Genomic DNA, 126,712 nt, shown 5'->3' on the forward strand with positions numbered 1-126,712 from the left:
TTCTTAAATTGTTTTGTCGTTATGTTTTTTTTTTATATATTTCTTGTAAGCCGCCCAGAGTCCTTTGGGATTGGGCGGCATATAAAAAAAACTCCAAATAAATAGATAGATAGATAGATAGATAGATAGATGATAGATAGATAGATAGATAGATAGATAGATAGATGATGGATGGATGGATGGATGGATGGATAACTTTGTATAGGCTGGTGAAAAAAAAACCCAGGCATTACATACCAATCAGAGAACAATATCAACTATTGCTGACTTCCTAAACAAGCAATCTGCTTAATAAAAGATAATCACACAGAAGCTATAACACAATCTTTATATGATTACATAAAGTTTCTGTTTGTTTTAATCAGAAACCAAAGGAAACAGATTTTAAGCATTCTTTAAAAAACACATAAAATACATGCAAACATGATGTACTTATTAAAGCAGGTGCAGCTTGCTTAAAAGGACCAATTAAAGAGTAACACATTTTGTCTAAATTAAGGTTATGTTTAATAACAACCTTGTCTATAAATTATCTATTTCTGTGCACAGTAACCCTATACTTCTTCCATACATAAATAATTCAAAAACCTCACGTTTTTCATGCCAGTGGAATTTCATTTTCATATACTTCTATGCCAGACAGTTCTTTCTGATTATATCCAGAAGGTGGCCAATCTTAATTTTCAGCAGATTAGCATATTAGAATGCTTCAATTGCTTACTTAATAAGATACTCGATTGCAAAATATTTGGATGAGTTGGAAATTGCTTACAGATTTTTGACAGGAAGGAAATGTAACATGACTCATGGACAGCTTTTAATCAGCTTAAAATTAGAAACATGCACACATTTCATGCACAAGATAGAACAAATTGTGTCTCTAGTTTGAAGAAGGTACCAAGTATATTGGTGTTCAGAAGCCACATTTTTTTCTGAATCGGTATGGATACATGAACAAATATGGTTTTCACCAACTTCATTTCCTAAAAACTGAAGAGTTAACTCTTGCCAAACATGATATTTGTTATCCAATTTGATTCAGGACAAGCTATAGATCTAGCATGCATGAATGCTGCCTGGAGATTGGAAGACATTTGGTGAACCCCATTCCATTCAATATTCAATTCAGAATCAAGTCGGTCCAAACTACACTTACAAAATGTACCTCAAGGCTCTGTTTTAGGCTCAGTACTCTTCAACATCTTCATTAATGATTTGGACGAGGGGATAAATGGAGAACTCATTAAATTTGCAGATGACACCAAGCTGGCACGAATACCCAACACTCCAGAAGATATACAGAAGGATCTTGACAAACTTGAATAGCACCATCTAACAAAATAAAATTCAATGGTGAAAAAAGTAAGGTTCTACATTTAGGCAAGAAAAACAAAATGCATAGGCACATTATATGCGGTACCTTCCTCAATAGCAGTAACTGTGAGAGGTATCTTTGATACCTCTCCCACTAGAGGTATCTAGTGGACAACCATTTAAATATGAGCTAACAGTGTGCAGCAGCTGCCAAAATAGCCAACATAGTTCTAGGCTGCATAAACAGAGGGATAGAATCAAGATCCCGTGAAGTATTAATACCATTTTATAATGCCTTAGTAAGGCCACACTTGGAGTACTGCATCCAGTTTTGGTCGCCACAATGTAAAAAAGATATGGAGACTTTACCAAGAGTGCAGAGAAGAGCAACAAAGATGATTAGGGGACTAGAGTCTAAAACATATGAAGAACGGTTGCAGGAACTGCGTATGTCTAGTTTAATGAAAAGAAGGACTAGGGGAGACATGATAGCAGCCTTCCAATATCTCAGGAGCTGCCACAGAGAAGAGGGAGTCAAGCTATTCTCCAAAGCACCTGAGGGTAGAACAAGAAGCAATGGGTGAAAACTAATCAAGGAGAGAAGCAACTTAGAACTGAGGAGAAATTTCCTGACAGTAAGAACAAGTAATCAGTGGAACAACTTTCCTCCAGAAGTTGTGAATGCTCCAACACTGGAAGTTTTTAAGATGATGTTGGATAACCATTTGTCTGAAGTGGTGTAGGGTTTCCCGCCTAGGGGGTTGGATTAGAAAACCTCCAAGGTCCCTTTCAACTCTGTTATTCTATTCTACTCTATTCTACTCTATTCTATGATCAGCATAAAAAGAAAATGCTGTAGTTTTAAAATTTACATAACTATTGCCAGGACTTTTACCACCTATGTTCCTGAGAAAGCTCAATATACTTTTTATGTCAGTTTTTGAAATAATTGGTAAATAATGGAAATTGGGAGAAGTTATTCATGAAATCATTGCAAACTGAGTGAAAGCAGATCTTGTGAGATCTGTGATCTTTCTGAAGAATAGACTGTTTCAGACATTTCCCCATGGCTGGCTGTGGGAATTCTGGGAGTTGAAGTCCAGATATCTTAAAGTTGCCAAGGTTGAGAAACATTGGGCTGCTGTTTTATATAATGTTTTAGATGAACAGTGCATAAAGGTTTTTAAGTGGGACAATTTATTTTTTGGGAAAATGTTGTTTGTATCCCAAACCAAGAAAGTCATTTTGTACCCAGTAAAGCTATTAAATGAATGCTTAGATGGGGCCATTAATATAGTTTATATGACAATAAAAACAATACACTTGGATAAATTTCATTTTCAATTACTTTCTACTCTAAAGATAACAATAAATAAAAAACAAAAAGGGGCAGACGCAGAAATGAGAAGAGTTGGGATACTTAATAAGCACTATATTGAAATATTTATATTATTTATTTTATTTTATAAAATTGATAGGCTGTCCATGTTACATCAAAGTAATTCTATAATAGGGAGTTAATACTTTTCATATCTGAAATAAAAAAAGATTTACTATTCAGTTTGATTTGAAAGACCTATGGAAAACAAAGGGAGAAAACCTCTCTTTTTGTTAAAACACAGAAAGGTCAGAATACATTCATAAGCAAAACAATGCAGAGGTAGCATATTACATTTGTGGCAAAAGGGACACTTAAAGACTGGCTGATATTTTTGGAAGCTAGCAAATTATGGAAAACCAAAAATAAATTTTAAAAAGATCCAAGAAAAAGGTAAAATACAAAAGTGCATATATAGTTTTATCATTATTAACTGTGATGAGTTAAATGGAAAGAGACCCTGTTGATAGATCAATTATTTTGGGAGTGGTAGACCTTCCCTAAAATATTTTATGTTCATAATTAGTAGATAGAAAAAATATTGTCTCTAACAATAGTAATTATGGAAGTACAACTGAAAATATCCTGGATTAAGAGACAAATATGATAGAATTAAAAATTTTAATTGATTCCCATACAGCACTGGAAGATTACAATTTATTTACAAAAGGAATAGACCAGGAGAAAGGAGGAAGAGAGGTTTGCATTGTATGTAAAGAAAAAAACACACATTTGTACAGAAATTCAATAATCAAAACATGGAAATCCTGTTGAAAACATGGAGGAAGGGAGTTTCCCACCAAGGTTAACTGTCCAGCATTCCATCCTGGTGATGTTTTTTGAAGATATCTCCCACCTGACAGTTGGGTGAATTATAATTGGACAATGGACTGGGGTGCCAAGGGGAGGGGATTGACCTATACATGATATTCTTTGCTTTCACGCCTAATTAACCAGATTCAGCTTTTCTTCGCTACTATTCGTTTGTAATTAGTAAAAGTACACTTAATTTCAAGCAAATGGAGTTGAGTGGTTTCTTTCCTGATTATTAAATGAAGTAGCATCTGACAATAAGCTGAATCTCACCTCGCACCCAACCCGGAGTGAACAACTTCTGAGGGGGGTGCCCTCATAGAAGGAAAAGAAAAATTTCTTTACATGAAAGCGACCAGGAAGAAGACATGGGTGCAACGGCAGCACCATCTTTAACAGAAATGCTGGCCGACCTGAGAGTGGAGGAACCTGCTGTTCGACCCAGATGGACTTGGGGAGTGGGACAGAAAGAGGAACCTGAGGAATTACAAACTGGAGTCACGAGAAGGAGGCCAAGAAAAACCCCAGCTGCTGACTGGAGTGGCTCTGGAAAGGAAGATTACAAAATGTCCCAAGCCATGAGACTCCTTGAAGAGGCATGGAGTGAACGCCGGATTCGAGAGAGAGCTGTGGAAAGGGAACCAGCAGAGGAACTGGAAAAAAGGTACCCGCTGCATAGCTTAAGGGAGACTGGAGGGACCGAAGGGGGATGTGCGCAAGAAAACCCAGCACCGACCTTCCCCCCTGCGGCTAGAGATATTCAGAGAACGGGGGGGGGGGGGCAGGCAACGCCAGATGGCTAAGGTCCCACCCTTAAGCGTAAAATATGATGGAGAACCCAGCGGCCTCGGGTTGTTTATTATTCAGGTCTGGAATTATATGGAAATATATGGGCCTGATTTGGTTACTGATGAATCTAAAGTGAGAATAGTGTTAATGGCTTTGGAGAAGAAAGCCGCCAACTGGATGGTCGGATTACATAATAGTAACTCCCCTCTCTTGAGGAATTTTGATGACTTTATGGCAGCAATGAGGAGAAGGTTTGACGACCCCTTGACCGAGCGTCGAGCTAGATTAAAATTTATGACCCTCAGACAGGGAAAGAAAACTGTGCCTGAATATGTGCAGGAATTCCGGGAGTTGTCGGCCTATATGAGGGGATGGTCGGAAGAGGCCTTGTTGGATCGATTTGCTGATGGCTTGAATAAAGATGTTTACCAACAATGCATAAACAGGCGCAATCCCCGCCATTTGGAGCCTTGGTATGAGAGTGCTGCAGATATTGAGCTGGACTTAACCAGGCTTCATTACATGGATGAGGGAGAAGTTGAGAAATCCCCTCCACACACCCCCAAAACCCCTCTCCCAAGGAGTGAAAAAGGGGGTAGGGGAGGTTTTGCAAGCAAGCCCAAGCCCTCTGCTTGTTTCTGCTGTGGAAAGGAGGGGCATCGTGCTGTAAATTGCCGAGTGAAGCTGACCCACTCTGCTCCACCCCCTGGAGGGAGAGGAAACCTGAGAAGCCTCCGGGCAAGAGAAAAGAGGCCGCCTTTGCTGGGGAAGATGTTTCTCGACACTTCGAGCCAGAGGAGAGGGGAAACGAAAGTCCCAGCTCATCTGATGACAGTGATTATGAGGATTCTCATCACTGGGTAAGTTCGCGATCTGCCCCCATGCTTATTCCAGTCGAGCTTAGAGTGCCCTCTTCTGGCGCAAAAGAAAAACTTATGGCTCTATTAGATTCTGGGTGTTCCCGTTGCATGATAAGCCCTGAAATGGTTGAGAAGCTGGGCATGAAACTAAAAACTTTAAAAATCCCTATTGCTTTTTGCCAAATAGATGGCTCTATTGCGGGGGGCAGTCCTGCTCATTTTTCCACTGAACCCATCAAGATGTGGATGGGTACCCACCAAGAAATAATAACTTTTATTGTAGCCCCTAGGATGGACCAGCCCCTTATTTTAGGACTCCCCTGGCTCCGTAGATGGAACCCACGCATTAACTGGAGAGAGGGGTGGTTGAAAATTCAGACAGCCACACTCCCTGAGGGGAAAGTTGAAGCTCCAGAATCTGATACTATTACCCCCACACTGGCAGCCAGGGGGCAGGAGAAAATTGAGGGGGAGGAAAGAATTCCAAGGGAATATTGGGACCTCAATGATGTTTTTAGTGAAAAATCCTCTGATAAATTACCCCCTCACAGACCCACAGATTGCACCATTGATATTTTACCTGGAGTAAAGCTTCCAAAGCCCCAAATATATTCAATGACCCCTAGAGAGATGGAGGAAATGAGGAAATTCATTGATAAAAACTTGGAAAGGGGATTCATTGAACCAGCAAGATCCAAGGTGGCGGCTCCAGTATTGTTCAGAGAAAAGAAAGATGGCTCCTTCAGATTATGTGTTAATTTCAAAAACTTAAACTGCATCTCTGCTCAGAACCTCTACCCCTTACCACTGATGAAGGACATGCTGGCCCAACTGGGGAAGGGCCGGATTTTCACTAAATTGGACCTACGGGAAGCGTAGGGTCAGAATTAAAGAGGGGGACGAATGGAAAACTGCTTTCAACTGCCCCCTTGGTTGCTTCCAATTTCAAGTAATGCCATTTGGCCTCCAGGGGGCGCCAGCAGTCTTCATGCAATTGATTAATGAGGTTTTACATGACCATCTTTACAAAGGTGTAATGGTCTATTTAGACGATATCCTTATTTACATGGAAACACGTGAAGAACATGTGAAGCTTGTTCGCACGGTTCTGAAGAAACTGCGAGCAGCAGTACTGTACACCAAGTTGTCCAAGTGCGAATTTCATCAGGAAAAAGTTGATTACCTGGGATATCGGATCTCCCACAAGGGGATAGAAATGGACCCTGCTAAAGTCAAGGCTGTCACCGAGTGGAAGGCCCCACATATACATAAGCAATTACAGAGATTTTTGGGATTTGCTAACTTCTATCGTCAATTTATTCCCTCCTTCGCTAAGATAGCTCTCCCTATAACTAACCTCCTTAAATCAAAAGGAGGGGCTAAGCCTAAACCTAGCAAACCATTGGACTGAACTATGGACTGTCAAGCTGCTTTCGAGAAGTTGAAATGCCTCTTTGTGGAGGAACCAGTCCTCAAGCACCCTGACATGGATGCACCGTTTGTGGTCCAGGCTGACACCAGTGATGTGGCAGTGGGAGCTGTACTTCTTCAAGCAAATAGCCAAGGTAAATTACAACCCTGTGCTTACACCTCTCGCAAACTGACCGACACAGAAAGATGTTGGGCTATTTGGGAGAAAGAGGTTTTTGCTGTTCGTTGGGCTTTATCAACCTGGCGCCATTTTCTAGAGGGCGCCAAGCATCCTTTCGAGGTGTGGACTGAACATAAAAACTTGGAGGCATTGAGAACCCCCAGAAAACTTTCTCCTAAGCAGATGTGCTGGGCTCAGCATTTCAATAGATTCAATTTTACCTTGAAATACATTCCGGGAGGGAAAATTTTTATGGCTGATGCTTTGTCCAGACTCCCTTAGTACAACTGTTCAAAGCTCAGTGTTGTCCAGCCTGTCATTCCAACAAAGAGCCTAGCTGCTCCTGTTGTTACTAGAAGTCAAACAACTTCCAAATTGGAGGTCACTGAGGACTTTCTATCTAACCTAAAAAAGGCCCTTACTGAGGATGACTGGTTCCAGCAACACATGGATGAATGCACTATAAAAGATGGATTGGCTTGGAGTTATACATCCCTGTGTCCATTAGGACCATTGTACTTCAACGGGCTCATGACTCCCGAATGGCTGGACACTTTGGGTTCATTAAGACCCTGCACCTCGTTAAGAGGCAATTTTGGTGGCCATCACTGAAAAAAGACATTGAGGCTTATGTAGCTAGTTGTCCAGTTTGTGCCGCGGCTAAACGCCCTCTGGGTAAGCCCCAGGGGTTGCTCCAGGCGGTGGCCCGCCCAGTAGCCCCATGGAAGGAGATCTCCATGGATTTCATTGTTGAACTTCCAGAAAGTCAAGGAAACACAGTAATCTGGGTTGTTACTGACTTATTCTCCAAGCAAGTTCATTTCATCCCTTGCTCCAAGATCCCTTCCGCTAAATCTCTCGCTAAGATGTTCATCTCACATATATATCGCTTACATGGGGTACCCGACCACATCATTTCGGACAGGGGTGTTCAGTTCACCTCCCTATTCTGGAAAGAATTCCTGAAGTGGATTGGCTCCGCCCAGGGGTTAAGCTCCTTCCACCACCCTCAAACTAATGAGGCCTGCGAGAGGACTAATTCTGTGCTGGAGCAATATTTACATTTTCATTAACTACCAACAAGATGATTGGGTGGAATTGTTGCCTCATGCTGAGGTGGCTTACAACAATTCCGTGCACAGCAGCACTGGCTTTACCCCTTTTCGTGTGGTGTACGGCCAAGATTTTGTGCCCATTCCTGAGATTCCTTGCGAGCAGCCGCAAGTATCTTTGCTGTCTGAGTGGAGTGATCGCCTTTGGGACGTCTGGCCTTTAGCACTCCAGACTCTAGATGCTGCACACCGTGCTCATAAGAAACAGGCTGATAAGAAACAGGCTAAACCCCATGAATTTAAGGTTGGTGATCAAGTTTATTTATCCACTAGATTTCTTCAAATGACACAGAAGTCGAAGAAGTTGGGCCCCAAGTATGTTGGCCCGTTTCCTATTGTCAAGATCATCAACCCTGTCTCCGTCCGTCTCCAGTTACCTAAGCATCTCAACCGAGTTTACCCTGTTTTTCATGTTAATCTCCTGAAGCCTCAACTCACTTTTTCCTTGAGAGCACCTCTTCCTCCTCCACCTTCCCCACTTTTGATAGAGGGAGAGCAGCATTTTGAGATCCATGAGATTTTGGACTCTCGTAAGCGGCAGAACCGTGTCCAGTACCTGGTGGCTTGGAAGTATTTTCCCCCATCTCACGCTGAATGTGTTGACAAGTCCCATGTTCGAGCTCCTCGTCTGCTCTGCAAGTTCTACTCTGCCTATCCTGACAAGCCCTGATTCTTGGACAGTCTGCTAATTTCCCTTTTTTTGGTTTTTTTTCCTCCCTTCCCCTTTCTCTCTTTCATGTCTTGTTGTCTGTCTGTTCGTTTGTGTTCTTTTCGTTTCTGCAGGTCTGACCGCCCTTTTTCTGGAGGAGGGCCGGATGTCAGCCTCTGCTTTGCTGCTGCCATTCAAACGGGGAGGGGGGGCATGGTATTTGGGAAGCGAATCATTATGTGCTGGAGGAAGATTCTAGACGCTGGCCTGACCATCTCATTGCGCATGCAGAGGAAGGGAGTTTCCCGCCAAGGTTAACTGTCCAGCATTCCTTCCTGGTGATGTTTTTTGAAGATATCTCCCACCTGACAGTTGGGTGAATTATAATTGGACTATGGACTGGGGTGCCAAGGGGAGAGGATTGAACTATACATGATATTCTTTGCTTTCGCACCTAATTAACCAGATTCAGCTTTTGTTTGCTACTATTCGTTTGTAATTAGTAAAAGTACACTTAATTTCAAGCAAATGGAGTTGAGTGGTTTCTTTCCTGATTATTAAATGAAGTAGCATCTGACATAATGGATTGAGAGAAATGCCAATGCAGATTCCGTTTAAGTATTTTAAACTGTCTATTCAGTCTAAAGTACAAGCTATCATGACCTCCTATTAGATGATTTATTTGCTGCTGTGCCCTTTATCTTTCTGTATCTTTCAGTCATTTTTATTCCTATGGATGAGTCTTTCTAGAGTCCTACATATACAGATATATATGCACTTGCATACATACATATATACATATAGATGTAGGAGATCACCAGGCTGAGCTCGAGGATCAAATGCATAATCAGTCATGAGTCCCTGGACACCCACAAAAGATCTAAGTCCAGGCCACCTTGAATTCCTTCTACTCTTATCTCCCTCTAATTTCCCTTGACTGTTAGTAGTTCAGATTCTTGTGGAGAGCTTAAGCTTGCAATACGTCTTTACACTCATCTGAACTGCCTGACTCTCCTGATTCTCCCAACATTTGACAACATACATACATATTCAAATAGTAAACATTATTTACAAAGTAAAAGCATGAAAAAGGATGTACAACAAGCTGCTTTTTAAATAATTATTCTCTCCTCCAACAGCAATAGTTTGTTTATTAAATTATTTTAATTAATAAATAAACAAATAGCAAAAAGCTAACAAAAGATATTTTTGCTTAACAGAGAAAAGATTGCCAGACTGAAGCCCAGTGAGAATATAGCTTTTGGATTCTTTCTGAAGTTGATAAATTTCCCCATTTAGGTTTTTTTTTTTTTTTACTTAATCCTGAGTTTTTCCACTTTACTGATTTTCAATTAGAAGAGTTTTACTCCTGACTCTGAAATTGCCCATTATTTATTGATAAGTAATTAAGGAAATGCTTACAGTAAGGACAATCAACTAGGTTTTCTTTAATCAAATTATAGCTATCAAATCTTATACTAATAAATCAATGGTTAAGGGATTCATAAATATTCTTATTATTTTAAAATAAGATTGATTTAACAAAATATATTTTCATGCTTATAGGACAGCTCAGAGAATTTTTTATTCATTTTGCTGTCAACATTATGTAAAAGGACTGGTTACTTAGGCAGATGATATGGGCTTGTCCACAACAATTCATTTTTAATATCCTCAATAAATTAATATGTTCACTAATTATAGCAGATCCACCATCATCATATGGTCTAACGAAACTACTTTATGTATTTTCATTTATTAAAATTTGCTCAATCTATTTCTTAAGAGATTGGTTTCTCTTCCAAAAGGAAGAGGGAGTATTGAAACCTTCATTCAAATGCCTTTCTCCTAAAGGTTAGGAGATTGTATTATAGATATTATTTCATTATTTCCATTGTACGTTTTACTTTCCAGAAGAATAGTTCAGGTTATAATATGATTCCTAATGTCTATAACACACTGTGATACCACATGTAGCAGCACTACTAAGGCACTATGGTGTTTAGATCCAGTAGTATAGGATTAAAATACATGAATGGACAAAATGTAGTGTACATGTTTGTAACTTCATATGAAATATTGTTAGCTGCAAATGAACAGAAGCATTTCTTGAGTTCAAAGCACAGAAGAATTTATTATCGCAAGATAATTGCGATAATAATCTCTTCACAAGAATTTGGTCAACTAATGGTTAAAGCTTGGGGTCAATGAAATCCACAAGTGGATAGAATTGGCTGCACAATAACTCCTAATTTATGACACTCTTAATCTCACCTTGCAGCTCAGCCCATTCATCTACCAATACTAAAACAGATTGCACATTTTATATTAGGTAAAGGTAAAGGTTCCCCTCACATATTTGTGCTAGTCGTTCCTGACACAAGGGGGCGGTGCTCATCTCTGTTTCAAAGCTGAAGAGCCAGCGCTGTCCGAAGACATCTCCGTCGTCATGTAGCCAGTATGTCTAAACGCCGAAGGCACACGAACAGTGTTACCTTCCCACCAAAGGTGGTTCCTATTTTTCTACTTGCATTTTTACATGCTTTTGAGCTGCTAGGTTGGCAGAAGCTGGGACAAGTACCAGGAGCTCATTCAGTTATGCGGCTGAACCACCAAACTGCCAACCTTTCTGATCGACAAGCTCAGCGTCTTAGCCACTGAGGGCAGTTATATGGTCACCTCTCTACTATACAATAAGCCTGGGCGGGGGACAATAAAACATAACATTAAAACAGTTCTTAGCAATTCAAAACAAGACTTCCCTGCACATGAACTTTTACATTGACCAGGTTCCAGTCTCACTTGGAGGAACAGACAAGTCTTTAGTACTTGTCTGAAATACAGAAGGATATGGGGCTGCTGCCTTTCAGTGAGGAGTATTCCATACAATACTCTCATTCAATGTGCCCCTCAGTATCCAAGTATTCTCATCCATGAAAGATTCCCATTTTTCAAAGATAATTTATCTTTAATAGCATAAGGTTGAACAGTCATATAACCAGACCTAATATGCAGTTCAAGATACAATTATTAAGCAAGACAATATACAAAGTTGCTAGCAGATTAAGAATCTTATTAAGGAATCTGTGTAGAATATTTGTTACCAAGGTAACAAATACAGTATGATTGTTGACATAAAAATGAGTTTATTAAGTAATGTTGATTTTCATATACTAGCCTCCTACATACACAGATGCACATTTAAAAAAAAGATCAAGGCAATTATAAGCAGTTGTTGCTCCAAAGTTTTTTTTAATTGACACTAAAAAAAGTATTTTAAAGAAACAACTGAGTGTAGACTACTTAATTTGCAGCTTTACTAACCTGATTTCTTACAGATGTGTTAGGACTACAATTCCCAGGCAAGGAATTTATACAACAAATTGGATAGTTAGTGTTATCAGTTTTGGAGAGGTTTCCATTTAATGTAAACTCAGTAGACCCAGTTCAGTAAAATTAAACCCTTTTAAGCCCCACAGATATAAATAGCCAGCAATACGCAATATCTAGGCCTAACTAAAAGTGTAAAAATGATCAGATTTTCTCTGAAAATAGGCAATATACTTCAAAGGCAATTTTTATTTATTTTGATTTTATTTATTTATTTGTATCCCACCTTTATTATTTTTAAAAATAAGTGAAGGAGCCAAACATATCCAATACACATTCCTCCAACAAATTTCCTTTGCCCCAACAACAACCTTGTGAGGTGAGTTGGGCTGAGAGAGAATGACTGGCCCAAAGTCACCCAGCGAGCTTTCATGGCTAAGGCAGAACTTGAACTCAAGGTCTCCCACTTTCTAGTTTGGGCCTTCACCAGAAGACTAAACTGAATTATGTACATTAGGCAATATATTTCAAAAAAACCAAAGAGGAACAAAATGGTCCAAGGGTTAGCACAGATCTTGCGAATAACTGAACTGCAGTCCTCATAGTGAAACATTTTGCTTAACAATTATTCTGCTGTGACTTTAAGTTATTAACTACTTTGAAAATATTTTTTTAAAACAATGAAAGAGTCAAATATAATTAAGAAATTGCAAGAAGGTAAGCACAGGATCTGAAATGTAATTGAAGTTACAGTTTTTCAATATATCATTAGTTACTCATAAAGTTATGAAAAGTTATTTAAAACTTATACTGGTGTGCCTCTTGTTGATATACTACACATTACAGATCACTATTTTATTTTTTAAAAGATTTTATTGTGGTATTAAAACAATTTACAGAATCTCTCTTTAAGATAGAATACAATTTTTAAAAATATTCTTCCCATTCTTCCCTAACACAATAAGGTTTGCTTTTTGTGATTCAACTAAAAGACTGGTTGAAGAGTTTAACTTTAGTTGAGGTAAATCTATAATTTTTGTATATTTGGCGCTGTCCTTTGAAAAGCCGTGTCCCAGATCTTTAAAAGTGTCGATTCAAGGAAACAACTACTGTATACTAAACCCAATGACTATTTTACCTGAGTGTGTGTGTTTGTTTATTTAATAAATTCAAACAATATGGAAAGATGCTACAACCAATTAATATCTCTCTTAAATACATATCTCTGTATCTCATGGAGATTCTCAGTCATCCAGGTAATGGTTGCCCAAAGGCGCTTTTTCAAGAGGCAACTGGACACTAAAGGAACTCAAATAACCAGCTGTCTGCAAGGAGTATAAATCCTTCCATTACCCACCATGCAGTCAGAACTGAAGAAGCTTCTTGGATAAGAAGTGAAACATCTTCAAAGAAAAACCAGAAAGTCCAGTGTCCTCTTGAAAAAGCACCTTTGGGATCTCTCCATGTATTTAATAACAATAATCTATCTAGAAAACTTAGTAATACTACTTTGCCCCTTTAATCTGTCCCAGCAACTCACTTGTTGGAAAAATAGGTAATGTAGGTAATGGGTTTAAAGGAAAGGGCATTAGAGAAATAGTGGTAGCGCTAACATTAATAGGCTAATATCAATGGAGATTAACTTGGCAACCTTTCAACATGTACACAGGGAACATAAGCAATACACTGTAGATGGGGCCCAGTTATCTGCAGCAGCTAAACTATTGCAAATCTCAAAATAAAAAAAATATTTATAGCAGAAATGGAATTCCATCTAGCAATAGCAATTGCACTTGGATTTATATACTGCTTTACAGTGCTTTACAGCCTCTCTAAGCTGTTTGCAGAGGTTCATATTGCCCCCAACAATCTGTTTCCTCATTTTACTGACGTTGGAAGGACGGAAGGCTGAGTCAAACTTGAACTGATCAGGATCAAATTGCTGGCAGTGGGCAGAGTTACCCTGCAATACTGTGTCACCACTATAATGGTACTATTATGCTCACAATTTTTGCAGAATACTGAACAAATAAAACCAAATGCAAGTATGTCGATGCAAATTTGCAAACACAGATACTACAGGCACACTTCAGGGAGGAAAGTAGGACAGATTTAGCCACAAAATAAGAGAGCCTTTGTGTAATAAATTGCTGTGTGATGAATAAAACAACTGTCAAAAACTGTATCCTGTCTTAGACTACTATGGTTAAAAAAGATATGCTAAGGCATCAGATTTCTATCACTTAATTAAGATTCATTGCATTACTCCTTTGAAGAATCCAATTAAAGTAACATCAAGAGGAATTTTATAGCAAACCTTAACAAAGTACGTTTGATCATAACCATAAATAAAATGGAAGCAAAGCCAAATAATCCTTTCAATAACACATGGCAGTGTATTTAAAAGCAATGTTGTATACATAATGATGTGAAAATGACCCAAACTGCTTTTACAAGCAAATATGCACTTATGACAAAAACCTGAATAGTAATTTAAAGGATGTAAGACAGCCACCCCAAATTAACTGAGAATTAATGCACATTTTACTTATTTTTAAATCTTAACTGTGAAAGTCTCATAAACTATTCAATATACCGTATATACTCGAGTATAGGCCGACCCGAATATAAGCCGAGGCACCTAATTTTACCACAAAAAACTGGAAAAGTTATTGACTCGAGTATAAGCCTAGGGTGGGAAATGCAGCAGCTACCGGTAAATTTCAAAAATAAAAATAGATACCAATAATGTTTTTGAATATTTATTTCAAAGAAAAACAGTAAACTAGCGGTGTATTCAATGAAATACTTCACTCACCTCATGATGCTGATGTCCCGCTGTGATGATGATGTCCCGCCTCCTATGACACACGGCACAGTGATTCCTATCATTGGATCACTGTACCAGAGGAGGTGGGACATCGCTATGTGGCTGCTTGCCATAACAAGGAGGAGGTGGGACATCGTTGCAGAGCGGCAGGAGGGGGAATCGTAAGATAGCCCTGCATTACATTAGAACGTGAGGAGGGGGGATGGTGCGGTGTGCGCTGCGCAGCAAACTGACACAGAGGGAGGGGAAACTCACAGGGGCGCCGGGCCATTCACGAGCATCACCCAGCGGCATGGCCCCGCCCCTTTTTCTCCTCCATTTCGGGCAAATTTTTCACTGACTCGAGTATAAGCCGAGGCGGCTTTTTTCAGCCCAAAAAGTGGGCTGAGAAACTCGGCTTATACTTGAGTATATACGGTAACTCAAGAACTAATCTAACTTCTTTTGATTGATGAAAAGTTTTGCAAAATGAAAACCTCTGCAAATCTTTGTACTGGTCAATTATGTAATAAAAATCAGTATCTTATATCTATTTACCGTGTTTTCCTGAAAATAAGACACGGTCTTATTTTCTTTTGACCCCCAAAATAAGCAGTTGACCTTATTTTCGGGGAGGTCTTATTATTTTTGAGGTGCAGGAGGCAGTGAGCGTGGTCACCTCATGGCTGCTGCTGTGTTGCAATATTTTCAGGGAGGACTTATTTTTAGGTGAGGGTTTGTTTTAATGCATGCGCTCAAAAGGCGGATCGGGCTTATTATCCAGGAAGGTCTTATTTTCAGGGAAACAGGGTATGTCTGGCAAATAAGCCTGTTGATAGTTAGAACTATAGTGCAATAACTAGGGTTTCAAATAGAAAATATAGAAATAGATGTCTGGTGCATATAATCTCACTGAGATATTATCAGCATTAGAATAGCTGTCCCCAATTCTTCCAATCTCATACTGTATGAACTTGAAGAACATTTCAAATAGTTTTATACTATTATCCTGTCCTTCCTACATGAAGTCCAATAGCAATATCACATAGACTTATATAATGCTTCATCATGCTTTACAGCCCTAAGTGGTTTATAGAGTCAGCATATTGCCCCAACAATCTCAGTCCTCATTTTACTAATCTTGGAAGGATGGAAGGCTGACTCAACCTTGTGCCGGTCAGGATCGAACTCCTGGCTGTGGACAGAGTTAGCCTGCAACACTGCATTCTAACCACTGTGTCACCATGGATCAATAGAAGGTCATGTTTAATTGTCTAAGGCTGGTAAAGAGATATAGTAACTGTCCAAGATTATCCAATTAATTTTATGAAAATTGGAACATAGGCCTTTTTGCTGCAATCTAACATTCAACGAGGAATAGTTTTGCAGGTTTCATTAAGACACACCTCTGTATTAAAGACTTGGAAACTGGCCAATAAATATGTCGAGGGATTCAGAACTTAACAGGCTAGTTCAGCATCTCTTCTGGGTAAATCATTATAAAGCAATATAAAAGATAACATCATTAAACATAAAGAAGGACAGATCTTATTGAAAAAGAGCCAACGGATTCATTAAGGCTAACTCTTCTTTTACCTGGAGGCTTACTCAGGGTTTTTTTTTTTAAGCATCATTAGAAGGGCCCGACAATTACTCCTTGTGCCCATCTTCTTGGCTTTGTTCCAGGCCATAATTCATGCAATTTTATCCTTCTGTTATCCATGCTGAGAAACATTAGCTAAGTCATAAAATAGTAAAGAGAGTCTGAACACTAACATTGATGCCAGCAGTCTTACTATTACCACAGCAAGATCTGGTTATGCTAAGAATTGCTTTTGTGGAAAGTTTCTAAAAGTTTCTAGATTAAATCATATAACATAGTTAAAACAAACCATTTACTGAAATTTGTGAACCCAATCTTCAGATCTTCACTGCGCTGCTAATTGATTACCGGCCATAATTTAAGCTGTTGGTACAAATTTTAAAAATCTTGAATGATGTAGGGTTTAGCTATCTAGAATATTGTCTTTTCTGAATGAAACTATTAATATTTGCAGGCAAGATCCTTTTCATGGTGTCCATTGCTTTCAAAACCTTGTCTTTCTGGCATGCGGAAGAAAGTCTTATCCTGCACCTTGCTTCCAGACTATGCAATTGACCTTACTGCTTCCTTAATATTTATAAAATCTGCACATAGGCATTTAGTTGACATTTAACTATTAGTTGATCAGCTAATTAATTCTAATAAATGTTTTTTAACTTTTTATATTGCTTTCGGTATTTTATTTTGTCAGTCAATGAAAAGCAAAGTGCAAATAATCTAAGATAGCATTTCAGGGTGTCAGCAAACAAATGTGGTTAACATACAAACTTTTAGAAGATTTTTAGAAACTCCCTTACCAAAACTTTTTCAGCAAATTTAGCAATCTTTGGATAAGAGAAGATGCCGTGTTACTGTTGAGTTTTAGAATAGGAAGCAGGCAGAGATAGGTTTCAAAATCTGCCGCTACCAGTTCGCTTGTGCTCGTGCGCATGCTCTCATGCAAGCTTGTGCATGACACTTCTGTGCATGCGCAGAAGCGTCCAGGCACAGCCTCCCACTGCCACCACTACTGGTTCGTCTGATATGGGCTGATCCAGGAGCAACCAACCTCAGGAAGCAGGGATCAATTTAAAATCCCCCACTCCCCGATAAATTGTTTCATTGAAAGGGCATAAACAATGGGATCTCCCAAGGACCTGTATCAGGAAAAGTCTTCTCAAATGATTTGAAATAACTGTTGAACATTGACAGATCCATGAGTGCTGATGATCAAATTGTTTAGAGTAGATGAAATAAAAACTATAACAAGAGCTTTACTTTAACTTTCCTATATTGTGAAAGAACCATTAAAATGGCAAATGAATGTAATATAAGCACCCAATGAACACATAGGGTGCAAGCACACACAAAATACTGTATACAACTCCAGTGATACCTCAAATGAGAATACTGAAGACCTGAGAAAAAGTGGATAGAAAATTGATAACCGTAAAATATAATGATAGTACAATATTCTGTAAGAAAAAATATAATATTTGTTGAATGGTTATCACAAATATATAAAAAATAGTGAAAAGATGTCTATAAATTAAACATGGTATGGAAAAAAGTAAATAGGCTATTTCTATAATTTGAACATCTGGACTCACCTGGTAAAGTTGAATGTGAAATTCAGATCAAAGTATTTGCTAATGGCCATACATAGATTGGAAAATAGATTGATTCATGGGCTATTACAGACTGCTCTTCACAAAAGCTATATTTAGTATGCCTCTGAGGGCTCTCAGTTGTTATGGAATACAAGTAATCTTCAATTTACAACAGTTCATTTAATGACCATTCTAAGTTACAATGTCACTAAAAAAATGACATCACCATTTTTCACACTTTTGACCACCCATGGTCATGTGATTAAGATTTGGATCCTTGACAACTGGTCCCATAATTATGACATTTCAAGTGTCCTGGGATCATGTGAACACCTTTTGCAACGTTTTGACAAGCAAAGCCAATGGGGAAGCAAGATTTTGTTACTACCTTAAAATCTGAAAGTGATACACTTAACAAATGTGGCAAAAAAGCGAAAAATGGGGCAAAATTCACTTAACTACTGTCTCACTCAGTAACATAAATTCTGGGCTCAATTGAGCTTGTAAGTCGAGGGCTACCTGTTTGGGCTGGAGTTGTAACTAAACACCTGTCCAGCTTTTGGGCTTACTGTAGGTATGTGGATGATTGCTAAACACAAACCATTGTTATAGATACATATTCAATTTGATTCAGCGTGAATCTTATAATAATATAAGATTTATGTGAAATCTATGAACAAGTATTAAATAGCACATAGGATTGTAATCCAATAGACTCAACAGAACTACCACCAAGATGTAAATAAGAAACGTTTTTTACCCTTTTTAATAAGGTACTATATTTATAGCAATATTTAACCCAGATAGTATCATAATTTATACAAATATCAATAGAAATATAGAAACATTAGCTCATACACCTTATTATAATTAATTCATCAACACAATAATAGCTTCACTTAATAGAATGGATGATGGATGCTGAATGCAGTGTGGGAGAAAAAAGATGACTTCAGAGCTAATGAATGTGACTGGAATATGCAGATCCGGAATATGAAATAATGAAAATTCTACTTATAGGCTCTCTTAATAAACCGTATGAGAAGCTAAACTACCCTACTGAAGACAATGCAATTGCCATTATACAAACTGCTGTTCTCTAAGTCTTTATTAACAGTGGGGGGATGGGGGGAGACAAGAACTTTGGGATAAAGAATCCTATTTTGGAATCATGTCTCTGTAACAGAGGTTTCCATGCTTACCGTGACTTGAATTTCACCTCTAATTCATTCTGGAAAAAACAATTCGCATTTTTGCATTCTTGAGGGATGAATACAAATACTGCTACTGTGCACCTTTCCTTTTTGTTGCCAGAAAAGCAGGCAAAAGGTTTAACTTCTTTAAGTTTCTTGATCTCTATCTATATATGAATTGGCAGAATTAAAGGCACTGAATTCAATACAATCAATTGGATTGAAGTAAGCATGAATAGAATATGAGTTTAAACCATTTGGAGGGCTGTAATGAATGAATATGCTACCAGACATTAGTTCCTGTGCACAAGATTACCAGATTACCCCCTTCTCCTTTTTTCCCCTTTTCTATGGTTAAAAAGAATAATTGCTGAATTTGTTGTATAAAAATTCCAAAACAGCTAGAGGAATTTACCCTCCTTTCTAAACTCTGACAATTCACATCCTTCACTTAACAAAGCAGAAAGCTTTTCCTTGTAAACCCCCCCCCCCATCCTCTCCTAATTCTTTTTCTTCCTCTCATTGTCTTTCCTTTTAAAGTCAAACTAAAGAAAAACTTTTTGTGGAATAAAATTCCAGGAATCAGACTCTGGGTCTCGTGTTTCATTGCAAAAACTGCCATAGAAAGAAAGGAGGAAAAGTCTATCCAACTATCTTCCTGCTTGTTGTCCCAGCATACAATACAATATTTTTCCATCTGCCCTGAAAGGCATCCAGAAAATTTAGCCCTAAGATCATTTACCTGAGTAAGAGTTTTAGTAAAATCAATGGGGCCCTCTGTGACGCACTGTAGGTGAGATGGGGCTCTTTGGAACTAATGTTAAAATGTCTGCCCTGCCACATTTACCAGCTCCATTATAGTATGTCTGTGCCCAGTGGCGGATTAAGGCTCACTGGTGCACTAAGCACTGACAAATCTTGGTGCCCCTCCTTTGTACATACTGTACAAATCTTCATTGGTTAATTTTTTCTTTCTCAACTTTATGGTGCCCCCTTTGGGCCTGGTACCCTAAGCACGTGCTTAGTCTGCTTAATGGTTAATACACCACTGTCTGTGCCTTGGCTACAGACACACACTATCCGCTATATTAGTTGTACATACACCTTGTTACAGGTACATCTGTCCTTAGACATCCTAAGCCTCTTTTTGACTTCCCAGATGAAGCAACTACTGTATGCTTCCTTGTTGGGCATATACCAATCTCTCCGTTCAACCAAACCATACATTTTTTCATGACCCCAAACATCCTTCCTTCTATTTCCTCGCCCACAATCAGAAGGGCAGGTCCAAATTCAGCCCTACCTTCTTCTTCAACAGGGACCAACTCACATGTCTTTGAATCGGCACCACCACAAAAGATGCCTCCCCTTTCTTCAATCAGCCGTCTTCCAATCCCATCAGAGAAGGAAGGAAGGAAGGATGGAAGAAGAGAAGGGAGAAAAAAGGGCTGCAGCTCATTCCTTTCATGCTCTAATAAACTTACATATTGCAGGCACACAGAGAGAAAGACACACACAAGCAAAACAAACTCTGATTTTTTCCCCCTAAATAAAGTATTTGCTAAGTCCAGGGTGAAGCTCTGCAAGCGTCTTCCACTGGTCCTTCTCTAGAACAAAATGTTGGGGTTTCTTTTAAACCCCCCCCCCAAAAAGGGGAGACCCTCTTACCTATGCTCCCTTCATCCATTCTATAACTGCCCTAATTCTCTTCCTTGAGGACAAGTGGTTGCCTCCACTCGCGATTTCATCCCGTCTGGCAAGAGCTGCCTTCACACCCACCCACCCCATTCACTCACGCACCCCCCGCCCCCCACGAGAGCAGGACAAGCATTCTTATCCCCAGCCAGGTGTCCTAAGTCCCCAGAAGCTCCTCCTACACACACACACACCGTCTCCCACCCCGGGGGTCCCCAAGTCCTTTGCCACCCGGACCTCCGGCTCCCCACAGGACTGAGATCCACCTACCTGCACGTGCCTGTCCTTAGGAATGTGATGTGTGTCCCCGCGTGATATTTGAGGGAGACGGGGAAAAGGGGGGGGGGAGGAAAGAGGATACCGTGGTCTATTCGCGATATTGGATGGCCAGCTTCTTATAAACCGGAGGTTGTTTAGGCTGGGAGGAAAAAGAGTGTTGTGTCTGGGCGAGGGGAGCGCGGATTTCATCCCCGCTCATTGGCAGCTCCCCGCCTTCCTCCTCCTCCTCCTCCTCACTTCCCCACCCCCACCCCACCCCGTGTGTTTGTGTGCATGTTCGCCGACGGCTCCCCGCCTCCTTTCTCGGCGATATTATTAAACGCTGGGTGAGACACCGGGGAGAGAGCCCGTATCAGCTACCGGAAATCGAAGCCCTGGCCATAAATATACCACAGGAAGTACCACACGCACTCACAGATCGCTTCTCTTTCTCTCCCCCCCCCCAATTGTTACTTGCTTAGCCAGTCTTTGCTGCCACCTCCCACCGCCCCATCTCTCTCTCTCTCTCTCTCTCTCTCTCTCTCTCTCTCTCACACACACACACACACAGACACACACACACACACACACATATTAAGGATCAACCGATGCCCTCGCCTCCTCGATCCGCAGATACACGCACGCACGATTAAGACACGAGAAAGGCTCCCTCGCCACTATGAGATGGTCCTAGCGGGCCGGTGCCAAATGCACGTTAAGGAAAGGTTCCCTGGTTCAATGGAAGAGCAGAGGTGCGAACGCGTCAGATAAATGCCCGATAACTTAAGAACAATATAATGCAACGTCTGTAATACAGATATCCTCCTGTAAAGGTATATCCCGCAATATGACTCGAAAGAAAGGGAAGGAAGGAAGGAAGGAAGGAAGGAAGGAAGGAGAAGAGAAAGAAAGAAAAAAAGAAAGGTAGAAGAAAAGAACGAAAGAAAAGTCTTGGATAGAAAGAAAAGAAAAAGAAAGAAAAGTCTTGGATAGAAAGAAAAGAACGGAAAGAAAGAAAGAAGAAAGAAAAGAAAGGAAGGAAGGAAGGTCTGGGATAGGAAGACAGGGAGAATATTTCAAAGCTTTTAAAGAAATTCACATGAGGAAAAAGTGCTGGGAAGTGTGAGACTAAAAGCCCATTACAAGCGCTCACAACTGGAGTTTTTCTTTAGACACCCTGGAGAGAAGGAGGATTTCAGTTAGAGTGTCTTCATCCAGACGGCTATTGCGGTCCCAGGTAAAGATGCAGATAAAAGTATTTAAATTGTTCACGCTACATCGGAAAAAAAAGAGACACTCTCAAAATAGTCACATCCCTCTGCAAGCAGCGCATAATATAACGAGGTGCCTCAATGTCATTTTAAGAAGCATCACTTTTCACGCAGAAACGTGTAGGTGCGCGCCTCTCTGGGCGTTTTGTTCGCGACCTCACTCAAACCGGGGTCCGAGTGTCTTCTTCAGATAGTCGCCCCCAACCCGCGTCTCTCTCCGTTTGCATTCTTCGACATTTGTTCCTTATGGCTGCATTGTTGTTGTTGTTGTTGTTGTTGTTGTTGTTGTTATCATCATCATCATTATTATTTTCTTCTTCCTCCTCTTCTTTTTGCTGCTTTCTCGTTTTCCCCAAGATAATGCATAACCAAGCGTAATATCTCAGCTGTGCGCTGGGGTCACGGGTCTCCAGTTGGCGTCGGGTTGGAGTTAAAAATAATAATAAAATTAGTAAGACGGTCACGGTGCAACCCTTCCTATTGTTTCGTGGCGAACGGACTCTGCCGCTTTTTCTCCTGCTTTTCCAGAGCAGCAAGGAAATGCAGAAAGGGCGGGGGGAGAAAGATGGAGGAGTCGGAGGGAGGATGGGAGTCGCTTATTCAACGGCGAGGCAATAACAGCAGCTCATTAAATACAATGCCAAGCAAATGTCCGCCTGTGGAAAAGCAGCTGGAAAGCTTTCCAGCCCTTTGGAACCATCTGTATCCAGGAGTAGCAAAAGAGGGATATTTATGAACGCAGTATGGAAATCCTTCTCTGGTCACAAAACATTTTTTTTCAGGTTTGAAAACTAGAAAAGTGGGACAGAGGGAAGTGGGGGGGATCTGGGGCAGTTTCCTCTTCTTTTAGTTATTTGCAGTGCTTAGATCATCAGGAGAGGCAATGCTGCTGCTTATTGGAGTGAATAGCAATTGCAGAAGAATATATCTCTTTCCCTCATACACATGTTAAGGTGCCACTTGGAAAGAAAAGTAGGTTTGCCGCCTGGACTGAAAAATAAAAATAGGATCTAGGTCACTCAAAAGGGGAAGGACAAAAGATGACAGGCATTTCTAACAAAATTTGCAACTGCTGGGTTAATACAAGGGGGGGGGAGGACATAGATTCAAAATTTGCATCTGCTGGTTTTCTATAGAGAGAGATAATTTTGAGAGCAATACAGAAGGTGTATGTAATAATGATTGCCACTAAACAATAAGTCTTCAGAAGTTGTGGATGCTCCATCCCTGGAGGTTTTTAAGAAGACATTGGATAGCTATTTGTCTGGAATGGTATAAGGTCACCTGCAGGGGTTAGACTAGAAGACCTCTAAAGTCCCTTCCAACTCTGTTATTCAGTTACCTTCTCAGTTTATTATGCAGCTAGCTAGACCAGGGGTCTCCAACTGTGGCAACTTTAAGTCTGGAGGACTTCAACTTCCAGAATTCCCCAGCCAGGCTTGGGGAACCCTGAGCTAGACTATCCTTATTCCTGGTTCTGTTTAATTATCAGCCCATCTTCCCAAAAGTTTGCTGTCCCTGTTGATGATCCATTCTCTGATTTTCTTGCCTTTGTTTCAGTGCTTTTCAGTCACCTGAGTTCTCTCCAAGGCAAAGATGACAGAGTTGCATGGATTTTACACACTTTGAGTGTGGGACTTGGCATACTTAAGGCTATATTAAGGTTACTTCAGAAATCATCCACTATGGGGTTATTTTATATATTTTTAGTTAGGAAATAAAATATAAAATGTATACAATCAAGGCAAATTTCAGGATGTCAGAGACATTTGAGGTAATTTGATTTTGAAACCCATTTTCTTTAAATATCCCATTTAAGATGAATAAGGAAATAAAAACACTATGAGATTTCACTTCTTTGAAAGTGATTTTTTAAAACTTTTAAAAAAATAAATCCAAGTTTTATCATTAAATGGGCAATAAGATTACTCTGAGAGGCAATTATCTACCCTGTTGTATTTTTTTTCTAGATGAAAAAAACTGCTTGTGAATGTTTTCATGTATCAAAATACCAAAACTTTGTCTACTTGACCTGGACTAAATGGGAGTATCATTTATTATTCATTTGCCGGAAGGAAAATATCCTTGTCCTAGATCAGGGGTCAGCAACCTTAAACACTCAAAGAACCATGAAGGTCCTAACTGGAAGCTCCCTGTTCAATTCTGCAATCAACTTGAAGTCCAGTTCGCCCACCATAGAGTTTCCTCCTAGTGCAGTGTCCTTTTTCCTTTACCTGTCCTAACCAAAAGCCCTATCAATTGTGGAGCAAAACGGAAAACAAATGGTTCCTTGCCATAGAGTCTCCTCCTGGAACACTGTGTTCCCCTCTCCCCCCGCCCTACCTGGAAGCTCCTCTCAAAATTGTGGTGCCGGAAGAAGGCGGGGCTTAGCAGTGAGAAGACGGACTTTCAGGCAGCTCCTGAGAGACCATCTAAACCAGGTCATTTGGACGATTCTTTTTGGATCTAAGCTGTCCCGAAGAGACAGTGAAAGGTAGAGGGAACCCCAGTGGTCCCAGAGATGTTCGCAAAGTCTCTGGGAACCTAAGGAAAGCCCTCTTTGCCAGTGATTTCCAGACCAGCCATCAAGGCTGCTGAAACTGCGGATAGCCCTAAAGAGACTGGATAAGAACATGTCGTTTGGTGTGAGTTTTAAACCCTTTTTTCTTTGTTGGAAAGAGAACACTCTAAATTTGGAAGCTTAGTTTAAAATAAGGCTGACTAGTGAGAAAAAGCGGTGGGTATAAGATTTGCCAATTGAGGGAGTATTTCTTCTGTTCCTTTTTTTTATTTTTGGAAACCGGGCTGGACTCTTTTGTAACAGATGCACTTAAAAAACAAAACAATGGGAAAGCCCCAAGACCAGATGGACTACCTGTGGAATTTTACAGAATATTTGAAGAAACACTGACCCTTCCACTCCTACAAGTCATGAATGAACTGATGTTTGAGAGCAAAATACCGAAGTCATGGTCAGAAGCGTATATTACATTACTACCTAAGGAAGAGACCGATCTAACACAAATTAAGAATTACAGACCAATTTCCTTATTAAATTCAGACTACAAGCTATTTGCATCTATACTAGCTGAGAGACTTAAAAAATATTTAAATGGCTTCATCCACTCAGATCAAAATGGCTTCTTACCTAAAAGACAAATTAAAGACAACATGAGAATGATTTTGAATACTTTGGAATACTATGAGGCCCACCCTGAAAAACAAATGGCATTGATGTTTCTCGATGCGCAGAAGGCTTTTGACAATGTGAATTGGCAATTTATGTTTTTACAACTGGAGCAGATGAATTTTGGCAATAAATTTACTCAAACTATACGAATGATATATCAGAAACAAGCAGCAAAGATAATGGTAAATGGAGAATTAACAGATCCTATTGAAATAAAGAGAGGTACAAGACAAGGTTGCCCATTATCACCACTACTCTTTGTCTTAACATTAGAGGTCCTAAACAGAAAGATCAGAGAAGAAGAAGAAATACGAGGAATGAAAATTAAGAGAGAAGAGTATAAGCTACAAGCGTTTGCAGATGATCTAGTTTTTATCCTTGAAGATCCACTAGAAACAGCACCCAAACTGCTAGAAAGAATAGAGGAATATGGAAAAGTAGCAGGCTTGAAAATAAACAAAGATAAAACAAAGAATATGACAAAGAATATCCCAGCAACACAAAAGGAAGAGTTGTCAGAAACATTGCAGATTCAAACTACAAGTAATGTTAAATTTTTGGGGATATACTTATCACCTAGATGTAGCACTCTTAAGGAGGACAACTATACCAGACTAAAACAACAAATAGCGATTGATCTGAAGAAATGGGAAAATCTGCACTTATCAATGATGGGAAGAATTTCTACAATTAAAATGAACATTTTACCTAGAATTCTATACCTGTTTCAGACAATCCCAATCAGATTGGGTAAGGATTTCTTTCAAGATTTAAATAAAATAGTTTTGAAATTTATTTGGCAAGGGAAAAAAGCTAGAATAAAACTTAAATTGCTACAAGATGCTAGATCTAGAGGAAGATTTGGCCTACCTGATTGGGAGCTATACTACCAAGCAACAAACTTGATGTGGATTAAGGAGTGGATATCATTAAAAAACTCTAGATTATTGAATGTAGAAGGTCATGATTTATTGTTGGGATGGCATGCTTTCTTATGGTATAAGGGAACTAAAGCACATGGTTATTTTAGAAGACATTATATAAGGGAGGCGTTGTTATTAAACTGGGAAAAGGTAAAAAGATTACACTACTTAAAAATTCCAGTCTGGATATCAACAATTGAAGCATTTTCATATCCAATAATATATAAAAAGGAACAAACAGTTAGATATATTGAATTATTGAATGCAGAGGGTGAACTCAAATCTATTCAAGAGTTGAAACAAGAAGGGATAGAAATGAACTGGTATTCATATGTACAGATACAATCTAGATATAATGAAGATAGAAAAACCAAAGGTTTTTACAATAAAATGACTGAGTTAGACAAAATTTTTAACAGGTACTGATGAAAAAGTAATTAAAAAACTATATGGATATTTATTGGAGGTTAAATTGCAAGAAGAACAACTTAAAGAAACTATGATAGCTTGGGGGGGGGGAATTAGGTATGGGATTGACTTAGAGAATTGGCAGAAATTGTGGTCTCAAAATTATAAAATAGCAATAGCAATAGCAGTAGACTTATATACTGCTTCATAGGCCTTTCAGGCCTCTCTAAGCGGTTTACAGAGAGTCAGCATATTGCCCCCAACAATCTGGGTCTTCATTTTACCCACCTCGGAAGGATGGAAGGCTGAGTCAACCCTGAGCCGGTGAGATTTGAACCGCTGACCTGCTGATCTAGCAGTAGCCTGCAGTGCTGCATTTAACCACTGCGCCACCTTGGCTCTGTAGACAATGTCTACTGCATATAGAGAAAACTTGTATAAGATGTTTTACAGGTGGCATCTACCCCCAACTAGAATTGCAAGAATGTCCAAGAATAAATCAGAAAAGTGTTGGAAATGTCACCAGATACCGGGTTCATACTACCACATGTGGTGGACTTGCATTGAAGCTAAAAGATACTGGACTAAAATCCACATGTGGTTGGAGAAAATGACACACAAACAAATAGACTTCAAACCAGAGGTCTTTTTATTGGGGATCATACCAGAAATCTACAGCAAAGACTTAAAATATTTGATTGCAAATGTGTTAACAGCAGCCAGAATTGTATTTGCAAAAAACTGGAAAAATGAAACAATACCAAAACAGAAAGAAGTTATCTGAAAAATAATGGACTGTGCTGAAATGAGTAAAGTGACACTTGAAATTAGAAAACAAGAGGATGAGCAATTTTATAAGATATGGGATTTGTTTTATCGGTGGCTAGGGGAAAAATAAAACTTGGAAATGAAAAATGATATACTTATGCTTTAATTGAAGAAGTTAAATGATGATACAACTATGCTGTGAAATAAACTAACAATGATACAATGAAAAATTAATATATCAATGAATTGAATATTTTAGAATTTTTTGCTTTAAAAAGGATAAGGATAATAATGATTTTATGTATATTTAATAGAGGTCTGGTGATATAATGTATAATGTTAAGAATGTATTATAATGATATTCTGCTGCTGATAAATAATTTTAGTAAGAGAATAATTGAAAACTGTAAAACTATTTATGTAGTGACATTTTGTTGAAAAATGAAGGAATAAGATCTCTGAAAGTATGAAGTACAAGGATAATAATGAACATAAGTATATTTTCTGGGGAAAAATAATACTAATGGTAACTGAATATATATTGTAGAATGAAAGTGAGATATTTAGTTATACTAGATGAAAAGTCTGAGATGGTAAATATTATTCGAGGATGTGGATGTTAAAACACCTGTAACCAAACAACATGCTATATGTAATGATGGTTTTTTTTTCTTTTTGTGTTTTTTTTTCTTTTCCTTTGTGTGTGTTTGTGTGTGTGTGTTTTTTTTTTAATTATTGTTGTGTGTATTAAATATATATATAACAGAGAGATACGGTGTGTGTGTGGGGGGGGGAAATGTAGTTGGGATGGATTGCCACAGGTAGGGGAATAAGAAATGATACTAAATTATAACCTATTAAATGAAATAATAAATGTATAAGAATGATAAATGTTAAAACACCTGTAACCAAATGACATGCTGTAAGTGATGATGGTTTTTTGTGTGTGTGTGTTTTTTTTCTTATTTCTTTTTTGTTTTTGTTTCTCCATTGTTGTGTGTATATGTTGTCTATGTAACAAAAATAATAAAAAAATTATTAAAAAAAATTGTGGTGCCGACTGGCGACAGGGAGCCGCAGCAGAGGGATGAAAGAGCCACATGTGGCTCCAGAGCCACGAGTTGCTGACCCGTCCTAGACTCCAAATGTGGCCTAATGGTGGAGCTCTTGATTTACAATCAGGAGGTTGTGAGTTGGATCCTAGGTGGAGGCAGATGTAGGGTCTCCTGCTTGGGCAAGGGGTTGGACTAGATGACCTGTAAGGTCCCTTCCAACTCTGTTAATCTGTTACCTCCTATCTCTCTCCTAGTATTACGTTTCTTTGTGAATACCTTGATTCGTAACCAATGCTCAATAAAGCCTCTTTATGGGTCAGTACACTGGCTGGTTTGTTCAGTTAGGATTACAAACCTAGTCCAAATTCATGGGCTGTCTCAAATATAGAGCGTTTAGTCATGCTAGTACCAAAATGTAAAAAGTTAGAAACATCTGGAAATCTTTCCCATTATTTAAATTTTGAGGAGACTGAAAGCAGAGCCTTTGCCCTTATTCAAATAGACACTAAATATTCTCTCCATCTTCAAGAATCCATTGGGATTAGTTTTCTTTCTCAACAGAAATTGTTTAGAAAATTTGCCACTTTGCAACTTTAATAAGACTTGTATGCCGGCCACTCCCTAGGGACTCTGGCCGGCTCACAACAAAAATAAAAACATAGAAAATATTAAAAATACAATTATTTAAAATAAAATCATCCATTCAATCATGTGGGGCTGGTTTTAATCAACAGCCCCAGGCCTGCCGGAACAGCCAGGTCTTGGTCGCTTTACGGAAGGCCGGGAAAGTGGTAAGGGTCCGGATCTCTGCGGGTAGCTCGTTCCATAAGGCAGCTACAGAGAAGGCCCTCCCTCGGGGGGCCGCCAGCCGGCATTGTCCGACGGCACCCGGAGGAGGCCCAACCTGTGCGATCTTATTGGTCGTTGGGAGGTGAATGGCAGGAGGTGGTCTCTCAGGTAGCCAGGTCCAATACCATGTAGGGCTTTAAAAGTAACGACTAGCACCTTGAAGCGGGTCCGGAGACCAATGGGGAGCCAGTGCAGCTCGTGGAGGATAGGTGTAACATGGGTGTATCTAGTTGCACCCATTATCACTTGCGCAGCTGCATTCTGGACCAACTGCAGTCTTCAAACACTCTTCAGGGGCAGCCCCATGTAGAGTGTGTTACAGTAATCCAGTCTTGAGGTGACGAGGGCGTGAGTGACTATTCAAAGTGCCTCCCGGTCCAGATAGAGCCGCAACTGGTGCACCAGGCGAACCTGGGCAAAGGCCCCCCTGGTCACAGCCGACAAGTGGTGTTCTAACATCAGCTGTGGATCCAGGAGGACCCCCAAATTGCGGGCCCTCTCCGAGGAGTGTATAACTTCACCCCCCAGGCTAAGAGATGGGATGTCTGGACCATCTTTGGGAGGCAACATCAATAGCCACTCGGTCTTGTCTGGATTGAGTGCAAGCTTGTTCGCTCCCATCCAGACCCTGACAGCCTCCAGGCACTGGCACATCACTTCAACTGCTTCGCTGAGTTGGCACGGGGCGGACAGATACAATTGAGTATCGTCCGCATATTGATGATATTTAATCCCGTGCCGGCGTATGATATCACCCAGCGGCTTCATGTAGATGTTAAATAGGAGGGGGCACAGGACCGAGCCCTGCGGCACCCCATATTTGAGGGGCCTCGGGGTCGATCTCTGTCCCCCAACCAACACCGACTGCGACCTGTCCGAGAGGTAGGAGGAGAACCACTTTAAGACAGTGCCTCCCACTCCCACCTCACGTAACCGTCGCAGAAGGATACCATGGTCGATGGTATCAAAGGCTGCTGAGAGGTCAAGAAGCACTAGGATAGAGGAATGTCCTCTATCCCTGGCCTGCCAGAGATCAGTGCGACCAAAGCAGTTTCGGTGCCGTAACCAGGCCTGAAACCCGACTGAAAGGGATCCAGATAAAAATGCAATGCTGAAAAGCAATTCTTGTTGCGTTTAAGCAATTCTCCCTTGCGGTCTGAAGAAGGCTGCATTGTAAGTCCGTAACATAACACCCAAAGCCCGGCTTCCTTTGATTCTTCCACATGGAGGTCTTGAAGTACAGTATTATTAACCAAAAGATATTGCAGAGTTGTTTCTCTTTTTCTTTGTTTTCTTGGAAAGAGCAGAGATAGTAAAAAAAAAAAGACAGCAAGAATTAGAAATGGAAATTGATATTGTATGTCTATGAAGATTCTCAGTCATCCAGGTCATGATTGTCCCAAAGTGGCTTTTTTTTTTCAAGAGGAAACTGGACTTTCTTGCTATCGTATGGATTTTACAATGCTGGAAATAAGGCACTGCAATTGTATAATAGAAGCCTTATGTGCTCAAGTTATTTCTATCCTTGGAAGCAAAGAATAGGACATGTAATCACTATTCCGGCTATTAATGTAAGATTACTTGTCTAGAGACTACTTTTTAAGCAAAGGACAAAGGACTTTTACACACACACACAGAGTTCATTTTTAAGTGATCTACAGATTGGATAATGTTTTTTTCTGTTAGTCTTCTAGATCTACAAAATACTTCCTTTCTTGCAAAGATCTTCTCCTCTACAAAAACTCCTGCAGGCAAAGACATCCTATCACAGGATGGACCAAGCAACATTTAACAAGCACGGGACCACAGCAGGCATGGACAAAAAAACTTCTTTGTCATGGCCCTGAGAAAAATCTTGGTAAGAATTTGTGAGTGAATCGCAATTTTTAGCTATCTTAAATATGTGTTTGTAGAATTATTCTAGGTGGAGGAATAAAATAATCTACTTTATTATCCTACATAATATTTATTGGTTTATTATCCAATATTATTTATTATTTTTATAAATAACTCAAGGCGGTGAATATACAAAATACTCCTTCCTCTTCCTATTTTCTCCAATAATGACAACCCTGTGAGGTGGAATGGATTGAAAAAGAGTGACTGGCTTGAGGTCACCCAGCTGGCTTTCATAGATAAGGCAGGACTTGAACTCACTTTCTAGCCTGGTACCTTAGCCACTAGATCAAACTGGTTGGCCTTGTCTTTAGATAGACAGAAGCATCCCCAGACCTGATTCTAGAGACCAGCAAGAATAGGGTTACCAGTTAGGTCAACAGACAAGGAAGATACTGACTATTGAAAAAGAGGGCCAATGGAGGAAAAAAGAAGACACATAGTCGAAGTTTCTTGTCATCCATGTAAAAAATAACAGCAAAAATATACTTAAGCTTACCGTGTTTCCGCAAAAATAAGACAGGGTCTTATTTTCTTTTGTCCCCCGAAAAAAGTGCTTGGCCTTATTTTCAGGTAGGTCTTATTATTTTTGAGGTGCAGGAGGTAGCAAGCATGGTCACCTCATGGCTGCTGCTGTGTTGCAATATTTTTGAGGAGGGCTTATTTTACCGCATGTGCTCAAAAGCCAAATTGGGCTTATTATCCAGAGAAGTCTTATTTTCAGGGAAACAGGATATATACATATGAACTTACTTTTCCGGCATCAGAAAAACTGGTTTCTCAATCGTAATATTTTCCAAAAAATCTTTATATTAACCAAAATACATAATATGAAACCAATGATGACACTTTTATGTGATCTACAGACACCAGTGATGATAGATTTGAAGATCTGGACTGAAACCCACAACTGGAATCAGGAAGTAAATTAAACTGTGGATATTTAAACTGTCAGGTTTGTATTTGAATGAGGGAAAGAAAGAAGCAGACAATTAATAAGACACAAATGTTTAAATCATTGCTTTTATCAAAACAGTCTAAAAATTAAAAAAAATGACACTGTATAAAACTGGACAATATTGCATTTAAGGTTATGCCAGATGGATGGTGGACATGAGACAAAAATGGGGACAGGTTCTCTTTTTCCTGCCATCTGGTAACCCTAAGCAAGAAATGGCTTCATGGAATCTCCAGGACTTCTTGAAAGCTAGACATGCTCAGTGAACTACTGAACATCCTGAGCCTTTTAAATAAATTCATTATTTAGAGACTGTTATCCCATCACCAGAGATGATTGAAAGTCATATTCCACTCCAACAGATTTCTACAGGTGGACAGAGGAAAGAATACCATCCAGGGATGGGCTGCTGGGGGTTCGCACAGGTTTCGATGATCCTCTAGCGAAGATTCTGTGTGGTTCAGCGAACACCCAAATCCCACTTCTGGCTGGCCCCACCCACCTCTCCCCTCCCCATGGTCCATTCATCATGTCGTCACTTATAAAGCCCTTCATGGTATTGGACCTGGGTACTTGAGAGACCGCCTGCTGCCAAATTACCTCCCAAAGGCCTATTAGATCCCACAGATTAGGCCTCCTCCAGGTTCCATCTACTGGCCAATGTCATCTGGCTACTACCCGGAGGAGGGCCTTCTCTGTGGCTGCTCCGGCCCTTTGGAACAAACTCCCCGCAGAGATTCGGACCCTCACCTCTCTCCAGGCTTTCTGCAAAGCCGTTAAAACCTGGCTGTGCCGGCAGGCCTGGGGTTGACGAGTTCACTTCCCCCCTCGAATTGTGTGACTGTTGATTGTCTTTTTAAATTCTCTTTGCACTTGTTTGTTGTATTCCCTTCTTGTTTACCCTCCCCCCTTGGGTTTGTTAGCCGCCCTGAGTCCCTCTGGGAATAGGGCGGCATATAAATACAATAAACCTTATAACCTTATCATGCCAAGTAAGTGCAGGGCATGTATGGAAGCTCAGGGAGGGGGGGGAAATGGGCCTTCTGAAGGTTCCAGAAGTCCAGAAATGGATCTGTTTCTGGTCTCTGGATGGTCTCCGGAGCCCGGGGGAAGCAGTTGTTGTCTTCCCGGAGGCTTGAGGAAAGCCTCCAGAGCCTGCGTAGGGCAACCAATCCCCCCCCCCAATGGTGCAGGAGGCCAACTAGGCCACGTCCATCAAGGCCACACCCAGCCAGCAACAGGACAGCAAACCCGTCGCTACAATTTTTGAAACCCATCCTTGATGTCATCATGTTTTTAGCCTCAGGCAGATGGCTGACTTTGAGAATTAGCAGGTATTATGTGTAACCTGGAGAAACTGATAACATGGGAAAGAAAGAAACTTAGAAGCTTCTGGAAAAATTGCCTGTGTGGAAATGTTTTGTGGAAAAGCAGCTTTGAGAATGGATCTCCCCACCATCATGCAAGATGACTCTCATCAACCTGTCTGATAAAACCTTCAGTTGAAAGCAGTTACCTAAGAACATGTTAAGGGTAGATAAGAGTGCTTAGTAATAATTATCATGAAGAACAAGAAACCCACTTGAAATTACATTTTTCGCTAAGCTGGTAAACTGATGACAAGTAGATGGTTGAATGAAGTTATTAAATATGTACAGGAGAGCATTATTAATGGATTGAGAATACTGTGTTAAATATGTAGAGATGTTTCAAACTATGCAACATTAGTTTATATTGATTAACTCTTATTGCATTTTTCAACATACAGCTGTAACTCAGCAACATCTGTTCATTCATTTGGAATAGCCTTCCATACAGTGAGATAATAGCCCTCTCCATAAATCTTTTTCATTCAGTTTTAACCCAAATCTATTATCCATCCCGGTCTTTGGATTATTATTCTGCTGAGGGGACAAGTTCACAACTGTAATAGAATATTCTGTTATCATACTGAGATATATTACGTGAAACATATGATGATTAAAAAACAAAATAACTTCCCCATCTTCCACACAATTTTTCCCTTAGGTCCACATTGCCAGAATCAGACATAGGATTTTTTAGAGGGAAGGTAAAGGTTATGGAAGTAATAAAGCTTTGCCACAAAAAGTGTCATAGCAGCCAGTGATTGATTGTGGGAGAGAATTTTAGATTAGTGGCAAGCTATACACTTAAAATCTTTTAGGTGATCAGGTGCCAAAGCAGGAAGAATGGTGTTAAACAGTTCCATCAGGATTTTCTGAGGACTGGGAAGTTATTTCTGAAACATGTTAAAATTATTTTAGGATTTGGGCTACAATTTTTGAGGCAGTAGCAAGAAGCCATGGTTAATTGTTAGCAGCTGTGATCTGGAAATCATGAAAAGGGGAACTGTGATTGCATAAATCACATTGCCAGTCCCTCCCTTAGATGAATCTCCTTAAACCTGTGGTCCTTAATTATGATGGAATTTATTTATTTATTTGTTCGTTTGTTTATAAAATTTATGTAGCTGCCTACTCGCTCACAGCAACTCTAATACACATCATTTCAATTATTCTGCAAGCTGGGATTGATCAGTGGCTAAGATACTGAGTTTGTTGATCAGAAAGGTCAGCAGTTTGGCGGTTCAAATACCTAGTACAGGTCTCCTGCATGAGCAGGGGGTTAGACTAGATGACCTCCAAGGTCCCTTCCAACTCTGTTACTGTTTACTGTTTACATTTGAGAAAAGTTTTCATGAGCTCATATAATGGCTTTTCTCTCTCTCTCAGAAGGGTGGCATTTTATGTTAAGAGACGGAGAAAACTTCTGCAAGATAAATACGTTTCATATCAGGTCACAGTCTTTTCAAACTGAATGTTAAATACTTAAAATTGTGTTCAAGATAAAAGTGGGAAGGAAGGAAAAAGATGGGGAAAGAGGAGAGAAAGAGAGGCACTTTAATTGTATTTATTGCATGTACTTTGCATATCTGCTGAGAAAATATTTGCTATTGTGTTTTTCTTTTGCTGCCTTCCTGGTTTATTTCTGCAGGTGGTTTTGAAAGGCATTTCTTAGAGAAAATAATCAACGGGTAATGGCAATATCATGTAAAGTTGAACTGTGAATGTTGGGTAGACATAGGTTGGACAAGGGAGATGCAGGAATGCCACATCAGATTTGCATAATATATCTTTCTTAATTAAATGTTATCAACTGTATAATAGTTTTTGGTCCCTTCCCTCTGCTGAAGTATATAAGGAGTTGATAAGAGATTGCTGTTATATGCATATCAGTATCAGTATCAATTTCAATTTCTATCTCAAAGATATAGTAGGAAAATCACACAAACTTTAATAGTTTTATATTTATCCACATTGTTTATATTATTACTTTTTAAATACATACTGCATATCTCCAGTAAGGCCTATAAGTGCTTTGCCAAGAAAAAACATACATACATGCATACATACATACATACATACATACATACATACTGTAAAGAGAGAAAGATATTATTTCTTCTGGATGTGCTATGAGGAGCCACTAAATCTATTGACTGTTATTTCCAGAATGCAGCTGCACATTTATTAGACTTTCTCCTCTTTTAAATTTTCCCTGATTTTGGAGTTTCCTATTTCCTGAAAAGTGAACCACTACAGAAGAAGCTCACTATTATTACAATTGTCCTTAGTAGGTTTAATATGTCAATAAGATATAATTTATAAGATTTCAATTCAGTTCATTTGACAAGGTATAATATTGAATTGTAAATCAAGTTGTGACACTCAAGTTGACTCCCTATTCAACTGAAGCTCAAAAAGAAAATCTTGGACTAATCCCAGAACCTAGCCTGTTTTCCAAGTTATTCTAAAGATTAAACAGATGTGTGGTGACTGTATCCCATATGCCTGTTGACAAATTCACACATATCCCACTGCTCCCTCTGTCAGAGATACTGTAGAAAGGGTTTAGTTTTTTAAGAACAAAGGATGAGTGAACTTGGGAAAAGCCTAGGCAAAATTGGGAGTTCATCTTCTTATCAGGTAAAGGTTTCCCCTATCCAGTGGTGTCCGACTCTTAAGGTGCGGTGCTTATCTCTGTTTCTTGGTCAAGGGAGCCAGTATTGTCTGAAGACATTTTCTGTGGGTCATGTGGCCGGCATGGCTATATGCCAAAGGTGCATGGAATGCTGTTACCTTCCCACCAAAGTGCTACCTATTAATTTGCTTGCATTTGCATGTTTTAAACTGTTAGGTGGGCAGGAGCTGAGGCAGGAATAGGAGCTCTTCCCATTGGGTGGCACTTGGGTTTTGAATCTGGGCTGTCAGCTTTCCATCTTCTTAGCAGCCTATGAGTAATCAGGAATTGCCCTGTAAATATGAAGAAAGTCCAGGAAAACGAAGTACATGAACTCTTGCTTTAGACTGGGAAAGCTGGCTGGGAGAGAAAGAGAAGCTGGGTAAGCTGGACCTAGACACTTCCCTGATCCTCTTATGCCAGAAGCAGCAACCTCACGCTCTCCCCTCTCTGTTAGACCCCTTCTTCGCATGGGATTACCCAGCAATGGAGATGGAGAGGGAGAAGGGGGCAGTGGCAGCCACTAGCATTGAGGGGAGAGTGCCACACAGAAACGGGAGCACACAGAAACGCTGCCCCCTTCTCCCTCTCCATTGCTGGGCGAACCCATGCGAAGAAGGTGGCTAGCAGAGGGGAAGAGTGTGAGGTTGCTGTTTCTGGGACAAGGGAACCTGGGACACGTCTGGGTCCAAATCACCTGGCTTCTGTTCCCTTTGCAGCCAGCACTTTTGGGCAGTTTCCAGGCCATTTTGGGTCCGACAAACAGCATGAAAACAGCCCCCCAAACAGCCTGAAAACAGCCTGAAAAACAAGCAGGACAGCAGTGATCCAATTTGCCGGTTTTCTGAACTGTGCAGAATCGGAACAACAGGTTCAGGTAAACCGGTCCAAATCAGCAGCAGCCCACCTCTGCATTGTAATAATTTTTACAGTCACTCAATGTGTATAAAAAGTAGGTTGGTTGGATAGATATATAGTTGTGCTTACAGGAATTATGAAGCCCAGAGACAGGGATTAAAGATTTCCTTAATCCATTTGTTATAGCTTAATTTCTCCATGGAAGCAGTAAAAGAGTATGCTGTTGTGAGTCATTAGACAAACCCAGAAAGGTTGTAACTGCTCCCTTAGTCATATGGGCAAGCATGTCCCATATAACTGAGGAACCAGATTGTTGGGGGCAATATGCTGGCTCTGTAAACCACTTAGAGCACCTGTAAAGCGGTATATAAGTTTAAGTGCTATTGCTATTTCAGAATTCTTCTCACTCATAATTCTCTATATTAAACTGACTTTTCCCAGTGGTCCAAATTAACAAATAGCTGGAATGAGTTAGCAGTGACACCTGGTGTTAGCAATAGGTTTGTGCAGCAATCTCTCCAAGGGAATGCATTATTCTTTCTTACGGATGATGGGAAGCGATTAAAGAGAATAAAATGCAGAAAAATTCACAATCGTTAAAACTGAATAGTAAATGTTTATCCATTTTATTACAGATAGTTGTAAGATCAGAAATAAAAGGTTTATATTGTCCATTTCTCAAAACACATTTTCCTTAAAACTTAAAAAACAAACAATACTGCTTTGAGGATGATGTCAATTGTCTTCCTCTTCCAAGGAATGAATGATGATTTCCATTGTTGACGGCTATATCTACTGTATCTTTTCACTTTCTCTTATTTGAACACTTATGAGTTTATTCATGCAGGATCAGAACTCTGAAATCTATTTCTGTGTCATCATAGAAAACTAATTCATGCAGTTTCTCTAGTGCTTCAAGAAGCAGTTAACAAATAAAACAATTGTGAGAAAGAAAAGGCATTACTTTCCTGCCAAATGTTCCCTCTTCACCTCCCCAGCTGCTGGCCACAAAGCATGGTAATGATTATCAGGTTCAGGTAACTTCCAAAGGTTAGATTCAGGTGAGATTGTAGTCCAAGCCACCCAAAGGCGCTGTGATTGGGATTATAAAAACATCCACAGAATTTTTTTAAAAAAATCTCAAGAAAACAATATTGATAGATACAAAGTTCATGTAATACTCTTCATTACTGGTAGCTCAGTTAGCTTATCTTAGGTAGATCTGCTTTGGTTTAGACTGGCCTTTCTCAAACTTTTCACCCTCAAAGTAAATTTCAACTCTCAGAGAACCTCTGCTTAACAATTATCGTATCTACAATTCATGATATGTCAAAACATCAAAACACAGGCTGTTTTCTGTCATGATTTCTTGCACAAGAAATTTCTTTGTGATTTAAAAATGTTTTCTTGCAATATTGGAGCTTTTGAGACTCCATTCTCATCTATTGATTGTTCATAGATAGGAAGAAAAATATATTTTCCCAGCCCTTTCCACAAGAGAAGGTTGGTAATTGCCTAAGGAAACATAGTGTAGCTTTAAGTTCAAAAGACAGCTGAAGGCTGCTTTACAATCCTTAAATTCACCTTCCATCAGCTACTTTGCAGAGTTTTATGCAGTGGAGCTTGTTCTTTATGTCTTATTTTGATTTTGCCAAACAGTGAAAAATTTGGAGGGGAACAATCTCCAACAAAGTTTTCTTATTATTTATTTTGATTTTGTTGCAAGTCTGAGAATGGAGAAACTTGTGTTCTTTATTCTAAATAAAAATGGTACAGTGGGTGACCAAGATACAATGGACTTACTGCAGCTTTTTCATCTATCAGATAGATAGATAGATAGATGGATGGATGGATGGATGGATGGATGGATGGATGGATGGATGGATGGATGGATAGATAGATAGATAGATAGATAGATAGATAGATAGATAGATAGATAGATAGATAGATAGTACTTTTGAGCATTGACACCTGGTGACTGCATGAAGTAGTCTCTGCAATTTTCTTAGGAAGATTTTTGGAAATGGGTTGCCATTGCCTCCTTCTTAGGGCTGTACTAGAGTGAATGGCTCACATTCACTTAGCTGTTATGGTCTCACAGCTCTTGATTTTTGTTGTATTTTTGATTATTTTTCAATCATTTCCTAGCACTCCAGCACCTGAATTCCCTTAGGCTTATTTTCTTCATATCAATTGTTGACAGCTAGAACTTTATTTCCATAAATAACAGCCTAACATTCAGTTGTGAAGAAAATAGAGAGGAATGGAGGTTAAGATCTAAAAGTTCCTCCTGACAGAAGCTCTGAACATCTATACATTTAATTGGCGACAATAAAGGGCAATCTCATTATATTTTATAGGTGTTAATTATTTCCATTCCTTTTTCGTTCCCTACTGTTTACCACTGCCTCTAAATTCACACTGGTATGAACTGTTTTCTTTTGTTTCCAAGTGCAACGTTAAGCAGGGAGATGGTAGGAGTTGGGCCAGATAAATCCAGCTGTGAACAAAATATATACAACCACACGTACATGTGTTTACTTTATGTTGCAATATCACAAAAGCTAATAGATTCGAAAAGAATTGTAAAGGAAAACCTGGAGGGAGGGAATTGTAAACAGACACTTCCCAAATATGTCTCTTTAAATAAATGACTGGCAGTCTGGCAAACACAAGCATTTTGACTACATAAAACAACATATGCACAAACTTTAAAAAAGCTTATTCACGGCACATGGATACCATTTTGAGATAATTCCTCAGTGGAGGATTGTTTATTTTGCAGGGTGTAATGAGTGACAGGGACAATATATCTGATATATAAAAATAATAAATGTAAGAACAAGCATTGCTTTGTAGACTAAAATATCTTACCATCGTTTAATTTTTCTCCAAAAGTGTGCTTTTCTGCCATTTAGTCTTTGATCTTGTTTTATTAACTTCTTAAAAATATTTTTTAAATTTAAATTGGTTGTTTTTGAATGATGTTTCCGTGTTTGGATTTTATTATGTACAGTACCCAGAGTTACTATAATACATCAGATGGGGAGCTACAGGGGTGGGATTTAGCCGGTTTGGACTGGTTCAGGTGAACCGGTAGCTCCGACGATTTGCTGAGATAGAACAGGTTGGCTCTGATGATCAAGTGGGTCTGCCCACCTGCCTCTGTGTTATACTGACCTATATTTCCTTTGTTTGAACCCCATCTGATAGGCGTGGCAGAGCGGATTACCATGCCTTGGCTCTTACTCACCAGGGCTGAAGTAGGAGGTAAGTTTTTGAGATGTTTTCAAATGCAATGTGTGCGTGCAAAGCGCATGCTCAGCAAACCGGTTGTTACACTGGTTGAATCCCAACACTGGGGAGCGATATAAATGTGATTAAATAATTTCTTCCATGTTGAAAAAAGTATATGGAGCGCATATAGAGTGTATTCTAGATGGAGTCTATACAATTCAATGAAGCCTTATAGAAATTAACTTAAACTATGTATCAAATATCGCTTTATCCTTCATTTTTTATAACTTCCAGATCAAAGTTTGGATAAAGCAGTTCCATAGAAGGATGAATCACAGAGAAACAAAGACTCTTTCAGAGAAGTTCCTATCTTTCTTATTCCATCCTTTTAAAATTCCTGGTTTTTGGTAAGGACTTTTAAGTTTTCAGAATACAGGTAGTCCTCAACTTACGACCACAATTGGGCTCCAAATTTATTAAGAGAGACATTTGTTAAGTGAATTTTGCCCCATTTTACGGCCTTTTTACCCACTGTTGTTAAGTGAACCATTGCAGTTGTTACGTTAGTAAGACAGCTGTTAAGTGAATCCCCCATTGACTTTGCTTGTCAGAAGCTTTGCTTGTCAGAAAAAGTGATCACGTGACTCCAGGATACTGCAACTGTCATAAATATGAACTAGTTGCCAAATGTCTGAATTTTGATAAGAGGACTATGGGGTTGCTGCAAGTGTGAAAAATGGTCATAAGGCAGCTTTTGGCTCAGATGGAATTTGATGGGCAGATTTTTCATCCTGTGTATGAAAAAAATCCTCCGGGATTGGGCGGCCTATAAATTTAATAAATGAAATGAAATGAAATGAAAATCACCAAATTATCAAAATCAGAATAGTCTGAATGTGTGTTCTGACTATGTGAATCTGACACGAAGCAGATTCCTTGTCCTGACAAAACCTTTTTTTATTAAGCTAATGTGAATTCCTCTCATTCACATCCAGCAAAGTCCCAGCAGTCTTTCAAGGGTGAATTTACAATCACAGACTTTATCAGGCTTGGAGAGTTGCCAGGCCGATATCTTCCAAACACAATGCTGTACAAGAAAATACTTGGCAAGGAGTCTCTAAGGGTCATGAACAGATCTTCACACTAATTAAGCGAACCAGTTGCAAACCCCACTCCTCTTTCACTCCTCTTTATTCCCTATGGGAGGAGGGGCCGTTTACCATCCACCTATGCCTTTACTTCCGAGTTGGCCCTTGTTCCTTAACTGTTCCCTTCTCCTGGCAGCTCTGTGCACACACACATTGGGAACAGGCTCCAGCTGTCCTTCTGCCTCATTGATGTCTGTCTCTGAAGGCAGCTGATAACTGTTGGATGGCCCTGGCCCCATCTCTGCCTCCGACGCAGATTACTCATCAGAGCATTCTCCAGACTCCAGGACTGGTCCATGTTCCTCCCCAAACTCCTCACTGTTTGAGTCTGCCATCAGTTCCACTGGCGGACCACAACAGAATGTATATATTGAAGCAATCTTTTCGCCTCAGCAATTGGAATTGTTTTCTTTAAAAAAAAAAAAAATCAAGGGAATCTATAAAAGTGGTACTTCCCTCATGAATTTTCTAGAATTTACCTTGGTTTCTCTTATAGGGATTTTGTTTCTTATACAGAGAAGAATTTCCACCTACAATCTGAAAGAGGAGGGCTTTGCCACTGATTTATGCATCAGGGAACTCATTGCTTAAATAAAACAAAGCATCAATCACTTGGATTGCTGACCGAATATTTAAAGTTTGCTCCCTTCAATAACGTAGAAGTTGAACATTTGGCAGGGAGTGGGGAATGAAGGAAGGAAATGCTGTTTTCTAGTTTTTCATCTTTAAGTTGGTCATGCAGTTAAGAACTGAAAATCAGTAGTGTGAAGAGACTTCTAGGTAGTCCTCAACTTACAACCACAATTGAGCCCAAAATTTACGTTGCTATGTTGTTAAGTGAGTCCTGCTCCAATTTGCAACCTTTTTTGCCACAATTGTTAAGCGAATCCCTTCAGTTTGTTAAATTAGTAACACGGTTGTGAAATGAAATCAGGCTTCCCTATGAACTTTGTCAGATGTTCACAAAAGGTTAATCACATGATCCTGGGACACTGGAACAGTCATAAATTTGAGCCAAGAATCTGAACTTTGGTCACATGATCATGAGGAAGTTACAATGGTCATAAAAGTCAAAAGCGGTCATGTCACTTTTTTTCAGTGTGGTTGTAACTTCAAATTGTCACTAAATAAATGGTTGTAAGTTGAGGATTAGCTGTAAATGTGTCTCCAAACCACTGACTTTGATTGGAAACCGTAGTCCAGAGGAATACAAACACACACTTACAAACATGGGGAAATTACACAACCTAACATACAATCTAAGCCCTAACCTTGTAAATCTACAAATGCTTATTCGGGAATCTATATTCAACTAGCCTATCACTTTGTAAATGTATTTACACATCCAATCTCAATTTGCATTTCCACAGTTAATTATGGTTCCATTTATGCTTTCTGTTATTAGCTTTTCAAATAAACTGAACTTTGGAAGGAAAAAAAATCCCATTATCTCTTTTCCAGTTTATTCAGATTCCAACATTACAAGCAGTGGAATGTCATGGCATTTCAAAGGCCAAGCACAATCACTTTGCTCTATCAAGCAGAGAATTTCTAGCCCACAGCCTTTGCAGTTTGGGGTTGGCTGATGAAAACATTTGAATGTAGAGAGGAGAAACATTTCCTAATCAACATTCTGCTAAATTTTGATCCAAATGAATATATAGTATTAATATTGTCCAAAATGCTGGGGTACGATTTCCTGTACTCAATTATATCTGATTTTATTCACGAAGAGAGAATAATACAAGGATTGTGCCAGAATAAAACATTTACGTATCTATTCCAGGTCTCCTTTTCTACACCTGCAGAAATTAAGGCTTCTTATACGTATGTTCTAACTGTAGGCTATAAATACAATGTAAGATATTTCAGTTATATTGAGGGGAAAAATATCCTAGAATGTTTCAATGTCACTTCCTCATTATGCGGCCTCAGTGTTTAGTGAAATGCTTACAAACATTTTTTTTCTCCCATTCAGTCATGTCTATTCTTCAGGACTGCCTGGACAAGAAGACCCTGCAGGGTTTTTTTGGCAAGCTTTTTCAAAAGTGCTTTGCCATTGGCTTCTTCCTAGGGCTGACAGGAAGTGACTGGCCTAGAGTCACCAGTTGGCTTTATGCCTAAGGAGGCACTAGAACTGGTGTCAGGCCTGCAGCCATATTCCTTTTGGATCTTTGGCCTGGCACACTACTGTGCCTTTTCTATTGTGGGAAAATGGGAGGGAGGAATTGTACAGAGTTAAATGCTATGTGGCCAAAATAAAATTCCTTTCTAGAAAGCCAAGGTTGTCTCTGCACCTCTGCACCTGACCGTAACTGGATGGGTGGAACTGTCAGCATGGCAGTGGAGGATTGGACCATGTGATGGACTTGTGGGTGTGAGGGCAAGATTGGGAACTTTCAGCTGGGTGGAGAAACCGGAAAGCTTTCAGTTTCAGGTTTTCCCAGATGTGCCAACATGGCGCTCTTAATAAATTGGAACTTTGAGCAAATACTTTGCCTTGGACTCTGATTTAATTTTGGATGCTATTTGGAACACTGACAACTGGTGTGTTTCTGGTATGATGCCTTAACCACCACAACAAACTAGCTATCATGTTTAAAAAACATAACCATAATATACAAATCATGTATTTAACCACACATACACATGTGAACATGTTTTATTTCCACTCTCTGTAGTTACAGTTTGACAGAAATCAAGTATGGACATCAGTCAGTGTTTTTAAAAAAGTTATTTTAACTAAAAAAGTTATTATTATTTTAAAATAGTACCATATCTGAGGCAATCTTACCAGGACATAGAAATGATAGAAATCTCTGAGCAATTCCAGAGAGGTAAAACTTAAAAAAAAATCCTGATTCTATTATTGTAGAGATACCAAGCTGGGCTACAAAAAATCTAGATGGCTGGTAAGTGGAAGGAGAAAGAGACAGAAAACATTAACTTTCCTCGGTCATCTTTTGGTTATTAGTATTTTGCACCACAAAAATCTTACATTTAATTACTGAAATATATGAAAAAAATCTAAAAGGCACTTGTGCTTCCAAGCATTAATAATATAACAAAAAAAACCCCACCTCACCAGAGATAATACAGTTATTTATTTTAAAAATTGCACTTATGTCAACTTTTTAAAAATATTAACAGAACTGAGTCTTCCTGCATGGTATTAAACTTCTTGCTTATAGTGTCTTCAATTTAGAAATACATAGAAATCTCAGAAAAAACAAAATGGCAATATTTTCTAAATTAAAATAGAATAAAATAGAAATAGTAATGGTCTAATTAAAACAAATCAGTGTTTTTAATATCAGTTGATGATCTGTTAATTCTTATTGGGTGTGCTGCAAATATGGCAAATATTTCCTTTAATCAATAATAGCAAAACAGGTTAGGAACGGTCCAGTTATTATTCAAATACGCTAAATAAGAGACGTTATCTTCAACAGCAAAGGATTACATATTTATTGAAAGTTCAGTGTGATACCAATTTCCCCCATTTATTTTCAAAGTCTGGCATTGAATTGAGCCATCAGTTTTTCCAACCTGATTGCTAAGGCAACATCTCCCCTGATTGTCAGCTTTCCAGACATGAAAGCCATCGTTGGCTTTAATTTGCCTGGGGGAAAGAAAGGATAAAATACATTAAGCCATCATAAACATTTGAGATATGTTTATATTTCCGCGGTAGTGCAGTGGTTAGAGTGCAGTACTGCAGGCTACTTCTGCTGATAACCGGCTGCCAGCAGTTTGGCAGATGAAATCTCAACAGGCTCAAGGTTGACTCAGCTTTCCATCCTTCTGAGCAGAGGAGGGTTGCTGCCAGTTTGGCCCAGAGCAGCTCAGAGCGAACTGGTACGGTGGCTCCTATTGGCTCGCCCGCTTGCCTGTGCTCTATACCTGTTTTTATGGCAAAAGACAAATTGTGCACGCATGCACAGCGTGTGGCGCCTCTGCGAGCCCCAACAATCAGCTGGTTGTTGCAGGATGGTGGATTTCACACACGCACACAGCGCAAGTCAGGGGCGTGCGTGAACGGAACGTGCAGATGCGCAATCAGCGAACCAGTAGTGAAGGTAAATGCAACCCACCACTGCTACTGAGGTGGGTAAAATGAAGACCCAGGTTGTTGTGGACAATATGCTGACTCTGTAAACCACTTAGAGAGGGCTGTAAAGCACTATGAAGTGGTACATAAGTCTAAGTGCTATTGCTAAATATCTCCCTCCCTGAATCCTTCTATTGAATTTAATAATAGCACCTAGGTAGTTTTTCAGTAAATACATTTCCTTACTTTAAACAGAAGTGGTATAATATGAGATTCTATAATTTTTTTTCTTTACTAATTTCATTTAACAAATGGCCAAAATTGATATCTCTATGATACTACCAAAATGACCTAAAAGGATATATGGTCTTTCAAGTACTCCAGAAGAATTCTAGATGTCACCAAAAAAAAAAGGGCAAGAAATGCCAGCATGAAACTCTAAATATCATGACATTAAGGCTGCTGGTCAAAGTTAAACTTCTGGTTTAATTTTTAAAGTTTCTTCTTTCTTCCCTTTCTTATATTTATGGTAACATGTTGCCTAAAGATGACCTCCAAAAATCCTTGAAAGCTTGAAAAGTCAACCTTGCTGTGTCATTTTGGTTGCTTTTAATAAAGATATCACAGAAACACTGGGGAGCTGCTTTTCCAGTTTCCGGCAAACGTGAAGACCAGCTGGCCGGCATGCCGGAACCCGGAAGAGCAACAAGCGCCGGCTTGCATGTCCAGAGAGATGGCTCTGTGTTCCACTTCCGGCATGCGTGCCGTAGATTTGCCATCATGGCCTTAGATCCTGTCTGTGACCCAGAGGATGATGGGTACAAAAGTAGAACATCGGTAAAAAACGAACTTGGTGTCAGTTTTGAGTAACTAGAGCAGCATTATGTTTTGAAGCTGGTATTTTCCCTCCCATTAATTCTCAATTTGAACACCTGTACATCGTTAATTGCAAAATGTTAGTGTAGGTTTTGAATAGAAACTAAAAGTTGAGTTTAATACTACCCAGTACAACTTCAGGATTCCTCCCTCAAAATTCAGTATCATTCCCACTGTGTAGCTAGCTGTCTCTAAAAATAGTAACCATTTCAAAAAGCAATAATCCAAATGAAAGATTGAGGGGGGGGGGAATCTGATTAAACAAGGGCAAACATTTTCAAACTGCTTACCTGAAAACATTTTTACAAAGTCATTGCCAGACATGTTCATAATTACATCGACCTTTCCAGGTGCCTCACCAATTCCTGCACTGCCACCTTTGTTCTTAAGATCAATGTACCATGTTCCTCCTTCTTCACCTAAAACAAGAATAATAATCCATGTATAGGAGATAAATTAGTAGGATGTTTCTTTCATTTATAAGCTAAAACAGAGGTCTCCAACCTTGGCAACTTTAAGACTTGTGGACATTGCTGGCTGAGGAATTCTGGGAGCTGAAGTTCACAAGTCTTAAAGTTACCAAGGTTGGAGACCCGTGAGCTAAACAACTTCAATATAACATTCAAATTGCAATTTTCACTGAAATGCCTGTAAGAGAGAGGGAGGAGGGGGGAGAGAAAGAGAGAGAACACAACTAAAAGCCAATTGTATGTGATCCTACATCTGTTGGTAATGATTTCAATAGCTTTTAAATCACTTTCAACTCCATCTTTTGATTTCCCCATGCAATTTAGATTTGTATCCCGCTCTTCCTCTCAGTTTCAGGGCATGTTATATAGATTTTTTTAGCTACTTAGCAATATTGAAAAGAACTGGTGTCATATAAACTTTGATCCAAATTCAGTCATGCAGGGCAGGTGCACATACATCAGTGAGGTCTAAGTAAGTTGTAAATTAGTCAAGGTCTACTGATTTTACCATACAGGTAGTCCTTATTTAACAACTGCTTTTTTAGCAACTGCTGCAACCCCCATGCATCCTTTTGACCTGCACCTCTCTCCTGTATGATCTATCGAAACCACTTTCCCACACAGCCTACCAACCTACACAGCATCTCTTGCACACACCCATATACCCTCCCAAACCTGAGCAGCACTTCTCATTTACCCCATTACACCCCAATTCCTGACATACACATCACAACATCCCCTTGCTGCCTTCCCCACCTGATGGCTATCTACCTGCCTGTTGGCCTTGAACCTGATGGCTTCCCCTGACTTTCTCCTTGTTATCTTACTGCAAGCAAAATAAATGGGGAAACTGGCGGGAAGTCAGAAGTCGTGCCTGCTCCCACAGCATTTTGCTGTGGTCTTTCTGTTTTCATATTCAATTAAGGAAATATCTCTGAAATGACCCAACAGGATACAGATTGTCTAGTGCTGTGATGGCGAACCTATGGTATGCATGCCACAGGTGGCATGAGGAGCCATTTGTTAGGGCATGCGAAGCTCCAACGTGCGCCAGCTTACTTCAGTCTTCTTTTTTGGCCATTTTTCACCCTCCGGAAGCTTCTCTGAAGGCTCCGGAGGGCGAAAAACAGCCCTACAGGCAACCTGGAAGTCACGTTTCCTGAACTTCTGGGTTGCCTGTAGGGCCATTTTTTTGCCCACCAGAGGCTTCAGGGAAGCCTCCTGAAGGCCTCCGGGGAGTGGGGGAAAACTGTTTTCGCCCTCCCCAGGCTCCCAGAAAGCCTCTGGAGCCTGCAGAGGGCAAAAAACGGGTCCATAACAAGCCAAAAGCGGGGGGGGGGGTGTTCGCCTGCATGTGTGTGCGTGTGTGTGTGCCCACATAGAATTATGGGTGTGGGCACACCCTCGCATGACCCCCCCGTGCTCCCCCCACTTTTGGTACGCGATCCAAAAATGGTTAGCCATCACTGGTCTAGTGGATTCCTAACTTCTTAGTTAGATGAGGCTTTCTTCTTCTTCTTGTGGCATATCTGTTATCGGACATTGGTGATCATGTTGGCGATCCTATTTTTATCAACAGCTACACAAAAAAGTGCTGTTGAGTTTTGTCCAAATCAGTCCCTTAGATTTTGACGCCATTATGTTCTTTTTCTGCCTGGATCTCATTTGCCATCAATCTTTCTTTGGAGGTTGTGAAGTATGCCATATTTTTCCGGGTATCACATCACATATCCAAAATATTCTAAAATTTGCTTTTTTTATGGTTTTGATGATTTCCCTTGGCTTTTCCAGGCAGCTTCTCATCTCCTCCTTTCTGATTTTCTCAACCCAAGTTATACATAACAGCCGCCTATAAATCCACATTTCAAATGCTTCTAGTCTCTTCAAGTGGCTTTCTGTCAGAGGCCATCTAGTCTTAATGTCTTAAAATGTGTATAGAATCCTTACCGGATAATTCAAACTGATAAACTCCTTGAGTTGCCTTTACAATATCTTCATTTATCATTCCTTTTATAAGTTTAAATGTTTCTGCTACGGGCCCTGCTGGTTTATCTTCAGCAAAGTGTACATGCAGTTTGTCTCTATCAGGTCCTTCAGCCTTCGTTTTATCAGGACCTTCATTTTTCACAATATCTTGTTTTTTCCCTTCTTTGAAGGTTGGAGAAGCTCCTATAGGACCATCAGCAAGAAGTAAAATTAGCGTTTGGGTTTTAGTAAAGGATGATTTAAAATCTCTAGAGAGATCTATTCCTAATTCAGTCCAATTCTACCATTCTGTATTTAGGACCAAGATTTCCTTCTCATTTTATTAAGAGTATTCTTAGAATTTCTGTTGAACAGAAAAAAAGATCAGCAATCATAAAAACTATCCCAGCAGAACAAACTAAATTGAAGAACAATAGTCTGGTGATACAACATAGCTACAAGTGGATATGTTTATTTACAATTAGAATAAACAGATATAAAATTATGTCAGTTTTACTTAATCAATCAACTGAATGAGCCACAAAAATATTTTGTCCTAAATTCATTAATTTATTTATTTGATGTATGGTGATGTTACATTAGCCAGGAGATTACAAGGCTAATTCAGAGTAGTAGTTTGGCTGACTGCTAGCCTTGCTTTGTTCATGCCTGCACATCTTCCACGGTGTGCCATAGGATGGTGAGCTAGCACTGCACCAGAAAGAAATACGAATGGCTTTCCCGCAGTGTCATCCAAGGCCCTTTCCCTCCATCAAAGCCATCTCACAAACAGATGTCACAACTGGGAAGGTCCAGCGCCAGCAGGAATCTAACCGTCTGCATGAAGTGCTGGCTCATCTCCCCATCAAAATGGTACCTATTTATCTACTCACATAGAACTGCTAGGTGGGCAGAAGCTGAGGCAAGTGACAGGAGCTCACCATACCACCTACCGCTAGGCCTCGAACCACTGGAGCAAAGACTATCTTCAGTGTCATTAATAGTAATAGCACTTAAGACTTATATAGCACTTCATAGTAGTTTATAGACCTCTCTAAGCAGTTCACTGCCAACAATTTGGGTCCTCATTTTACCGACATCGGAAGGATGGAAGGCTGAGTCAACCTTGAGCCGGTGAGATTCAAACTACCGAAGTACTGGTAATCGTGAGTCAGCAGAATTAGCCTGCAGTATTGCATTTTAGCCACTGCACCATCATGCTTCTTGTCCTACATCATATTCTACAAACCAGACGAGCACAATATCCTAATATAAAAACCAAACAAACTACATTATGGTTTATTGTGATTCGTGAATCCAGCCATTGACTTGTATCAAAATGAATTTGTCCAATAACCAAAGTCTTGATAGAACCGATCCATTTTTCCCAGACTTGCAGATTTTACATGTTTTGCATTATTCCAGCATTCTTTCCAGAATTGATCTGGAGAAGAATGGAAATGATGAGGGACAGCAGGAATCTCCCCCCCCCCAAACACACACACACTTCTTCTCCAGAACTAGCAAGTGATAGAGACAAAGTAGTTTCTTTACCATGTGCTTCCATTTTCATTGCTATCATATCAGGATCCACATCTAAAAAAAAATCTGGTATCAAAGGATAACCTAAAATGCAAATGGAAATAATAAAGTGTTTTTTTTTTAAAAAAAAGATTTACCCTCCATATGATAATATCAAACTATTATTATGGCAAGTATTGGTGTTATTTAAAGTAAACATACAAATGCAATCATACATGCATACACATATTTAAATATTTGCAAAGATCCATTTCAGAAACCAGAATGGGCTATGATTTCCTATATGCATATAGGCTATGGAACTCAATAGTGCATCAGAATCTTTTGAACCAATTGTCTAGGATACAGAATTTCTTTTTTTTAAGTTTTTTATTTTTTTCCTTTAATACAAACATGTCATCATTCATTAATCAGTGTGTCGCCTGACTATAATTTTTTGTGTCATAATAGTTAAAACTTACCACCATATTCTTAATATATATATTCTTACCTTAACATTACAACTTTACATATCTCCTGTTATAACATTTCTCTTCCTAATTTATTTAATGTTATAATACATTTTTTCCATATTCATTTTCTAACAAATGATAAAATAACCCCCATATATTATAATAATCAGATTCTTCCTTTAATTGCTAGTGTTAATCTATCCATTTCTGCACATTCTAATATTTTCTTAATCATGTTTTCATCTGCAGGGATTTCTTCCACTTTCCAATTTTTCCAAAATAATCAAATATACATTTACTTCACTATATTTTCCTAGAAGGATACCCAACAAAAACAATTCAGGTTTTGAATCAATATGTTGCTACATCATCTTCTCCAACTACATTCGAATTTTTGCCCAGTATTTTTTTGCTTCTACATATATCCACCATATTTCATTATACGACCCCAGCATCTGGTGGCATTTTCAACGTTTAATTGATTTGTCTTTAAACGTTTTTGGCATTCTTTTAGGTGACATATGCCATCTATAAAACATTTTGTACAAATTGTCTTTGTATGCAGTTGCTATTGTTAGTTTATAATTTCTATCCCACAGGACATAGAATTTCATGGGAAAGATGGAATAGTTTGAGGAAATTTTTCTAGGTGTCGGCAATACAACTGCATTTATAGCGGTATGCAGCATTCTGCAGTAACATGTCCATATTTTGCTGAAAACTGGCACTTTTGTGGCTCAGCAAAACTGTGCCATAGAGCAAGGGTCCCCAAACCTCTGCATCGCGGCCCACTACCCAACCATGATCTGTTCGGAACCAGGCCGTGCGAGTAACATGCCAGCACATGAGCAGCTCATTTGCACAAGCGGCAGGCTGGTGCACAGGTATCTATGTGCAGCTCCACTTGCAGTTGAGTTGCGTGCACACTGACATGGGGGCCTGCCCACTCTTCACACAGCCTGGTTCCCTTTTTCCTGCCTAGCTGGGCTGCCAAGCTGCAAAGGTTGGGGACTGCTCCCACGGGATTGTTTAATGACTGTGGCATTCACTTAATGACCACCACAAAAAAGATTGTAAAATCAAGTCCATCACATGGCTTACAACCATCATAACTTATGATCCGTACAGGCAGGAACCATTATGGTCATATGTCTTAAACAAGGTCTTTGCTCCATTTCGGCCTACAATGTGCCAGGGGAGGCCCACAGAAGCCCGGAGCATCAGAAGGGCATATCTGCCCTTCAAAAGCTCCACTTCGACCTGCAATATGCAGGACAAATGTTGCAGAGCCTCTGTGGTTGTTTGTAAGGGCTTGGTCATAAACTCTACGGGGTGCTTATCGTGTAATTTTGAATGTTCGCTAAGGGAACGCTCGTAACCCAGGGATTACCTGTAGAGGGAGATATGGTCTTGTTTGTGATTTTTATATACAGACACATCCATACATAAAATACTTTTCCCAAAGCATTTTCCTACTTTTCCCAAAGTAAAATGACTAGATGTCATAGGAACTGCTGAAATACAGGTACTCCTCGACGTACAACCACAATTGAGCCCAACATTTCCGTTGCTGAGTGAGACGGTTAAGTGAGTTTTGCCTCATTTTACCACCTTTCTTGCCACAGCTGTTAAGTGAATCACTGCGATTGTTAAGTCAGTAACACAGTTGTAAAGTGAATCTGGTTTCCCCATTGACTTTGCTTGACAGAAGTTTCCAAAACATCATCACATGACCCTGGGACGCTGCAACCATCATAAATATGACCCAGTTGCCAAGCGTCTGAAGTTTGATCATGGGACCATGGGAGAACCATGCAGCGGTTGTAAGTGTGAAAACTGGTCATAAGTCACTTTTTAGTGCCATTATAACTTTGAAGAGTTACTAAGAAAAATGGTGTAAGTCGAGGACCACCTGTAATTAAGTCATTTTTTGGGAAATTGAAAATATTGATATAATCAAGGTAACACAACTAGAAATATATTTGGTTGGGTACAGACTTAGTAATACATAAAATTAGAAGCAACTGAAATCAGTGTGATGTATGTTAGCAATTATGAGTCAATTAGGGGTCTGACGTATAATTTGTAGTAATTTTGGTGTAGTACACAATTCAATGTGTTAAAAATTACATCCACATTACCTGGAGCGACTGCATATACATCAAAGTTCTTAATTCCTTCTTCTCTCAATAAAACCTCATCAATAATGAAGTTTCCGGTGAAACTTTTTGGCTTTGATAAAATACAATAGGCGGCATCTGCTAAAATGTCTGTTTTCCTGCATTGTTTTTCCACACCAGCTCCTCCCAGCATATCCATTGCAGAGGTGTATATAGCTAAAACACAGAAGAATGAAGGGGTTGGTTGAATAATAATTCTTTGATAGTATAGCTGGCACCTGACTCAATAGTAGTAACTGTGAAAGGGATCTTGAAGTCCTAGTAGACAACCATTTAAATATGAGCCAGCAGGGTCTTGCAGCTGCCAAAAAAGCCAATACAGTCCTAGGCTATATTAACATAGGGTTAGAATCAAGATCATGTGAAGTGTTAATGCCACTTTATAATGCCTTGGTATTTGGACTACTCCATCAAGTTTTGGACATCACAATGTAACAAGTGATGTTGAGATTCTAGAAAGAATGCAGAGAAGAGCAACAAAGATGATTGGGGACTGGAGGCTAAAACATATGAGGAACTATTTCTGGAATTGGGTATGTCTAGTTTAATGAAAAGAAGGAATAGGGGAGACGTGATAGCAGTTTTCCAATATCTAAGGGGCTGCCACAAAGAAGAGGGAGTCAAAGTATTCTCCAAAGCACCTGAAGGCAGGACAAGAAGTACTAATCAAGGAGAGAAGCAACTTAGAACTAAGGAGATATTTCCTAACAGAATCAGTGGAACGACTTGCCCCCAGAAGTTGTGAATACTCCAACACTGGAGGTTTTTAAGAAGAGATTGGACAACTATTTGTCTGAAATGGTATAGGGTTTCCTGCCAGAGCAGGACTAAAAGACCTCCAAGACCTCTTTCTGCTCTGAAAAAGGAATATCAAAAGTTCAGCCTTGAGCAAATGGTCAGATGCAGCTCACAATATCCACTCACAACCCAGACACCTGTTGCTTTTCCTTCCCATTGTCAATCACCCCAAGAGCCTTTTATGTGGCCCCATTCTTTTTTTTATAAAGATTTTTTTTTAATAAACACAAACAAACAAAACACACAAAAAAAGCACAAAATCATCTTCCATTACAAATTGTAGAAAGTGTGTTGGTTGGTTACAAAAACTTCCGTGCATCCCTTCCACAGTTATCACCTACAATTCATATTGAATCATATATTTTAAATCAAATATATTTATATATATTACTATCATACCTCAATCTTCATTTGACTATAATTGTTTTTACATCCTTTTACATAAAATATTCCAGATTTAAAGCAAAACCACATAATGGCATTCCATTAGCTCTTCCCAATATCATCCAGTAACATTACATCTTTATAAGATGTTATAGATGTTCTAAATAAAAATTGGTTATATTTAATAACAGAGTTTCTAAACCTCCTTTCGTAGTCACCATTTGCAATTTATATCAAATTTCCTCTTATCAAACATATATGTATGTATGTATGTATGTATGTATATATATATATATGCATTATTATCATTATCAATCGATTATTTAACTGTATCCATTATCACTTCATTTTATACATAATGCTCTAAATTTAACTAAATTTGACTTAATTTTTTATTATAAGCTTTCATTACATCAACCTGTGTCTTTCCAGTAATAGTGCAGTCTTATGTCTCTTGCCATTTGTGGCATTAGTATTCTGGTTATTTCCTTAGTAAGTTTTGTATGGACTTCTCTTCACAACTTATTGCTTATTGCATATCTTGTATAAGCTTGAAACCCTCCATCTGCTTCAGCTTATCCTATCACTAGTGCTTCTGACAAAATCTCTCTCCTTAGTTCCATCAATTCTTCCCTCTTTTCTTCTTCTATACTTTGAAATCTGGGGTAGAGCTCCAGTCCATCTATCTCCCCTTTCCATATTTCATTCTTTCCATTTCCAACCATGCTCAGTTCATTGTCAGTATCAACAATTTTCTTGTCTCTTTGTTTATTTTTTCCTTCAGTTTTTAGAACTCTGACCTCCACTTTCTTTATTTGATGAACATCCTCAATTTTTCCATCAAATTTTACTGTTCTACAATCTATGTTCTCCAATCTCTTCTCAATTTTCTCTGTTACTTCTAATAATTTTTGAATCTTTTGCAATGTTAAGGTTTCTTTTTCATGTTGCGCCATTCTTCCAACACTGCCATTCTGGCATTCAAAACTTTTTATTAAATTTAAAGCAAGTTCATTTATAATCTTTCAAGACAAGGCTTTGTTTTCACTCCACTCCAGCTGCCAATAAAACTCCCGAAGAGCACCTGTATAAACAACCCATGCTCTTCTCACTATCACTCTCTGTAAACAAGCTGTGGAACCTTGAAATGCAAAGTCAAATGATCAAAGAGAAAAAAGAAAAGACAATATTTCCAAGCCTTTCAAGCCCCCAGCCTCCAAGTGGCAGTGTTACTTCCTTTCCCTCTGTTATTACAGCCCTCTTTGTATTCCTTTTATATCTTCTTTATATTCCAGGCTTAAAGAAAACAAAATTCTTAAATGGAGAAAAAAAAAACCATCCAATCCAGCATTATAAAAATAAAGAAAAAGATTTTAATCCATAGGTGTAAAAAAAAAGAATATAAGAAGTAGAAGAAAAACTAATCCATTCAATTTAAAGAATAGGAAACATTTGCAAAAGTTCCATCCGTAAAAGAAATTTTTAAAAAAAGGATAATACACTGTCTAATGTAGCTTAATTTTGCCGCTTGTTCTCTTCTGTTTTCAAATTTAATTTAGCTTTAATTATTTTTTGGGGGGGTAGTCTCTTTTATAATAATAAGATTTCCTCACCAGATGGACACCCTTTCTCTTTCCGTTTTCCTCCCATTCCAGAGCTGTCCCAACTTCAGCAGCTTCAATGGCTGTGCTTCTGTCGCCGGTAAAAAGAGATTCTCCTGCATCAATCAGGGACTTTGCGGTGTCCCTGAGATCAGCAGGATGTACTCTTCCCTGTCACTGTCTCTTCGGGAGACTGTCTCTTAAGTCCAAAAGGACTGTCCAGCGGCAAAAGTATTGACTGCTATTCCTGCCGCTGGATGGTCCATTTGGACCTAAGCCATCCCGCAAAGACGGTGATTGAGAAGGGCACCTCCTGCTTATCTCAGGGACATCGCAAAGTCCCTGAAAGATCCAGGAACAGCTTTTTTTTCTGGTGACAGAAACGCAGCTAATGAAGCTGCTGAAGTTGAGACAGCTCCAGAATGGGAAGAAAGTGGAAAGAGAAAGTGTGTCGAATTGGTGAGGAAATTTTATTATTAGAGGAAGAGACTACCCAAGAAAAAAAAATTAAGTTAAGATTGAAGACAAAAGATTGTAGGCGGCAAGATTGATCTGCATTGAACTTAGTGTGTTATCCAGTTTCTAATTTTTTTTCACGGATGGAACTTTTGCAGGGGCTCTCTATTTTTTAAACTGAATGAATTAATTCTTTCTTCTTCTTTTTTCACTTTTGCTTATACCTATGGATTAAAATTCTCTTCTTTTTTATAATGCTTGATTTCATTGATTGGATTGTTTTTGATCTCCATTTAAGGGTTTTTTAGTTTCTTAAGTTTGGAATATAAAGAAGAAAATAAGAAGGATTATAAAGAGGGTTGTAACAACAGGAGGAAAAGCAGTTACACTGCCACTTAGAGGCTGGAGGCTGGATACATTGTTTTTTCTTCTTTCTCTTTGATCACTTGAGATTCAAGGTTCCTTCAGCTTGTTTACTGACAGTAATAGTAGGAAGAGTACAAATTGTTTATATAGGTGCCTTTTGGAAGTTCTATCACTAGCTATTGGAGGGAAGACAACATTTGGACTTGAAAGATAATAAATGAATGAACCTAAATGAACCTGTTTGAAGTTTATTAAAATAGTCTTGAACCCTATAGTGGCAGTATCTGAAAAATCAGGAAAAAGAAACCGTAACATTGCAAATGATTATGTTTGAAATTCAAAATCTATTAGTTGTGACAGAGAGAATTGAAAAGAGATTGAAGAATATGGAATACAAAACAGAAAAATCTGATGGAGAAACTGAGGATGTTTACCAAATGAAAAAAATGGGGGACAGAGTTCAAAAGATGGAAGAAAAAAAATGAGCAAAGAGATAAGAAAACTGTGGATACTGACAACAAAGTGAGCAGTGTGAAGACGGACTTTCAGGCTGCTCCTGAATGTCCATCTAAACCGGATCATCTGGACGGTTCTTTTTGGACCCAAGCTGTCCCGAAGAGACAGTGAAAGGTAGGGGGAGACCCTGTGGTCCCAGAGACACCCGCAAAGTCTCTGGGCACCCAGGAAAAACCCTCTTTGCCAGTGATTTCCGGACTAGCCGCAAGGCTACTGAAGCTGCTGACAGCCCCAAATAGACTGGATAAGAAACATGTCGTGCTGGTGAGAGTTTTAAAATCTTTTTTTTACTGGAAAGAGAACACTCTAAATTTGGAAACTCAGTTTAAAATAAGTCTGACTAGTGAGAAAAGCGGCGGGTATAAGCTTTGCCAATTGAAGGTTTTTTTTTTTTCTGTTTCTCTTTTTATCTCTGGAAACCAGGCTGGACTTTCTTACAATTCAAATCGGCTTTCTGTGTTTTTCTTCTTACCGTTGATATTTTTAACTTTGGATCTTGTGGGGACATTGAACCTAAACTTAAAGTGCTCTGAAGATCTGTTTTTTAGCTTTTAGGTTGCTTTTTAGTAATTCTTGTTATTTTCTTTTTTTTGTAAACAAAGTTACGGAAGCTTTGATACTGAGTTGATACAAGTTAATAAGTTAATACAAGCTAACACTGCCATCTAGCGGACTTGAAATATTGTTATCGAAATTTCCCCTATAATCTATCTGACTTAAAAAAAAAAGGTAGGCTTTATTTACACAGCTGCAGCCTTTTCTTATCTGGAACTTTGCCTCAGACTAAATAACAAAGCAGCAAAGGAAGCTGAGAATGACCTTGGAAAGACTTTTATCTTAGGAGGAAGGAAAATGAGACATCAGACTGAACTTATTTGTTTTAGCTTGGTGGCAGTTTTTTATATTATTTTCATATTATTTTGCTGGGGAGATATTGATCTTTTTCTTTTTTTTATTATCCCCTTTGACTTTTTGATGCTTTACCTTTTTTTTTTTTGCTTGAAACATCCTTGGGGTTTTTTTTTATCCTATGTTTTCTTTTTGCATTTTTTTTTTGGGGGGGGAAGACATTGGGACATCAATGGATGGCTCATCTTAAATTTTGAGCAAACCAGACTGAAGAGCTCTTTTTTCTCTCTTTTCTTTTCTTCTTCTTTCCCTCTCTCTCCTCTTTCTCTCTCTTTTTTTACCCTCTTTCTTAAGTCAGACTTCCACTCTCCCCACCCTTCTTTTTTCTCTTATGCCCTTTTCTCATTGTACTTACAACCTTACACCTTCAAAAATTTGTTGATCGTGAGTAGAAAAGTAGCTCCTGTTGGGTCTACAACAATAACTCCTGCCCCCTCACCTGCGGGAGGTCAGAGGTCAATACAACCAATGTTTCAGCAAGAAAAAGAGAAAGGTGCAAACTTTGAGACAATCATGCAAGCGATACAGAAAATGCAAGTAGGACTTGATAGTAGGGATGACAAGATAGACACCCTTGTAAAGAAGTCTGAGATTATGGAAGAAAGAATGGAGATAATAGAACAACAAAACCAAAGCATAGTACAAAAAGTTGATAAAATGGAAGGAAAAATGGAAAGTATGCACAACTGGATGATGAAATATGAAGACAGGATTCAAAAAATTGAAGATAAAATCCAAGAAGGAGAGAAGAAAATCGAGAAGTTAGATAGCAGACTAAGCGATGTGGAAAGAGAGAGTAGTGGGATACTAAGATGGGAGATGGATAGGTCTGAATTTTTGTTAAGATTTCAAAACATAGAAGAAGAAAAAGGGGAGAACTTAGTACAGATAATATCTCAGATCCTGATAAATGTTTTAGACATATCCCACGGGAAGATGATAGATATAATAGACGAAGTCTTTCGAGTACATACAAGATATGCAATGAGAAATGCTCTTCCAAGGGAAGTGCATGTAAGATTTACTAAGAAAACAACCAAATTACAAATTTTATAGAAAATGAGAGATAGAAAATTAGAATATAAAGGCAAGGAGATCGTAGTTCTCAAACAAATTCCGAGAGAGGTGAAAAAGAGGAGAAGAGAATACCAATTCCTGATCAAAGTTCTGATTAAAAAAGGCATTAATTACAGATGGCTTATACCGGAAGGTTTACTATGTACATGGCAAGGACAAAGGCACACAATAGACACAATTGATAAGGCAGAAGCCTTTTATGCAGAATATTTCAGAGAAATGGCTGAGAAAACTGGGAAAGATGACTCTGTGGCACAACTGCTGGAGTCACCCACAACTGAGACTGAAAAAGTAGAAGGAGCTGTAGGTGGAATTGAGAAAGAAGAAGGTGTGGTGGGGGATGTAAGCTGCAAAGAAAAACAAGATCTCCAGATCTACTAGAGCTATAAACCCTGTATATAAAGTATAAACATGGAAGAAAGAAAAATGATTACAATTAACATTAATGGACTTAATTTGGTAACTAAAAGAAAGAAAACATTTCATAAATTAGAGAAGTTAAATTAGAGAAGTGCAAGTGGGCTGTAAACTAATTCTTGCCTACAAGAAATATATATCCAAAAGGGATATGAACATCTACTAATTCAACCAAAGCTTGGGGAAATGTTTTCAACATTGGCGAACTGTAAGAAAAGAGGAGTGATCTTCTGTATTAAAGGCAATATTCCAGCAAAACTAATTTATGCAGATGAAGAGGGAAGAATTTTGATGGTGGAAATTATGGATACCAAAAAAACACTCCTAATTGGAATGTATGCCCCCAATGAAAAACAAGACGAATTATATAAAAAATTACACCAAAAAATTTTGGACTGAGAATCCAGGGGGCTTAGCAGTGAGAAGACGGATTTTCAGGCTATTCCTGAAATTCCCTTATTCCGAAGCACTTGGACGGTTCCTTTTTGGACCCAAGCTGTCCCGGAGAGACAGTGAAAGGTAGGAGGAGATCCAGTGGCCCCAGAGACGTTCGCAAAGTCTCTGGGGGCTTGGAATTTAACCTCCTTTGCCAGTGACTTCCGGATTAGCCATAAGGCTAACTGAAACTGCAGATAGCTCCAAAGAATGGCAAAGTGTTTCCAGCTGGTAAGGTGATTTTATTACTCAGAGAAAGACAGTCCGCCTAAAAATTCAAGCTAATTTAAATTAAAGAACAGCAGAATCTAGCGACGATTTCGATCTCTTTATTGGTTTATGGACGGTGGTTACCCTATTTTTTAAATATTTTAAATGCTATTTACATGGACAAAGGATAGATTACTCCAACATCTCCTCTGATCCTCTGCAAGTGGGCTGTAAACCAATTCACTATAATATGGCTCCTTACAACTTGACACTTTTATTGCTTGGCTGGATTGGTCTAAGATCAGATAAGATTGTACAGTTCCCAGCTTGTTTTTACTTGCAAATACTTCAGAGTTCCCAAAGAAAAAATACTAACTGCGTACAAATATGGTGTCTATTCAAGCCTCTATTCAAATGATTTCTTTGGCACTACAAAAATTATCTGCCACACATGATAGAATTGAGAGGAAACTGGATTATCTGCTGTTTCTAGCAACAAAATATGAGGGGGGAAAATGAGAACGTTGAACGTTTGAATGTTCTTCAAATACAAACTGAGGATGTCAGAGATAAAGATTTTCAATTTGCTGATATTTGGGGCAACTAGTTTACCTCTGAGGGAGAAAAAGATGGAATGTCTGAAGGGGGAGCAGCCACACAGAAGATTTACTTCAAAAGACAGGGCGCAGGAGGAGTGAGAAGCATTAAATAATTTATAATTTATGAAATACCATCTGCAAAACTTTTGATACCACCACTGAGAATTAAAGACAAGCTGATAAAGGAAATAAACGGAGGACAGCAGCATTATATGAGAGGCACCATAAGCAAAAAGGTGCAAAGATTTTTTTGTATGGACTTGCTCATAAAGATGTTTGGAGAATTCGACCTATGAATGGCAACAGGATTAAGGAGGTTCTGTTACTGGAGAGACACAGGCTGATAGATGGAAGAGTACAATTTAAAACTAGCTAAACCTAGTTAAATTCATTTGTAATAGATATAGTTGAATAATAATTGATAATGATATTAATATATATAATGTTGAGTTGCTATGATAAATAATAATTGGATATGAGAAGGAAGGTTAGAAATATTCTTGGACTATATATAAAGGTTATTAATCACAATAATTATTACTATAAAAAATAAAATAAAACTATATACAGTTAAATCTTAACTAATATGGGGAAAATGCTACGATATACGATATAATTAAATAAAGAAAGGAGAATGATAATAAACTATATACATGGAGGATGGAATTTTTGGTATTAAATATTATGGATGTTTAGCTAAAACAGAATATGAGGATTTGATGTTAATGGAGGATTTTATAAGCAAGTAAATGAAATGCTAGCATGTGGTTATGGATTAAATCTTTGGCATAGTTAAGGATGAAGGATGTTTAAACAACTGTAGTCAACTAAAAGTGGAGGTATGATGATGTTAATATGGTAAACATTTGACTTAAGATATTTGAATTAATATGAATTAATGGAAGAAATGCACAAAAACTTGTTGTAACCAGCTGATATACTTTTTTATAACATATACTTGTGGTTTTTTTTTGTTTTTTGTTTTTTCTCTGTCTTGTTTTTTGTTCTTTTTTGTTTTGATTTTTTTCCCCACTGTTGTGGGCATGTGTTGTTTATGTAACAAAAAAAATTTAAAAAAATTATTAATTAAAAAAAAAATTTTTGGACTTAGACTATGTTGATATTTATATGATGGGAGACTTTAATGGCATCGTGAACCAAAACATGGACTATAAAACACACAAAATAAAAAAGCTAAATAGAAAATTACTGCCGAAATCCTTCTTTAGGATGATAGATGAAGTAAATCTAAAAGATATATGGAGAGAAAGAAATGCCAAAAAAGAACAATACACTTTTTATTCAAATAGACATTCATCATTTTCTAGAATAGATATGATATGGGCTTCAGCAGAACTGATCTGCAACGTACAAGAGATTGGAGCAAGCACTTGGGCGGACCACAACCCAATTTCAATTAAATGGAAAGGCCAAAGGGCAAGATCTAGATGGACATTAAATAATACCATATTGAAAGAAAAAGACTTTGTACAAAAAATGGAAAAAGAGTTAGTCCTTTCTTTAAAGAAAATAGGAAAGAAGATACATCAATGCAGAAACTTTGGGATACAATGAAGGCTGTTACTAGAGGTCTGATAATAGACTATACAAGGAAGAGAAATTTAAAGAAAAAACAAATGCATAAAGCTTTAGATAATGATTACAAAATACTTGAAAGAGAATTACAGAGATCGCCACAAAAAAAAGATGTCAAGATAAAAATGGATATAATTAAACATAAAATGGATCTACTGGAAAAGGAAGAACTGGCCCAAAAAATTAGAGGTGCTAAACAGAACTATTTTGAAAATGCAAATAAACCAGGCAGGTGGTTGGCATATAAGCTGGAAAAAGAGAGAGAAACAAAGAAAATACTCCAATTAAGAGGTGAACAAGGACAAATTCAGTATGGAAATACTGAGAAAAAAAATATTATACAAGACTACTATGCTAAGCTCTACGAACAAGAGAAGGTGGAGGAGGGAGGAGTCAAAAAGTACTTATAGGATGCCAATCTTCCCCAGATATCAGAGGAAACTAGAACAATGCTAGAAAGTAAAATAACAATGAGGGAGCTAACGGATGTATTTAAAAAACAAAATAATGGGAAAGCCCCAGGACCGGATGGACTACCCGTGGAATTCTATAGAATATTTGAAGAAATTTTGATTCTCCCACTCCTACAAGTCATGAATGAAGTTATGTATGAGAGTAAAATACCAAAGTCATGGTCAGAAGCATATATTACATTGCTACCCAAGGAAGAGCCCGATTTAACACAAACCAAGAACTATAGACCAATTTCTTTATTAAACTCAGATTATAAGCTATTTGCATCTATACTAGCTGAGAGACTTAAAAAACATTTAAATAACTTCATCCACTCAGATCAAAATGGCTTTTTACCTAAGAGACAAATTAAAGATAATATGAGAATGATTTTGAATACTTTGGTATATTATGAGGCCCACCCCAAAAAACAAATGGCTTTGATGTTTCTTGATGCACAGAAGGCCTTTGACAATGTGAATTGGCAATTTATGTTTTTACAACTGGAGCAGATGAACTTTGGTAAGAAATGTATTCAAACCATACGAATGATATATCAGAAACAAACAGCAAAGATTATGGTAAATGGAGAATTAACAGATCCTATTAAAATAAAGAGAGGTGAGACAAGATTGCCCATTATCACCATTACTCTTCGTCTTAACATTAGAGGTTTTAAACAGAAAGATTAGAGAAGAAGAAGAAATAAGAGGAATGAAAATTAAGAAAGAAGAATATAAGCTACAAGCCTTTGCAGATGACTTAGTTTTTATCCTTGAAGATCCACTAGAAACAGCACCCAAACTGCTAGAAAGAATAGAGGAATATGGAAAAGTAGCAGGCTTGAAAATAAACAAAGACAAAACAAAGATTATGACAAAGAATATGCCAGCAACACAAAAGGAAGAGTTGTCAGAAACGTTGCAGATTCAAATTACAAGTAAGATTAAATATTTGGGGATATACCTATCACCTAGATGCAGTACTCTTAAGGAGGACAATTAGACTAAACTAGACTAAAACAACAAATAGCGACTGATGTGATGAAATGGGAAAATTTACAACTATCAATGATGGGAAGAATTTCTACAATTAAAATGAACATTTTACCTAGAATCTTATACCTGTTCCAGACAATCCCAATCAGATTGGGTAAGGACTTTTTTCAAGACTTAACAAAATAGTTTTGAAGTTTATTTGGCAAGGGAAAAAAGCCAGAATAAAACTTAAATTGCTACAAGATGCTAGATCTAGAGGAAGATTTGGCCTACCTGATTGGGAGCTATACTACCAAGCAACAAACTTGATGTGGATTAAGGAGTGGATATCATTAAAAAACTCTAGATTATTGAATGTAGAAGGTCATGATTTATTGTTGGGATGGCATGCTTTCTTATGGTATAAGGGAACTAAAGCACATGGCTATTTTAGAAGACACTATATAAGGGAGGCTTTGTTATTAAACTGGGGAAAGGTAAAAAGATTATACTACTTAAAAATTCCAGTCTGGATATCAACGATTGAAGCATTTTCATATCCAATAATATATAAAAAGGAACAAACAGTTAGATATGTTGAAATATTGAATGCAGAGGGTGAACTCAAATCTATCCAAGAGATGAAACAAGAAGGGATAGAAATGAATTGGTATTCATATGTACAGATACAATCTAGATATAATGAAGATAGAAAATCTAAAGGTTTTTACAATAAAATGACTGAGTTAGATAAAATTTTAACAGGTACTGATGAAAAAGTAATTAAAAAACTATACGGATATTTATTGGAAGTTAAATTACAAGAAGAACAAGTTAAAGAAATTATGATAGCTTGGGGGAAAAACTTTGGGTATGAGATTGATTTAGAGAAATGGCAGAAACTGTGGTCTCAAAATTATAAAATGACAATGTCTACTCCATAGAGAGAAAATTTGTATAAGATGTTTTACAGGTGGCATCTACCCCCAACCAGAATTGCAAGAATGTCCAAGAATAAATCAGAAAAGTGTTGGAAATGTCATCAGATACCGGGCTCATATTACCACATATGGTGGACTTGCATTGAAGCTAAAAGATACTGGACTAAAATCCACATGTGGTTGGAGAAAATGACACACAAACAAATAGACTTCAAACCAGAGGTCTTTTTATTGGGGATAATACCAGAAATCTATAACAAAGACTTAAAATATCTGATTGTAAATGTATTAACAGCAGCCAGAATCGTATTTGCAAAAAACTGGAAAAATGAAACAATACCAAAACAGGAAGAAGTTATTCGAAAAATAATGGACTGTGCTGAAATGAGTAAATTGACACTTGAAATTAGAGAACAAGAGGACGAGCAATTTTATAAGATATGGGACTTGTTTTATCAGTGGCTTGGGGAAAAAAACCTGGAAATTAAAAATGTCTTACTCATGTTTTAACTGAAGGAGTTAAATGATAACACAACCATGCTGTGAAATAGATTAACAACGATACAATGAAAAACTGATATATCTATGAATTGAATATTTTAGAACTTTTTGCTTTAAAAAGGATAAGGATAACAATGGTTTTAGGTATATTTGATAGAGGTTTGGTGATATAATGTATAACCTTAAGAACATATTACAATGATATCTTGTTGATAAATAATTTTAATAAGGGAATAATTAAAAAATTGGTATATATATGTAGCGATCACTTAGAATATTTTGTTGAAAAATGAAGGAATAAGACTTCCGTTTGAAGGTATGAGGTACAAGGATAACAATGAACATAAGCATACCTGATAGTTGATTGATGGAATTATGTATAATGGAAAATAGTGATATTTAAATATAAATGGTTGGTAAAAAAAAAATCTTTTTTTTTCTTTCCACATGGGGATAATATAAAGATATACTGTTATTAAATAGATAATCAAGAATGTAAGGGAACTATGATTTATTGGAAAAAAAATAATATTTCGTAATTGAATGTATACTGTACAATGAAAGTGAGGTATTTAGTTATACTAGATGAAAAATCTGTGATGGTAAATGTTATTCGAGAATATGGATGTTAAAACACCTATAACCAAACGACATGTTGTATGTGATGACGCTTTTGTGTGTGTGTGTATTTTCTTTTTGTTTTTTTTATTGTTGTCTGTAGGTATTGTTTGTGTAATAAAAATAAAAATTTATTAAAAAAACAAAAAACAAAGGGAGTGTAGTGTGGTAATGGCAAGAGCGGAATATGGAAAAGGGAGATGGATGGATTGGAACTCTACATCAGACTTCAAAGCACAGAAGAAGAAAAGAGAGAAAAATTGATGGAGATAAGGAGAGAAATCTTGATAGACGCACTAGCAATAACCAAAGATAAGCTGATGGAAAGAGCAGATGTTGGGTTTCAAGCTTTTGTGAGATATGAAAGAAACAGCATGTTGCCAAGGGAGGTTTATACAAGATTTATTAAGAAAGTAACTAGAACATTAATCCTACAAATGGCAAAAGATATAAGACCGTACTATTGCTGGAGGGATACAGGTTGATGCAATGAAAATGTATAATAAAAATTAAGCTAAATTTAGTTTACTAGTAGTATTTGTAAAATGAAAGGACAATAGCTATAGTTAAATAATGATTAATAATAACAATACATAGGTATATTAGTTTGATAATATGAAATTTTATATAAACAATATATGGAGATTATGAGGGGAGGTTTAAAAGCTTTATCTAGAATATGTTATAAAGATGTATTGTGATTGGATGATTTTAGGATGATTTAATGGAATGTTATCATATAATCCTATGCTGGATTTTGAATATAATGTATAAAAGGACATAAAAACAATTATAGTCAAATTAAGGTTGAGCTATAATAATTGTGATATACATGAATATAGGTGAATTTAAAATATGCAATGTGATATGAAAAGCAAGTAATGACTATGGAAGAGATGCATGGAAATACTGAAACCAACTGACACACTTTCTACAATTTGTAATGGAAGATGGGTTTGTTTTTTTATGTTTGTTTGTCCTTGTTCAAAAACAAATAAAAAAAGTATCAACTGCTATCTTGGAGTTCATCTGGCTCCATTCTTCAATGTCTTATCAGGCACAACTCCAAGAACAGATTGTTTTGGGCACCTCCATTTTATAATGATTATTCTTTTCAATCCATCAGTATAGGTGTCAAATTCAAGGACCAGGGACCGGATCCAGCCTACAGGGAGCTTAGATCTGGCTCCTGGGACTGCCCTGGAACAGTGAAGAACTGGCCCACAGTGCCTCTGCCAGCAAAAACAGAACTCAGGAGGGCTGCCCGCAGCACCACCACCACCCCGAGCTCTGTTTGCGCTGGCAGAGGGTTATAGGAGGCCGTCGCAGCCGAAAATGGAGTTTGGGAGCCCGTTTTTACTGGAAGAGCACTCGGGCCACCACAGGTGCCCGCGACATGAGTGAGGTCAAGCTGTGCACACCTATCCTGGCTAAACACACACCCCATCCCCTCCAAGATCAAACATAACCCTGGTGCAGCCCACTGCATCAGTACATTGGAAACAAATTATGTAAAGACATTCAGGACTCTATTCATTCACTGGCAGGATAATACTCTGAAAACTGAAACAACTGGACCAAACTTGGAGTGTACTCTTTATATTTGCAAAAATGGAGGGCAATCCAAAAAGAGACAGATGGAAGATAATCTGGCCAGATACAATCATAGATCACACAAATAGGAGCTTACAAGGACAAAGAAGCAGTTACTGGAGAAATGATATCCAATAGCAATAGGAATAGCACGAAGACTTATATACTGCTTTATAGTACCACTTTACAGCTCTAAGCATTTTACAGAACCAGCATATTTTCCCCAACAATCTGGGTCCTCATCAATTTTACCAACCTCGGAAGGATGAGTCAACCTTGAGCCAGTCAGGATTGAACTTCAGACTGTGGGAAGAATTAGCTTGGAATACTGCATTCTAACCACCATGGCTCTTCGCCCATCGGGTCATTATCAATCAAATGCAATTGAATGACTGAAGGAATGAGATTCTAATCCAAATTTAGCACATTAAAAATCAGAAGCCAATCAGTAAACCTTTCAATAAAATAATAATAATAACAACAACAACAACAACAACAACAACAACAACAACTCCGCCGTTGGCGGTCCCAAGCCCAGATGAGAAACTCTGCCGTTGCCGGTCCCAAGCCTGGATGAGAAAGAAGGGGGGTTGGGGTCAGGTTGGCAACTGGCCCCATAAAAAAACCCCACCAACCCATACAATATGGTGAAAGAAACGAATAAAAATTTTATACCGCATCGGTCATCGCGTGGGTTAACAAGGGCCGCGGCGGATGTTGGGGTCCCTGGACATCCGTCGACAAGTGGGCTACAAGTGGACCAGCCAACAAAATGACAAAAATATAGTGCAGATGAAAACCGTGCCATAATAGCCTGTTACTACAACTCAGAGCCAGAAAAAAGAGATTTAAAGCGAATGTATGAATTATGGAAAGAACAATATCCAGATTCAAATGTTAGTGAACAATGACTAGCAGATCAAAGGCGATTTATTATACGGAATAAAGTGTTTAGTGAAGTTGAACTTGAGGAAATTCAGGCAAATTGCAAAACCAAAAAAACAATATCACAAGCAGAAATAACTGATATTCAAGACACAACTAAAGACATTATAGTAGAACTCCCAGAAGAAGCTCTCGGGGAGGAAATAACACCACCACCACTAGAACCAGTTATCACCGAACCAACTTATGAACTAACTCAAAAACAAAAAGAATTGAAGGATAAGATCATGGAGCATTTTCTACTTAATGAGGAAAGGCAACGTTTACCATCACTAAAAACTGTGCCTAAGAAAATTTTGGCCCCCATCATGAAAATGATTAATGCAGTGTTTTCAACAATTGAATCTGGATCCATCTTGGAAATGAACCAGTTAATGTACAGCGCAGCTGTAATAGTCACTAATGAACTAGGCATTAAAATTAAAGTACCTAGTCACACAACAGAAAAAGCATCAAAGCCAAAGTGGAAAATCCGATTAGAACAAAAAGTCAAAAAATTAAGGGCAGATGCTAGTAACTTAAAGAACATGCATGAGCAACGGCTTAAAAACAACAAAACCATAGATTGGCTAATCAGAAGATATAGATTGGATACAAGAAACATCAATGAAGCTGTAGAGATTGTAAAACAGCGGATAACAGCAACAGCTAGAAAAATTGAAAGATATGAAGCACGAATCATCCAATATAAACAAAATCAGCAATTTCGAACAGACCGACGGCGTTTTTATCAAAGTCTTAATGTGAATGGTGACACCAAAAGTGAAAAACCAGAAAAGCAGGCCACAGTTGAATTCTGGGGAGAATTGTGGGAAAATGCAAAGGACTACAATAAGGAAGCAAAGTGGATACATGACTTTGAGAAAAACATTGGCAACAAACAAATGCAAGTATTAGAAATAACAACTGAGATGGTCAAAAATCGAGTAAAAAAGGTAAAGAATTGGACATCACCTGGAAAGGACCAATTACATGGTTTCTGGCTCAAATATCTGACCAGTTTACATGCAATATTGGCCAGGCAACTGAATGAAATTTTACAAAAGGGCCAAATTGATGAATGGTTGACAACTGGAAAAACATACTTGATTCAGAAAGATGCAACTAAAGGAACAACACCTGAAAACTACAGACCAATAACATGCTTGCCAACAACCTTCAAATTACTCACAGGCATTATTGCAGATAACATGATGGATTATTTGGAAACAAACAACATCTTGCTAGTAGAGCAAAAAGGCAACAAAAGAAGGAGCAGGGGCACAAAAGATCAGCTCCTAATTGATATTAGAAAATTGTAAGAACAGAAAAACGAACTTGAATATGGTCTGGATTGATTACAAAAAGGCATTTGACTCACTGCCACATAGTTGGATCATAAAATGCTTAGAAACAACTGGCATTAGCAAAAATATTACATCCTTTACTGAAAAGGCGATGAAACAATGGAGAACTGAGTTGGCGGTAGGGAATGAGATCTACAGAATGGTTAATATCAAGCGAGGAATTTTCCAGGGTGATTCACTTTCACCTCTTCTCTTCATCATCGCAATGATCCCACTATCAGTAATCTTAAAAAAAATGAAATTAGGCTACCAAACAGCCAAAGAAGCTGAAAAGATTTCACATTTACTATATATGGATGATTTGAAACTCTGTGGAAAGTCAGAAATAGAAATCCAATCATTGACAAACACAGTCCGAGTATTCAGCACCGATATTTCAATGCAGTTTTGCATGGAAAAATGCGCCACTGTATCCATAAAAAGAGGCAAAATCACTGCATGTGAGGGAATTGAAATGCCCAATGGCCAACTAATTAAATGCAGCAAAAATGAAGCCTACAAATACTTAGGCATTCTGCAGTTGGATAATATCAAGCATGGAGAAGTAAAAACTATTGTCAGGCGAGAGTACACCAACACAGTTAGGAAAATTTTGAAATCTAAATTGAATGGTGGAAATACAATCAAGGCCATAAATACCTGGGCAATACCAGTTACAAGATACACAGCTGGTATAGTTAACTGGACACAAGCTGATTTGGACATTTTGGACCGAAAAACCAGGAAACTAATGACAATGCACTACAGTTTACATCCACGTGATGATACTGATGGACTATACCTGCCACGAAAATCAGTGGCAGAGGATTATTACAAGTGAAGCAAACAGTTGAAGAAGAAAAACATGCACTGGCTGATTATTTAAAAGAAAGTCAAGAACATCTATTAATTGAAGTAAAGAACAAAAAACTACTGAAGGCCCAACAGACAAAACAAGAATACAGAAAAGATGTGATAAAATCAAGAATGGAGAGTTGGCAGAACAAAGCACTGCATGGCCAATTTCTGGAAAAAATAAAAGATAAAGTGGACAGTGAACAAACTTGGTTATGGTTAACAACAGGTACATTAAAGAAAGAAACAGAGTCACTAATCCTGGCTGCGCAAGAACAAGCTATCCGCACAAATGCCATTAAGGCCAAAATCGAAAAATCCTCTGATGATGCCAAATGCAGACTTTGCAAAGAAGCTGATGAAACTGTTGATCACATACTCAGCTGCTGTAAAAAAATTGCGCAGACTGATTATAAATTGCGGCACAATTCAGTAGCACAAATGATCCATTGGAATTTGTGCAAAAATTATAATATTAAAACAGCAACAAACTGGTGGGAACATCAGCCTGAAAAAGTCACCAAAAATCAGATGGTCAAGATCTTGTGGGATTTTCACATACAAACAGACAAAATACTGGCGCATAATACACCAGACATCACACTGATTGAGAAAAATAAGGTCACAATCATAGACATCGCAATACCAGGTGATAGCAGGGTCGCCGAGAAGGAACATGAAAAAATTGCAAAATACCAGGACTTAAAAATTGAAATTCAACGACTATGGCACAAACCAGCAGTGGTAATTCCAGTGGTAATTGGCACACTGGGTGCTATTCCAAAAGCACTGGAATTACATTTGAAACAGTTAAAAATTGACAAAATCACCATCAGTCAAATGCAAAAAGCCGCACTGCTTGGATCTGCACGCATATTACGAAAATACGTTACAACGTCCTAGGCCCCTGGGTGGGGCCCGACTAGTGACCAATGCCAAATCCGGCGAAACAACTGGCCGCTGTGATACAATTGTATAATAACAATAACAATAACAATAACAATAATAAAGAAATAAGACACATACCTGTTTGAGGCCATAAAGCATTAACTGCAACTTCTCCTCTAAATTCTTCTGCCATTCCCAGCACACACATGGACATCCCGTATTTAGAAATAGTGTAGGCTAAAACGGAACACAAAGATTCAGTCCTTTAGAACACTTGTAAGTTTAATTTCCTTTACAGGCAGCCATAGCATGCATTTTTTTTAAAAAAAAAATCCCATTCTGAGGGTGGAGAAAGGTATAAAGTGAAGAAGAGACATCTGTTTTACCATTGTGGGAAATAAAAAGCTGGCTCAGACACACTTCTAATACGATCCACCAAGGATCATCTTATCTGCACTGCTTTCTTTTTGACTTTATTGCAATACTGTAAACAGAATGTTATCCCATAAATCACATGTTCCTCAATCTTTCCGGCTTGCCGGACCAGCAGGAAGCATCAGATGGTTCTAAGTGAGTGACTGGCACATACAAGCGCAGCTCAATTTCTGCAAGCAGAATGCACACGTGCCCACAGCTCACACAAATTGTGTGTGCATGCATGTACTTGCATAAGTGGGGATCAGAGGTGGTATTCAGCAGGTTCTGACCAGTTCTGGAGAACCAGTAGCAGAAATTTTGAGTAGTTCGGAGAACCAGTAAATACTATCTCTCACTGGCTCCGCCTCCATCTATTCTCTGCCTCCCGAGTCCCAGTTGATTGGGAGGAAATGGGGATTTTGTAGTGACCTTTCCCTGGAGTGGGGAGAAAATGGAGATTTTACAGTATCCTTCCCCTGCGACGCCCATGTCTGGAGCCGTGCGGTTTCCCAAGCGGAGGAGAGCGAGGCACTGGATCGGAGGCTGTGGGCATCCTGCACTCGGTGGTGCCTTAATAAGAGCTTGGCCGTCAGCCCGGAGGGAGGCACCAGGGCGGGCGGGGGTGGGCGGGGGGGTAGGTGGGAAGCCCGGCCTTACAAGGTGGGAACCGGACAATTTGCTACGGGCAACTGGCAGTGGGACATATTTAACGCTTCTATTTCATGGTTTAACTGAAATAAAACTTGTTTTCCCTTTTGCTCTTCCTTTCCCTTTCCTTCTGTCCCTCCTTTTCCCTCCTTCCTTTTATTCCACCATTTCTTTGATGTTGTCCCTTTTGTCGCGCCTGCGCGGCAGTTGGAAACTGCTGCATGGCGTTTTCTTGTGATGTGTGCGGCCACGCAGCTTAGAGGGAACATTGCTACCAAGCCATACCCACAAAGCCACACCCACAGGATAGGTTGTAAAAAATTTTGAATCCCATCACTGGTGGGGATGTGTGTGTGCACGCAAGAGTGCACTGTTTTGGTGGCCTGATTGCAAAACAGCTAATGGCCCACTAGTGGCCTTCAGTTCAGAGGTTGGGGACCCCTGCCACAAATAGCAATACCAACAGCACTTAGACTTACTGCTTTACAGTGATGTACAGCCCTCTCTAAGCAGTTTACAATGTCAGCACATGGCCCTCAACAATCTGGATCCTCAATGGATGCTTCTTGAGATGCAAGTCTCAAAAAAATTACCAACTAGCCTACAAAGGGAACTTAACTCTTGACACCGGAATCCAGTTTTGTAACTGCAGTTTCAAGTAGTCCTCAACTTATGACCGGTTGCTTAACAACCATTCAAAGTTACAGTGGATACTGGAAAGCTACTTATGATCAGAATTCAAAGTCCCAACAGCTAGCGGAGCGGGGGCACAAACACCATGATTGCATTTTGGTGCACTTAGCAACTGGACCACATTTATGGTGGTTTGCAACAGCAGCCCTGTAACATGAATATGATTTACAACATTTTGGCCAGAAACTGTGCTTACTTCTGGTTTCTAGAGCCAAGGTGGCGCAGTGGTTAGGGTGCAGTACTGCAGGCCACTTCAGCTGACTGTTATCTGCAGTTCAGCGGTTCAAATCTAACCAGCTCAAGGTTGACTCAGCCTTCCATCCTTCCGAGGTGGGTGAAATGAGGACCCAGACTGTGGGGGCAATATGCTGACTCTGTAAACCGCTTAGAGAGGGCTGAAAGCCCTATGAAGCGGTATATAAGTCTAACTGCTATTGCTATTCTAATAAAACCCCCATATTGAACAATGGGTTCACTTAATAACCACCTTTTTTGCTTAATCGCTGCAAAAAAGATGGCAAAATTGGGCATGTGCAATGACTCATTTAAGGCTTATGTTCATAATTTTGGGCTCAATTACAGTTACAAATTGAGGACTGCCTATATTAGCTAGGAGCTAAATATGGTGGCTAGTTGACTGCATGGCACATAGGGAAATAAAAGGGACTAAACCAGTGGTTTTTTCGAATCTACTCTGTGGGTGTGGCCTCCTTTGTGGGAGTGGCTTGCTGGCCATGTGACCTGGTAGGAGTGGCTTGCCGGCCATGTGTTTTCTCTCTCTCTCTCTCTCTCTTTCCTTCCTTCCTTTAGTCTCTCTGTCCCTTTTTCCTTTTTTTCTTTCATCTCTCTCTCTCTCTCTCTCCCTCTCTCTCTGTGGTGGGTTTCAAAATTGTTGGGAACCTCTTCTGTAAGTGTGGCCTGCTTTCCAGGTCCACTGGTGGAACCTCTTCTTACCAGTTTGGTAGATTTGACGAACCGGTTCTACCAAACTGGTGCGAACTGGTAGGAACCCACCTCTGGACTAAACCTAAGGGGATTAGGGAGCAGATGATGACTGTATCACTCAGCACAAACGCACATACTCACAATTCCTTTTCGGCATAAGCAGCATTATGAAAAGTAAGAAACAATAAGCCACCAAAATGAACGTATCAGATAAGAAAAAGAAAAAAGGAAACATAGTTGAACCTAACTTACATCACACCATTTGCTACCATGTTCTATTCTTTTTTCTCATTGCAAAACATTCCTGCTTTCAACATGTCTATATACTACTTTGTACATTTCCTTTGATTCTTCTCTTGCTTGGTAGATTTCACTGGCTTCCTCTGTCTCCGTCTTCCCCTTTCTTTTGACCTATTTACTCTTCCTTTGTCTGCAGGTAGCCTTTGGTTAACAATTGCAATTGGGGCCAGAATTACAGTCACTAAGTCAGGCGTCCCCAACCCCTGGTCATAGACCAGTACCAGTCTGCGGCATGCCAGAAACCAAGCCACGCAAACAAGTGAGTGTTCTGACCTAGGCTTCCCAAGAGCCTGAAGCAAACTCCTTGTCCTGACAAAAACCCCTTTTATGAATTTGCTGTGAATTCTGCTCATTCACATCCAACAAGTCTTTCAAGGGAGGATGTTCAGTCACAGACCTTATCTGCCTTGAAGAGCTGACAGGTCAATGTCTGCAAAACTTGGCAAGAAGTCTAGGAGAGCCATGAACCAATTAAGGGAGTTAATTGTCTCCTGCAAACTCCACTCCCCTTTCTCGCTCCTCTTTCATTTCCTCTGGGAGGAACCATTCATCAGCCACCTGTGGCCTCACTCCCAAGTCGACCCCTGTTCTTTAGCTGTTCCCTTCATCTGGAAACTCTGTGCATGCGCACACTGGAAACAGGCTCCAGCTGTTTGTCTGTCTCACTGACTCTGAAGGCAGCTGATAACTGGCATACGGTTCTGGCCCCCTCTCTGTCTCCGACACAGAGGCCTCATCAGATCCTTCCTCAGACTCCAGGACTGGCCCATGTTCCTCCCCAACCTCCTCACTGTCTGAATCTGCTGCCAGCTATGCTGGCTGCTGGTGGGTCACAACAGCAAGGGATGCAGGTGGCGCAGTGGTTAAATGCAGCACTGCAGGCTACTGCTAGATCAGCAGGTCAGCGGTTCAAATCTCACCGGCTCAGGGTTGACTCAGCCTTCCATCCTTCCGAGGTGGGTAAAATGAGGACCCAGATTGTTGGGGGCAATATGCTGACTCTCTGTAAACCGCTTAGAGAGGCCTGAAAGGCCTATGAAGCGGTATATAAGTCTACTGCTACTGCTATTAAGTCTACTGCTACTGCATGAAATCACACCCCTTTCAGATGTTCCATTTGCACTAGAAAACCTAAGATCGGGAGGTACAAATCCCTTCTGAGTGACCTTGAGCCAGTCACTCTCTCAGCCCTAGAAACGACACAGTGGCAAACAATTTCCAAAAACCCTTACTAAGAAAACTTTGGGGACTTGTCCAGGTAGTACCTAGGAATCAGTACAGGCTGAAATACACCCACATGTCCTAGATACATATCTTGCCTAGATATCATTCTAGTTAGTATAATCTTTGTGAAAATTTAGTAAACACATAGCATAATGCTGCCCGCTGATGATGCAATTACATCAGCAAGTAATCCAGCTTTAAAAGTGGCTTGCCATCTATCTTTGAAAATAACATTAACATGATAGCTTAACCAATCCTATCAGGGAAAGGAAGGCAGCTGGAGTCCCCTCCTAGATCATTAATTGGATTGCTTTGGGTATTTCTCTCAAAAGCAGAACAACTAAATTGCAATGCCACGATACACAGTCCAGCCATTCCATACAGGGGGGCGGGGAAATCATCTTCTGACCTTTTGATTAGGAAATTAAATCTCACTGGTGACTTTATAGACTCTGCAAACAATATCCCACATATAAGAGATAATGTAAGAGTCCAGAAAAGTATTATTGTATATATGCGTGGTTAGATAACAAAGGATGTAAATAAGAGAGAGATTCAAGTTACATATTTTATATTGCAATATTATGATACATTTTAAATGTTACAAGCTGCTTTGGAAAGTACATTTAGCAGACATCTCGAATGAAAAATTATAACTATAATGAAAGAATAAACAAACTGCATTGGGTATAAATCAGAGGTGGGTTTCTCCTGGTTTGGCCCAGATCGGCTGAACTGGTAGTGGTGGCAGCAACAGGTTCCGCCCACCCACCCGGATGCTTCTGCGCATGTGCAGAAACATCTTGCACGCACAAAAGCATCGTGGGATGTGCAAGTGCATGCACGAGTGAACCAGTAGTGCCGGGGTTTGAAACCCACCTCTGGTATAAATTCTTGCACAGAGGTACTTCACTTGAACAAGTAACCAGAAACTGTCATAATACAACAGTGGTGTGACTGCCTCCTTATCCAGCCTTGTCATTTGAGATACAGAAGGTTCAGGCAAAACCTGGAATTGCAGCAGCTAAAACAACTTCCTCAGTTAAGGCCAATAAACTGAGGAAATTCCTTTCTGAAATTGGTCAAATTCCAACATGAAATGGGGTCCCAAGAGGCAGATGAATGTCATGAACTAATAGCAGCCATTTCTGATGTCCTTCAAGTTCTGAAATTGAAAAAAAAAAAAAAAGCTTGCCCTTGAGATGCTTCATGGATGAGGCTTCTGAAGATGTAATACATTCACGGTCAAGAAAAACCTGCCTATGACATGGGTGCACCTATGGGTCCCCTATAAGCTAACTATGAATATAATGCAAAATAGTAAAATAAGATGTAATTATATTAGATCTTCAACAGCAAAGAGGAAGGATAAGGGAAAAAATCAGCAGCAAAGAGGAAGAATAAAGGGGAAATCCATCCACCTCCTACTTTTATGTTCTGAAACTGAGATTAAATGGAGGAGCTGTTAGTGTGAACACAAAGTGCAGAAAGCAAGAGGGATTTGTATCAACTGTCTTCCAACCTTAGCAACTGTCAAGTGTGAAAAACTACATCCACACCTGAAGGTTCAATTGAATGGATTTACTGCTAATAGCAATAGCACTTATTTAGCATGTCATAGTGGTTTACAGCTCTCTCTGAGCCGTTTACAGAGTCAGCCTATTGCCCCCAACAATCTGGATCAACCTTGAACTGGACAGGGTCGAATTCCTGGTAGTGAGTAGAGTCAGCCTGCAATTCTGCATTCTAACCATTACGCCACCAGGGCTCTGCTAAAAATTTATGCCCGTGATGGTGAACCTATGGCATGTGTGCCCAAAGCAGCATGCGGAGCCATGTCTCCTGGCACACTCCATTCCTCTTCTGGGTTTCCGGCACGCATGTGCGCATGATAATCAGCTGGTCATGTGGCAATACTGGAAACTGGAAGAGCTGGTCTTCCATTTTCCGGAGTGAGTATGCGCGCCAGCCAGCTGATTATCATGCATGCATACACAGCATTAACTGGAACACTAGCTGGGCGGCACGCACGCATGTGCCGGAAACCAGAAGTTCATTTTCCAGTGTGCGTATGCCCAGTGGGCAGCTCCTCTTTCGGATCACGTCCCAGACAAGCGTGTGTGCATGTGAAGTGCTTGCAAGTGTGCGCTCTCCCTCTTTGGCACTTGGTGCCGAAAAGGTTCGCTAGTCAAAAGCACTCAAGGGGGATTGGAATTAGTACATTTGTGGTTACATAATGACTCTAAACTGATTCATATTATTGCTTCTCTCCATGGCTCTACCATTCTTTTTCTTACAGCATCTTCTAGATTCTCAGCAAGGATTTTGTTAGCTAGGGAACTCTGGGAACATATGTACAAAGAGCTTCAATTATACAATTACTGCCTTCTTGAAGTCTTTGTTATCTCATACCCATATATGTAGCTGCTTGCTTCGTATAGAAAAAAAATACTATCAGTGAGCAGTGACTCACTCAGCGGGTCACACACTCGACCTCGTATTCTTCTCGGAGCAGTGGAGTTATGATCTTGGTCTGAGGGGTAATGAGATCATACCCCTGTCGTGGTCAGACCACTGCCTACTGAGGCTAGACTTCCGGAGGCCAAACCCCCACCGTAGGGAGGAGGAACCGACCAGGTGGTTCCGCCCCAGGCAACTTATGGACCCTGTAAGGTTCCAGACGGAGCTTGGGGTTATTCCTGATACTCTCGCCCACAGTTCGGCGGAGACTCTTGCTGCTGCCTGGCACTCGGCAGCATCAGAGTCTCTGGACCGGATTGCGCCACTACGGCCCCTCCGAGTCAGCGGCTCCCGGAGGCCTCCTTGGTTCACTGAGGAGCTCCGGGAGATAAAGTGCCGGAGGAGACGCCTAGAGCACCAGTGGAGGTCCGATAGGTCCGAACCGAACCGAGCACTTTTGACAGCATGTACCAAGGAGTACATCCGGGCATTAAGAACAGCTAAGAGAACACACATTGCCACCTTGGTAGCGTCCGCCGAGTCCCGCCCAGCCGCCCTGTTTAGGATAACCCGCTCCCTCCTAAATAGGAGGGAGACGGGGGACCCCTTACAGGGTAGGGCTGAGGAGTATGTTCAGTTCTTGGCGGACAAAGTTGCTCGGTTTCGGTCGGACCTGGACTCCACCCCCGCAGATCCAGCCGACACACAAGGGAATGACTTGGCAGACCATCTCTGGGTTGAGTTTCAGGATGTTGCCTCCGGGGATGTGGACAAGGCTATGCGAGCTGTGAGTGCCTCCACCTGTATACTGGACCCGTGTCCCTCCTGGCTGGTTGCCAACAGCAGTGAGGTGACACGAGGCTGGATCCAGGAGGTTGTTACCGCCTCTCTTCGGGAGGGGTACTTCCCCACCGCACTTAAGACGGCGGTGGTGAGACCCCTCCTGAAGAAACCGTCCTTGGATCCAGCTGTTCTTAATAACTACTGTCCAGTCTCCAACCTCCCCTTTGTGAGGAAGGTTGTTGAGAAGGTGGTGGCCTTCCAGCTTCAGCGTACCTTGGAGGAAGCTAACTATCTTGACCCCTTCCAGTCAGGCTTCAGGCCCGGTTACAGCACAGAAACCGCTTTGGTCGCATTGACCGATGATCTCTGGAGAGCCAGAGATGGAGGCCACGCGTCCATCCTGGTTCTCCTTGACCTCTCAGCGGCTTTCGATACCATCGACCATGGTATCTTTCTGTGACGACTGCGGGAGGTGGGGGTGGGCGGCACTGTTCTGCAGTGGTTCTCCTCCTACCTCTCGGACAGGTTGCAGTCGGTGTCGGTGGGGGGGCAGAGATCGTCCCTGAGGCCCCTAACTTATGGGGTGCCGCAGGGTTCGGTCTTATCCCCCCTGCTGTTTAACATATACATGAAACCGCTGGGCGAGATCATTCGGAGGCACGGGATAAAATACCATCAATACGCGGACGATACACAGTTGTATCTGTCCGCCCCGTGCCAACTCAATGAAGCGGTGGACGTGATGAACCGGGGTCTTGAGGCTGTTAAAGACTGGATGAGAGCTAACAAACTGATACTCAACCCGGACAAGACCGAGTGGCTATTGTGTGTTCCTCCCAACAATTTGGCTGACGTTCCATCGCTCAGGCTGGGGGGTCAAAATTTATACCCCTCAGACAGGGTCCGCAACTTGGGAGTCCTCCTGGACCCACAGCTGAGTTTCGACCACCACTTATCAGCTGTGACCAGGGGGGCATTTGCCCAGGTTCGCCTGGTGTGCCAGTTGCGGCCCTACCTGAACCGGGAGGCCCTCACAACAGTCACTCGAGCCCTTGTGATCTCTAGGCTGGAATACTGCAATATGCTCTACATGGGGCTGCCCTTGAAGAGCATCCGGCGACTTCAGCTAGTCCAAAATGCAGCCGCGCGAGTGATTGTGGGCGCACCACGGTTCGCCCACATAACACCGATCCTCCGTGAGCTGCGCTGGCTACCTGTTGGTCTCCGGGTGCACTTCAAGGTCCTTCTTACCATCTATAAAGCGCTCCATGGTAGTGGATCTGGCTATTTGAGAGACCGCCTTCTGCCGATTACCTCCCTCCGTCCCATCAGATCGCATAGAGTAGGCCTCCTCCGAATTCCATCCGCCAGTCAGTGCTGACTGGCGACTACGCGGAGGAGAGCCTTCTCAGTTGCAGCTCCGACGCTATGGAACAATCTCCCCGTGGAGATCCGCACCCTCACCACCGTCCAGGCCTTCCGCACAGCCCTCAAGATCTGGCTATCCCGTCAGGCCTGGGGATAAGACTTTACTCTCGCCCCTCCCGAATGTTGAATGAATGTTGGGTTTTTTATTGCTAATTATTTTTATTCACATTTTCTTTTTGTGTTTTGTCCTGCACTCCCCTCCCCTATTATTGTAAGCCGCCCTGAGTCCCCTCAGGGAAAAGGGCGACCTATAAATGCTTAATAAAAAAAAAAAAGTAAAAGTTTACTTACCACAATGATTTTTGAACCAGATGGGATTTAAATTGATGGGTGGGCTGATATTAAGGATATGACCAATCTTACTCTTTCTCAAATGAGGAAGGCACAGTTTAGATCTGAGGATATGAACAAACACAAGAAAGATTTGGAACTCTAATCAAATTTTATACCAAACTAGCTGATAAAATTTTATACCAAACTAATTTTATACCAAACTAGCTGATAACCCAGCGCTGCACGGGTATTGATTTATCCCAACCCTCCTTCCATGAATATCACCCCATTTTCTAATGTTTCATTTTCCTCCTTACCAGAGAGGACCCCTTTGTAGAGTACTGCGAAGCCGTTACCATGGCAACTCCACAGCGCTGTACAGTAGGCAGTACGGTAGAAGCCATTTTAAGGTACAACAGGCTATATCTTACCAGAATACACACCCTGAGAGGTGTTAGAGGTGCCTTATCCCCCACAGTATTGCTTTCCAGAGAGTAAGTAATTTGTGTACCAAGTTTGGTTGAAATTGTTCATGGTGTTCCAGTTATGCTGGAACATACACATACACAAAAACACGTGTGTGTGTGTGTGTGTGTGTGTGTGTGTGTGTGTGTGTGTGTATAGATAGATAGATAGATAGATAGATAGATAGATAGATAGATAGATAGATAGATAGATATATAGATATATAGTATATACTCGAGTATAGGCCGACCCGAATATAAGCCGAGGCACCTAATTTTACCACAAAAAACTGGAAAAGTTATTGACTCGAGTATAAGCCTAGGGTGGGAAATGCAGCAGCTACCGGTAAATTTCAAAAATAAAAATAGATACCAATAATGTTTTTGAATATTTATTTCAAAGAAAAACAGTAAACTAGCGGTGTATTCAATGAAATACTTCACTCACCTCATGATGCTGATGTCCCGCTGTGATGATGATGTCCCGCCTCCTATGACACACGGCACAGTGATTCCTATCATTGGATCACTGTACCAGAGGAGGTGGGACATCGCTATGTGGCTGCTTGCCATAACAAGGAGGAGGTGGGACATCGTTGCAGAGCGGCAGGAGGGGGAGGAAGGGGAATCGTAAGACAGCCCTGCATTACATTAGAACGTGAGGAGGGGGGATGGTGCGGTGCGCGCTGCGCGGCAAACTGACACAGAGGGAGGGGAAACTCACAGGGGCACTGGGCCATTCACGAGTGTCACCCAGCGGCATGGCCCCGCCCCTTTTTCTCCTCCATTTCGGGCAAATTTTTCACTGACTCGAGTATAAGCCGAGGCGGCTTTTTATTTTAGGAGTTCTTTCTAGGCACGAAAGTAAATAAATACCACAGAACAAGAAACATTTGAGAGCAGAATGAAAACAAGAGAGCAACCGTATCCATTTGTGATATCTTAATATCAGTAGAGCTTCTCACTTCCTTCTTTCCAAAATGTCCTCTGGGATCCGTGTGTAAGCAGAAACAAAACACCAATAATATCTTAAATAAGAGATCTCTCTCCTATATAAGGAGGGAATGTCAATATTGTATGTATGTGGGAAGTTATTTTAAGTAATTTTCTTTCTATCCTTTCACAATAAAAATGTTGCAACACCTTTGTCATGGGTCTAATGTTTGACTTGCCCCAATATTCCCTGCCCATAATTGCATGAATGTAGACTTGATCTCCTGCTTTGTTTGGGGAAATCAAACCTCTTCTCCGATTCTGTAACAATTTTACGCATCCATTGCAACATTATATTTTTGGAGGCCAAGACAAACAAATAAAAATAAAAATAGAATAAAATAATAAAATAAAATAATCATTGGAATAGAAATAATAGCATTAACTAAAAGCATGGCCTAATTGTTAGAAAAGGCCCAGTGCAATGCATGAACCATAAATCTATGAAAAGAAAGAAAGCATGCTGCAAACTTTTTTCAAGGGAACAAAAATAGCAGCCCAACGCAATTTCAGATTTTTTTCAAAGAAAGAGATGGGCAGCATCCATGCTGCCTAAACTGTATGGCTGAAAGGAATCTGAGTAAAATTGTGCGAAAGTGCTAAAAATGCTTGAGAATATTTTAGTGGATTGTATAAAATTACATTAACACAGTCTTCCTCCTTCTCTCTGCAGTTTTTGTACTGCAATAACAGGAAAATGGTCCCTCCCCACTTAATATATTGCAAAACTAAAATAAAATTAAGATCCGAGAGTATTCATGCTGCCTTTTTTTTGCTAGTAATACATTCTCTTTGTGATTGAACCCAACCACAGAAAAAATGTATCACTAACACGAAAAAAGAAAAGAAATACAGAAATACCAAGAAGTGAAATCTGAAATCTTTTCATACAGGAAAGTTATTTTATTTCCAAGATAATTTATTCTGAAAAACATGTAGTCAACATGGTAAAGCCTCTATTTTTCTCACTGATAAACCAATTAACAATTATTTATATTTCTTTTGTACAAAACTCTTTTCAGACCTGCAACACTTTAAAAAAAAACTTACATCCTTTAAGAATTGTGAAAATATGCCTCATAGATTTTGAATGTAAAGCTACAAAAGAGCACAAACATCAATATATTAAAGAGAAAGTATTTTTAGAAACTTAGGTAACCATGATATCTGTTGTGGCCTGCCAGCAGAGCTGGCAGCAGATTAGGACAAAGATGAGGTTGGCGAGGAACATGGGCCAATCCTGGAGTCTGAGGAAGGGTCTGATGAGGGCTCTGTGTCAGAGGCAGAGAGGGGGCGAGAGATGTATGCCAGTTATCAGCTGCCTTCAGAGTCAGACATCAAGGAGGCAGACAAACAGCTGGAGCTTGTTCCCAGGGTGCACATACACTGAGTTGCCAGACAAAGGGAACAGCCAAAGAACAAGGGTCGACTTGGGAGTAAGATCACAGGTGGACGATGAATGGCCCCTCCCAGAGGAAATAAAAGAGGAGCAAGAAAGGGGAGTGGAGTTTGCAGGAGACAATTAGTTGGCTTAATTGGTTCATGACTCTCCAATACTCCTTGCCAAGTTTAGCAGATATCGGCCTGGCAGCTCTCCAAGCCAGATAAGGTGTGTGATTGTAAATCCTCCCTTGAAAGGCTTTGCTGGATGTGAATGAGCAGAATTCACAGTAAATAGAAGGGTTCTTTTGTCAGGACAAGCCGTTTGCTTCAGGCTCTTGTGGAGCCTAGATAGGAACAATATCTTAAGACACCATTCTGAAACCAGAATGTCTTCTGGTTTGCTTGTATGAACAAAAGACTCCTATTCTTGCTTGTTAAAAGCTTCCAACAGCAGTTACAGTGGCGAGTTTTGTAATACTTTCTTCCCTTATTCCTCTCTGAAAATCTACTCCAAAGAGCACTAAAAACTTGAGAGAGTGGTGGTGTGATGATGGGCTGCAACTGAAGGAGAAAATCAGCACAGATAACTTTTCTAGAAATCTGGGTAGAACTAGGAAGGAGAAGGGTTCGCTGACAATTTGCTGCAACCAACTGCCCATGGCCAACTCGCTGCAGGGGAAGAGTTACAAAGAAACCGTGGAACAGAATCATTAAAGGAAGGATGCAAAAGAAGGGAGAACATGAAATGTGAATGACAACAATTAAAATGTTTTCTTTATTTTAAATAATTAAATTGAATTGTTAAATTGTCCAGTGGCATGTCATTCCATGGTGAGTTGGCCGTGGTGAGGTAGCCGCAGCGAGTTGGCTATGGCAAGTTGTCCCTGTCAGCTGCGACTTCATTTAATAATCAGGAAAGAAACCACTCAACTCCATTTGTTTGAAATCAAGTGTACTTTTACTAATTGTAAATGAACAGTAGCGAAACAAAGCTGAATCTGGTTAATTATGCGCGAAAGTAAAGAATATCATGTATAATTCAATCCCCTCCCCTTGGCACCCAAGTCCATAGTCCAATTATAATGCACCCAACTGTCAGGTGGGAGATAACTTCAAAAGACCACCAGGATGGAATGCCGGACAGTTAACCTTGGCGGGAAACTCCCTTCCTCCACATGCGCAGTAAGATGGTCAGGTCAGCGTCTAGAATCTTCCTCCAGCACATCATGATTCCCCACCCAGATACCAGCCCCCCCCTTCCTGTTACAATGGCAGCCGAAGCAGCAGCAAAGCAGAGACTGACATCCAGCCCTCCTCCAAAAAAAGGTGGTCAGACCTGCAGAAACGAAAAGAACACAAACAAACGGACCCACAACAATACACAAAAGAGAGAAAGGGGAAGGGAGAGAGAGAAAAAAAAACAAAAGAAAAGAAAAATTAAGAGATTGTCTGACAATCAGGGCTTGTCAGGGTAGGCAGAGTAGAACTTGTGGAGCAGACGAGGCGCTCGAACATGGGACCTGTCAACCCATTCAGTGTGAGATGGGGGAAAATGCTTCCAAACTACCAGGTACTGAACACGGTTTCGCCGTTTACGAGAGTCCAGAATCTCACGGATCTCGAAATGTTGTTCACCCTCAATCAAAAGCGGAGCGGGTGGAGGAGGAAGAGGCGGTCTCAAAGTAGAAGTGCAGAGAGGCTTCAGGAGAGTAACATGAAAAATAGGGTAAACCCGGTTGAGATGCTTAGGCAACTGGAGCCAACAGAAACAGGGTTGATGATCGTGACAATGGGAAACGGGCCAACATATTTGGGCCCCAATTTCTTTGACTTCTGGGGTGTTTGAAGAAATCTAGTGGACAAATAAACTCGATCACCAACTTTGTACTCATAGGGCTTAGTCTGTTTATTATCAGCCTGTTTTTTATGAGCGTGGTGCGCAGCATCCAGAGTCCGGAGAGCCAAAGGCCAAATGTCCCGAAGGCGGTCACTCCACTCGGACAGCGAAGGCACTTGCGGTTGCTCACGAGGAATCTCAGGAATGGGTACAAAATCCTGGCCGAATACCACACGAAAAGGGGTAAAGCCAGTGCTGCTGTGCACGGAATTATTTTAAGCCACCTCAGCATGAGGCAACAAATCCAACCCAATCATCCTGCTGGTAGTTGATGAAACAACGTAAATATTGTTCCAGTACGGAATTAGTCTTTTCACAAGTCCCATTAGTTTGAGGGTGGTGGGAGGAGCAGAGCCTGGGCAGAGCCAATCTGCTTCAGAAACTCTTTCCAGAAGAGGGAGGTGAACTGAACACCCCTGTCCGAAATGATGCGGTCGGGCACCCCATGTAAGCAATAAATATGAGAGATGAACATCTTAGCGAGACATTTAGCAGAGGGGATCTTGGAGCAAGGGATGAAATGGACCTGTTTGGAGAATAAGTCCGTAACAACCCATATAATGGTGTGTCCCTGACTCTCAGGAAGTTCAACAATGAAATCCATGGAGATCTCCTTCCATGGGGCCACTGGGCGAGCCACCGCCTGGAGTAACCCCTGGGGCTTACCTGGGGGGTGTTTAGCGACAGCACAAACGGGACAACTGGCAACATATGCCTCAATGTCCTTTTTCAACGAGGGCCACCAAAATTGCCGCTTGACGAGGTGTAGAGTTTTGACTAATCCAAAATGCCCAGCCATCCGGGAGTCATGAGCCCGTTGGAGAACAATGGGTCTAATGGACAGAGGAACATATTACTTCGCCCCAATCCAAGGCAATTCATCTTTCATAGTGCATTCATTCATTTGCTGTTGGAACCAGTCATCTCCAGTAAGGGCCTTTTTTAGCTCAGAAAGAAAGTCCTGAGTGATCTCCACCTTAGAAGTCGCTTGACATCTAGTAACAACAGGAGCAGCGAAGCTCTTCGCGGGAAAGACAGGTTGGACCACAATGAGTTTAGAACAGTTGTACTGAGGGAGTCTGGACAAAGCATCAGCCATAAAAATTTCCCCCCCAGAATGTATTTCAAGGTAAAATTGAATCTATTGAAATGCTGAGCCCAGCGCATCTGCTTAAGAGAAAGTTTTCTGGGCGTCCTCACAGCTTCCAAGTTTTTATGGTCAGTCCACACCTCAAAAGGGTGTTTAGCGCCCTCCAGAAAATGGTGCCACATAGACAAAGCCCATCGAACAGCAAAAGCTTCTTTCTCCCAAATGGCCCAACGTCTCTCGTCTCGGTCAGTTTGCGAGAGGTGTAAGCGCAGGGTTGTAATTTACCTTGGCTATTAGCTTGAAGTAGTACAGCACCCACAGCCACGTCACTGGCATCAGCTTGGACTACAAAAGGTTCGTCCATGTCCGGGTGTTTGAGAACTGGTTCCTCTGCAAAAAGGCGCTTTAACTTCTCAAAAGCAGCTTGACAGTCCATAGTCCAATCCAGCGACCTGCTAGGTTTGGGTTTGGCCCCTCCTCTGGACTTAAGGAGGTTAGTTATTGGGAGAGCTATCTTAGCAAAGGAAGGAATAAATTGACGGTAGAAATTAGCAAACCCCAAAAACTTTTGCAATTGCTTACGTGTACAAGGGGCCTCCCACTCGGTGACCGCTTTGACCTTAGCGGGGTCCATCTCAATACCCCTGTGTGAGATGCGATAGCCCAGGTAATCAACTTCTCCTGATGGAATTCGCACTTGGATAATTTGGCGTAGAGTTCAGCCGCCCGGAGTTTTTTTAGCACTGTGCGAACAAGTCTCACGTGTTCTTCACGTCTTTCCGTGTAAATAAGGATATCATCTAAATAGACGATAACTCCTTTGTAAAGATGGTCATGTAAAACCTCATTAATCAGCTGCATGAAAACTGCTGGCGCCCCCTGTAGGCCAAACAGCATTACTCGAAACTGGAAACAACCAAGGGGGCAGATGAAAGCAGTTTTCCATTCGTCCCCCTCTTTAATTCTGACTCTATAGTACGCTTCTCTTAAGTCCAACTTAGTGAAAATACGGCCCTTCCCCAGTTGGGCCAGCATGTCCTTCATCAGTGGTAACGAGTACAGGTTCTGAGCTGAGATGCAGTTCAGGTTTTTGAAGTTCACACATAATCTCAGGGAGCCATCTTTCTTTTCCCTGAACAAGACTGGCGCTGCTACCTTGGGTCTTGCTGGCTCAATGAAACCCCTTTCCAAGTTTTTATCAATAAACTTCCACATTTCCTCCATTTCTCTAGGGGACATTGAATATATTTGGGGCTTTGGAAGCTTTACTCCAGATAAAATATCAATGGTGCAATCTGTGGGTCTGTGAGGGGGCAATTTATCAGAAGATTTCTCACTAAAAACATCTTTGAGGTCCCAATATTCCTTCGGAATTCTTTCCTCCCCCTCAATTTTCTCCTGCCCCCTGGCTGCCAGCGTGGGGGCAGTAGTATCAGAGTCCAGAGTTTCAACTTTCCCCTCAGGGGGTGTGGTTGTTCGAATACGTAACCACCCCTCCCTCCAGTTAACGCGTGGGTTCCATCTACAGAGCCAGGGGAGTCCCAAAATAAGGGGCCGGTACATCCCAGGTGCCACAATAAAAGTTATCAATTCCTGGTGGGTGCCCATCCACATCTCGATGGGTTCAGTGGAAAAATGAGCAGGGCCATCTCCCGCAATAGAACCATCAATTTGGCAAAAAGCAATAGGGACTTTTAAAGTCTTTAATTTCAAGCCCAGTTTCTCCATCATCTCCACCCGTGCAACATCAAGATGCCTTTTGTCATGCAAAGACTTAGGCTTTGTTCCCGTATGCTACTTTTGCTAAAGACTTCTGCTTCTCCCACCCCGCTTATCATGCAGCGGGAACACCCCGAGTCTAATAGAGCTAAAAGTTTCTCTGTTGCGCCAGAAGAGGGCACTCTAAGCTCAATTGGGATAAGCATAGGGCCAGCTCTTACCCAGCGATGGGAATTCTCATCATTAGATTCGTCAGACGAGCTACGGCTTCCGTCTCCCTCCTCCTCTGGCTTGAAGTGTCGAGAAACATTCTCAGCAGCGAATGCAGCCTCCTTCCTCTTGCTTGGAGTTCTCTCCGGCTTCCCCTCCCTCCGGGGGGGGGGGGGTTGGAGCAGGCTGAGTCAGTTTGACGCGGCAATTCATAGCACGATCCCCCTTCTTTCCACAGCGGAAGCAAGTGAAAGGCTTGGATTTGCCTGCAAAACCTCCCCTGCCTTCACTCCTGGGCCGGGGGTGTGTGTGTTAGGAAGTGCTGGGGGGGATTTCTCAACTTCTCCCTCTTTCATGCAATGCAGCCTGATTAAATCCAATTCCACGTCTGCCGCGTTTTCATACCAAGTTGCTAAACGACGGGGAAGGCGTCTGTTTATGCATTGCTGGTAAACATCTTTATCCAAGCCATCAGCGAATTGATGCAGCAAGGCCTCTTCCGACCACCCCCTCATATAAGCTGACAATTCCTGAAATTCTTGCACATAGTCTGGCACAGTTTTCTTTCCCTGTTTAAGGGCCGTAAATTTCAGCCTAGCGCACTGCTCGGTCAAAGGGTCATCGAACCTTCTTCTCATGGCTGCCATAAATTCATCAAAATTTCTCAGGAGAGGGAAATTGCATTTATGTAGCCCGACCATCCAGTCGGCTGCTTTCTTCTCCAAGGCCATTAACACCATTCTCACTTTAATTTCATCTGTCTCTAAATTAGGCCCATATATTTCCATATAATTCCAGACCTGAATAATAAACAACCTGAGGCCTCTGGGTCTCCATCATATTTTACGCTTAAGGGTGGGACCTTAGCCATCCGGCGTCGCCTGCCCCCCCTCCCCTGCTCTTGGAATGTCTCTAGCCACAGTGGGGGGAGGCTGGTTCTGGGTTTTCCTGTGAACATCCCGCTCCGGCCCCTACAGGTTCCCTTAAGCTGGGTAGTAAATACCTTCTCTCCTGTTCCTCTGTTGGTTCCCTTTCCACAGCTCTCTCTCGAATTCGACGTTCAGTCCATGCCTCTTCGAGGAGCCTCATGGCATGGGAGATTTTGTAGTCTTCTTCACTGACTGCCACTCCAGTCAGCCGCTGTTTTTTTCTTTGGCCTCCTTCTTGTGACTCCAGCTTATAATTCCTCAAGTTCCTCTTTCTGTCCCACACCCCAAGTCCATCTGGGACGGACGGCAGTTTCTTCCACTCTTAGTTTGGCTAGTCTTTCTGTTAGAGATGGTCCCGCCGCTGCCCCCTCTTCTTCCTCCTGGTCGCTTTCATGCAAAGACATTTTCTTTTCTTCTTGTGAGGGAACCCCCCTCGGTAGTTGTTCACTCCGGGATGGGCACGATTGAGATTCAGCTTATTGTCAGCTGCGACTTCATTTAATAATCAGGAAAGAAACCACTCAACTCCATTTGTTTGAAATCAAGTGTACTTTTACTAATTATAAACGAACAGTAGCAAAGCTAAGCTGAATCTGGTTAATTAGGCGCGGAAGTAAAGAATATCATGTATAATTCAATCCCCTCCCCTTGGCACCCCAGTCCATTGTCCAATTATAATGCACCCAACTGTCAGGTGGGAGATAACTTCAAAAGACATCACCAGGATGGAATGCCGGACAGTTAACCTTGGCGGGAAACTCCCTTCCTCCACATGTGCAGTAAGATGGTCAGGTCAGCGTCTACAATCTTCCTCCAGCACATCATGATTCCCCACCCAAATACCAGGCCCCCCCACTTCCCGTTACAATGGCAGCCGAAACAGCAGCAAAGCAGAGGCTGACAGTCCCATTCTGAAGAGGAAGAAAGCTAAGGACGGGGCCTATTTAGCTTTTGAATGGAAAACTACCAGAAAATAGCGGTGCTTTAAACCACGCTGGGAAACATCCTTTAAAAAAATGACAATTTTTGGACTATTGAGAAGAAAACTCAATGGATGGGTCCAATACAGAAGGCAAAAGAAATACTGCAGCTTATAGACTGGCAGATGAAGCCAACCAAGAAAAGGCTCCACATTGTTAACGAAGTTGATTTAGCAATCTGGGTGGCCCTTTTTTTCAAGTCATGAAACAGAACCGTTATATCTGAAAATGGTAGCTTCTACCATTCTCTTAAATCTCTGTTTCACTTGTAAATTGCTAAACTTCAAGTCTGGTGGTGGAGCAAGGAAGTGTGGAAAGAGTTGCTCCAAAATGTGTTTTCATTTATTTACTGCCAAAATGTATTAGTCATTTCTCAGCCACAGTGCAGAGTGATGAACAAAAATTAACTAAAAATACATATAGAAACACCAACCATGCATTAAAGCAATAATTTGACAGCTGTTAACCAGAAATAAGAGAGTTGATTAACAGGCCATATTGCAGAAAAATAAAAATAAAAGGCTCCCGGCAATAAAAGATCTTTGCCTGGCCTCTAAAAGGCAAAACAAAGGCAACATTAAATCAATGTCTCTAGGAAAAATTACTGTAAAGCTGGAGAGAAATCACTGAAAAATCCTACTCAGTGACAGCTAACCTTATTGTCATAGCGTGCTAAAAGCACCCCCCCACCCCCCATGCATGTGCATGCAACCCTCTGTGCCCCACCCCCTGCAAATGTGCCCCCCACCCCCCTGCGCATGTGCACACACTCCCCATTTTGGGCCTGGTAGGCCTTCCTGCAGCCTCCTTGGACCAAAAATGGCCTGCAGGGTGGTGCACGGCACCTCCGTGTGCTCCCTATGTATGCACATGCAAACCCCGCCCTCTGAACATGCGGGCATGTCTCCTGCAGGTGCCCCACCCCACACACATGCATGGCAGAAATCAGCTCACTGGCAGGAGGCACGTACGCATGCGCAGTGGAGCTGAGCTAGGGCGATGGCTCGTGTCCCCGCAGAGAGGGTTCTGTGTGCCACCTGTGCCCTTGGTTAGCCATCACAGCTATATACACTCACTTGGTGCCCCTCAGCAGACAGTGAGATTTGGAATAAGGACTCTGAAGATTCTAAAGCTCGAATAAAAACACATGGAAGAAGAGATATTTCTTCCAATTCCAAAGCTTCACTTAATATTTGCAATTCGGACTGGCAATTGTCTCAAAGCAATGCGGTCATTAAGTGAAGCATTGCATAACATGCCTGATGTGTGAGTTCCACTTTGGTCAATAAGTGAATCACAAGTCAAATGTCACATAACTTGCGAATTCCCAGCCAACTTCCCCATTGACTTTGTCTGTTGGAAGATGATTTGAAGGTCAAAGAAGGCTATTTTGTGACTGTGGGATACAGGCAGTCCTCGATTACGACCACAATTGAGCCCAACAATTCTATTACTAAGTAAGACAGTTGTTAAGTGAATTTTGCCCCATTTTGACTTTTCTTGCTATCATCGGTAAGTGAATCACTGTGGTTGTTAAGTTAGTAACATGGTTGTTAAGTGAATCTGGCTTCTCTATTGACTTTGCTAGTCAGAAAGTCACAAAAGGTGATTGCAGGACTCCAGGACACTGCAACCATCATAAATATGAACCAGTTGCCAACCATCTGAATTTTGAGTAGGTGACTATGGGGATACTTCAATGGTTGTAAGTGTGAAAAATGGTCATGTCACTTTTTTCAGTGCCACTGTAACTTTGAACGGTCACTAAATGAACTGTTTTAAGTCAAGGACTCTCTCTCCCTCTCTTTTGTTTCCCTCTTTTCCCTCTTTCATTCTCTCCCTCCAGCTCTATCTCATTTCCCTCCTTCTTCCTTTCTCTCTCTCTCCCTCTCATTTGTTTTTATCTTTTTCCTCTTTCTCTCCCCTTCTCTCATTTGTTTCCTGCTCTTTTCCCTCTCATTCTCTCTCTCCAGCTCTATCATTTCTCTCTCCCTCTCTCTCCCCTTCTGTCTCATTTGTTTCTCTTTCCTCTCTCTCATTCTCTCCCTCCATCATTTTCTCATTTCTTTCTCCCTTTCTCTCTTTTTCTCCCCTTTTCTTTCTCTCATCTCTTTCTCGTGTGCATGCGTGCGCACACAGACAAGCAGGATATCCTCCTGGACTGGGATCACAGCAGCGACAGGGATGGTGATTCCTCCTACTGCTGCCACCACTGCTCAGTGAGGTGAGTAGCCGGCTGCCTTGCCCAGTGCAGGAGAGCCACGCTGCGCAGGAGAGCCACAGCTCTTCCCACCCTGCATCTGGCGGCAACTGCTGCTCCCCATTCCCCTCCTTCCTGAGCCGACACAAAGGGAACCATGGTGGCGCTGAGCTGCCTTGATGGACGCGGAATCGCAAAAAGCAGCCAGTCACGGGCAGTGCAAAGAAAACATTAGGGGCGTTTCAGCCGTGTGGCTCTGCGGAGAGGCTTGCACCTTCTCGGAGTGGAGTGCTGGTCGCATGACTGGGTCAGCAAGGAGTCACAGGAAAGGAGTCAAAGAGCCACACACGGCTCTGGGGCCGTGGGTTGCCAACACCCATCCTAGCCCTTCCTAGTTTCTCAATCCATTTATTTAATTCAGATTCTTTCTAACCAAAAAATGAAACAGACTCTAGGGAGCAACTTTCATCAATCAGAAACATGCTTCATCTATAATGTCTCTCATTTAAATGCAGGGTTTTTTAAAAAAAAAATGGGAGTGGTACATAAATCTAAATACATCAAAAGATGCATCATCTGCAATTACTTACGTAAGGTAAGTCCCCCTTGTGTTAGCACTCATCATAAGATCCACTTTTTTCGTAGGTGTCTCCAGCGTGCCCGTTAAAGAAATAGCACTTGCATTGTTCACAAGGACATCAATTCCTAGTTTTAAAAACAAGTCACGTTAATTTCTGAAAATTCATCTTTCAATCTAGCAATTTGTCCGTGGGGGGTTTATTGTTTAAATAGCTTTTAATAAACGTGTACATTTAGCATATACTTCAGGACTGAACGCAAGCCGTTACCTCCAAATTTCTGAACAGCTAGGACCACTGCATCTGCAATTTGATCTTCTTCCCTTACATTAACAATACAAGGTAAAGCCTTTCCTCCAGCTGCTTCAACTGATGAGAAATCAATATATATATATAGTCAGTCAACTTTTTAAAAATAAGTCTGCTGTAAAAAATGTTAATTTAATTGCATTTTAAAAGAAAAAAAGTCATCAAGCTCTCTAGAGTTTAATGTTACACCCCAAATTTGGAACCATTTAAAATTCAGCTCTGAGATGACAGAATTCTTAAGAGATTCAACTGCCATAAATCATGATTTCAGTGCTTTTCCCTTTACTTCCTCCTTTTTAGATTAACTACAGTTTAATGCAAGTTCCAAATATTAAACAGTAGTTAACTTTATATATGACAGGAAACAAGTCAACGAACTACGACTTATCTATATTTATATGTATCATTATGCTTTTCTCTTGTGAAATTGATTGGTTTACTGATGTTTGTCTGTTTGAAATTATTTGTTAATCTATCCAGAGAACTCTATTTTTTTAGAAAATTAAAAATATAATAAACAAATGAAATATATCCAAGACAAAAGGTGGGAGGTGGCAGAAGAAGGGAGTAACCTCCTATCTATTTACAGATTCAATGATGAAGTGGGAATTTTTAAACCCAAAGCTCTGCTTGTGGGCCTTGATGTGTTAAAGTCCAGTGGTGCCATACAATTATCAAACTGTCAAATTAATACCTATTTTTGTTGCTAATGAAAGAAGTTATAGGTTTCTCAGAATCAATCTCAATAGAGAATAGTGTCTCTGTTTTACAATAAAGTAGCTTTAAAATGAAAATACTTAAACTTTCTTGGACTACATAGTTAAAAACATAGGCAAGAGTTTAAACATCAAAACTTCTTGCTCTAGGTGTACTGCAAATAGTTTAGAGATTTCAATCACCCTAGATACATCTCAACACAATATTTCTTGAAAAATGCCCTTCCAATTTTGTATTTGGTTTACAGCAGAGTTCCCCAATGTTTCTGGGTTTATGGACTGGCGGGAGAGGGGGATAGAGGGAATGATTTTGCATGCATACACAGCTGCCAAGAGCACACAGGACTCCATTTTTACAAAGTGGTGTGTACCCACGCCTGCCGCTGACACAAATGGAGTGTACATGCTTGCCCGCTGCTCATGCAAGCATGTGTGCGCGCACCCTTGCTGGCCGTTTCCCCAGCCCAGTTTAAGTCCCCTAATAGCCCTGGCCTATAGGACTAATGCTTTATTTTTCTTTTTAGACTAAACGATTTGTATGCAGGATTTGGGTGCTGATGATATATGTAATTGATCTTTCCTCTGGCAACTCACATGGACCGTTTCCTCACAAAACACTCCTCTGAGGTCAGCTGAATTGCGGTACTGAAATTGGAAATTCCTGGTTTGCGAAATCTGAGCGATGATCCACTTATTGATGAACATCACTGTTTGCTTTCTTCCCGACAACACGTAATCTCTAGATGGTCCAGTTGCTGCTCAGTGACCTTGTTTTGTGTTTACTTTCTTAGCTTATCTTAAAAGCTTCTATCTTTGCTAACTGCTTCCTTTATTTGTAAAGCATGAGCTCTTTATCTTTTTTCCTCATATTTGTGATCTCTGGTTTCTTGTAGCTTGGCTTATGTTTGCGTTCTCTGATCCCTTTAGCCTGTTTTCATTCAGATTTGGGGACTGGTGGAAGCACATTGGTTTCCCTTATTCCTTGTACTTGACAGCCCTCAGGCCTAAGAGAGAAGGTACACAAGTTTTGTGACCTGGTGTTAAAAGCTCTTGCTCGGAACAACTTCTCATTTTGCTTGACTAGGATATCATTCTTTCCAGACTCTGTATGGTAAACATAGGCTTCCACTTTTGCTTGGATTTTATGAAATATGCATGCTACGTTGTCTTATACCCAGCAAAAGAGTTCTTTAATTAAATTTTATTCAGTATCTCTGCTCATTCTTCATTAGAAGAAGAAGAAATGCTTCTCACCGCTATGGGGCTATGTGTCTTCCTCAATCTCAAGTCCTCTACCAGAAGCCTGGAAGTTTGAGGATCCTGTGTTAGTATCTATAAAATACCATGCTATAAAAAATGTTGAGAGTCTAGAAAGAGTACAAAAAAGAGCAACCAGGATGATTAGGGGACTGGAAGCTAAAACATACGATGAATGGTTGCAGGAACTGGATATGGCTAGTCTAGGGAAGAGAAGGACCAGGGGACATACGATAGCAGTGTTCGAATATTTGAAGAGCTGCCACAGAGAGGAAGGGGTCAAGCTATTTTCCAAAACACCTGAAGATCAGGAATAATGGATGGAAACTGAACAAGAAGAGATTCAATCTGGAAATAAAGAGAAATTTTGTGACAGTGAAAACAATCAACCAATGGAAGAGCTTGCCTTCAGAAGTTGTGGGAGCTTCATCACTGGAAGCTTTCAAGAAGAGACTGGATTGCCATCTGTCAGAAATAGTATAGGGTCTGCTTGTGTGGGGGGGGGTGGACTGGATGTCCTACAAGGTCCCTTCCAACTCTGTTAATCTACATCTTAGCTATTCATATTATTGCACTCTTTTAGACAGAGAGCTCTGATGGCAGCCCTGGGATCTGTTGGAGCCACCTAGGGCACTCCTAGCCTCACTGGTATCACTTTACCCATGACTTTGCATATCCTCTTGAATTTCTTCTTCAGGCCCCGTTAGTTCTCCAGCTTTTCATACCCCTACCTAACCCTACTGTCACTTAGCAATGGAATTTCTATCACCATCACTTTTTTCTGGTCCATGTTATTTTTTCTTTTTCTTTCTTTCTTGGTTGATTTAAGCAAAAGAATAAAAGTGAAAATGCCCCTTGAGGCAGCAATATAATTGGTCAATTGAGTTGAAGGATCAAGTTCCCAAATGATTTGAAGGTTATAGCAAATAGTGGAACTCAGATCACCCATGTCTCTTTCTCAAGGCTTACTTTCTTCTGCAGCAGTATAGATTGTTCCTGGGAGTGTGCGTTGTGGTACTCCCGTCTTAGCAGCTATAACAACATTTGCTCCATCCCTTGCTGCTTTCAAGGCAATTGCTTTTCCAATGCCACGGCTTGCACCTGTTATAAAGAGAGTGCATCCAGCCAACTTCCTAAAAAAAAAAAAAAAACCAAAAGAAAGAAAATTAGAAAACCAGGAATGAAAGAAGGATGCATCCATGCCTGCAGAAAAAATACATTTAAACATTAGAAAAATAGAGAATCTTGAATCACAATTGTTTCAAATTGCTACATATCTGTAAATTTAAAATTTGCAACTAGATTCAAATCCAGTGACTGGCAATATTTTACAAAAATAATGTTGTATTATATATCTATGAACTCCGCATAGGTGTCAGGAAGGACATCCAGCCAATAAACGCATGTATTGCATGTATTGGGTAAATATGCATATTTTCTTAGATTTTATCATTAACTGCATGGCAAAGAATACTAATAGTGTAATTTTCAGTAACATTTCCAGGACAATACACTAATTTCTCCAGATAAAGATCAGCAAGAACTGCTTTTCTTGCTCATTCAAACTCATCACAATAGATTTTTAAGAGTTATATCAATACAATACTTATGCAACTAGAGCAACCTTATAGTTTTGTCACTGGGCCATCTAATTCAGTGTGTACTTTGACTGTCATCTGCTCTCCTAGTTTTTACATAGGGCTTTTCCCAATCCTACTTAGCAATATTAAAAATTGGATCTGAGACCTTTTGCATGCAGAATATATGATCAGATTCTTAGACTTCAGGAGATCTTTGATTCAATCCTAAACCCAAGGAACATAGGAACTGCTTGAGGTCTTAGAAATAGTACCAAGAATAATGAGCATGAGTGCACATATGCACTGCTAGAAGCCAAATACCAAAAAGCTCTAGGATTGAAAATTAATCTTCAAATGAATCTGCTTCTCATTTGCACCTCCACCCAGTATCTTCAATTTTCACCAAATGTAGGCCCAGTCTTCATTTCTGCTTTTCCCACCCCAAATACACCAGTAGCTCACAGATGTCTGTGTTCTGAATGGGGCAGGGGGAGGAACCTTCTAACTTTCTATTGATTAAGTTCAATAGGATGCTTGAAACATTCTGGACAGGCAGATATCAGGCAGATATTAGGGCTGTGCTCTCTTCAAATCTTCATTTATTCAAAGATAGATTCTGCCAAGTCCTAAGTTAACTTTCTCCCAGGGTTAGCCGGATGGATGGTATGGATGGTAATAACCGTTTTAATTGTTAAAAAAAAAGACTATCCCAACACTATAGGATACATTTAAGATACTGCAAGTTAAAATACAGTTTTCTATAAAATCATAGAGAAAAACTATCTGTGTGGTCACTAAAAGTTGACATCGACGTGACACCATGAACCACGGTGGCACAGTGGTTAGAATGCAGTCTTGCAGGCTAATTCTGCATTCTCACAGCTAGGAGTTCAATCCTGACTTGCTCAAGGTTGGCTGAGCCTTCCATCCTTCTGAAGTCGGTAAAATGAGGACCCAGATTGTTGGGGGCAATATACTGGCTCTGTAAGCCACATAGAGAGGGCTGTAAAGCACTGTAAAATGGTATATGGCTAAGTGCTATTGCTGCTACTATGTTGAAGAGGAAAACTTAAAGGAACCATCATTAAAAACAACCCTAACTCTAAGAATAAGTTCTTAACAGTAACCTAACTCTACAACTTTAACTAAAACCAAGAAGTCCCTATCAATGGAAGGAAGAGATGAGCACAAACTGAAACAGAACTTGCACAGAAGACATTCATAGTGTTCAAAAGGAATGCTATCTCAGTGTTCTCCATTAATTCCCATAAACAAAAGATAAAATTATTGGACGGCTACGAATAAGTTCTAGCCTGGGAACAATATATCAAAGCTCCAGTACCTGGAGTTATGAATTCAAAGAAATACAAAGCTTGATTGACTCTCTGAACTACTCATTTCTGAAAAATACTGGACGGACCATATGTGCATTATACAGGATTTTTCCAAAACAGTACCTATTACCATATAACTTTAAAAAAAAGAGGGGGGGGGGGAATGACTATTTTTTCTGTCCATAGATTTCAGAAGGGTTTCTCTCAACTATTTGAACAGTTTCTTTATTTAAGAAGGCTTTTTAGAGACTTATTAACAAGACTTAACAAGTAATTTTACTTTAGTGCCTATGCAATAAAATTGCAACAAAATTCAACAAGATGCGGCTTCCGGTTTGGACGGTGTCTGTGGGAAGTTGTTTTTTTTAACAGCTCCGGACCTTTGGCTGCGTTAAGCTGTCTAAACAGCATCCATCAACTGTTTGACAGTTTGATTACCTCTCCTTCGGGCATAGGAGGAGAGGTGAGAAGCCTCTCAACTCTGGCGGTCCTTGGATGAAAACGATTATCTAGACTCCTTTCAGTCTGGATTCAGGCCTGGCTACAGCACGGAAACTGCTTTGGTCGCGCTGACCGATGATCTCTGGAGAGCCAGGGATGGGGGTCATGCCCCCGTCCTAGTGCTCCTTGACCTCTCAGCGGCCTTTGATACCATCGACCATGGTATCCTTCAGCGACGGTTGTGTGAGGTGGGGGTGGGAGGCACCGTTCTTCGGTGGTTCTCCTCCTACCTCTCACAGATCGCAGTCGGTGTTGGTTGGAGAGCAGAGATAGACCCCTAGGCCCCTTAAGTGTGGGGTGCCGCAGGGTTCGGTCCTGTCCCCCCTCCTGTTTAACATCTACATGAAGCCGCTGGGTGAGATCATTTGACGGCACGGGATAAAATATCACCAGTATGCGGACGATACACAGTTGTATCTGTCCGCCCCGTGCCAACTCAGTGAAGCAGTTGACGTGATGTGTCAGTGCCTGGAGGCTGTTAGGGTCTGGATGGGGGTAAACAAGCTTGCACTCAATCTGGACAAGACCGAGTGGCTTTTGTGTTTTCCTCCCAACAATTGGCCAGATATTCCATCTCTCAGGCTGGGGGGTGAAATTGTACGCCCCTCAGACAAGGTTCGCAATTTGGGAGTCCTCCTGGACCCACAGCTGACTTTAGAACACCATTTGTCGGCTGTGACCAGGGGGGCATTTGCCCAGGTTCGCCTGGTGCACCAGTTGCATCCCTACCTGAACCGGGAGGCACTCGCAACAGTCACTCATGCCCTTGTGACCTCAAGACTGGACTACTGCAATGCGCTCTACATGGGGCAGCCCCTGAAGAGCATTCGGAGACTTCAGCTTGTCCAGAATGCAGCCGCGCGAGCGATTGTGGGTGCACCCCGGTACACCCACGTTACACCTCCGCGAGCTGCACTGGCTGCCCATTGGTCTCCAGATACGCTTTAAGGTGCTAGTCGTCACTTATAAAGCCCTTCATGGTATTGGACCTGGGTACTTGAGAGACCGCCTGCTGCCAATTACCTCCAACAGACCTATTAGATCCCACAGAGTAGGCCTCCTCCGAATCCCATCTACCGGCCAATGCCGATTGGCTACCACCCGGAGGAGGACCTTCTCTGTGGCTGCTCCGGCCCTCTGGAACGAGCTCCCCATGGAGATTCGGACCCTCACCACCCTTCAGGCCTTCTGCAAAGCCCTTAAAACCTGGCTGTTCCAACAGGCCTGGGGTTGACGAGTTCCCGTCCCCGCTCAAACTGTATGGCTGTTGATTGTTTTTAAATTCTTTTTGTAGTTGCTTGTTTGTTGTTTTTCCCCTTGTCTGTATTCTCTCCCTTTGATTTGTTAGCCGCCCTGAGTCCCTCCGGGAATAAGGCGGCATATAAATGCAATAAAATCAAATCATATCAAATCAAAGCTCTGTTTGGGTAGTGCTCCATTCAACCCCGCCCCCAGAACATAAATCTGGGGGTGGAAGGTGTGAGCCACCCTAGAACTCAGTGAATTCTCCGCGCCAAGGACTTTTTCTGCCTTTTTGCAGAACGAAGGCATATGTTCACCCTCAGCTCAAGGATTGATTTATAATTGATTCCAACACGGGCAGACAGATACTGGAGAACTTCTAATTGTATATATCAGTTTTTAACTCCATTTTTTAAAAAAAAATCCTTCTGTGTAATTACCTGGCAGAAAGACATAAAGATGGCGCCGAACAGCTTTGTAGGCGTGGTCATTGGGTGATGTTACAGACTTTCATGGAGATTAGACCATCTAAAGATCATTAAATCAGTGATTTATCACTAAACTACATAGTTAATACTGGAACAAGCGGCTTGCCTGGACTTAGTAGCTGGGTGGAGAAGACTAAATGAGATATGGCCTCTAAGCAAAAAATCGCCTCCAGCGCTGGCAGTTCACCTGCTCCGGCATCTAAATTACAGTCATTACTCCCTTCCCAACCCCCTCCTACTCCTGCTGGGGAACCTCTGATTCGAGAAATATTGCAAAAAGAATTAAGTGAGGCATTAACTGTGGCTTTAAAAAATCATGCAGCTGCGATGGAAATTAAAATACAGGAAAATATCTCTGTTGCTCTTAAGGAATTGTCAGAAGAAGTTATGAATTTGGTCCAGATTCGTAATCAAGAAATTAGAGACAATATTTTGGAGACTTTTAAATGCTTATCTTGTTATGTATCAGGAATCGAAGATAAATTGGAAGATCTTAGTGATTCCAATATTAACCTGGTAATGAAAATGGATGTGGTCCAACGCAAGACTGATGATGCAGAAAATGAAATTATAATATTGCAGTATAGGGGCAGATGGAATTTGCTTTAAGGATAAGGGGCCTTAAAGAGAATAACCAAGAAAATTTGAAGCAGATCTTCTCAGAAGCTATAGAATCAATTGATGGGAAGGCTAGGAGGGGATTTCGACTGGCAGATTGACAAGATATATCGTGTTAATTCCTGGCTTGCCAGACAAAAACAACTTCCAAGGGACATTGTGGTGTATTTTGCCATGAGAGATATGAGGAATTTGATATTGCAAGAGTTTTATAAAACCAAGTTGCAAATTGGGGGTCAGGAGGTGATTGTTTTGAAGGAAATACCACCCAAAATGTTGAGATCAAGGAAAGATTATGCCTTTTTAGTGGATGAGCTCAAAAACTATCAGTTACAGTTCAGATGGGAAGCTGCAGCTGGACTAGCTGTTAATTACCAGGGACAAAGATATCGTCTTAACTCAGTATGGAAGGCTTAAGATTTTTATAATAATATACTGAAGGCTGGACATCCTCCCCCGCCAGGACCAAGAGAAAGAGAACAAGAAGGACAGGACAGACAGCAAGATACCCATGGATCATTAAGGCTGGATCAACTTCCTCTCTCAGAACTACAAGGAGTGAAGGAGCAAAGACAAACCTGCGTGATCACCAGGCGTATGGAACAAGAGTTAAAAAAAGCAACAAGCTTTGCAACAAACACATGCAACGGTTCAAGAACTCACAGGTTTTAGCTCAGAAGCAGTAGGAGGAGCCAGGCCGAAAGCCAAACTACAGGATTTTCAGATGGCTCTTAAAAAGATTCAGGGAGCTAAAGATGACAACTAAGTTCTTAACCTGGAACGTTAATGGCTTAAATTCTCCACAGAAAAGGAAGAAAATAAATCATTATTTGAAACAATTTAAGAATGATATAATTTGCTTGCAAGAGACACATATCAGATTAACTGACCAGAAATATTTGATCAATACAAGACTTGGACAACACTTTGTAGCCTCCGCCCCAGAGAAGAAAAATGGTATAGTTATTTACTTAAGAAAGGACATGAAAGCTGAATTAATTGAAGCAGATTCCCAAGGAAGATATATTGCAATAGAACTGGCATTAGAAGGGGAAAAGATGCTTTTAATGGGAATATATGCTGCCAATCAACAACAAGACAAATTCTACAAAACGCTCCATACTAAGTTAATACAGTGGGACTATAGATCTTGCATATTAATGGGTGATTGGATACCAAGAAAGACAAGGGTCTCCTGCAAAATATCAAAATGCGAGCGAAATTACCTAAGTCTTTTTTTTATATGATGCACGATATGGAGCTAAGAGACATCTGGCGAGAAAGGAATGAAAAAGAACAGGATTTTATATTTTTTTCTGATAGACATCAATCTTTTTCCAGGATTGACTTTATATTAACAACAAATGATTTGCTTTCTAGGGTGAAGAAGACAAAGATATGTTCCAGAGCTTTAACAGATCACAATCCGGTTTGAATGGAGTTGGAATTTGGGAAGGAAGCTAGAAGGACTTGGAGAGTAAATGAAAATTTATTTAGATATGAGGAAAATGTCAATGAATGTAAAAAATTGTTGAGAGAATATTTTGTTTTTAATATGAATAAGGGCACATCTATGGAAATGGTTTGGGATGCAAGTAAAGCGTACATGCAAGGAGTGCTAATAAATTTAAATAGGTTACATAGACGTAAACAGGGGGAAAAAGAAATGAACTAGAGGAAGAGATTAGGAAGAGAGAACATGAGCTAATATTAAACCCAGGAGATAAGAAGATTAAAGAAGCAATTACCTTATTACGAGCGCAATTTAATATGCTGATGTCAGACCAGGTAGCTACTAATTTGTTATATGCAAAACATAATACTTTCTGAAACACAAATAAACCTGGTAGATGGTTAGCATATTTGACTAGGAAGAAACAGAAATCTTGCAATATATCGAAAATACATTACAAAGGGAAAGAAGTGTATCAACAGGATGAGATTCAAAAGGCCTTTCGTGAATTTTTTACAGGATTGTACATGAGTGACAAAATACAAGGTCTTGATATAGATAGATACCTGGACAAAGAAAAAATACCTATAGTTAAGGACGAGCAGAGGGAAAGATTGAATCAACCAATAACCTCGGGGGAAATCCTCCCGGTAATTAAACAGCTAAAGGCAGGGAAAGCACTGGGTACAGATGGTTTGACAGTGGCTTATTACAAAAATTTACAATTAGAAATGATAGAATCCCTTAAGGAATTATTTAATAAAATCCAAATGGAAGGGAAGGTACCCCCATCTTGGAAGACAGCTTTCATATCCCTGATACCTAAAGAAGATCAAGATCTTAGTCAACCAAAAAATTACAGACCTATATCATTACTTAATATAGATTATAAAATTTTTACAAAAATATTAGCGAATAGGTTAATGTTGGTTATTCAGCAATTGATTCATAATGATCAAACCAGTTTTATACAAGGGAGACAAATGAGAAGTAATGTAAGACAAATTGTTAATATACTGGAATACTTGGGAAAGAATAATCAAACCCCTGCAGCACTTATATTCTTAGATGCCAAGAAAGCCTTTGATCGAGTGATTTGGCAATTTTTAATGAAAACACTGCAAAAGATGCAAATAGGAGAGTATTTTTTACAATCAATTAAAGCAATATATCAGGAACAAACAGCACAAATTATAGTCAATGGAAGTTTAACAGACCCATTTAAAATCAAGAAAGGCACAAGACAGGGTTGCCCCCTATCGCCATTATTGTTTATTATAACCCTGGAATTATTGTTGAATAAAATACGGGGGTCAGATGATTTACAGGGAATCAAGATCAGGCATCAAGAATATAGACTACGTGCATTTGCGGATGATTTGGTTATAACATTAACTCAACCAGAGAAATCTATCAAGGTTTTAATGAATATGATTAATAAACATGGCCAAGTATCTGGATTTAAAATAAACCTAGGAAAAACAAAGATGCTAGTTAAAAACATGAACACTAATCAAAGGGAAGACTTAGAAAAAATGACAGGATGTGAAATAGTTAAAAAGGTCAAATATTTAGGAGTCTACATCTCAACTTCAAACGGGAAACTATATAAGTATAATTATGAGCCACTATGGCATAGTATATAGACATAGATGAAAAATTGGGGAAAATTACAATTATCCTTGTTGGGAAGAATAGCAGCAGTGAAAATGAATGTCTTGCCTAAATTTCTATTTCTTTTTCAAATGATACCAATACTTAAAAAAGATGCAAACTTGCTAGAATGGCAGAAGGGTATTAACAAATTTGTGTGGGCAGGGAAGAAGCCGAGAATAAAACTTAAAATTATGCAAGATGTACGTGAGAGAGGAGGTTTGAAATTGCCAAATCTAAAACTATATTATGAAGCAGTAGTTTTATCAGTAATCAGTGATTGGATTAACTCAACAGATGATAGAATACTTAATATTGAAGGGTATGATTTGGTATATGGTTGGCATGCTTATCTGTTATATGACAAGAAGGTGAATAAGAATTTTAAAAGTCATATTTTAAGGAATGCTCTATTGCTGGTCTGGAAAAAATATCAACATAAACTAAACGATAAGATACCTATGTGGGCAATTCCCAGACATGCAATAGAGAACATAAATATAGTACAAAAACAGGATGTAACCACATACAGACAGCTTCTCACTTTAGAAAGAGGTGTATTACAACTAAAACCCTTGAATGTACTAAAAGAGGAAAAGGTAATTCAAACATGGTTTCAATATGGGCAACTACAGGCCAGATGGAAAAAAGATCAAAAAATTGGTTTTACGCAAAATGAGGATAATTTACTAAAACAAATTAGGGATCAAAGTCAAATGCATATAAAAAGACTATACAATGTATTAATAGAAATGGGTTCAGAAACAGAATTAGTCAAAGACTGTATGATAAAGTGGGCACAAAATTTTGAAGAACCAATAATGTTGGATACATGGGAAAATATATGGGTAAGAAATTTACACAAGCCCAAAATTTGAGAGAGAATTTTTATAAGATGTTTTATAGATGGCATTTAGATCCTTAAAAACTGGCCTGTATGTATCCGAATTTACAACCTAAATGCTGGAGATGTGATTGTGTTGATGCTACATATTACCATATATGGTAGATTTGTAAAAAGGTTAAAGCATTTTGGATAAAAATATGGTGGATTATGCAAAATGTTCTTAAAAAAAGGATAAAGTTTACCCCTCAGTTATTCCTGTTAGGTATAACTACTGATTGTACTGTTATAGAGACTAACTTGATTTTGCATTTAATAACGGCAGCAAGACTGTTGGTGGCGCAATACTGGAAGAAAGAAGATTTGCCTACTATTCAAGAATGGACATTAAAAGTTACAAACTTAGCAGAGATGGCTAAAATACCTCAAAGACCACTCAAATGAGAAATATAAACTGGAGTGGAGAAGATGGATTGACTATATTCAAAATAAATACGGGACTAAGAAATTCCAGATAGTTTATGACTGAAGAAGCAAGGAATGATATAATCTGTTTAGAGTTAGCCTAACAAAAGAGGAGTTAAAGCTCAAATGAAAGATGATACTAACTTTTTTTTAAAGTTTATTTTAGAACACCTTTGTTAAAGATTTATACTCTGTATTTGTTCTGGGAAGTCGGGGGGGGGAAGGTTTGGGGAGGTTGGGTTCGGGTGTGGGAGGGAAGGTAAATATTGGTAAAAGCCTTTTTTCTCAAAAACTTTCAAAAAAAAATCAACAAGATAAATACGTTTTTTAAAAATATTTCTTTTAGTTTCATTTTACTCAAGGCATCCAGCCATGAATGATAATAAAGAGCAGTAGAGATTAATTACCTGGATTTCTTTTATTTGGAAAAGGTATGCATTGGTGGGATCCTGCCAGTTTAACAACCGGTTCAGTGATCGTGCGCTTTGCTTCATGCCCATGCGTAGTTTTGAGAAAAAGTACCTTCTGCATTACTACTGGGGAGGAAAACAGCTGAGGCGCGGCAATCTGCTCTGCTGACGGACTCAGCTGAGAAGATATATGCAAGTTCCTACATCTTAAGGCTATTTTCACAGTCCATTACATGAGGCTTTAAATAAGCAGAAAGGACAGGGATCTAAAACACTGATACCCTGCGGTCCATTTTATCAGGACTAACTCATTCAAACTCCTCTCAGATAACTGGCAAGTCCTCATTTCAGGCACTTCAGTCCAACTCTGTACAAATCCAAGTGATTTTATATGAGAGACGCCTAGAATAATCCTCATGATGGCCCCTAAGTTTTCCCCAAAACTTTCACTCCCCAAGAGTAACTGAATCACTTTGACCAGAATCATAGACTAGTTATCTACAGGTATCCTTGTTGCCTAAGAAAGACCTTTGCTGTTTGTTTTCCTCTGGTAAGCATGAATGTACACAGAATCCTTAAAGTGCAATGCAACCCAAGTGGCGAGTAAGGTCTCAATTGTCCCAGTAATAACCCCAAGCTTCTTCTGGAACCCTGTAGCATGTCTGGCATGGACAAATCGAATGGACACCTCTCTACAGTGGTGTACAATCTCAGCAAACTTCAAATCCAATGGGAAGCGATATTTTCACAAGGGACAAATAATATCCTCCAAATTCACCTTGGCCAACTCTATGCGGGATAATTTGCCACAGAACAAGAGTTATGCTAATATCAAAGAAGAGGTGGTATGGAATCAATAAAGAAAGAATGCCACAAAGGAGGAACAAAATGAAATGTGAATGACCAAAATTAAAATATTTTTTAATTAAATTGAATTGCTGAATTGTCCTGCAGCAAGTTGGCCGTGGTGAGTTGGTCCAAAGCCAAGTTCGCTGTGGCAAGTTGACCCATTATGTGTGTGGCAACCCGCCCCCTCCTTTCCCTAGCCAGAATCTGGCTAAAGATAGTTGACTCATATCCATGTTTGCCATCATATCCTAAACAGTCTCCAAGTCTGCACCCAGGAACAGCAAATTAAAGTCCTCCAGCCAGAACCATAAGTTGGGGAAACTCCTCCATAAACCTTAGTAGCTCAGGTAGGGAGCTAACATGTTGCTATGCAAAATGCCCTCCTACAAATCTTCTGAAGGATTCAGAATCCTGCCTCTGAAGGACTCCTAGGTGGCTGGCTGAAGTTTATTACTATCAGCTCCTCAAAAGGAAAGTAAACGGAAGTAATAAAGAACATATTTGAAAGACTAGAGCTCATGAGGAGAGCAACTTCATCTGTCTGTTTTCTGGTAAAGTGGTCATTTGAGTCTCCATATAATGTGGAACGTCCACAACATGTCCTCACAATTCATAAGCACTTAGCTCACAAAGGTTGGCCTACTTTATCTTAGAGTCCTGCCCAAAGATTACTAAAGACTTTTGGCAAGGAGTAAAGTGCCAACAATAAAGCTATATGTTCATACTAACAGAACACTTACACTTATGCAGGCATTCAGCCCCTGAAAGACTCAAGAACTGTACACCCTGCTCAATCCACCCTCATCTTTCAAACACTGAATAGAAAGATCATTAATGTAGTAGAAAATGTTTGAGGAAAGCATTTCAGAAGGGATGACATGGCTGCTTTGAAAGCCACTTGTTCACTGGGATCACCAGTGAAACAAAGCAGCTGGGAAAAGTGCACATATGTGGAAACAATGGAAGAAAGATTTTGAACTATGCCACTTCTCAACTTTCGAGAAATTACAAAGGCTTTAACATATCAAAGACTGCTTTGCTTCCATAAACCTGTTTCACCAAGCCACCCTTTAAAATGCATTGTGAAACCCAGAAAACTTATTTGGGCAAACACAATTATAGATCTCCATTCTACATACAACCTAATAACATAACAATCCCGATTAAAATCTTCCTGATTAATCCATGCAAATCAGCCACTTCAGGACCTTTCTTACTAACTACACCCATTCACTATATTCCTATATGCAAACAATTTTAACTGTTTGCTTTAAGCGATTTGGTTGTTTTTTTTTAATCAAAAAACCTTTGCGTGCATTAGAATATGACAGTAGTTCTAGCTCAGATTAAAAGTTCCTGTGCAATGCTAACAGGTTTCCAACATAACTAGCCAGTCGATATTCCAAGATATACTGTTTTGGAATGAACAGGTTTTGTCATTCTAAAGGTCTAAGCAGCCTTGACCCAACTCAGCTGGGACTTAAGCTTTTCCAGCCACAGAGTTCAAGCTCTCCATATTTTGCTTGATGCTGAGTAGTTCAGTACAATACACAAGTTTCACCGATTTGGACTTTTTGCATTCGGGAGCAGGGGGTCGTCTAAACTACCCCCGTAAGGGTTTCTAGATAAAGAATAGCACACTGGGCCAGAGGTCCCCAAACCTGGCAACTTTAAGACTTGTAGACTTCAACTCCCAGAATTCTCCAGCCAGCTGGGAGTTGAAGTCCACAAGTCTTAAAGTTGCTAAGTTTGAAGACCTCTGCACTAAGGCTATTGCACCAAAACCAAAACTCTTGGATTTCTTTTTAACCAAACCACATCAGCTTTCACGGACCCACCTGCGCGGGAGAACGCGAAGTGTCACCGATATTTGGTTGGTTCTAATGTCGAGAATTTCAGCAAAATTGTAACAAAAAAGTAGATCACTTTGGCCGATTGTCATCCTTACCACCCAAGCCCCGCGAAATCACTTTCACCCAGATGATGGGGAAGCCCCCGAGGATCCCTCTCGGGCAAAGCAAGTCCCCAAGAGAGAGAGGAAAGATACCCGCCCCCTGATCCGTGATCTCGAACTTACCCCGTGTTGGGCAGCATGGCCAGGTCCGACGAAAGTTAAAGCGGGGACCGCCGGGCAGATTTCAGGCCCGGGTGGGACGGGACAGCGCCTTGGTGCCTCGCAAGGCCGCTCAGATTCCTGCCCTTGCTTAGATTTAGAACCTTCAAGCCAGAGTAAAAGGGCGCAACAATCGAAATCGATCCCTCCGACCCCGCCCCTCTCGCTTGCCACGCGGAAAAGAGAAGCCTCGTCTTTAGCCCCGCCCCTCGCCAGGCTTCCCTAGACTGACCCCACCCACCGGAACCCGCTCTTGCGTCATTGACTCAGCCCCTCATTCTGCGCGTCCTTAGCAACCGCTCCCGCAAGCAACGCTCGGGAACCTCGGCTGTCCGAGTCACGTGATTCACTGAAGCGATTGGTCTGTGTAGTTTTTTTTGTGGGGGGACCTCGCTTTTTCGTCTTTAACGGTTGGGAAGAACGGGCGAGAATTTTTTTTTTTTTTTCTTCGTCCACGGCTGGTTTTCCTTAGAGCTTCTGTCACTGTTTTTTTTTCCACTAAGAGCGAATCTCATCAATGAAAACATGCAAAACGCTTGTTGTGAAACCAAGCATTTGAAGCCACGGGTCGTTTATAACTTTAGTTTTAAAGGCAAATGCGTCTTATCGCGGGTGGCGGACGTGGTGTCCTGTCTAAATAAATACGAAGCTAAACTCCTTATGATTGGATTTGCCAAGGGTATGAATTTGGCCTCTCATTTGAAAGAAAAAGGTCAGAACATCAAACCATTAATTAGTTACTAACAAAAAAACCTACCTTTCACAATGACAAATGACAGACTTAGTAGCTAAACCGGGGGTGGGGGGAATCACCTTTTCAAGTTTTGCCTTAAACTTGTAATCCTAGTGTAGGAAGTTAAAACCCACCCATTTCCGAGAAAAATGAAATATCCTGGGAAATATTGAAAAGGCAGAATATTATATTTCCTTGGATAAGAAATGGAGAAACATGTTCTTAGGCAGGAAACAAACTCATTTTTTCCCAAAGAATTTTTTTTTATTCTCTTACATACCATTTTAAGTATACATTCAAATAATTAGTATTCTTTACATTTATCTCTCCTTCTCTTTCTCCCCTTCCATCCTCCTCTCCTTACCACTTTCTTCTTTCCCCCGTCTTCCTTTCTTTCTCTCCTCTCTCCCTTTCTTTTTCTATTATTTTTGGTATGTATTTCAAAACGCAGTTTATATTTCCTTGGGATGGTATTTCCGTCAGCCCAGATATAATTAAGGATCATTTCTTATTCCCTTACTTTCACTAGTCTACCCTAGGTATGTCCCCACTCCTTATATCTCGTTCTTGAATATATACTTATATGTTTAATATTTTCTTTTCTGTTTTCCCCTTCTTCCCTCCTTCCTTTTCCATTTAATAGTGCATCATCTGAGTACTTTATCGTCTCCCTACTTTCTTTTCTAGCTTGCTTTCTCTAGCCAATCATAAAATCTTCCCCATGTCTTGAAGTACTCTGATTCCTCTTAATCCTTTATTTTCATTGTCAACCTATTCATCTCTGCACAATCTAATATCTTTTTTTATTATCTCTTCATCTGTTGGTAGCGTATTTAATTTCCAATTTTTGGCAAATACAATTCTCGTTGTTGTAGTTACATGTATAATCAAATGTATCCTCTTTCTTGAATTTCTCTGGGATAATACCTAATAAAAATATCTCTGCTCTAAATTCTATTTCTTGTTGTAACATTTTCTTTAACCATACTCTTATTTTAGTCCAATATTTCCTTGCTTCTGCACACCACATGTGGTAGTATGAACCTATTGCTTGTTGACATTTCCAACATTTCGCTGACTTGTCTTTAAACATCTTAGCTAGTTTTCCCGGTAACATGTGCCATCTGTAAAACACTTGTATGTTTTCTTTGTAAGCTGTTGATATGATTAGTTTATAATTCCTTTCCCATAGTTGCTGCCACTTTTCTAGTTCAATTGTATGGCCAAAATTCTTTGCCCAAGTTAACATTGTATCTTTTACCTCTTCTTCTTCTAGCATAGGTCTTAATAGGTAGCTATATAATTCCTTGATTATTCTTTCTCCCGTTGCCATAAGTATCTTATCCAACTCCGAACTTCCTAAGTTAAAACCATACTCCCTTTTATCTTTTTCATATCATGATTGTATCTGCAATTGTGAAAACCAACCTATATCAATCCCTTGTTTTTCTAATTCTTGTTTTTTTTAGTTTCCCCACTTTCTGTTAAGATATCTTTGTATGTAATAATATTTTTCATACCACTAGTATTTGGATATGTCAATGCTTCCATTGTTGAAAGTCACATTGGTATTTCTGAATAATGTTTCCCTCTTAAACTCACTCTTAATAGCCCCCACCTTTGTCAATGGGCCATTAAAAGACCTGAGTCGGTCTATTCTACATAACAAAGACCTCCCCCTTCAGCTCCAGGGTGATGGGATAAGGCATGATAGTATTAGCCCTTTACCCATCTTACCACAGGGCACCTGGGAAGAAGCAATGCTCAACCAAACTTGGACTCAAAACATAGCCTTCACAGTTGCCCCTGCATGGCCCCATGGGAGTCTGACAACCAATCAGAATACAAGATCAGGATAAAGGCCAGAGAGGGCATAAAACCAGGGACTTTCAGCATTTCACTCTTTTTCTTTCTTCATCCAATATCTTGTAGTGTGTGATCCCCTTTTTCCCCAGGAGCTCAAGCCATGTGGTCCTGTCCACCATTAAACCATCTTTCCAAGCAGCCTCCATGTTTTCAGTGTCTTTTCCCTCACTTGGAACTAAACCCAGAAGGACATTTCTTCCAACACAACAAACAATTAACTGGTTACTAGTAAAAAAAAAAAACCTTTCACAATGACAGGTGAAAGAGTAGCTAAACTGAAGGGGAAATCACCTTTCCAAGTTTTGCCTTAAACTTGTAGTTCTAGCTATTGGACTTTGTAATTCATAATGATGGAGGCTACTTGGAAAGATGGTTTATTGGTGTGATGAAAGAAATGTCCTTCTGGGTTCAGCTCCAAGTGGGGGAAAAGACACTGGAGACATGGAGGCTGTGTTTTGAATCCAGGTTTGGTTGAGTTCTCAGATGCCATGTGGTGAGTTGGGGTCCTGTCCACCTGTGGGAAGTTATCATCCAGCCCTCTCTCAGAAAAATGAAATATCCTAGGAAATATTGAAAAGGCAGAATATTTCTCTGGATATGAAAAGAAAGAAACATGTTTTAAAAGACAGAATAGTTGCCTGTAGCTTCCTGCCCATCCCCACTGTTAATGGGCCATTAAGAAGGCCAAGCTAGTCCCTTTTGCAACCCACAAATGGGACTCCAAGCTAGCCTAACTAATGGATATGGCCCAGGTAAGCCTCCCATGCCGGCACAGACCCCATTGAGTCTGTGGGTGGACTTTATCTTGGCCTTAACCATTGGATCTAGGTTTTAAAGGGGTTTTGAGTTTGAGCTCAAAGGCTGCCTGGAAAGAAGGTGAGTACCTCTAAATTTTAATTCTCTAAAATTTAATTTAAAGCATGGCAAAGCATGGGAAATGTGTATATGCGTGCATGTGTGGGATCCTTCTCCTGATCACAGCTGGATCTTGGTTCCTCTGTGTGTTTTACCAAGGGAGCCTGGAAAGTATTAGGGTCAGGCCAGAGCACAGGACCCTCTGTTAGGGAAAGGAGAGTGTGTGTGAAAATGGATGGAAAAATGAATGAAAATGTTGTTGTTGTTGTTGATGTTGTCCTGTGAAAGCAAAAAAAAGCAAAGGCTCATTGTGTGTAAAGAGAAGAAGGGGTGGGATACTACTGAAAGGGCAGAGGTCCTTCACAGATTACCTTTTTGATCTGTAAAACTCTAGAGAAATTCCCTGGTAGGAAAGGGGCCGAATACTTTGTCGAGGGAATCGAAGTCCTTTCCCGAAATCTTTTTTTTTCCCCAAAAACTTACGGCGGGTCGCCCAGCTAAGCCAAAGTGAGCCTTACATCTTAAAGGGTTATGGGAAGCGTTAGCTTGAGGGTGACAGGAAAATCCCTTGGAGATTTCCTAAAGCAAGGAAATTGTGTGAGAAATGGGCTTTGCTAAAAGATAATACAGGAAAACTAATTATGCTACATAAAGGTACTTAAAAGAAAAGGGGAAAATGTTGGGGTTTCTTTTTTTCTCTCTCTTGTCTGTTTGTCTCTTTCTCTGTCTTCTATGCAACCACATGGTTTGTTTCTTAAGATTTGTGCCTTCCCTAATTTAACAGATTTGTGCTGGGAATGACTAGAATGTGAAAACCTGAGAGTTCTTTTTTCCCCCTCTTATTTTGTCCTTGTCTAAATGTGTGCCTAAATCTTTGTGCACCCTCAATGTAATTGTAACTAAGATTTCTCCAATCCAAAAGACAAGGATTTTAAAGTGTTCAAAGAAAGAAAAGAGTAAACTGGCAGAAATTGCCTTCGCTCAGTTTGTTGCTCCCTCCCCCCCAAAAAACAGCGTACAGAGAAGTTTTTTCCCCTTCCTTCCTTCCCTATACCTTAAAGTAACAACCCAGGAAATGTTTTAAGTTCATTTACAGGAAAGGTTTCATCCTTGCACTTATTGTGTGTTTAAATGATTTTACCTGTTTATTTCCTTCCTGAAGCATATGAATCCAGATCCCATTTCTCATCTGTGATATCCCCATAATGTTACCAGTTTATCTGTTTAGTAACTGATGATTTTACCTTTTTTTAAACTCTGCCTGCAAGCTTTCTACCCACCCCCAAGCCCCTCCCTTACCCTTAATCCCCCAACAATGCCTTTTCTGTGGGGGAGGGAACCTTGTTTTCATGTTTTTCAGCCCTGGAAGATTGTACTCTTCAGGTGAGTATAGATTTTTTTTCCTTTTGGTGGGGGGAGGAGGAGAGTGTTGCCTTGTGTGTGCATGTATGAGATGAAGGAAATTTCTACTAAAGGTTTGCCTTCAACCTGAGTAAAAACCCTCTGCGCATCTATCTGGCCAACCTACTCTATTCTATCCTAAAGTAGAAACCTGGCCTCTAGAAGACAGTTTTGATTTAGATTTTGTCAACAAATTTGCTGATTTTCTGGCCACCATCAGATGAACTGAAGAGAAGTTCTACCTGAACTTCTTCCCCAAAGTGACTAAGGAGTCCACAGGGATATGTTAGAAAGCTGTTGCAGCAGTAATAGTTGTCTTTAAAAAGAAAAGTAGAGCTCGAGCCCCACCCAGATGCAAACGATGTGTTAATGAAAGTCTCCATATATCTTAGACTTTAAAACTATGCCAGGGCCCTGCTGGGAGAGCTAAGAGTTTGGATCTTTAAAATATGCCAGCGCCCTGCTGGGAGGTCCAACCTAGAACCCTGGCCAATGCAAACAATGTGTGGACAAACATCTCTATTCATTGTCTCTATAAATCTTGATCTTTAAAAATATGCCCACGCTTGCTGGGAGATCAAGATAGAAACAGAACACCCCAGGACAGAGACAGGTATTAACAATCTAGTACTTAAGGATATAGAACAATGGGCGTAACTTCGAGCAGAAGTAAGAAATTTAGCAGGTAATAAGGTAAATCCTGTCTGAATGGGAAGACCTAGGTAATTGGACTTGATTAATTTAATTTAATGTCTGTTAGAATTCTTAGGTGTGCATCTATACTAATAACATGTAGAATTGAATAGCGTTGATTGTGATATGTTTGACCACCTAGAAAAATAAATAAGCTTGGGCTTGAAGCTGTGGGGAAGGGGAGTGTGGTTAGGATTTAAACTGCTGTCTGAGTTTCCCCACTGCTTGGAGAATGAGCCACATGTTCCCCAAGTAAAGAAAATTGAAGATTTAAAGGGACAGAACCTCCCCCAGGTCTGAAAGTGTTGTTCCATGGTGTGTGTGTGTGTGTGTGTGTGTGTGTATGGGTGTAATCATTTCCAGACCTGGAGGGAAGTTGAGATCCCTTAATAAGAGAAAATGGAGCTCATTGGCTTATGTACAGCTCCCTGAAATAATTGTAATAATTGCTTTGTATGAAGAAAAAAATGAAATGGGATATTTTTGTATGTGAAATTAATTTACACAAGCAGTCTGATTGTAGTGCAAATGTGAGTATGTCGATGGTAAAAGTTGGTATGAATGTACTTTAATTCCTTTCATATAAAGAAACAGTAAGTTGCAAGGTTGTTTAATGGTATGTGTGTGTATGCTTATGTGTTATCATTTCCAAACCTGGAGGGAGGGTGAGATCCTCTAAAAAAATAAAATGAAGCTTGGTGGCTTGTGAAAAAGCTTCCTGAAATAGTTATAATGATTGGTTGGCATGAGCAAGCATGAGCGTCTGATTGCAGTATGAATGTATGTGTCCCCAATGCCCCAGCGAGTGGTAAGTGAAGGGATCCAGAGACCTGTGATTGCCTGCGCGAATCCCCCCCCCCTTTCTTCCTTCTTGGTCATTCTTTGGAGGAAACAGAAAAGACGGGGAGAGTGAGTGTCTGCTCATTTTACAATGAGCATGTGTATGAAATGCCCCATGAGATACCTGTGAATGCTGCTGTGCATTCCCCCCCTTCTTTCCCTCCTTCCTTTTGGGTCAGTGAAGGGGGCTGAAGTTTTTCTGCTCATTTTAACCACCTTTTTCTCTCTCTTCTGAGAAATTTGGAGTAAATGGGTGACCTGCTCCTGCACCTTTACCTTTCACTGTTGTGATCTTTTCATTTGAATATAAAAGTTATGCAACTACATTTCCTTTTCTGCTCTGAATACAATTTTGATTTTTTTTCTCTTCTGGAAATTTTTGAGGTTTAAAATGCTTAATTAAACCTATAAAAAAATGATTTTGAGATATTTTGCTTACATTTGTAAATATTTTAACATACTTAATGAGAATTTGCTTCCATCTGAATGGAATCTGATATTTTGGAGTGTTGACTCAAAGTACCTCTTTTTTTAATTGCATTTTCTTAAAGCTGTTCTTCTTCCCTCCCTCTTTTACACCTGAGTGCATTTTTAAAAGCTTATGAGTCAAGGTGCTCTACCCTATGATATTTTGTTTGTTTGTTTGCAACACAAGTTGTTGTCCCTTTTGGAAATTTACTCATCTTACTGCAAAAGTGTTTCAATCATAGAGGCAGTGGGAATGTCATGTTCCATGAAATTTACATCGTCTGCCTTCTGGAATAATATTTGGATTTCCACACTTGGACAGAATGGGTGAGATTCCACAACATGAGACTAAAGATATGTCTGTAAAGAACTGTATACTTGGCCTCTTCTCTTTTTCTTCACCTCAGAAACAAAGGACTGCTAGCTCAAACCATAACTCTTGAATTGGCTGCTGGTGATAACATCCTGATGAAACCTGACATGAGGGAAAAAAACTTAGCCAAGCCCGCGACAGACTCTACCAAGCCTGACTGACCACTCTTACCAGCAAGCTAAGCCTAATGCCATCCAGCAGATATGAAAGAATAGATCCTGAGATGGCGAAGTAAAGACCAAAAGACTCTCTTCTATCCCCAGAAGACAGCTGTAAAGACTATGGGGGAGGGTGAAAATTGATCCTAAAGTTTTCTTTTTTTGCTTCCTTCACAGAAATTCATTGTAAAGTTTCTTCCTTGTCTCATTTATATTGTAATCAGTTTAATGTATTCATGTAAGAATTGTATTTGAGAATGGCTAGCACAGCAATTTCTGAACACCTTAGATTTCTGTCTAGTGGGTGGGAAAGTTTGTCCAAAATGTCTGTATTTTCTGTATTGTAGAAGCAGCTACACACACACACACATACAAAAGAGAGAGAGAGAGGGAGGGAGGGAGGGAGGGAGGGAGAGAGAGAGAGAGAGAGAGGAGCCTATACAGAATTAGATTGAAACTATCTCCTCCACACACAGTTTTCCTAGGTTGATTTTTGTCCTGGCACAAGCCTAAACAGTGATTTCTCCCTTTTTAATTCCATTGGGGGAGGGTCAATTCCCCTCAGGCAATTCCTCCAGTTGAAGAGCTAGCAAAGAGGATCTCCCCCCCCCAAAAAAAACAAGCCCTCACTGTGACAAAACAAAAACCCACGGTGCCCAGTAAGGCAGGATATGTTGCACTGGTGGTCTCATGAGTAGGAGTCCCCAGGCTCAGTGTGTGTAATTTTAAATAGCCTGGATTGCACACCAGCTAAACTCAATTTGGCCTCACTAAAATAAGCCAGGGAAGGTTCAAGAACCATCCCTTTTAAAATGGGCAGCCTGTAACTTAAAGGGAAAGCATGGCTGTGAATAATTTTAGGATTTCTGCTTGCTTAAAACCTGTCTGGAAGCTCACAGAAAGTGATATCTGATAGTAATTGGCATGGAAAATTGGATACTGCAAATTTCTTTCCAGAAATTTGTGCCCTGGTTGCTAGACCTTCATGGTTGAAAGCTCTCTGTGAGCCACTGAAGAGATCCTTCTGCTGTCTCTCTCAATGCTTTTTCATCAGAAGAATTAAGTCTTCCTGATATGACCAATTTTAATCTTTTGTCAAAAACATATGCGTTCCACTCACATGTTTTGAAAAAAAAAGGAGGGATTGTGGGAAGTTATCATCCAGCCCTCTCCCAGAAAAATGAAATATCCTAGGAAATATTGAAAAGGCAGAATATTTCTCTGGATATGAAAAGAAAGAAACATGTTTTAAAAGACAGAATAGTTGCCTGTAGCTTCCTGCCCATCCCCACTGTTAATGGGCCATTGAGAAGGCCAGGCTACACCCTTTTACATAATAAAGACTTCTCCACTTCAGCCCCAGGGGGGATGGGAGTAAAGGCATGATAATATTGGCCCTTTACTCAACTGACCACATGGCATCTGAGAACTCATCCATACCTGGATTCAAAACACAGCCTAGAGTGTAGCCCCTGCATGGCCCCATGGGAGCCTGACAACCAATCAGAATACATTTCTTACACAGGAACAGGAAACAGAGAGGTGGGACTAAACAGGTTATAAAATGCCTAGCAAGCCCCTCCTTCAGCCCTTCTCTTCTTCTCCACCAATATTGAAGCATGTGATCACCTTTTCTGGCTCAAGCCATGTGGCCTGTCCAACAATAAACCATCTTTCCAAGAAACCTCCATGTCTCCAGTGTCTTTTTTCCCACTTGGAGCCAAACCCAGAAAGACATTTCTTTCATCAGTAGGAAGTTAGCACCCACCCCTCTCCTAGAAGAATGAAATATCCTAGGAAATTTGAAAAGGCAGAATACTATCTCTGGATCAGAAATTGAGAAACAATAGCCACACCTTTCTCAATGGGCCATTAGTGGCCCTGAGTTAGTTTACTCTGCATAACAAATGTAGGATTAGTTTTCTACATAAATTCTCACATGGCATCTGGGAACTCAATCAAACTTGGGACTCAAAACACAGCCTAGAAGTTGCCCCTGCATGGCCCCATGGGAGTCTGACAACCAATCAGAATACAGGAAACAGAGAGGTGGGGCTGGGCAGAGAATATAAAGCCAGGAACTTTCAGCATTTTGCTCTCTTCTTCTTTACCCAACATCTGGAAGCATGTGATCACTTTTCCCCCAGGACCTCAAGCCACGTGGTCCTGTCCATCATTAAACCATCTTTCCAAGCAGCCTCCATGTTTCCAGTGTCTTTTTCCCCACTTGGGAGTTGAACTCAGGAGGACATTTCTCCCAACAATTCTATGTTCTAAAGGATTAGATATCATACCAAATATAACAAGATTATAGTACAAATGCAATAGAATACAAATAAACAAAAGCAGTATCACAGTATTACAGTTCTTAACTTTAGCTGTTTACTCTCCAAAGCCTTTCCAGAACAGCTTGACCTTAACCATTATCTGTAAACCCATAAAGAGGGGAGGTAATTGTTGCATTGAATCATAAGTACTTTCAAAGGAAGGGGCCAGCCAAGAATATCTGACTTGGTGCCCTTCTCATTTATCTTCCTAAGATACTTCTTAATAGGAAGGGACATTCAGCTGCTCTCTAGTCACCCCAGGATGAAGGGGCAGAATATCCTTGGGACAGGCAAAGATATATTATCTATCTAGAGATAAAAGGATAACTAAGATATTCAGAAGTTGTGGGTGTTTCATCACTGGAGGTTTTTAAGAAGAGACTGGAGAGCCACTTGTCTGAAATGATAGGATCTCATGTTTGAGCAGGGGGCTGAACAAGAAGACCTCCAAGGTCCCTTCCAGCTCTATTCTGATTCTGGTTCTTATTGTATTGTGAACATACTCTGGTTTCTCCCTAGTACCTTTGAAAGTCATGATGAAAGAAATGTCCTTCTGGGTTCAGCTCCAAGTGGGGAAAAAGACACTGGAAACATGGAGGCTACTTGGAAAGATGGTTCATTGGTGTGATGAAAGAAATGTCCTTCTGGGTTCAGCTCCAAGTGGGGGAAAAGACACTGGAGACATGGAGGCTACTTGGAAAGATGGTTTATTGGTGTGATGAAAGAAATGTCCTTCTGGGTTCAGCTCCAAGTGGGGGAAAAGACACTGGAGACATGGAGGCTGCTTGGAAAGATGGTTTATTGTTGGACAGGGCCACATGGCTTGAGCCCTGAACAGAAAAGGTGATCACATGCTTCAATGTTGGTGGAGAAGAAGTGAAGGGCTGAGGAAGGGGCTTGCCAGGCTTTTTATACCCTGTTTAGTCCCACCTCTCTGTTTCCTGTTCCTGTGTAAGAAATGTATTCTGATTGGTTGTCAGGCTGAAGTGGAGAAGTCTTTATCATGTGAAAGGGACTAGCCTAAGGTGACCAGACATCCCGCTTTTGGCGGGACACACCCGCTTTCCAATGCATTTTCCCGCGTCCCGCCCGCTTTTTTAAAAAGCATGCTTTTTTTGGCGCTCGCAGCTCCCGCCCATCAGCTGCTAGCTTGCTGGGCTGGCTCATCGTTCTGTTCTCTATCCTACCTCCTACCTACAAATTTAAGCCAGCCCAGCCTGCCGCTCACAGATTGGATTGGCCTGGACTCCAGCCAATCAGTGAGCTGGCTGGGATGGAAAACGCGGCGTGCTTAAAGTTTTCCATCCCAGCCAGCTCACTGATTGGCTGGAGTCCGCTTAGCATGCCGCATGAGTCCCCCGCCCATCCGTTGCCGCTCGCATGGGCGGGGTAGCGTAGCGAGTGAGCAGGGAGCGAGCTTGCCTTTCCAGCTCCACTTCCGGACAAGCTGTGGAAAAACCTCTGCGAAAAGTGCCACCTGGGGCCGCCGCTTCTTCTCCGAACTCAGAGTAAGTGACGGGCGGGGCGAGTGAGGGGGGGGTTGCGGGATCGCCACCCGCTGCACTGCAGCTGACTCATCCCGGGCCGGGCGGGCGGGGAGGCTCTGGGCGTCCGGGCGGGAAGAGTACAGAGAAAGGCAGAGCGGCGCTCGACGTGACTCTGCTATTTCTGCTGGAGGAGTCCCTAGATAGGGAAGGCGGGTGGCGAGGCAGAGCAAGGGAGCGCAAATGGCGGATCCCGGGCTCATATGCAGAGGGAGCTCTCCAGGCACAGGAGCGCTGGAAAAGTGCTCCGCTCATGCACCCACCGGGACGGAGCACGCTCGCTCCAGCCCTGCCTGCCGGCACGACTTTGAAGTGTTGGCTTGCCGCTTGCCTTCCACTTCGGCCCGCGCGGAAGGCAATCCAGCCCTTTCAAAGTCATGCCGGCAGTTTAGAACTCGCCCGCCATTCAGCGAAAGATGTTTCGCTGAATGGCGGCCAAGGGGCACGCTAAAGTGCCGGCATAGGTTTGAAGGGCTGGCTTGCCGCTTGCCTTCCACGTCGGCCCATGCAGAAGGCAATCCAGCCCTTTCAAAGTCATGCCGGCAGTTTAGAACTTGCCCGTCATTCAGCAAAACATACTTCGCTGAATGGCGGCCAAGGGGCACGCTAAAGTGCCGGCATAAGTTTGAAGTGTTGCCTTGCCCGTCATTCAGCGAAACATGACTTTGAAGTGCTGGCTTGCTTGCCGCGTTTCCCCGGAGCGCTCGGGCTCCTTCTCTGGGCAGAGTTGGAGCCTATCCTCCACCTCCTCCCAACGGAGGGGCGCCCTAAAAAAAAAAAAAAAGGAGCCAAGCCGTTCCAAAGATGTGAAGGGAAGCAACCAGATCGCAGCGAGGAGAAGGAGGAGGAAGTAAATACAAGTATAATAAATACAAGTATTTATTATACTTGTATTTATTATACTGTGGATTTGGTCTGCATCAACCTGCCGCCTCCCCTCACCAGGCAAATCGTGGTGAAAACTCTGGGTGAGTCTCCGCGGAGAGCTTGGCGGGCAGCTGGCTGGACTTCTAAGAGGTGGGGGGGAGGAGCGGCAGCTCCTTGAAATGGAAAAAGGCTTGCTTCCCCCTCCCCAATGAGACGCCTTCCACGATAATAGGAGAGGAGAGCTAAGAGAACAGGGCGGGGGTTGGGAGAAGGCATGGGACCGGGCTCGGATTTGCCATTTGAGAGAGAGAGAGAGAGAGGAAGGGGGAGAACACGAGTGTGTGTATCCCTCCTTCCTTCAGCCCAACACTCTAGCCCGGCTTGGCTCCCGCTTCGTCTCTCCTGCCTCTTCGCTTCTCTGTTCGATTGTTGAAAGTGGGAGCCAAACCGGGTCATTCCTTCCAAGAGGCAAGTTTCCGTTCTCTTAGCTACGTTCTGCCTTGTGATTGCTGTCTCCAGGCTCTCCTCTCCTATTATCATGGAAGGTGTCTCATTTGGGGGAGGGGGGGCAGGCCTTTCTCCATTCAACAGATCCAATATACAGAGTTTTATTTTTTGGCCCTAAAAATATTGTCACTGAGGATGACAGAAATTTCTTCATCATTGCTATTGGCCTCAAGTAGCAAATAATTAAACATGGTTTTTAGTGTACTTAGTTAGCTATCTGCTTTTTAACATTACATGGTATCAGTTTCAAGAATGCATGCAATCCTGAAAATTTGTAACAAACTTGTTGAAGGGCCTATGAAATATTTTCTAGTTTAGTGTAGAATAAGTATTCTTAATAAAAGAAAAAGTCATTTTTATTTAATCAATTGCATTCCTGTTTATAATGGCATTAATTAACTAAACTGGAAATAAATCTATGTTTTGCTAGAGTTTTAAAATTAAAAAAACCTTACATTTTGTTGCTATTATTTTAATCAGAGTTTTGCCAAGTGAAATTATATAATGGTTCCTCATGTCTCTGTAATTTTCTAACTCTCATCCAGAAGTACCACAGAATCTGGCATTTTCAGCAGAATGATGCTGATGCTAATAAAACATCCTGATTTTTGGTGAAAGGATGGAAAGAGGAAGGAAGGAGGAAGAGAGATCTAAAGAGCAGAAAGACAGAAGGCAGATAGGCAAGAGGAAGGAAGGAAGGAGAAAGAATGGAAAGGAAGGAAGGCTAGAAGGAAGAAAGAGGGAGGGAGGGAAGGAAGGTGAAAGGAGGAAGGAAGGAAGGGTACTTCCACTTGTAGGCCTGGGACTGAATGCAGGAGGAGTCTCTCCATAGGATCAGCTGCTCCTCTGATCATGGTCTATGAAAATGTTACTGCCTGCCTGATGCAAATTTAGACAGATGGTGCTTTGGGCTGCCCCTCAAATCCCCCCTTTACTCCTCCCCCTGTAGAATTCAGCCCCCTGAGTTTTGCCTTTGAGGGGCATGTGTGGTTATGGCGGATGGCAGAGTCAGCTGGAGGTTGAGAGGGGATTGGGGCTTTTGTCCGCCTGTGGAGTTCTCCCCATGGACAGGATGGGATGTTGGCATGAAAGGGATCCGGGCACAATCTCACCTGTTCCAAGTAAAGTTGCCTTTTGCAATTGGCTACCGGTAATCCTCGACTTACGACCAGGATTGATCCCCCAATTTCTGTTGCTAAGGGAGACGTTTGTTAAATTATTTTTGCCTCATTTTGCGACCTTTTATTGCCACGTTAAGTGAATCATGGTGGTTGTTAAGTCAGGAACATGGCTGTTTAGTGACCAAAATTACAATGGCATTGAAAAAAGTGACTGATGACCATTTTTCACACTTAGCGACCATTTTCACACTTAGCGACCATTGTGGCATCCTCATGGTTACGCGATCAAAATGTTGATGTTTGGCAACAGATTCGTATTTCTGATGATAGTTTGAAATGGTGACAGTATAAATTATTGCTGGTGTAATACTTAACAATGGTTTTTAAGGATTTCTTTTATTTATAGAATACCTTTTTTATTATTTTGGGGGGATTTTTACTTTTAAATTGTTTATAAAATGTATTTACTACAAGAAATGTTCCTTTTTGCAAATGTGATCTTTGCAAATCTTTGTGATGCAATATGTTCAGACCAGGTTTATGTGTCTCAAAGTGGCTGCTATTCTATGGGCAGGCCAGGTTGGTGCAAGGCAGCTTTGCCAGATTTGGTGTGTTTCACCCTCATTGAATTTTATATCATATAAAGAATGGAAGGAGGAAGGAAGAGAAAAAAGGAGGAAGGGAGTGAGTGAGGAAAGAAGAGGATGGAAGGAGGGAGGAAGGAAGGAAGAGAGGGAAAGAGCAGAAGACAGATAAGGTGAAGGTAGATCAGCAAGAGGAATGAAGGAAGAAGTGAGGAGTCTCGAGGAGGGGGAAAACATTTAGTGACCAAAGTTACAATGGCATTGAAAAAAGTGACTGATGACCATTTTTCACACTTAGCGACCGTTGCGACCATTTTTCACACTTAGCGACCGTTGCGACCATTTTTCACACTTAGCGACCGTTGCAGCATCCTCATGGTCACGTGATCAAAATTTTGTTTGGCAACAGATTCGTATTTATGCTGGTTTCAGTGTCCTGGGGTCATTAATCGCCTTTTGTGAGTTTTTGACAAAATATAAATTTTTTTTAATCAAGCCCCCCCCCCCCCCCCCCGGTCAAGGGTGTCCCTCTTTTCCAATCTGAAAATCTGGTCACCTTAGACTAGCCTGGCCTTCTCAATGGCCCATTAACCGTGGGGATGGGCAGGAAGCTACAGGCAACTATTTTGTGTTTTAAAACATGTTTCTTTCTTTTCATATCCAGAGAAATATTCTGCCTTTTCAATATTTCCTAGGATATTTCATTTTTCTGGGAGAGGGCTGGATGATAACTTCCCGTACTACAGAATAATAGAGCTGAAAGGAACCTCGTAGTCTTCTAGCCCAACCCCCTGCTTGATCTGAACAAACTATCTAAATTTCCATTTTATTAGCATCACATATTCCAAAAGACATAACTTGGCCTCTGAGAATGGGATCCTCTTTTAAGAAAACAAAGGAACAGTTGTATGAAATTGAAATGTGGCTCACTGTCTAAAATCTTGTTCCTCTCTGTTTAAATAAATACATTGACGAAACCACTGTTTTCATAGCAGTTTGCTGAAAAATGGAGTGCAATTCAGAGGAGGAAGATCACCACATTACTGAAACAATGATTGTTGGATTCCAGTTTACAGAAAAGAGGAACTAGGCTTAATATATTTTAGTAATGTTTTTCATAGGAATTTTGAACTGTGAAATGAGAAATTCTAAGGCTCTGACTTGCTGACAGGATAGTAATGCAATAATAGGGATGTTTCAATTTTTAGGGTCTGTGAAGAAGACCATCTGGCCATCCTATTGGTAGGATATGGGAGTAGTCAGTGTATGCACAGAGAATGAAATGTGCTGATACTTTCTGTTGCAAGTAAAAATAGCAAAAAAATGTTGAGCATGCAACCTTCGCAACATAAATTTTAGATAAAGTTAGTTTGATTAGGTATTAGTATTCCCTCAATGGAAAATTGAAACTTTGTAAACTAAAAAGCAAATAACTTTTAAACCAATGCTAAAGACAAGCTTTTGCTTTGGTTTGAAACACTTGTAGCTTCAGGAATCTTGTGATTTGTTACTAGCTTAAGGTGACCAGATTTTCAGATTGGTAAAGAGGGACACCTTTGACTGGGGGGGGGGGGGGGCTTGATTAAAAATTTTATACGGAGCAACAAAAATTTTCATACAACGCAAAAATAGTATTGTAATATTTTTTTTATTTCAACATAACTACAATTTACAAATATAAATTGTAACTGTTGCCAAACATCAAAATTTTGATCGTGTGACCATGAGGATGCTGCAACGGTCGCTAAGTGTGAAAATGGTCGTTAAGCCCCCACTCCCAGTCAAAGGTGTCCCTCTTTACTGAAAATCTGGTCACCTTGCTTTTTAGGATGTTGTCTAGATTTGCCATAGCTTTCCTCCCCAGGAGCAAGCGTCTTTTAATTCCTTGGAATGTCTAGTTTAATGAAAAGAAGGACCGAGGTATTGTATTGTAGTTGCTGCAATTAATATACTTAATAACTCCATTTTTATTCTTTATTTTTTAATAATAATTTTCATAACAGTTGCTCCTGTTTTTGTAATTACTGTTTTATATTATTATTTTAGTGGATTGTTGTCACCCCTGAGAGTCATTTCTATTGAGATGTACACATTTGAACAATAAATGTATTTATTTTCATATTTAAGGAATGGCATCATCTATAAACTAAGCAAAGGTGTAGCTTCCAAGATGTGCCCTTGGGATCTTGAAGTTGGTGGGAATCTACTCAGAGATTAATTGAGGAAAGCTTAATAACAGGGAGGTCTTAACTTAAATCCACACAGAATAAAACTATTTTAATAAATCCTATGCACAATAAATAAAATATTATTTTAAAATATGTTAAAAAATAAAAGAAAAAACCCACTTACCAGTAGGCAGACACTCCAAGTCAATCCAGAATGATGTAGATGTTAATACAAAGAACTGAGCAAATTAAAATGGTTAAATAGTCCCAGGGAAATAGTTTTCAAAGAAAAAAGAAGAGCACCATTTTCCCACACGACACGAGCAGACCTCCAAACTCCGTGCCCCTCCCCTCCAGAAAATCCAGGAAGTAACAGTTGCTTCCCTCTCTAGCCAGGTGTTTCCTTCTGCAGCTCTATGGTAATGGTTCATTTTTTCTTATAAAAGTGAGTAAGGGCGTGGGGGTCCGTTTTCTTGCTTTACAGTTTTAATATCTTCAATGAAAGTACTGAGACAGAGAGAGAGGTTAGTTAGACAGGGTGTCTTTTGTCTGGCCCCGATTAGGATTTCTTGCCCCGGCAAATCCACTGGGCTTTCAACATACATGAAGCCAGAAAAAAAATCGGGACTTTTTTAAAACACGGAGGGACACGGGAAAAATTGTTATAAAGCGTGATTGTCACGCTGAAATCGGGTCATCTGGTCACCTTATACTAGCTTCTTTTCTTTTTCTTTTATTTAATTCAATTTATTTTAAAAAAACATTTAAGGTTATAAGATAAGATACAAAATACTAAAGTAAACAGGAAGGCAGGGGAGAAGGGGGAAGAGAAGTGAGGAAGGGCTGGGAAAAGGGGAAAAAGCGTTGACTTCTGACTCCCTCTGTTGCAGTAAAATAAAGCATTAAAATCAAACCACAACTTTTTGTTTTTTCATAGTAATATAAACTAGCCATTTCCCTAAGCATCTATCAATCTAATTGGTAAAACCCAAAATAAAAGTTTCATTTTTTTCTACCTCAAGCACAAAGTTCAGAAGCAATCTCTATGTGGAAACAAATGTACTTACAGTATACTTTATTTAATCAAAATGGCTAATTTAGCCATTTCTGCCAACTCCATCAGCTTCTGCAGCCATTCATCTATGGTGGGAATCAAAGTCTCCTTCCATTTTTGTGTATA

The 126,712-nt window shown here is 40.3% G+C and overlaps 1 protein-coding gene across 2 annotated transcripts; it reads right to left on the reverse strand.

The window, feature by feature from the left end:
* Nucleotides 1-44,231: 44,231 nt before the first annotated feature.
* Nucleotides 44,232-109,205, reverse strand: HSDL2 (hydroxysteroid dehydrogenase like 2). 2 transcript variants are annotated; one of them, XM_032213152.1, is made up of 11 exons: nt 108,992-109,204; nt 96,447-96,610; nt 93,466-93,564; nt 93,208-93,322; nt 80,771-80,874; nt 71,720-71,818; nt 53,083-53,277; nt 50,502-50,573; nt 48,930-49,151; nt 46,803-46,931; nt 44,232-45,207 (listed from the first exon to the last, which is right to left on the reverse strand). In XM_032213152.1, exons 1-11 carry the CDS (start codon nt 109,006-109,008, stop codon nt 45,095-45,097), a joined length of 1,329 nt encoding a protein of 442 aa, XP_032069043.1. In that variant the 5' UTR covers nt 109,009-109,204; the 3' UTR covers nt 44,232-45,094. The 2 variants fall into 2 exon arrangements, with proteins under 2 accessions (XP_032069043.1, XP_032069044.1); XM_032213153.1 differs by lacking the exon at nt 93,466-93,564 and having other exon boundaries at nt 108,992-109,205.
* Nucleotides 109,206-126,712: the final 17,507 nt, after the last annotated feature.

Source organism: Thamnophis elegans, chromosome 3, assembly GCF_009769535.1.
Source record: "Thamnophis elegans isolate rThaEle1 chromosome 3, rThaEle1.pri, whole genome shotgun sequence".
Taxonomy (NCBI): domain Eukaryota; kingdom Metazoa; phylum Chordata; class Lepidosauria; order Squamata; family Colubridae; genus Thamnophis; species Thamnophis elegans.

Coding starts and splice junctions, on each gene's coding strand:
- HSDL2 (XM_032213152.1), bottom strand. Junction 93,565..96,446: donor CTATACTGCTGCAGAAGAAA/GTAAGCCTTGAG, acceptor ATTTCTCATCAG/TTGAAGCAGCTGGAGGAAAG. Junction 49,152..50,501: donor AATGAAAATGGAAGCACATG/GTAAAGAAACTA, acceptor ATGGTCCTATAG/GAGCTTCTCCAACCTTCAAA.